The sequence below is a fragment of the Camelina sativa genome, chromosome 8 (assembly GCF_030686135.1).
Source record: "Camelina sativa cultivar CO46 ecotype springtype chromosome 8, ASM3068613v1".
NCBI lineage: Eukaryota > Viridiplantae > Streptophyta > Magnoliopsida > Brassicales > Brassicaceae > Camelina > Camelina sativa.
Genome location: NC_141887.1, coordinates 7,376,983 through 7,517,626, shown reverse-complemented (window position 1 = coordinate 7,517,626; position 140,644 = coordinate 7,376,983). Strand labels below are relative to the sequence as shown.

General features: G+C 37.0%; 16 protein-coding genes, 1 long non-coding RNA gene and 2 pseudogenes across 26 annotated transcripts in view; 6 read left to right on the top strand and 13 right to left on the bottom strand.

The window, feature by feature from the left end:
• The window catches only part of LOC104706694 (alpha-humulene/(-)-(E)-beta-caryophyllene synthase-like), a 2,701-nt gene extending 1,513 nt beyond the window's left edge, over positions 1 to 1,188 (bottom strand). Inside the window, exons 1-3 of the mRNA XM_010422903.2 lie at positions 814 to 1,188; positions 427 to 706; positions 1 to 344 (exon numbers count right to left, since the gene is read on the bottom strand). The exon at positions 1 to 344 is cut by the window's left edge and continues 29 nt beyond it. Of these exons, the coding sequence (XP_010421205.2) occupies positions 1 to 344; positions 427 to 706; positions 814 to 900 (711 nt within the window). The 5' untranslated portion in view covers positions 901 to 1,188. The remainder of the gene's footprint in view (positions 345 to 426; positions 707 to 813) is intronic.
• Positions 1,189 to 27,250: 26,062 nt separating this feature from the next.
• On the bottom strand, positions 27,251 to 29,748 carry LOC104706693 (alpha-humulene/(-)-(E)-beta-caryophyllene synthase-like; annotated as a pseudogene). The gene is made up of 7 exons (XR_015563207.1): positions 29,532 to 29,748; positions 29,147 to 29,420; positions 28,695 to 29,073; positions 28,398 to 28,616; positions 28,155 to 28,308; positions 27,832 to 28,056; positions 27,251 to 27,747 (listed from the first exon to the last, which is right to left on the bottom strand). The product of XR_015563207.1 is annotated as an alpha-humulene/(-)-(E)-beta-caryophyllene synthase-like (transcript).
• A 24,963-nt stretch (positions 29,749 to 54,711) lies between these two features.
• Positions 54,712 to 55,395, bottom strand: LOC147939779 (uncharacterized). Its single transcript, XM_087461024.1, has one exon. It carries the CDS (start codon positions 55,393 to 55,395, stop codon positions 54,712 to 54,714), a length of 684 nt encoding a protein of 227 aa, XP_087317150.1.
• Positions 55,396 to 56,064: 669 nt separating this feature from the next.
• On the top strand, positions 56,065 to 58,738 carry LOC104709318 (ferric reduction oxidase 4 pseudogene; annotated as a pseudogene). Its single transcript, XR_015563653.1, has 3 exons — positions 56,065 to 56,492; positions 56,992 to 57,222; positions 57,305 to 58,738. The product of XR_015563653.1 is annotated as a ferric reduction oxidase 4 pseudogene (transcript).
• Positions 58,739 to 63,115: 4,377 nt separating this feature from the next.
• On the bottom strand, positions 63,116 to 65,664 carry LOC104706692 (alpha-humulene/(-)-(E)-beta-caryophyllene synthase). Of its 2 annotated transcripts, none has more exons than XR_015563295.1 (7): positions 65,434 to 65,598; positions 65,043 to 65,322; positions 64,588 to 64,960; positions 64,289 to 64,507; positions 64,047 to 64,200; positions 63,704 to 63,952; positions 63,116 to 63,612 (listed from the first exon to the last, which is right to left on the bottom strand). XR_015563295.1 is itself a non-coding variant. In XM_010422902.3 (7 exons), the coding sequence occupies exons 1-7, from the start codon at positions 65,518 to 65,520 to the stop codon at positions 63,322 to 63,324; spliced, it is 1,638 nt and encodes a 545-aa protein (XP_010421204.2). In that variant the 5' UTR covers positions 65,521 to 65,664; the 3' UTR covers positions 63,116 to 63,321. The 2 variants fall into 2 exon arrangements, 1 of the variants encoding a protein (XP_010421204.2); XM_010422902.3 differs by having other exon boundaries at positions 64,047 to 64,185; positions 65,434 to 65,664.
• Positions 65,665 to 67,794: 2,130 nt separating this feature from the next.
• LOC147939778 (uncharacterized) lies at positions 67,795 to 68,300 on the bottom strand. Its single transcript, XR_015563811.1, has 2 exons — positions 68,163 to 68,300; positions 67,795 to 68,082 (listed from the first exon to the last, which is right to left on the bottom strand). It is a non-coding gene; the product is annotated as an uncharacterized LOC147939778 (long non-coding RNA).
• Positions 68,301 to 72,676: 4,376 nt separating this feature from the next.
• Positions 72,677 to 75,650, bottom strand: LOC147939777 (uncharacterized). Its single transcript, XM_087461586.1, has 3 exons — positions 75,288 to 75,650; positions 74,805 to 74,941; positions 72,677 to 74,690 (listed from the first exon to the last, which is right to left on the bottom strand). Exons 2-3 carry the CDS (start codon positions 74,928 to 74,930, stop codon positions 73,665 to 73,667), a joined length of 1,152 nt encoding a protein of 383 aa, XP_087317712.1. The 5' UTR covers positions 74,931 to 74,941; positions 75,288 to 75,650; the 3' UTR covers positions 72,677 to 73,664.
• Positions 75,651 to 78,845: 3,195 nt separating this feature from the next.
• Positions 78,846 to 80,080, bottom strand: LOC104706691 (uncharacterized). The gene has a single exon (XM_010422901.3). It carries the CDS (start codon positions 79,787 to 79,789, stop codon positions 78,950 to 78,952), a length of 840 nt encoding a protein of 279 aa, XP_010421203.2. The 5' UTR covers positions 79,790 to 80,080; the 3' UTR covers positions 78,846 to 78,949.
• Positions 80,081 to 82,254: 2,174 nt separating this feature from the next.
• Positions 82,255 to 85,598, top strand: LOC104706690 (BAHD acyltransferase DCR). 2 transcript variants are annotated; one of them, XM_087461765.1, is made up of 3 exons: positions 82,441 to 83,020; positions 83,853 to 83,858; positions 84,393 to 85,598. In XM_087461765.1, exons 1-3 carry the CDS (start codon positions 82,571 to 82,573, stop codon positions 85,332 to 85,334), a joined length of 1,398 nt encoding a protein of 465 aa, XP_087317891.1. In that variant the 5' UTR covers positions 82,441 to 82,570; the 3' UTR covers positions 85,335 to 85,598. The 2 variants fall into 2 exon arrangements, with proteins under 2 accessions (XP_087317890.1, XP_087317891.1); XM_087461764.1 differs by lacking the exon at positions 83,853 to 83,858 and having other exon boundaries at positions 82,255 to 83,025.
• A 612-nt stretch (positions 85,599 to 86,210) lies between these two features.
• Positions 86,211 to 87,802, top strand: LOC104706689 (uncharacterized). Its single transcript, XM_087461763.1, has one exon. It carries the CDS (start codon positions 86,313 to 86,315, stop codon positions 87,669 to 87,671), a length of 1,359 nt encoding a protein of 452 aa, XP_087317889.1. The 5' UTR covers positions 86,211 to 86,312; the 3' UTR covers positions 87,672 to 87,802.
• A 202-nt stretch (positions 87,803 to 88,004) lies between these two features.
• On the top strand, positions 88,005 to 89,325 carry LOC104706688 (uncharacterized). Its single transcript, XM_010422897.3, has 2 exons — positions 88,005 to 88,648; positions 88,733 to 89,325. The coding sequence occupies exons 1-2, from the start codon at positions 88,342 to 88,344 to the stop codon at positions 89,116 to 89,118; spliced, it is 693 nt and encodes a 230-aa protein (XP_010421199.2). The 5' UTR covers positions 88,005 to 88,341; the 3' UTR covers positions 89,119 to 89,325.
• Positions 89,265 to 94,305, bottom strand: LOC104706686 (kinesin-like protein KIN-10C). The gene is made up of 20 exons (XM_010422896.3): positions 93,932 to 94,305; positions 93,392 to 93,557; positions 93,084 to 93,284; positions 92,820 to 92,991; positions 92,539 to 92,741; positions 92,185 to 92,444; positions 92,004 to 92,058; positions 91,899 to 91,931; positions 91,760 to 91,813; positions 91,618 to 91,671; positions 91,489 to 91,530; positions 91,306 to 91,359; positions 91,159 to 91,228; positions 91,000 to 91,080; positions 90,606 to 90,913; positions 90,464 to 90,510; positions 90,210 to 90,231; positions 90,049 to 90,111; positions 89,839 to 89,877; positions 89,265 to 89,550 (listed from the first exon to the last, which is right to left on the bottom strand). The coding sequence occupies exons 1-20, from the start codon at positions 94,078 to 94,080 to the stop codon at positions 89,506 to 89,508; spliced, it is 2,118 nt and encodes a 705-aa protein (XP_010421198.2). The 5' UTR covers positions 94,081 to 94,305; the 3' UTR covers positions 89,265 to 89,505.
• An 86-nt stretch (positions 94,306 to 94,391) lies between these two features.
• LOC104706685 (large ribosomal subunit protein eL13x) lies at positions 94,392 to 96,138 on the top strand. The gene is made up of 5 exons (XM_010422895.2): positions 94,392 to 94,537; positions 94,994 to 95,103; positions 95,237 to 95,370; positions 95,466 to 95,624; positions 95,742 to 96,138. The coding sequence occupies exons 2-5, from the start codon at positions 94,998 to 95,000 to the stop codon at positions 95,961 to 95,963; spliced, it is 621 nt and encodes a 206-aa protein (XP_010421197.1). The 5' UTR covers positions 94,392 to 94,537; positions 94,994 to 94,997; the 3' UTR covers positions 95,964 to 96,138.
• Positions 96,139 to 96,369: 231 nt separating this feature from the next.
• LOC104706684 (uncharacterized) lies at positions 96,370 to 100,917 on the bottom strand. 2 transcript variants are annotated; one of them, XM_010422894.2, is made up of 11 exons: positions 100,764 to 100,917; positions 100,333 to 100,661; positions 99,853 to 99,938; positions 98,853 to 99,754; positions 98,647 to 98,735; positions 98,435 to 98,538; positions 98,266 to 98,356; positions 97,961 to 98,036; positions 97,773 to 97,887; positions 97,162 to 97,693; positions 96,370 to 97,029 (listed from the first exon to the last, which is right to left on the bottom strand). In XM_010422894.2, the coding sequence occupies exons 4-11, from the start codon at positions 99,735 to 99,737 to the stop codon at positions 96,540 to 96,542; spliced, it is 2,382 nt and encodes a 793-aa protein (XP_010421196.2). In that variant the 5' UTR covers positions 99,738 to 99,754; positions 99,853 to 99,938; positions 100,333 to 100,661; positions 100,764 to 100,917; the 3' UTR covers positions 96,370 to 96,539. The 2 variants fall into 2 exon arrangements, with proteins under 2 accessions (XP_010421196.2, XP_019083915.2); XM_019228370.2 differs by having other exon boundaries at positions 99,853 to 99,927; positions 100,764 to 100,892.
• Positions 100,918 to 101,053: 136 nt separating this feature from the next.
• Positions 101,054 to 107,131, bottom strand: LOC104706683 (cleavage and polyadenylation specificity factor subunit 2). Its single transcript, XM_010422891.3, has 17 exons — positions 106,838 to 107,131; positions 106,564 to 106,732; positions 106,385 to 106,481; positions 105,964 to 106,090; positions 105,744 to 105,862; positions 105,517 to 105,611; positions 105,281 to 105,432; positions 105,136 to 105,193; positions 104,878 to 104,985; positions 103,914 to 104,157; positions 103,357 to 103,541; positions 102,810 to 102,902; positions 102,159 to 102,257; positions 101,938 to 102,069; positions 101,802 to 101,846; positions 101,475 to 101,720; positions 101,054 to 101,379 (listed from the first exon to the last, which is right to left on the bottom strand). The coding sequence occupies exons 1-17, from the start codon at positions 106,984 to 106,986 to the stop codon at positions 101,278 to 101,280; spliced, it is 2,220 nt and encodes a 739-aa protein (XP_010421193.2). The 5' UTR covers positions 106,987 to 107,131; the 3' UTR covers positions 101,054 to 101,277.
• Positions 107,132 to 114,161: 7,030 nt separating this feature from the next.
• LOC104706682 (pectin acetylesterase 9) lies at positions 114,162 to 119,946 on the top strand. Its single transcript, XM_087462433.1, is given in 13 exon segments — positions 114,162 to 114,778; positions 115,068 to 115,150; positions 116,890 to 117,019; positions 117,515 to 117,594; positions 117,708 to 117,794; positions 118,553 to 118,677; positions 118,763 to 118,823; positions 118,898 to 118,957; positions 119,052 to 119,129; positions 119,215 to 119,321; positions 119,416 to 119,563; positions 119,652 to 119,774; positions 119,776 to 119,946. Coding segments are annotated over 13 exon segments (1,254 nt in total). The 5' UTR covers positions 114,162 to 114,630; the 3' UTR covers positions 119,800 to 119,946.
• Positions 119,947 to 120,327: 381 nt separating this feature from the next.
• Positions 120,328 to 122,578, bottom strand: LOC104706681 (tubulin beta-8 chain). Its single transcript, XM_010422888.3, has 3 exons — positions 121,708 to 122,578; positions 121,339 to 121,608; positions 120,328 to 121,246 (listed from the first exon to the last, which is right to left on the bottom strand). The coding sequence occupies exons 1-3, from the start codon at positions 122,099 to 122,101 to the stop codon at positions 120,561 to 120,563; spliced, it is 1,350 nt and encodes a 449-aa protein (XP_010421190.1). The 5' UTR covers positions 122,102 to 122,578; the 3' UTR covers positions 120,328 to 120,560.
• Positions 122,579 to 123,902: 1,324 nt separating this feature from the next.
• Positions 123,903 to 127,008, bottom strand: LOC104706680 (uncharacterized). Its single transcript, XM_010422887.3, has 6 exons — positions 126,508 to 127,008; positions 125,293 to 125,900; positions 125,003 to 125,195; positions 124,846 to 124,910; positions 124,540 to 124,750; positions 123,903 to 124,437 (listed from the first exon to the last, which is right to left on the bottom strand). The coding sequence occupies exons 1-6, from the start codon at positions 126,694 to 126,696 to the stop codon at positions 124,072 to 124,074; spliced, it is 1,632 nt and encodes a 543-aa protein (XP_010421189.1). The 5' UTR covers positions 126,697 to 127,008; the 3' UTR covers positions 123,903 to 124,071.
• Positions 127,009 to 127,582: 574 nt separating this feature from the next.
• LOC104706679 (putative amino acid permease 7) lies at positions 127,583 to 130,020 on the bottom strand. Of its 5 annotated transcripts, none has more exons than XM_010422886.3 (7): positions 129,790 to 130,020; positions 129,462 to 129,698; positions 129,160 to 129,253; positions 128,851 to 129,066; positions 128,585 to 128,718; positions 128,246 to 128,473; positions 127,583 to 128,034 (listed from the first exon to the last, which is right to left on the bottom strand). In XM_010422886.3, exons 3-7 carry the CDS (start codon positions 129,242 to 129,244, stop codon positions 127,627 to 127,629), a joined length of 1,071 nt encoding a protein of 356 aa, XP_010421188.2. In that variant the 5' UTR covers positions 129,245 to 129,253; positions 129,462 to 129,698; positions 129,790 to 130,020; the 3' UTR covers positions 127,583 to 127,626. The 5 variants fall into 5 exon arrangements, with proteins under 5 accessions (XP_010421188.2, XP_019083913.2, XP_087318557.1 ...); XM_019228368.2 differs by having other exon boundaries at positions 128,145 to 128,473; positions 129,790 to 129,996; XM_087462431.1 differs by having other exon boundaries at positions 128,145 to 128,473; positions 129,472 to 129,698; positions 129,790 to 129,996.
• Positions 130,021 to 140,644: the final 10,624 nt, after the last annotated feature.

Genomic DNA, 140,644 nt, shown 5'->3' with positions numbered 1-140,644 from the left:
TAATATTTGCAGCAAATTAAAATCTATCTTTGCAAACTCAAGTATTGTTGGGTCACACGACTCTTCTTCCTGGTAATATGAGATATATTGTCTCGTTTGTATCCTTGAGATGCCTTTGTGGTATGGATGTCTCAGGGCATTCTTGATGCGAATTGCGAGATGGGGGCTAGATTGAGACGAAATTTCTTTTAAATGAAGGCGTGAGAAAGCGAGAGCCTCGTGAAAAATGTCTTCTCCGTGAGTGCTCCATTGTGCAGATTCATACAAACTTAACATCCCGTTTGCATCGGCCACCAAGTGTCCTTTGAACTTCCCATTTTCGTCAGTGAACTTCTCAAACATATCTTGAGGTGAATAAATGAAATTTGAGTTAAATGAATACCATGAAAAGTGTGTAGTGTTATATCTTAAAGTATTTTTAATTACCAGCAGAAAGTTTAAAGCCAAATTGCCTGAAAACTTGAAAAAGTATTCCAACCGTGTACAAATCGCATTCGTCTTGTCTTATCATCTGATTAAAGTCAGGACAATCAAATAACTTATCCAACTGCTCTACAATATCTCTCTCAAAGTGATAAGAGACACCAAGGCGGCATAGAGCATCTATGTATTTGATGTGCTCTATCGGATTCGCTTTCGAAGACATAAACGATTCCTTCACAACCTCCTTAAGTGTAGCATGCTTCTCTTTGAACCTGTCATTACCCTATATGGCAATGGAATAATTGAGTATACATGAGTTAATAAAATCATAGTAGGCTACAAATATTAAATACTGCATGACATGATTAAATATGAAAAGGATATACGTACGAGGTCAGACGTTGAGAAAAAGGTTAAGGGATCTTCCCAGATGTTTGCCGGAAAATCAGCTAGTGGACGGTGGATGTCACTCCTCATGCTAAAAGTTTCAGGTAGAAATGATTTTTTCACTAATTATAAATGAAGCACTTTTGGTTTCACAAATTAAGCTTTGCCTATACAGCTAATTAAGTTCCATACACTTATATATAGAAATGTTCGAAAAACAAAACCATTGTCGATATTCAAGATTTAGGCATTGGAATATTTTCCACCATATAAACTGATGAGTGGTCTTTATTTTTTTGGCTTTAAGAAATATGGTCAACATTGTTCTATTCAGTTTACGTAGGAGAATTGTTTCGTCTTAGTGTCTTACTAAGGGACAAAAAAAAAAGTCATTTTATTCCGCAAGTATAACATGTGAAATTGTGAATGGTTGGTTATAAGTTTGTCCCACGCAATCACTCTGCCAAATAATATGAGTTGGAAATAAGACTTGGCCCCTTAAAGCATCTACATGGATATCCAACCCAAAACCAATTAGCAATGAGTGAGCCAAGCTCATATCTTGTATATACCACTTAAGATCCTACTCAACTTACAATGTGAGATATTGTATCCCTAATACGCTCCCTCGAGATGATGGTTTTTCTAAGCATCAATCTCGATATGTTCGGGCATGAATCGGTGGGCCTACTATTGAGTCTGGCCGATTGTGGATTGGGTTGAACATGTGTGGACCGGGCTCTGATACCATATTAGTAAACATGGATATCCAACCCAAAACCAATTGACAATGACTGAAGAGGCTCATATCTAATATATACCATTTAAGATCCTACTCAACTTTTAATGTGGGATATTGTATCCCTAATACTGCATTAGACATATTAGAAAAGTGTTTTAAAGTTATAATAATATTGTAAGATGATTTTTTTGGTGAATGTGAGACTGTCTAAAATATATTCGTGAAAACATCTTAATTGAATTTGTTATTGTTTTTGAGACACCCATAATAGAATATTTTATAGTTAAATTTATGTTAAAATACCAACAAAAATTATGCAATAGAAATGGTCTTAGGTCTAATATCATATATAGTATAAATATCCTTGCTTGATAGTTGCTATCAGTTAATTCGATGATGTCGCCTAACCTTGCTACAATTAAAAGTTTAAATTTTCTTTTGTCGTCAGAACATCCTCGTGTCTAAAGGAAACTCTAGCAAAGAAGAGTACTAACTAGACCTAAAAATATAAAAAAAAAAAAAAAAAATTCAGATTCTTTCAATTTTATATCAAAATCAAAAACAATATTAAACCGTCCAACAGACTCTTGAATTTTTTTCTTTTGCACTCTCATCAACCGCATAATATTAATTCATACCTATTTTCTATATAATACTTTTATTTACCCTAAGAAATGTTGTAATATGAAACTATGTATTACAATGCCTCAAGCGTGTTCAACAAGAAACCCTATTGTACCGAATCAAAAGCTTTTGAGATATCTATTTTCATCGCACAACGAGATGAGATAGAATCCTTGTGATAGTCCTTAACAACCTTTGTTGCCAACAATACATTCTCCAGTAGCAAACACTCTTTAACAAAAGCAGATTGGTTCTGAGCAATAACCCTCGGGAGAAGACTCTTAAGACGATTGGCCAACAACTTAGATATCACCTTATACAGCACATTTCAGCAGGAGATTGGCCGGTAATCTCTCATTCTTGTAGCTTCATCTTTTTTGGTATAAGTGCGAGAATAGTGGTGTTGACACCCTTAGGAAGAAAACCTTTAATAAAGAAAGACTGCACCGCTGCAATCACATCAGAGCCAATGACCGACCAGGAAGCCTTAAAAAACTCACTGGTATATCCATCAGGTCCTGGGGATTTATAACTTGGCATCGCGAAGACAACCTGCTGAATCTCATCAGCAGTAACCGGCTTTGTAAGCATTGCTCTATCCTCCTCTTGGCAACGAAATGGTAAAAGGTTCTGTAACTCCTCCACTGACATTCCCACAAAATCAGTAGGCTGATGATTAAGAAAATCCTTAAAGAACCGCTTTGCTTCCCCTTTTAGCTCATTACTAGTTCGCAACAATTCCCCATTTGGGCCACACATCTCATGAATAGAGTTCCGCATTTTGCGGATACTTACCATTTTATGAAAAAATGCATTGTTCATGTCTCCCACAGCTAGCCAATGAAGCTTAGCTTTCTGCTTAAGATAATCTTCCTCTAGCTCAGCAAGATGATACCACAAAAAATAAGCATTTGACTCCTCTTCAAGCGCTTGTTGAGTCGGACTTGCCAGAGTAGCAGCTTGCTTATGACAAAGAACCTCATGAGCCTCACATGTCCGTTTTGACAAATCACCAAACTGCTCTTTTCCCAAAGAACGCAAGCTTGGTTTTAAGTCTTTTAATTTCTTGGAGAGGCGATGCATAGCAGATGTAGAAGGAAACAGTGGGGTTCTACCATTCCAATGGTTTGCAACCACCTCATGAAATTGAGGTAGTTTAGCTAGAGCATTAACAAATTTAAAAGGTCTGCGACCACCCGTTGCAGCAGCCTCCAGGACGATGCGACCTCTGGCATGATCAGAACAACCACCAGCCTCAAACACACTATAGGAATGTGGAAACCGATCTCCCCAATGCTCATTAATCAAAACCCGATCCAACTTCTTACAGATCAGACCCTCATCTCTCTTATGGCACCAAGTATAGAGTGGACCATGGTGGCCTATATCAGTGAGTGAACAATGTCTCGCCACATCCTGAAACTCACGCATCCCCAACGTATTAAACCGCAAATGTTCATGATTAGAGTGTTCTCCACTCTCCAAAATCTCATTAAAATCACCACAAATCATCCATGGCTTATTTCTAAAAGATGGAGAGTCATGATGACATCGTATCTCATCCGAAAGAATCCTCCTCTCCTCTGAAGAATTCAATGCATCTACAAAGGAACAAAAGAACTCCTCTGTTCCACCCGCCAACAGAACCAAACATGTAATCACTTGACTGCTCTTAAAAACCGGAGTAAGCCTCACAATATCCCGCCAGACCACCCATATACGATCCAAAGGATGCAATTCATAATTACATAAAGAAGACCAACCTTTGAAACAGAGGAAACTGTCTTGGCTGCTCTACTCTCCTTGACTCGCGTCTCTAGTAGGCAACCAAACTGCATAGAACTACTATTTACCCAACTGCAGATGATGCCATGTTTTGAAGTTTTGTTTAGACCACAGACATTCCAGAAGAAACTTGTCATGTTAAGGTTTTCGTGAGTGACCCTTCTTTGTTGAAACACTCGGGATCTGTGTGCTAAGAGTATTAGGGTCTGAGATAACCTTATGCTGAGTCTTGGAGGCACGTGGAAGAGATTGACAGATACTACGAGATCCTGCAATCGCCAACGTATCAGAAACTGCAGACGGACCCAAATCCTTTGGCACAATTTCACCTTATTCGTCGCCCTCCTCGGCTTCCCCGGAATCTTCCTCCATGAGAATCGAAAAACGAGAGGGAGAGACGAGACTATCAGTCTCCTCCTGTGGAGACACCCGCGTGCGACTAGTGTTAGCTGGAGAGACTGCTTTCCAACCTACCTCTGAGGTGAGGTGATCCCTTGGCATAGAAACCTCATCAGCAACAATGTCCTTCTTTTGCGAGACTAGGTCAGTCACAACCCGTGGTTCCTCTATTGCAACCAGCTATGTAGCTGACGGATCAACCCTTGCGGGAGGAGAGTCAGAACTAAGCACTGGCGGCAATGAGGGTGAATCTACTGCAGCAGCGTTCTGTTGTAAGCAAACATCAGCCATATAACCCCATTTAGAACAAGTTGCACAACGAGGCGGCAACCATGGATATTTGTATTCGACCACAACATCAAGACCTCTTGCTGATTGAAACCGAAACGATGCAGGCAGATCTTTTGTCAAATCAACCTCCCACAAACACCTTAGCCTCTTCAAAGCTTTTACATAACTCTGTTTCTGGATGTAGACGCTTAGGCACCCCCACCGGACTAGAGAGAAAGCTAATACCTTCCCATGAAAACATTTTGTGCGGTATATTTTTCAACGTGACCCACATAGGTAGAGTCTTAATTTAAGGTTGAGCATGTTCAATCACCGGAGTCCATTTAGAGACTAACATAGGCATATTAGCAATATTCCACATCCCACAATGAAGAACCCTAGAACGTACCGAGCTATCTCTGATTCTGAATTTGATAGTGTTGGCGTTAACCTCATAGGCATCAATCTTAACTGTTTTATCTCCTAGCGGCCAAATTTTATTCACAATGACGTGAACTTTGGCAACGTGAGGAGCTGTAGAGGGAAATCTACCGATGATCAGATCGTCCCACAGAGGGATAGAGGCATCAAGAATCGCGTCAGGCACTTGGACAACATGGTCCCATCAACAACCGAAACATTGAAATCATGCTTGTGCAAGCTTGGTCGATTAGTAACGATGGCGGAGTACGAAGGTTTTGGAGAGGATGGTGTAGAGGTTTGTAAGAGTGGAGGAATCAGCTCCTCCGGAGCCGACATCACAAGAGGAACGGCGGCCAGAGACACCGAGAACGTTGGAGTAGGGCTTACGCAAGGAAACCCTAAATTGCCTGCCACGTCAACCCTAAATATTCATCTCTGACCAATGGTATTGATTTTTATTGTCCGTGGTCGTTCTCTTTCTCAGACATATATAGTGGGACGCCAATATGACGATTCGTTTTTCTGTGAGACAGTGAGAATTAGGTCGATGTTCTTGTTCGTTATTCTAACAGTCTGTAAATCAAGGATAAATTTACGTGAATGGGTTAAGCTGGATAACAAATCTAGGATGAGCGGAGCCCATGAGAGGCTTTGTGTTCTCTTCACGTCCTGCGTGCTCGATGTCGATGTAGACATTGTCGTAATCGTCTTCATGCGGAGGCAAAGGGAGGACAAATTTCTCGTTCCACGTTGGACACGTGTGTCGACTCTTGTGGAGGATTGTATTTTGGATCGATCCATACGACGGGCTATGGCTTGTTTGGTACGTTGCGCCAGTTCACGTTCTTGGTATCTCTCGCCGACGAGATCGTCACCTCCGCTTCTTGGCCACGGGACGACATTTTTCTCGAACCAAAAGACAACACTTGGAGACTAATAATAAGTGTTTAGGACCATTTCTCTTCGTTGTTTTCGAATTTGTCCCCAATATTTTGGACGAAAAAAAAACATAAAACATTGTTAATATTTTTCAATTAATTTGTATAAAAAAGATTAGTTGTATTGAGATATGATTATGAGAAACATTCTAGCCAGGAAGAATTATAAGCCAACACGTTCAATCTATTGGTCTACTACGCGTATATATTATTGTCGGCCAATTTTAAAAGTATCGGGCCATACATTCGAAATGGGCTATGTCGGAGACATGAACCACCGGGTCTCTTGTGAGGTTTGGTATATATTTTTACTCATAGAGCTGGTGCTAATAATGCCAACATCATTTCAGAACCATGTGAAGTCTTCACTCTTCACTTAAAAATCTGAACTCTTCACTGTGAGGAACTTGGTTTCAACGGTTAGACAACCATTTTACCCAATCGAACTGTTTTTAAAAAACCATGTTAAGCCATTAAAAATGAATAACCTAGGTAAATTGCAGGCCTGATTATATTCTCCAATTTATTTATTCAAAAAGTTACGTAAGAAATGCGGACTTCTACCATTGGTTCCTCCCTCTTTCTGTCTATATTATTTTCCCTCGACTTTAAGGACCCATACGCTCGTGTAACCTTAAGGTAGTATCCTTAAGGTAACTGATTGTAACAATAACGAAAAAATAAATAGCATTCATCCCGCATAAGGCACGGGCTACTACCTAGTTTCATTGTATTTAAAAAAACTTAAATGAAATGTCTTAGTAGCGCTATATTTTTGTTCAATATCTTAGGCTAAGTTGGTTCTGCTATGCAACTTCACTGATGATGATGGTGAGTTAGAGATGACGTTATTTATCTATATTTTTTTGGTCAGGAAAAGGGAGACGAGGTCTCCCGAGATTTATTCAATTAAAAATAAAAAATTACACTCATACACTATCTGAGCTAGACAAGCCACAAGCAACGTCCAACATAGAAGAAATATCAATACCGGACTAGAGTCCGGCATTTGAAAACCTAAAGGTAAACTAAATGCATAGTCAGCTAATATATCGAGAAATATGAACTATTCAGTCCCTTGATAAAAAGTCATAGCACAGACGTACTAGGAAAGACAGCAGATGAGTATCATCAATCTCTGCCGTAACAAATCCCACCACAATCTCCAAATCCACTTCGAGCTCCAATCGCGTGATCCCTCTCTCCCACGCAATTACCAACCCATAGTAGACTCCCCGAATCTCCGCCAATGGCGCTGAACATATCCCAATATTCATAGCAAACCCTCCCTTCCAGCACCCTTCACTATCCCGAAGGACCCCTCCTGCCGTCGCCAAACCCGGATTACCACGAGAAGCCCCATCCGTGTTTGGTCTCGTCCACCCCGCACCAAGTAAGACCCATGCTATCTTTCTGACCACTTGCAAAGGAAATTCTAGCAAAGAAGTGTACTAACTAACCTTAAAATATCAAGAAAATTTAGAAATTTTAAAACCTCTCAATTATTCTTCAAAATCAAAAAGAATATTACGGCGTCCTACCGATTCAGGAAATCCCTATATTAGTAAAAGAGAAATACAACTTTGTCTATGCCGATAATGCCACTGTAATTTAGTCTAGAATTCAAAGTCATTAAGGGTAGATTAGTCTATAACTGTGTTTCGGATCGGGTCAAAATTGTGCAATTAGCCGAAATCTAGCAATCGGATACTTAATAGTCGAATCTTAATGGTTTTAACCCATTTACGAGATTTTAAAAAGTTTAATCTTTTAATACTACCTCCGTTTCAAAATATAAGATGTTTTGGAGAAGTTTTTTGTTTCATAATATAGGATGTTTTCAAGTTTCTATGCAACTTTTAGATTAGTTTAGTATTTTATATTATGCATTATTGTTTCTGATTGGTTGAACTTGTTAAAAGTAAATAGTTCTTAATCTGCGTGCTTTAGTTAAAACGGAGGGAGTATAAAAATATATATAGCTTAATCTTTAATTCATTGTCATATCACGACAATTACGTGAATCATTACGCTAATTAATCCGACGTCAAATTAGATTGTATAAATATCTTTCAATTTAGGAGATATCAATCCGTATAGAATATTCGACAAATCTTACTAAACCGTGTTTTAGTAATCTAATTGATTTCCAAATCATAATATCCTTAACTAACTTTGAAGAAAATATCTACATAGTAAAGAATATAAGTATTACCTAATTAATTATACAATAAATACTAGAAATTCTAAGAATATACCCTAAAATCTGCCATAATCGGAGCTGCTAGACGTCTTCCTATATTAATCATCGAAGGTTGATCATTATACCTTCCACTCTTTCTTTCCTGTCTATTTTCTTTACCCTTTCGCTATGGCTCCCACTACACGTTAGTTTTTTTTAAAGTTTGGAGATTTAAATCCTTATATATATGTGTAATCATGTTTAACTCATTAACGATTTTAATTTGTTTTGTAGGAACCATGCATTGGTTTTACTTCATGTACAACGAAACACCAACCATCTCAATATAGAAGAAGAATTTTCAACTCCGCTATGGTCTCCAGGAGTCAAGACTATATTAACTATTGGGAAAGAAATGCAGCTTACTGGGGAAAAAATTAGATTGTTCAGTTGTCCAATATGGAGACATGCAGGTCCTCTCAGGTTGTATCTGTTGTGGATTCACCCTTGCTAGCGAAATGTCTGGCGTTGAGAGCAGTGATCGAATCGGCCACGAATCTGGGAATCTCAAGAAATATCTTTGAATATGGCTCTCAACAAATTAATCAGAGCAATTCAAGCTTCTTGGATCTTCATGGTATCTTCGACATCACCTCCGGTGCTTTGTCGTTTGTCTTTGATTCAATTCCTCTATTAGCTAATGAAGAAGCTGATGTTTTAGCATAAAAGGCCTTAAACATAAAGAGAACAATAAACACACTTTGTCTTACCTCTATTTACGCGATTAATTTTGTTTGTTTGGAATCAACACTCTCAGCCATATGAAAGATTGGAATATTTTTTTTCCTTTTAATAAAAGATAAAACTAGAAAGATCGGCTTTTTTTTACATCAAAGATATATATATTTTCGGCCAAATGAATTAGAATCAACTATATATACATATATATATACATATATTTTGTAGTGCTCTTAACAAATTCTCTAATGCAATCTTTGTAATCTTTCTTTAACAAAATTTTTTGAGTCTTCTATACGAAGAGATAAGTTTACATGTAATGTAACTTTGTACATATTGTAATCCGTGTCCAATATCATTCTAATAAAGTAATAATTATGTTTAGGAATATGTATATTTTGTGTCGAAACTCGAAAGATACGGAGGATAATAATTCTTCTATTTTAAAATGCCCAATAATACTTACAATTAATCCACTGTAAACACAGTCCAACTAGCTAATTAACTAATAAGTTATCTATATTTACATTATATATAACACAATTTCAAACTATGTACTAAAACATCTGATATAAACTATGGAAATCAAAGCCGGTAAATACATTGTTTATGTATACGATGCGTATTATGTTTTTGTTGCATATCATATTAATAAATTCAAATTTATACAATAACATTCGTATAATCGGACTACTACAAGTACAACCACATCTTAAGTAATTTTCTGTTCAATTCGATTTATATTTCTTCCCACTATATACTTCACTCTTTCGTTTCTTTTAATTATATAAAATCTAAAATATTTATTTATAAAAGAGTGTTCTATTTTCAAATAAACTTATTACACAAATAGCCGATATCTCATGAAATATCTGTTTTGAAAAGCCTGCGATAAGCAACACTATAATGAATTAAAACTATAAAACTTTCAAATATGTAATCCTAGTATTATTAGTATTATTATAGTTATTATTATTCTCTTATTCTTTGAGAACATATATATAACATTCATTCATACCCATTTTGATATAATATCAAAGCCCTCAAATTAATTCCAAATACCAAAACAATGATGGTATGTAAGTTTTGACTAAATGATGTCTTTGTAAGTTTACTTTTGATGCATTCCTTCTATTTTTATGCATTTCAATTCACGGGGGTTTTCTTTTGCATTTACCTAAAATCAGAAGAAAGACAAAATTTAAAATCACATGTAAACTTTTTTGTTTTTTTTTTTACAAATCACATGTAATTACAAAAGCTTGCCAAGACAATGGTACTCTATACAATATGGAAACCAAAGGAATGATTTTTTTATATGAAAACTAAAGGAGTACGTACGCCGTGAATAGTTATCACTTTTCCGCCGTATATCTAAGGGCAACTCCAACGGTGAGTATCTTAACAAAACTTTTGATGAATAAAAGAAATATATTTAAAAAAAAAAAAGAGAAGAGAATTTTGTTTTTAAAGTTCTATTTCAAGAAACGAATTCTTACCCTGTCCATATATATTATTTATTAGTGGTCTACACTTGTTACAATTAAAAAATATATATAATTTTTTTTTAAAACTCTTAATCTTTCCATCATTGGAGGTGGTCTAATAAGTGGTTGTTCTTTTTCTCAGACATATCAAGTGGGACGCCACGAAAATTAGGCGATGCATGTTCTTGTTTGTTATTACAATTGGATTCTTTTGAAGGTTTTTTTATAACAAAATGGTAACGATTGAAAATAATATATCATAAAATTAAAAGAGAAAGTTATCTAAAATGACTTAATAAAGTAGTAAAATAACTAAAATAGCCCAGTTCTAATGCTCTAACTAGACTAACCCATATCTTTTAAAAAAAGAGCTTCTAACCATTTTTATATATTAACAAAACTGCCACTATTTGTACGTCTTCAGGATCGCTTCTGATAAGCTTATCTTTGAGCTCCTCTTTAGTTCTCTGCGGCTTAGTCACTCTCTCTTGGATTTTCCATCTTACTCCCAGAGCTCTCCAATTGCCTTGCAATGCAAGAGAGAGGAGGAAACTCTAGGTCGCAAGTTCATGGTCTGACTTATATTAACAAACTCTGTTACCTCACCCATCTTTGACTGCCGGGCCTTAGTCATGCATCGTAACAGCAGCGTCGTGATGGACTCAACGCGGGTAGCCTGTGGCAGACGTTTTCAACACAAACCTCTATTTTTGAGCTTTTCAGTCATCGAAGTAGATTTTGTTCCGTTTACGAGTAAGGGATGAAACTCGACAGAAATATCAGCAGTTTAAAAGGTTATAACAATATGTTTGGTCTGCAATATGCATGTAACCTTACATTTCCAAAAATGTTTTAAGATATATATATATATATATATATATATATATATATATATATATATATTGCTAAAGTGTTTTAAGATAGGGTAATTTATGTATACTAGGACTCACACCCCCCTTCCCCCCTCCGCGATATCGCGGGGGAAGTATTTAAAAAAAAGTAAATAAAATTTAATACTTAGAATTATAAATTATGAAATCATTTGAATGTAATAAAATAGTTTGAATACATAAATTAAACATAAACTGTTACTAAAAACACAACCATCAAAATGAAAACTTGTAACAAAAAATAATATGTAGAATAGACCCAACTTTGCAAAAAAAAATATTGTTTCAAGTATTATAAATATAAAGTTTTTTATGAAGAATTATGGTAAAGCTACAATTAAAAAAATCATTACGACAAAGTGATCCTAACTGAGAATATTTAACTAATGGTTGTAATGAGTAAATATTATTTTCTATTAAATAATTATAATTAAAAACAAAATAATATAAAATTTGAATATTAAATTAGTTTTTAACGAAAAGTTACGATAAATAGACACGACGCAAAAATTCTATATTTAGTTTTATTAAATTTCTATATTAGTATAATTATTTCTAAAATTTTAGTTAGATTATAGAATAACGTTGAATATTAGATATTAATATTCAAATTATTTAGATTTAACATAAAACGGAAAATTTGTTTCAACAAACAATGATTTGTTAGTTATTGATGAAAAGACAAATATATAGAAAGTTCAAAAAAAATGACTATTTAGATAGACAAACCTATTAGAACAAAAAGTTGTGTTGAAAAATATGAATAAAATATAATGAAAAGACATAACTCTAAAATGAAAAGATACAACTGTTTGAGTTAAAAAAAGGAATAAAAACAATTTTCTTACAAAACAAATACTAAGCAAAGTCGCAATTGTTATTCGTATTTATTCAGATTGTTATTCTTATTTTTAGATATTAAACTATTTTTTTAACAAAAACTTACGATAAAAGTAGACGCAACTGTAAATTCTATATTAAGTTGTATTAAATTTCTCTATCGCTATAATCATTTCTAAAATTTTAGTTAGATTATAGAATCCCGTTGAATATTAGATATTAATATTTAATTATTTCGATTCAACATAAAATGGAAAATTTGTTTCAACGAACTTGTTAGTCACTGATGAAGAGACAAATATAAAGAGACTTCAAAAGACATGACTATTTCAGTAGACACACCTATTAGACCGAAAAGTTGTGATGAAAAAATATAAGTAAAATATAGTTAAAAGACACAACTTTACAATGAACAGATACAACCGTTTGAATTAAAAAAAAAGTTATGAAAGGTGCTACGAAAAATCGCAAATATTGTGTTTGCACTTGATTTCATCTAATAACCCATATAAACTGCTTTTAAATAAAAGATATTTTTCTTATCATGTTGAGAAGTCAAATTCAAAAACTTACTATATAATCCATCTAACTCTTAAAAAAAAAACTCTAGGTATTTTCATGAAATTTTTATATTTAAAATTAACTAGAAGTTGTAAATTAGATTCGTCATTACAAAAATCTTTTGTTAAATCAAGAATTGGAGGAATATTTTTACTTTTAAAAGAATGAATGCCAGAGAATAATTTAGAAAGCTGTAAAAATGTTGATATTGAAATTTTATATTATTGTGTCATGGCAAAAAAATGAAAACAGTTCAAAAAGACAAATATATCTAGATTTCAAAAGATATGAATATTCGAATAAACACAACTTTACAGTGAACAGTTGCAACTTTACAAAAATCTGTTACAATGAACAATCACAGCTTTTTGTAAAACACACAATTTAATTTTTCTAGAGATTTTTTTAAAAAATATCCAAAAGGTACGGTTAAAAAAACACAACTTTTGGTGACATTTATTCTGATTGCTATTATATATAAACATTAAATTTTTATATTTAAAATTAACTAAAAGTTGTAAATTTGATTCATCATTCCAAAAATCTTTTGTTAAATCAAGAATTGGAAGAGTTTCTTTAGTTTTAAAAGAATGAATGCTAGAGAATAATTTAGAAAGCTGTTGATGTGTCTGTATTTTATAGGTTTTAACCATAGTTTTTAGGTTTGTTTTGAGTCATTTATTAGGTCCATGTGTGCTTTTAGTCTTTTGAGAGTCTGTACAGGTTCTAGGCTACTTTGGAAGGAAACTGAGTGTTTTGGGGATGAAAACAAACATCTGAAGCCAATTTGGTAAAGACTGTCGGACTAGCAAGCAGATGGAGCAAACAGAGAAAGGTTCCAGGATCGGCTGATCCGCATTTGGGATTGACCAGTCCCGTACCCGACTCAAGTTTTCCTTTTTCGTTTTAAACCGACTTTTAGGGTTTTCTTTTGATATTTAAGTTAGAGGCTCGGCCTCCAGAGACATAAGCTTTGTTTCTTTTCCTTAGTTTTTCTTTTTCTTTTTCATTTTTTCTTATTTTCTTTGTGGGATTCATTCTTTTTCTTGGCTTTGCTTTCACACCGAGACGGTGTGAAGTAAGTCCGGGGGAGGGATGTCTCCAAGTTACTAATGTCGCTTTCTTTGGTTGTTTCCTCTTGATTTTTCAAGTCTTTTTCTTATTTTTATTGAGTCAAAAATGTTGGGAAACTATGACCATTTCTAGGAGTCTTTGCTTTGAACTAACACTCTTATGATTGCTTTAGTACTTTTGATTTTTGAATGAAGCTTGGAATGAACATGAGCATGCTCAACAAGCCCCAAAAGACACTCGCCAAGGAGGACAAGAAGTTGAACCAGAAGTTGTCTCTAGCTTTAATAAGACTTAACCGGATTTAACTTCTTACCTTGGGGATTGGTATACGTCGGACAAGACTCCTCCCTTCAAGCCTCACGAGACATGCATCTCCTCGCAAGTATGCTTCCCCTCTCTCTTCCCTTCAGTACTCCTAAAAAAAAATTGGAAAAAAATTGAAAAAAAGGAAAAGAAGGATATAGGTAATAAACGAAGTGAGCCAAGAGGTGTGCGTAAACCCGTGCATCTTTCGGAACTCATGGAAACCTGTCCCAAAAAGAAAAGAGCAAAGGATTGATAAAATAAAATAAAATGATACCCTAGAAAATTAGGGAGAAATCAATCCTTTGGAAGTGAGAAAAGACAGAGGAAAGGGAGCATATGAAGGAGGTCTTGGGCGATAAGAGGTTGAAGGAGTCAATAAAGTTCAATGATCGATATTCCCCTGGTAAGACCGCACCTTTTTACTAATCTGATGTAGGAAGACAACGATGGGGAGACTGAAGGTTCTCTAAGGCTGTGGAGTTCAGAGTAGGGAGTGTTGATCTTAATCATGGGCAGAGTACAAAAAGTAGTTCTTAATTTGATTTGATGAAGAGTGCAAAGCAGCGGTTTCCAAGATTATGTGAGTTTCAACTTTCAAACCTTTTCTTTGTTCCTGAGTTTTTGTCTGTTCTTGCTTGAGGACAAGCAAAGATTCAAGTCCGAGGGAATTGATGTGTCTGTATTTTATAGGTTTTAACCATAGTTTTTAGGTTTGTTTTGAGTCGTTTATTAGGTCCAAGTGTGATTTTAGAGTCCTTTTAGTCTTTTGAGAGTCTGTACAGGTTCTAGGCTACTTTGGAAGGAAACTGAGTGTTTTGGGGATAAAAACAAGCATCTGAAGCCAATTTGGTGAAGACTGTCGGACTAGCAAGCAAATGGAGAAAACAAAGAAAGGCGTCCAGGATCGGCTGATCCGCATCCGACTCAAGCTTTCCTTTTTCGTTTTAAACCGACTTTTAGGGTTTTATTTTGATATTTAAGTTAGAGGCTCGGCATCCAAAGACATAAGCTTTATTTTCTGAGACTATTCTGTATTGAGAGCTAAGGGAGAAGATCTCTAATCATTATTGACACTTTAGAGAAGATTTTTAAACCCTATTTTCTATTTCTTTTGCAATTCAATTATGTCTTATTCATCTTTGATTTGCTATTTCTGTTTCTCCATGTCTGAGTAGTTTATCTATTGGGTTTCAAGTTTCAAAGGGGTTTATGATTCTCTAATGATGGTGTTTTAGATTTGGGGTTGATCTCTTTTGTTCTTCATCTATAGTTGTTCTTAAAGCCTAAACTAGATTAGCTACCTAGTTTATGATCATAGGTTTAATTCATCGTGGCACCAAAAGTGTTGTTGAGTTGCTGGAAAAGAACTTAGGCGAGCAAGGTGGACCTTAGCCAACGAAAGTTGAAGTTGAGGGACCTTGTGAACAATTCAAACTTAAACTTTATTGCTTGCTTGGTTTGCTAGGTCCAAACGACGGTTTAGGGTTTAGTGAATTCATTGCATAGATAGTTAACGCTGCAAAAGTAGGTTAGCTTTACAACCGTGATTTGAGTTCTAGAACAGTGTTTAATGCATCCCCATCTTCCACCTTAGTCCGAGAATTATATCCCCATAGATTCCCTACGCCCAATATTTCCTTTTTGATTTAGAAACACTTATTTACTTTCCGTTTTGATAGTTACTTGTTACACAAACTTTCTCTTCGCCTTAGCTATATTCGGTCTATATAATTTCATAGTGCATCGTGTGGTCTCTGTGGATTCGACTCTGAAGTGTTACAACGATACCACTAGATCGTGGTGGAGTACACATTAGGTTTTAATTGACCTTTGATCAGCTGTAAAAACTGTTGATATTCAAATTTTATATTATTTTGTGTCATGCCAAAAAAATGAAAACAGTTCAAACAAATAGATTACAAAAGATACGAATATTCGATAAACACAACTCTACAATAAATAGTTGCAACTTTACAAAAAAACCGGTACAGTGAACAATCACAACTCTTTGTAAAAGATACAATTTAAATTTTTTAAAGATTTTTTTTAAAAATAATCCAAAAGGTACAATTGAAAAAACACAACTTTTGGTGGCATTTTATTCAGATTGGGTTTAAATATATTGAAAAGTCAAATCCAAAAACTCACTATGTAATCCATCTAAATCTTGGAAAAACACTCTATGTATTTTTATAAACTTTTATATTTAAAATTAACTAAAAGATGTAAATTAGATTCATCATTCCAAAAATCTTTTGTTAAATCAAGAATTAGAGGAATTTCTTGACTTTTAAAAGAAAGAATGCTAGAAAATAATTTAGACAAATGTATAAACCGTTGAGACTGAAATTTTAGATGATTTTGTGACATGGCAAAAAATATGAAAACAATTCAAACAGACAAATATATATAGATTTCAGAAGATATTAATGTTCCAATCAACAAAACTACAGTGAACAGTTGTAACTTTTCATAAATAACCATTTTAATGATCCATCACGATTTTTAAGAAAATATCCAAAAGGTAAGATTAAAAAAACACATTTGTTGGTCGCATTTATTCGGATTATTATTATTATATAGATTAGCCGTATGGCGAGTATTTTAACCATCTTTGGTCAGAGTCAAATACACTTTTCACACATTAGCTACTTGACAAATTCTGGACAAAAATATCCTTCTATGAAACTATGCTTATGTATGTTTGGTTAGGATCTGGTTCGACTGTAAACATATTAGTTAGAATCCGGTACAGTACAAGAATTTTGTCAGCTACAACTAAAAAAATAAAATAATTAAAATTAAATTAAGAATTTTATTATTCTTCACCACTAAAAGTTTTCATATTTAACTCTTTTATGTTTATCCTCATTTTTTTTTATCAGTTTGAGTTAGAACTTTTTTTCTATTTGTAACATCCGCAAACCGGAATCCCGGTTTAGGATGTGCATTGATCGATGTAAGCGTGGTGTCGATCGATGCAAGGTTAGTTTTTGCGAACGAGTTTAAGTTAAACATTGCATTTTGGGGTTAGGAAAACTCTGGAATCGCTTATAAAAACAGAAAATCGAGGGTTTCGCCGTGTTTGGCTGTTTCTGCAGAAAAAGAAAGAGAGAAAGAAGTTTTTGAGTGTTATTGAGAGTTCTTGGAGATTTGAGGCTGTTCCTGTAGAGATTTGTATCTGGGATCGTTGTAGGAGCTTTCTAGGAGTGTAGATCTTCTTGTTTGAGGTTCAGAATCTTCTTGGAAAAGGTGAGAGCATGACCATGGCTTATCTAAGCTTGAGATTTCTCTGATTTGCTTGTTTTATGTGTTTATTTGGTTTGTTAGAATGTTGTTGAGTCGCAAGAGGCTTTGTGAAGCTTTTTGTGGCATTGGTTTCATGTTCTTGGTGATTTAGTAACGGAATCCGGAGAGAAGCTTCGGCGAAAAACGATGCTCGGCATGTGCATTGGTCGACGCACTCTGTGTGTAGGTTGATGCAATGCAAGGACGGCGCAGTTTGACTTAGGAGCATTGGTCGATGCCATGTGGAGGCGTCGGTCGATGCCATGTGGAGGCGTCGGTCGATGCAACTAGGATTTTCGTGCAATATCGAGAATGCGTCAGTCGGCGCAGTGTAGGTGTCGGTCGATGCAAGTGAACCTTGCATCGGTTGATGCAAGCTTGTGTCGGTCGATGCGACCCTAGTTGGTGTCGGTTAATGCATGGATTGGTGTCAGTCGATGCAGTTGTCTGGTATGTGTTTGGTTATTGAATGTTGTTTGATGGTTAGAGTTTGTTTCAATTGCTTGTGTGTATAGCCCATTAGATGGGAAGATTGCCTCACTGAGTGTTTATAAAATACTCACGCATCTAATATGTGTTGTAGTGCAGGTAAAGACAAAGTGTGATCGTGGAATCAAGACGATGAAGAAGAGGATGTTCTAGTGTCTCGTTGATTGTGGTCTAACTTCTGTTAGGTTGTTAGAGATGAGTTATTAGAGCATTGTTAGGTTGCTGGTTTCATTTGTATGTTAGTTGGATTGGATTATTGGTTATTAATTTATTATTTATTGATATTTGGTTTAATGGTATCGTTTGGTTATTTCCGCTGTTTGGCTTTGTTGTAGTTAGGTGGCTAGTGGGTATGGATCCACTAGATTAGTTTATTATTATTCATTATTTATTTATTAATAAAAAACGGGTCGGATCGTTTCACTATTTTTAAGATCCATTTGACATATTTATTTTAAAATTTAAATTATTATTCATTTTTATCATGAATCATGATGTTAAAGACGGTCTAGATATTAGAATTACCATGTACGTACACAATAGTAATTTGTATCATTACGTGTACGTACACATTTAAATATTCGCCAAAAAAAAGAAACAACTAGTTCATCTATGGAGATTTAGAAACAATTTAAATTTATTCGGTTACTAGTTAATAGTTAAAGATATGATTTACAAAATAATATAATATTAATTTTCTTTCATTAGAAATCTTTTTAAACCGGATTTAGAGTTCACACATTTCATCTTGCAATACAATTTCTTTGTATATTAGATGATAATAAAATTAGGTTTTAATACTATGCACTTAGTCACAATGAGTAACATTTATAATTTTCATATAAAAAATGTGCACTGTATCAAATTTATATCTTACTTAATATTTAAAAAAACTAAAAATTAATAAAACATAACTCTCAGAAAAAAAAACTGAAAAATAATTTTATCTCATATTTGAAAAGGTAACAATATCTTATATATTTGTTTCATACCCCAATTTGTAATCTCATTCGTAATAGTTTTACTACTTGTCCAACTCATTTTAAATGAAACTATACTAACATTATCAAAATTAATCAAAATTTAAAAGACGTTATTATGAGAAAAATTATTTGTTTATGTAAAGGTGAATATCTACAATCTTTTTTCTTTTGGGATTAATAATTGACAGTATAATTTATTTAATTATGGTAATATAGTAATTAAATGTATAATTTTCTTAATTTTTTTTATAGACTTAGTAATTTAAAATTAGAATTAGTATTATTTTTTATATACATATATGAACTATCTTTTACAATATTAAATTGTTAAAATTTTTAGTAACTTTGAAAATCAAAGTTTATACAATAACATAGATATATTATACCAATTTACTTCTGCATTTTAATAATAAAAAATACTTAGTCAAAACGTGTTAGTTAATTTAGGGTTTTAGACATTATCTACGTTTAAGTCAATATTATTGTGTACGTATACGGTTCATGATTTATTTACTTATTATGATTTTTTTAGGAGTTGTGTACTGATTTTTTTAGGAGTTGTGTACGTGTAAATTTAATATGATCATATACGTACATGTAATGTATACACTTAAAATATGTAAACTTTGCAATTTCAGTTGACGAAGTCTTACTAAAATTTATTTTAACCTTTCGTACTAAAACATGTAGTCTGACAGATTAATCAATTCAGAAAGTAGAATGACGAGGTCATCAAGTAAAGTTAGGAAAGATAAATTAGCTCAAATGCCCAATACCATGAACGTGTAAGTGTTGGAAAAAAGCATCGATGAATTTGGAAAATTGTGACATTCAACCATTTGATGGTGTACGTATAAGGTTTAAACTCTACTTTTAGGATTGGTGTTTATTTAAGTAAGTATAAAGTATTATTTTTTATGATTTATTTAGGGATTGTGTATGTTAAATCAATATCATGTACATATACGGTTTAGGGTTTAATTCTAGAGTTTGTTTAGGGGTTATGTACGTTTAAGTCAATATAATCACGTACATATGTGGTTTATGGTTTAGTTTAGTGTATATTGTGTTTTGGTATAGGTATAACGTTCTTTTGTTTAGTGTATTTCTGAAACGACCCGACCTATTTTTTTTTAATTAATAAATAATAAATATAAATATAATATAACTACAACTAGTGGTCTCATACCCACTAGCCACCTATCCATAACCACAGACAACAGCGGAAATAGCAATATCAATAAATATCCAATAATAATATAACCAATAAATAACCATAACAACAATCCAATAATCAAACATCAGGAAACATGAAACCGGCAACATAACATTGTTCCTAAACCCAACTCTAGCAACCTACCAATGCCAGACAACATACAATCGAGTCCCTAGAACATCTTCATCTTCATCGCCTTGATTCCACGATCACACTTTGTCTTTACCTGCACCACAAACACATAATGAGATGCATGAGTATTTGATAACACTCAGTGAGGCAATCCTCCCATCTACTGGGCTATACACACAAGCAACAATGATATCAATGTTCCAAACAATCAACAAACAAGACATACAAACCAGGAAATCAAACATGTCTCGCTGGAAGGGAGGTGTTGACCGACACCAGTCGACCGACACTGGCTTTGGTGTCGACCGACACTACCCGACAGTGTCGATCAATGCCCAATTTGCTGGTGTCGACCGACACCAAGTGGTCTCGATCGACACTCCCTCTGCAATCGCGATCCGCTCGAAGCCGAGAGTCGAATCTCGCTCCCAAACTCCTCCAAATCGCCCAATACTCAAAACCCAAGCCAGAAACATCCTTAGAAACCTGTAGCAACCAATCCCCAACAAGAAAACACACAAAACAACAACACACAAGCAAGAACAAGGAAATCAAAGGCTTAGATTAGCCATGGTCATGCACTCACCTTTTTGCAGTAAGATTTGGACCAACAGCAACGAATCCTACACTCCCAGCAACCTTCTAACACGTTCATGGCCCTAGATCCTCACTCCCACAGCAAGATCTCACCAAAACACCTTGAAATCTCACAAACTCTCTCAAGAACCTTTAGAAACTGTTTTCTCCTCTTTCTCTCACTCTCAAACGGCGTAAGACAACAAAAACACGACCCTAGGTCGTTTTTCCCCTTTTAAACCTCGGTTCAATGGTTTTCTCAAAACCAAATCGGTCCAAATCGATAATTAAGTCGAACTGGTCGAACCAGAGAATGTTGGTGTCGACCGACACCACCATGGTGTCGATCGACACCCATCCCAGAAAACCAATAATTGGTTCGCGGATGTTATAATTCTCCCCCACCAATATAGATTCGTCCTTGAATCTCGAATAACCATCAACCAAGGACTCCCATGCAATCGTCTCCACGGCCTGCACTCCTCCGACCGAACTATAAAAGGTCACCTCTAGGCGATAGACTCACGCTCCAGGCATTATTTGCTCTCGACTTTTGGACTTTCCTTTACTCAGAGGCCTAAACCTTGAGTTTTATTGGCTCCTCATCAGGCTGAAACCTGCATGCCATAATGTTGGCTCCTCATCAGGCCGAAGCCTGCATGCCATAATATATAAGGAAGTCCAATACTCGTCTCTCCGGTTGCCACCCTACAGCGCGCCCCCGGATCGTCATCCGAAGTCGATATACCAACCATATTCCCAAGCCACAAAGTCTCAGAATATGACAGTACTAGGAGAACCTAAGTCCCCCAAGAGTCGCGAGCAAACAATTCTGAACACGTCTGAGTCCTATCCCTATCCAGGTTCCCTTCCCGTGGTTCGCGTAAGACATCTCAATGCCCTACCAACCACATATCCCCTCACTGGAATACCTCATGACCTCACATGGATCATCTCACTGCAACAATGGCCAAACAAATGTCCTCAACAGGACCGTCACAAAGACCAAACAAATGTCCTAAACAGGACCTTCACAAAGACCAAACAAATGTCCCGAAGGACCGTCACAAAGACCATCTGTCCCGAAGGACCGTCACAAAGATCATTTGTCCCGAAGGACCGTCACAAAGACCATCTGTCCCGAAGGACCATCACAAAGATCATTTGTCCCGAAGGACCGTCACAAAGACCATCTGTCCCGAAGGACCGTCACAAAGACCATCTGTCCCGAAGGACCGTCACAAAGACCATATGTCCCGAAAGACCGTCACAAAGACCACATATCTGGCTAAACAGTCCGCCACAAAGGCCACACAATGTCTCAAAAGACCGCCACTAAGGCCACACAATGACTAAAAAGTCTCCCACTAAGGCCACATAAGCCCCTCCAAGGCTCTCTCTACTTAAATGGACAAATTTTAACTCACATAAAACTTTCCACTTTTACCACTTTCCACTTTAGGAAACTTCTATTTCAGGAAACTTTCCTCCAAAAATCCCGCCTCACGAAAACTTTGTACCCCGAGCACCACCTCATCTTGTTACTTAGTCGCACAACCAACCACCCCAAGCGACCAAGTAGACAAGAGAGATGGGCTGGAATACTCCATTCCCGCTCCAGCCACGGATTACAGATGGGACCAGGCTATACAAGCTCAAGTCACGGCTTGCTTCTCATACCACTTCTTAAACCTTGCCTTCATCCTCGCCTCAGGCTCCCAAGTCTGCTCCTCAACACCATCACAATCCCAAAGGACTCTCATCAAAAGAATCTTCTTCTTCCGAAGTTCCTTAATCCTCCTCTCGAGAACCCTCACTAGTCTCGCCTCCAAACTCATGTTAGGCTGAAGATCCTCAGGAATCTTAGCTAACAACTGATCATCCTCACGGAGACACTTCCTCAACATAGAAACATGGAAAACCTTATGGAATGCACGCATAACCTCAGGTAACTCCAGTCTATAAGCCACTGGTCCAACACGCTCAATCACTCTGAACGGACCCATGTACCTCGGACTCAACTTAGTCTCAGTCAATGACCTGTTTGGACCCCGCAACATGGCCATCTTGAGGTACACCCTGTCTCCTACCTGAAACTCAAGATCTCTCCTCCTCCTATCGGCATAACTCCTCTGCCGATCCTGAGCCTCCTTCATGTTCAGCTTGAGAACCCGAATCTTTTCTGAGGTCTTCTGAACAAAATCTGCCCCGTAAATGCTCCTCTCCCCCACCTAAGTCCAGCATAACGGTGTACGACACGGCCTCCCATACAAAGCCTCATAAGGAGCCATATTAATACTCGCCTGATAACTGTTGTTGTAAGCAAACTCTACCAAGCTCAAGTGATCTGCCCAATGGCCTTCCCAATCCAACTTACACATCCTCAGCAAATCCTCCAGCGTCTGAATCGTCCTCTCTGAATGTCCATCTGTCCGGGGATGATAAGTTGTACTCATATGCACCTTAGTGCCCATCTCTGCCTGAAATGCCCTCCAGAACACTGAAGTTAACTTGGAATCCCTATCAGACACAATGCTCGCTGGCACCCTATGCAACCTGACTATCTCCTTCACATACTTCTTAGCCAAGACCGCTGCTCCATCAGTCTTCTTAAGGGCCAGAAAATGTGCCGACTTAGTCAATCGGTCTACAATGACCCAAATAGCATCAAACGTCCTGGACACTGGCAACCCAACAACGAAGTCCATAGTAATCATGTCCCACGTCCACTCTGGAATGGGAAGACTCTTCAGCAAACCACCCGGTACCTGATGCTCAGCCTTCACTAGCTGACACATATCCCACCTCGCAACCCAACTAGCCACGTCCTTCTTCATCCCGACCCAGTGATAGTACCTCTTGAGATCTCGGTACATCTTAGTCGCTCCTGGATGAATAGAGAACATGCTAGCATGAGCCTCTCTCAGAATCTCCTGCCTCAACTCCTCATCCTTGGGCACACAGATCCGCCCATGCACCAGAATAGTACCATTAGCCGAAACCTGATACTCTGAATCAACATCCTTTGAGGCATTCACCAGCCCCAAATCCTTCTCTTGTGCCAACCGCACTCTGCTCAACAGATCTGCTCTATCAGCTGCAACCAAACCCAACGGCTCCTGAGAAACCGCACACAAGCTCAACGCACTGATCTCCCCTACAAGAGACTCCATATCCTGCTCCTGAGACGAAGTCGCCCGCTTCCAACTCAAGGCATCTGCAACCAAGTTAGCCTTACCAGGATGGTAGGCTATCTCCAGATCATAATCCGCCACCAACTCCATCCACCGCCTCTGCCTCAAATTCAGCTCAGGCTGAGTGAATATTGACTTCAGGCTCTTATGATCTGTAAATACCTGTACCTTTGCACCCTAAAGATAAGATCTCCAAATCTTCAGTGCAAAAACTACAGCACCCATCTCTAAGTCATGAGTAGAATAGTTGCCTTCATGCTTCCGCAACTGCCGCGAAGCGTAGGCAATCACCTTCCCATGCTGCATCAGAACACACCCCAAACCAACTCTAGATGCATCTGTATAAACCACATAGGGTTCTCGCTGCTCAGACAAAGCCAACACTGGCGCAGTAGTCAACATCTCCTTCAGGCTTGCAAAGCCCTCCTCACACTCCTGTGACCAAACAAAAGGAACATCCTTCCCTGTTAACTTAGTCATAGGACGTGCTCTGCTCGCAAACCCCGTACAAATCTCCTGTAGTAACCTGCCAAACCCAGAAAACTCCTGATCTCTATGGCATTTTGCGTTCTAGGCCAATCCCTGACAGCCTGACTCTTCTCCGGATCTACAGAAACCCCGTCTGCAGACACAATATGACCCAGAAAGCCCATCTCGCGCTGCCAAAAACTGCACTTGCTCAACTTAGCAAACATCTTCTGCTCCCGCAGCTTCTCCATAACTGCCCTCAAATGCACTGCATGCTCCTCAGGACTCTTAGAATAAATCAGGATATCATCGATGAAAATGATGACAGATACATCCAGAAACTCCTGAACCACAATGTTCATCAATCTCATAAACGCTGCTGGTGCGTTAGTCAACCCGAAAGGCATCACCACAAACTCATAGTGCCCAAACCTCGTCCTGAATGCAGTCTTCCTCACATCTGCCTCATCTATCGGTATCTGATGATAATCCGACGCCAGATCTACCTTGGAGAACCAAGTAGCACCCCTCAACTGATCCAACAACTCATCAATCCTGGGAAGAGGGTACTTGTTCTTCACAGTGACCCGGTACAAACCCCTGTAATCAATACACAACCAGAAACTCCCATCCTTCTTCTTGACGAACAACACCGGGGCTCCCCACGGTGATACACTAGGACGGATGAATCCCTTACTCAACAAATCCTCTAGCTGCTTCTTCAGCTCTGCCATCTCTGCTGGAGCCATTCTGTAAGGAGCCTTGGATAACGGCATCGTCCCTGGTTCCAGTTCAATCGTATAAGGATCAGACCGAGATGGAGGTAATCCCTGCAATGACTGAAACACGTCCTCAAATTCCTCTACAACCGGAATACCGCTAACCGAAGACTTCTCCATTGACTCTGGCATAGATATAGTAACCAAATAAGCCTCACGGTCCTTCTCGATCATCTTCCCAGCCTAAATGGCCGAGATCACGAGACTCCCCGAAATCGGTCTAATCCCCTGATAAACCAACTTCCTTCCTGAGCGCTCAAACTCCACTCTACCCCGATGACAATCCAGATGAACCATATGCCGATGTAACCAGTCCATCCCCAAGATAACGTCATACAGCTCCACTGGGCTGATAAGCAAATTTGTAGGCCATCATACAACAAGATTGTACACGTCATACAACAAGATTGTGAAGTTGTTTCTTGATAACTACGGATTGAACGCGTTGAGCCATCAGCTAAAGCTGAGCTACATGTTCTCGAACAAGGTTTGTGTTGGCTGAGTTATTTATATACAGCTGAGTAGCAATACTCAGTCGTCATATGAATCTACGAGACCTTTTATTTTCCCTTAAGTATTATAACTCAGCCGTCAAGTAGTAAAATTCAGCCATTTACTTCCATTTTATTTCTTGTTATAAGTCAGCCACAAATCATTATAACTCAGTCGTCATACGAATCTACGAGACCTTTCGTTTTTTCTTAAGTATTATAACTCAGCCGTGAAGTAATATAAATCAGACGTGTACTTTCAGTTTATTTCTTGTTACGAGACCTTTCGTTTTCCTTTGAGTATCATAACGCAGCCGTCAAGTACTACAATTCAGCTGTTTACTTTCAGTTTATTTATTATTTATAAGTCAGCCACAAAGCATTATAACTCAGCTGTCATATGAATCTAGGAGACCTTTCGTTTTTCCTTGAGTATTATAACTCAGCCGTCAAGTAATAAAATTCAGTCGTTTACTTTTAGTTTATTTTTTTGTTACAAGTCGGCCACGAAACATTATAACTCAACCGTCGAATGACGTGAAATAGTTTTAAAAAGTGTATTTTTTTAATAATTTTGAAATTAAAAATGAAAATTTAACAGAAGGTGATAATTGTAATTACACCCACAATACTAAATATATGAGTAATTTTTAGAAAATATATAATACACCAACAATATTTCTACTTTTCTATAATATCTGAGTAATTTTTTAATTTAATACTACCGTCACTTTTTTCTTTTTCCAAAAATCCCCATATCCAAAAAGGGTGTATTAAATCTAATATTCCAAGTGATTTAGTTTTTCTGAGATTTTAAATGATTTTGATGATTTTAGGGAAGTCGATATGATTTATTGTAAAGTTCTTTCAAATCTCACATAAAACCATGAGATTTGGATTTCTGTATTTTAACTAAACAAATCATCTCAAATCCTCCAGAATTCCTAAAAATCTTTAAAATCCAAATCCACAAACCTTTTTGAAAACCAGTGGATTTTAACGTAGATTTTTTATCATTAGTTCAATAACAGTGGATTTTAAAGTAGATTTTTAAATCATCAGTTCAATAACAGTGGATTTTAATAGACATTTTAAAATATATAATTGAATAACATATGATTTTTAAATTTTATCCAAATCACTTAAAATGTCAAATTGAATACACCCCTAAATATGGGAGTTCAATATATTAGGTTTTGACGAATTCAAGCAGTTCTTGAACAATTTGTGATGGATTTATTTACCTAAACAATCCATATAAAAACAAGCGGATTTAGCTATACGTATATGGTCTCTCTTTTTTTTCGACAAACTGTTACCACATTACACATAAATACTCATAAACATGTATTTATACGAAATATTTTTTTTTTTTTTTTTGAAAATGGATACGAAATATTTATTAGGAAAACATGGTGGACGCATAACGATCAGTCTTGAACAGCTTACGGCCAAGGCTAAGTCTTTGAGGTTTTCGAATGCAAGAAACACCATATACATATGTAATCGAGTCATGCACATTATATTCTTATTCAAATATAAGTGGATTCACCAACAAAAGTAAATATACGAAGAGAAATGGATTTACTACCAGAAATAGAAATAAACATACAACAATGGATTCACCAGCAAAAGTACAAATACAAAGAGAAATCATGGATTTATTACCAGAAATACAAATAAACGTACAACATAAATAAAAATGACAATTCGACCATCATAGTGTAGAGAATTCATTCAATGGATTGGAATAACCACCTCCACAACATTCTCAAATAGGTATACTTTCAACGAGCAAAGAAACGATGTGTGCCTTCAAGTACTCGGGGTGGGTGTAAGAATCTTGGTACCTATAGAATACATCGATGACACGGGAAAGGTTAAAAACTCGCATCAAAAGAGGGTAAGGAACCGCATGAGGCCTCATTAGCTCTTGGTTCAAGTCCTTCCATGCATCTGAAACAATGTTTCCCATTTCTTCCACTGCTATTTCCTTGGAAACACCAAATTGATTCATATAACAATCAATTCCAGTTGCTACATGCTCCCGTTTGTGTTCAAACTGCAATTACAAAATACCAAACGTATTCAGTTTGAGAAATACGTACATACATAGTTAGGATTCCAAACTTAAATTTGTTCTCACTTCGTAGCTGGAAACGTCATCTGTGAATCTACAGATCATCTCAGAAGCTACCCTAATTTTAGGATGTGAGCTTAACCATTCAAAAGCATCAAGTTTCGCGACATCTGTCATCCTCACGAATGTCACTACTATCAAGGCATAGTAAGCTGAAGACAAGACTGCATTCTCTTTATACTCATTCAACCACTTTGCCTCTTGCATAAATCCATTCGCTGCTGTTTGCAACTGATTGTGAAGAGTAGAGTTAGTTATATTGGATATATATATATATATATGTATATGTAAGCAGAATGATGCTTATAGTTGGTTCCTTTGGTCTTAACTGATTTCTTGAGATGGAAGCCACAACCTGACCTTCCTTCTTTCTCAAGTTCTTCTTCTAGTTTATCATAGAAATCTACCGTTGCATGGTAAATATACTTCATGCTGTCAGGTATCCCATTAGGAGCAGCGGGAAGCCACGTGCGTTAAAGCCACCTATCTTATAAGTCAAAACCATAGAAAAAAATCAAATTTGATAATACACATTAAGTTTATATATATATATATATCAACAAATATGGTACTTTTCCATTGCATCTGTGAAAACCTCAAGTTCCTCCACTGTTCCATATGCATCATACGTATCATCAAGTGTTGTGAATAAGATTAGTGCAATAGCTAATGTAACTCGTGCTTGAGAATACTGAGGCTCGAAGTATGCTCCAAGTCACCACAAGTACGCCTCTGTTACCCTATGCCTTGTGTATGTTACTTTAGATTCAATCTCCATTTCTTGGTACCACCTTAAATATTATGAAAGAAGTTCAACAATCCATGCAAGAAAAATTTGTGTATATGTATTGAGTGGCCATGATAGTTACCTTGCTACCCAAGAAAGCTCTTCACGGTGTAATATTTGCAGCAAATTAAAATCTATCTTTGCAAACTCAAGTATTGTTAGGTCACACGACTCTTCTTCCTGGTAGTATGAGATATATTGTCTCGTTTCTATCCTTGTGATGCCTTTGTGGTATGGATGTTTCAGGGCATTCTTGATGCGAACTGCGAGATGGGGGCTAGATCGAGACGAAATTTCTTTTAAATGAGCACGTGAGAAAGCGAGAGCTTCATCAATAATGTCTTCTCTGTGTGTGCTCTATTGTGCAGATTCATACAAACTTAACATCCCGTTTGCATCGGCCACCAAGTGTCCTTTGAACATCCCATTTTTGTCCGTGAACTTCTCAAACACATCTTGACGTGAATAAATGAACATTTTGAGTTAAATTACGAAGACCATGAAAAGTGTGTATCTGTTGTTCATTCATATATTTTAAAGTCTATTTCAATTACCTGAAAACTTGGAAAAGTATTCCAACCGTGTACAAATCGCACGCGTCGTGTCTTATCGTCTGATTAAAGTCAGGACAATCAGATAACTTATGCAACTGCTCTACAATATCTCGCTCAAAGTGATAAGAGACACCAAGGCGGCATAGAGCATCGATGAATTTGATGTGCTCTATAGGATTCGCTTTGGAAGACAAAAACGATTCCTTCACAACCTCCTTAAGCGTAGCATGCTTCTCTTTGAACGTGTCATTACCCTATATGGCAATGAAAAAATCGAGTATACATGAGTTTAAAACAATCACAGTAGGCTACAAATAGTAAATACTGCATGAAGTAATTAATATGAAAAGGATATATATACGTACGAGGTCAGACTTTGAGAAAGAGGTTAGGGGATCTTCCCAGATGTTTGCAGGATAATCAGCTAGTGGACGGTGGATGTCACTCCCCATGCTAAAAGTTTCAGGTAGGAATGAATGAGTTTCTCACTAGGATTAATCACTTTTGGTTTCACAAATTAAGCTTTGCCTATACAGCTAATTAAGTTCCATACACTTATATATAGAAATGTTCGGAAAACAAAACCATTGTCGATATTCAAGATTTAGGCATTGGAATATTTTCCAATGCCTAAACTGATCAGTGGTCTTTATTTTTTTTGGCTTTAAGAAATATGGTCAACATTGTACTATTCAGTTTACGTAGGAGAATTGTTTCGTCTTAAGTGTCTTACTAAGGGACAAAAAAAAAGTCATTTTATTCCGCAAGTATAACATGTGGAATTGTCTATGGTTCATTATAAGTTTGTCCCACGCAATCACTCTGCCAAATAATATGAGCTGAAAAAAGACTTGGCCCCTTAAAGCATCTCCATTATACATATTAGAAAAGTGTTTTAATGTATATAACTTAAAAGTTATAATAATATTGTTAGATAAATTTTTTCGTGAATATGAGACATCATGTCAAAAATATCTTCGTGAAAACATCTTAATTGAATTTGTTATTGTTTTTGAGACACCGATAATAGAATATTTTATAGTTATATTTATGTTAATATACCAACAAAAATTATGCAATAGAGATGGTCTTAGGTCTAATATCATACTGTATATAGTATAAATATCCTTGCTTGATAGTTGATATCAGTTAGTTCGATGTCGCCTTAACCTTGCTACAATTAAAAGTTTAAAACTCTTTTTTTCGTCAGAACATCACCAATTATTTGCCATGAAACCCTCGTGCTCTAGCAAAGAAGAGTACTACTACTAAACCTAAAAATATCAAGAAAAATTAAAATTTTCAGATCCTTTCAATTTTTCATCAAAATCAAAAACAATATTAAACCGTCCAATAGACAGACTCATGAATTTTTTTTCTTTTTTTTTTTTTTCTTTTGCGCTCTCATCAAACGCATAATATTAATTCATACCTATTTTCTATATAATACTTTTGTTTACCCTAAGAAATGTTGTAATATGAAACTATGTATTTAAGTTGGTCCCCCAACCTTCCATAATTCATAGTTATGATGAAGAAATGCTCGTTTTCATCAACACTCTGCGAAACCGGTTTTGGTGATTTTACTCCAATAATTATGCAAAAAAACAAGAACAAGTTGGTATCCATCCCTGGTTTCCACTTTAAGAAAAAAAAAACATATACTGTATATATGTCATCTGTTCCAACTTGTTGAACTCGCTCTAAACCGACAACTTGAGCGAACCATGAGAGAGCGATTCCCACCATCGACAACTACACAAGGCTAAACCAATCCATTAGACAATGTTCAACAAAAAAAAGGCACAATGTTCAACAAAAAAAGCATTTCAAGTTTATATATTTCGGTTATGTTCCTTCTATTTTGTAGGTTTCTCAATTCATGGGATTTTGTTTTGCATTTCCATATATATATTTTATTATATAAAGCTTGGTTCTTAAAGTTAGTAACTCACCAGATCGTGACACGTGTTAGTTTTAACGATCAGATAGCAAAGTTATATATTCATCAGATCGTGACACATGTCAGTTTTAACGATTAAATATCCAAATTAGTAACTCATCAGATCGTGACACATGTCAGTTTTAACGATTAAATATCCAAATTAGTAACACATCAGATCGTGACACGTGTCAATTTTAACGATTAGAAATCACATATCAAAGTTAGTAACTCATTAGATCGTTACACATGTCAATTTTAATGATCAAAAGTCACAATTTTCAAGCTTGGTAAAACGATGCATAACATAATTGTAACCTTATTATATTCAAAAAACTTTGTTAATCTTAACAGGAAAAGGATTGTAAATACACCCCTCTATATAATCAAATAGATGATAACATATTTTTCACTAAACAAAATAATTTGGACTAGTTTTTTTTTTCTTGGTAAAAAAATTTTCTTGATTTTTTATTAGCCTTTTATTTGACACATCATTGTTCTTGATAAGTCTACAAGGCAATTTGTTTGTTGTCTAATCGAAGCAACTATATAAAAATATTTCTAGATATTACCACGAGTTTTTGTCGTCGTTTCTTTGAATTTTGTTTTGTTTCTCAATTTCATAATGCATACTATGCAATCTTTGACTTTGAAGTGTTAACAAAGTTTCTTATGTATAATAACTAAGATTTTGGGATTAACAAATTTCTCACGGTGTTATTATTATTTCTATTAATTTGCAGGACAAGTGGCATAAGAAAAAAAATTAATACACAAATGCAAGATAACAACAAAGATTATATAACACTATATCAACTAAACAGAAAGCGTTCTTATCGTCGAACGATAGTACATCTTATCGGGCCATACATTCGAAATTAACTATTTCAGAGACAATGAGACATGAACCACACATCATTTCAGAACCATGTGAAGTCTTCACTCTTCACTTAAAAATCTGAACTCTTCATTGTGAGGAACTTGGTTTCAACGGTTAGACAACCATTTTACCAAATCGAACTGTTTTTAAAAAACCATATTAAGCCATTAAAAATGAATAACCTAGGTATATTCCAGGCTTGATTATATTCTCCAATTTATTTATTCAAAAAGTTACGTAAGAGATGGGGACTTCTGTCATTGGTTCCTGCTTCTGTCTGTATTAGACTTTAAAGAGACCAGCTGCATCTTTAAGGACCCATACGCTCGTGTGGATCAGATAAAATGTAATATTTTGTGTTGTAGATTGTTGGTTTGGTAGTAATTGTGAATTTGAATTTCTATAATCAAGAACATGCAGTGGCCTTTTTAGCTAGAAATTAAAGATACATGTGAATTTTAGTTACCAAACGTCGGTGCAATGAGCAAGCTAAGCCTCTTTAAAAAAAGTTAAGACTTTGTGTTAACACAAGCGCTTAGCTTTGTGTGTGGATGCATGTGAAGATCCTCCATAGACCTAAATTTTGTGGTATTTTAGAGTTGTAAATTGATACTGTTGTAAAACTTTATTTTCTGTAGTATTCTCTTTGAATATCCCTATCCCTATCCCTATCCCTATATATATTAATAGATAAGCATTTTGACAACAAATCTGATATACTAGGCTTCAAAGCCAGTTTGAGTTTTAACCCGTAACTTACCACATTATTTACATTAATTTGCCATCAAAATGACTTAATTCCCTATGATTTTTATTAAATTATGCAACTCACAAAAACAATTTAATTTTAATAACATCTTCCTTCATCAGATTAATACATATGTCATAAATTATATATAAAAATAATTCAATTGGTTATTGTTATCACACATATTTTTCATTATCCATATCATTAGTTTTTAGTTCAGTTTTTTTATATTTAAATATTTATTTTGACAAGGCTAAAAAATACTTGGACTTTTTAGTTGGCCAAAAATGTTGATCGGTTTTTTTTTGAAAAGACGCAATGGATTTTCACTCAAATAATAAATATATAACTGTTATAAATGATTATATTGTTGTATGGATGCCCATTATCAGTGCATTAGTGTAAACTCTGAACCCTAATATTGTATCTCTATATATATGTTGTATCATATGCAATAGAATAATATACAAGCTAAATTTCTTTTTTTAACATGTTATGAGCACGCTCTAAACCCTAGCCATTTAAGAAAAAATAAAAAAAACCCTAGCCATCGATACTTTTGAGCAGCCGTCACCGTTTCTCTTTCTCCAGCGTCACAAACTTCTCTAATAGTTTCCAGCGAGAATTTTCTGTTGCAACATAAGTTGGTGAACCAAGCAAATAATCATTCGTCGATGGTGTCTTTTTCCCTGAGTTCTTATGAGTAATGATGTTTCCATCAAGATAAGTAACCTTGTTCTTTATCGATTGGCTCATATCTTATTTTGTTTATTGTTTTTGATCGACACATGGTTTATAATTGTCGATCTAGTATATCATATATATATAATCATACTCATGCTTAGTTTATTGTGGAGGTCCATCTGCTAGTTTATAATTATCGATATGACTTCCTCTTAGTTGGACATGTCGTAGAAGACTAGAAGTGTACATAATTAATTATGATTTATTGTTCGATCTCAGTTGCTATATTATTAAGCATCGTTTTTGTTTATTGTTTCAAATTAAAAACATATTTGGATTGACTTCATATTATTGAACATAATGTTGCATATGCTACGCGTTAACTGCTACACTGTTTTTAGTGCTTTGATTTGGTAAATCGTTGGTTTGAGGTTGTTTAGCGATCATTGTCACATGATTTTTATATATTGATTTATGATCGAGATTTATAAACCGTATGCTTTATATAGGATTATGAATAACTTCTTTAGATCTAAGTGCTTTGCTAATAGCCATAGCAATCAAATACATTATTCGTTGTCTTGTTGTACTTGGCTAAAAGTTTCTTATTGTTTTGAAACGAAGGATTCAATATAAAGGATCAAGCAAACTATCATTAGTTGTAGATGTTTCCGTTGCAGAATTTTGATGACGTCTCTCCATCGAGATAAGTATTCTTTTATATATTTTATAAATTAGCAAATAAATAAGCATGATATGCTTTATTAGCTAATGTTTTATAAAAAATCTATATTTACTGACAACTGATTAAAACATATATATATATAGAGATAAATGATTTTATAAAACATTTTAAACAGAATATATATACATATATAGATATATTCATTTAACGGTTCAAAAAGAAAGTATAAAGAAATGATGCTTAATACTTATTTAACATTCTTTTATATGATTGTTAATGTTTGTGAATTACTTTATTTGTTTAATCACAAATTTAAATCTAATCAAAATTAGTTATAATATCATGATAAAATATTTTAAATCATGTTTCCAATCTTTGGTGAATAAATTAAAAATCTAGTGAAAATTACTAAATAATGATTATTGATTATATTTTTTTGGCATCACTTCTACGAGGAGTATAAGTCCAAGTATATCACCATAAAAAAAAAGAACAAAAAGAATTCAGCTTTAGAATGATCTAAAGAAAGTTAATGACTAAATGAAACGATCCAACCCGTTTTTTAAAAATAAATAATAATAACCAATAAATAATAAATAAATAACTCAAAGAATATTTATTTAAATATGCATAACTCAAATCATCAAAAAGCAGCAGAAAATACCAATAATAATAAATCAATAATTAAGCAGAATCATAGACCAAAAACTAGCAACTTAAACCATGGTTTTAACACCAACATTCCAATTCTAGCAACCTAGCATAAACCAAAACATAACAACTAAGTCCATAGAACATCCTCCTTCATTGCCATGATCTCACGGTCACAATTTGCCTCTACCTGCACCACGAACACAATGAGATGCGTGAGTATTACCAGAAATACCCAGTGAGGCGATCCTCCCATCTACGAGCTATACACACAAGCAAATCAAGAGTACAACTCCAAATAAAATATAGCAAACCAACCATTAAACAGAACAACCAATAACACGTTCACCACACCTACACATCATCACACAAAACAAGTCATACAACCCAATCGCTTAGATAAGCTCATGGTCACGCACTCACCTTAACAAGTGATTCACGAAAATAACAACAACCAAATGAGAGGCTCTCCAATATCCAAGAACAACCAAACTCGCTCCTACAACCAATCACAACAATAAACAAACATTGAAAACAAACTGCCAGAAAAATAAGAAAAGAACAACCTCACAAGTGAAACCACGAAATCAAAACGAACCGTTAACTTTCTAATCCCTCCGGTGAAAACCAAGGTCTATATGTGCCGACACTTCCCACAAAATTTCAGCACGATCGGATCTCATATGAAACCGCAATCGATCCCGAAACACCCGCTGGTCTCAATCCGCGACTGAGACAAAACGCCCCACGAAACTGTCAATATCTCCTAGAATATTAACTCAAATTCACTTCTGTAAAAAGGATAGTGTACGAAAATCTCTTAACTACAACCCTACCAAAAATCAATACCTTTAGAAACGATTTGACCAGTCGGATCCTCCTTCTCCCAAACCCTAACAGCTCTGTTTCTCTCTTTGCTCTAAGGAAAAAGTTTGATCTCCTTCTCTTCCTGCTTTACACCATAAAACCAAGGGTTCTCACACTTTCTCTCTCTCTCTCAAAGTCAATGTCGACAAAAGCACAAAAGAGGAGGTGTCGACAATAAAGAGGAGAATTAAGGGTTTCTGGTTTAATTAGATTAAACAGAATTTAATTAAACCAAAATCAATTAAAAAATTTATCCTTCGGTTTTCTCTACATCCCAGTTTTAGAAAGCGGATGTTACAATTCTCCTCCACCAACATAGATTCGTCCTCGAATCTCGAACAACCATCAGCCAAGGACTCTCGTGCAACCGTCTCCACTGCCCCCACTCCTCTGACTGATCTACGAAGGTCACCTCTTGGCGATAGACTCACGTTCCAGGCATTATTTGCTCTCGACTTTTGGACTTTCCTTTACTCATAGGTCTCGACCTTGAGTTTTTATTGGCTCTTCATCAGGCCTGGGCACGCATGCCATATCATATAGGAAGTCTAACTCGTCTCTCGGGTTGCCACCCTACAGCGCGCCCCCGGATCGTCATCTGAAGTCGATATACCAAGCATACTTTCAAGCCACAAAGTCTCTGAATATGGTAGTAACTGGAGAACGAAAGTCTCCCAAGAGTCGCGAGCAAACCATTCTGAACATGTCTGAGCCCTATCCTGTAATGCCTGTGAACCAAAACTCTGCGTTTCGGGGGTGGGTGTCGATCGACACCAAGGGTGGTGTCGGTCAACACCAATTATTTCTGGTTCGACCAGATTAATTTATTGATTGATTTGGTTTGGTTCGATTTAAGGAAAACCATTGAATCGAGATATTAAAGGGAGAAAACGATCTAGGTCGTGTTTTGTTTTGTCTCCCGCCGCTTTTGAGAAAACAAAGAGAGAAAAAGTGTTCTTGAGCTTGTGTGTATAGCCTAGTAGATGGGAGGATTGCCTCATTGAGTGTTTATCAAATACTCATCCATCTCAATTTGTGTTTATGGTGCAGGTAAAGGCAAAGTGTGATTGTGGAATCAAGGCAATGAAGAGGAGGATGTTCTAGGGACTCGATTAGTTGTTGTCTGGCATTGCTAGGTTGCTAGAGTTGGGTCATTAAAAACATTGCTAGGTTGCTGGTTCAATGATTCTTGTTGGTTGATTTTGGTTATGGTTTATGTTATAATTATTGGATATTAATTCGATATTCGTATTGGTTAAATTTCGATGTTGGTTGTGATTGTGGTTAGATGGCTAGTGGGTATGGGACCACTATTTGTAGTTTACTATTATTATTATTATTTATTATTTAAAAACAAGAGTCGGGTCGTTTCAGTGTGGTATCAGAGCCCTTACGGTTCTAGGTTTGGGTTCATTAGGCTTTGTGCTGTAGATGTTTGGGATTGCATGTCTTGATAGATTATGTGAGTTAGTCAATTGTGTGTGGCATGGAGTTTTAGCACATCCTCTTCGAGCCTACAGTGTGATTCCACGGTGAGTCTATGTTTTTGTGTTATGTTAATTGTGTGCTTAGCCTTCTGTTCATGGTAGTGCAGATGGTTAGAAGGGGTGCTGTTGCTGGTCGTGGTCGAGGACGCGGACGTGGTCGTGGATGCGGACGTGGTCGTGGTAGGGGCAGAGTCCCAGCGGTTAGTGAGACTGCGGACCAGAGTGTGACAGCTGAGGGTGTTGGCGAGTCGCAGGGTGTCCAGGGGGATTTCATGAGTGTGGCCAGAGGGGGCGGTGTTGATGCTCCAGTAGTTGGTAATGCTAGGGTCCTGGGTGTGGGAGTCCCTGGTGTCGATCTTGCGGGCTTGTTAGCACAGTTGATAGAGTGGTGCTCCAGTGGCTGCGAATGTAGGGGTTCACTCTCGTTATGTCAGTATGATGAGAGAGATGAACCATATTGGTACCGAGCGGTTTTCAGGAGGTATTGATCCTACTGTTCCTGATGTGTGGAGGGCGAGAGTGGAATGTAACTTCCAGTCTCTCAGATGTCCTGAGGATTTTTGGGTTGATATAGCGGTTCACAACCTTACTAGGGATGCTCAGTTGTGGTGGAGTTTTGTGGCTGCTAGGAGAGTGCAGAGCGAGATGTCTTGGGCTTACTTCGTCTTGGAGTTCAACCGCAAGTATTTTCCTAGAGAGGCACTAGATAGGTTGGAGGTGCAGTTTCTACAGCTAGCTCAGGGGACTCAGTCAGTGCGGGAGCTTGACTTGGAGTTCAGTCGACTTTTGAGATATAGGGGTCGGGCTATGGAGTCTGAGGAGGCTCAGATCATGAGGTTTTTGAGGGTCCTACGTGACGACTTGAGGGTTCACTGTAGAGGGCGCAGTTATGCTATGCGTGCAGAGCTGGGTGAGACTGCGACAGAGATCGAGGAGGACATCTGGGCACAGACAGTGGCGGTTAGTCCAGCAGTTCAGCCTAGTAAGGCTCAGCATCATGGAAGTTCTAGCAAGGGCGGCAAGCCTGCGCAGGGAACCAAGAGGAGGTGGGAGGCTACACAGAGGCCGAGTTGCTTCGTTTGTGGGAGCAAGGATCACAAGGTTGGTAGCTGTCCCAAGAGGAGTGCTCCGACGACAGTGGCTCGTGTATGCTATCATTGCAGCGAGCCAGGACACATCAGGCCCTTGTGCCCCAAGTTTCAGCCGGTGGTAGTGGCAGTGTTGCAGCAGGTGCAGCCGGGAGGGCAGCAGGTGGCACGGATTGAGCAGGCGCCACAGGTTTACACGACTGCAGAGACTGGTGGAACCAGTGCCGGGGCGATCAGAGGTATAATTTCTTGTATTTTGTCTTTGTGAATTCTTAGTAAGTTCAGATTTTATGTTTGCTTGTGATAAACTGTTAGGTTCTCAACACATGAGGTTTGTGTAGGGACCTTGTTGGTGGGCGGGTTTAAGTCCCACGTTATGTTTGATTATGGAGCTTCTCATAGCTTCATTACTCCGGAGTTTGCAGAGAGTGATGAGATCAGAGGGGATCCCGGGGAGCGTACATGAGTTGTCAGAGTTGCGGGAGGTAAGTTCCTGAGAGTTATTGGATGAGCTAGAGGAGTTGATATTCAGATCGCAGGAGAGTTGTGGCCAGCGGATTTGCTTATCAGTCCAGTGGACTTGTATGATGTTATTCTTGGGATGGATTGGTTGCATCGGCATATGGTGCATTTGGATTGCCATCGGGGTAGAGTGGAGTTTGAGCGTCCAGGAGGAAAGTTGGTTTTTCAGGGTATTAGACCGACTTCGGGGAGTCTCGTGATCTCGGTCATTCAGGCTGGGAAGATGATCGAGAAGGACCGTGAGGCTTCTTTGGTTACTATATCTATGCCAGTCAGTGGGGAAGTCTACGGTTAGCGGTATTCAGGTTGTTGAGGAATTTGAGGATGTGTTTCAGTCATTGCAGGGATTACCACCATCTCGGTCTGATCCTTTCACGATTGAACTGGAACTGAGGACAACGCTGTTATCTAAGGCTCCTTACAGGATGGCTCCAGCAGAGATGGCAGAGCTAAAGAAGCAGCTAGAGGATTTGTTGAGTAAAGGATTCATTCGTCCTAGTGTATCACTGTGGGGAGCGCTGGTGTTATTTATCAAGAAGAAGGATGGGGGTTTCCGGTTGTGTATTGATTACAAAGGTTTGAACCGGGTCACTGTGAAGAACAAGTAACCTCTTCCCAGGATCGATGAGTTGTTGGATCAGTTGAGAGGTGCTACTTGGTTCTCCAAGATAGAACTGGCGTCGAGTTATCATCAGATTCCGATAGAGGAGGCAGATGTGAGGAAGACTGCTTTCAGGATAAGTATGGGCATAATGAGTTTGTGGTGATGCCGTTTGGGTTGACTAACGCACTAGCAGCGTTTATGAGATTGATGAACAGCGTGTTTCAGGAGTTTCTGGACATGTCTAATATCATTTTCATCGACGATATCCTGGTTTATTCTAAGAGTCCCGAAGACCATGCAGTGCATTTGAGGGCAGTCCTGGAGAAGCTGCGGGAGCATAAGTTGTTTGCTAAGTTGAGCAAGTGCAGTTTTTGGCAGCGTGAGATGGGTTTTCTGGGTCATATTGTGTCTGCAGATGGGATTTCTGTAAATCCGGAGAAGATTCAGGCTATCAGGGATTGGCCTAGACCGCAGAGTGCCACGGAGATCAGGAGTTTCCTTGGTCTTGCAGGTTACTACAGGAGGTTTGTGCAGGGGTTTGCGAGCAGAGCACGTCCGTTGACTAAGTTGACAGGGAAAGATGTTCCTTTTGTTTGGTCACAGGAGTGTGAGGAACGCTTTGCAAGCCTCAAGGAGATGTTGACTACTACTCCAGTGTTGGCTTTGCCTGAGCAGGGAGAACCCTATGTGGTTTATACAGATGCATCCAGAGTTGGTTTGGGGTGTGTGTTGATGCAGCATGGGAAGGTGATTGCCTATGCTTCGCGGCAGTTACGGAAGCATGAGGACAACTATCCTACTCATGACCTGGAGATGGGTGATGTAGTTTTTGCCCTGAAGATTTGGAGATCTTATCTTTATGTTGCGAAGGTACAGGTGTTTATAGATAATAAGAGCTTTAAGTATATATTCACTCAGCCCGAGCTGAATTTGAGGCAGAGGCGATGGATGGAGCTGGTGGTGGATTATGATTTGGAGATAGCCTATCATCCTGGTAAGGCTAACTTGGTTGCAGATGTTTTGAGTCAGAAGAGGGTAGCTTCGGCTCAGAAGCAGGAGATGGAGTCTCTGGTAGGAGGGATCAGTGCTTTGAGGTTGTGCGTTGTTTCTCAGGAGCTGTTGGGTTTGGAGGCAGTTGATAGAGCAGATCTTCTGACCAGAGTGCGTTTGGCTCAGGAGAGGGATTTGGGGCTGGTGAATGCCTCAAAGGATGTTGATTCAGAGTATCAGGTCTCAAATAATGGTACTATTTTGGTGCATGGTCGGGTTTGTGTGCCCAAGAATGAGGAGTTGAGGCAGGACATCCTGAGAGAGGCTCATGCGAGCAAGTTTTCTATTCATCCAGGAGCGACTAAGATGTACCGTGATCTCAAGAGGTACTATCGCTGGGTCGGGATGAAGAAGGATGTAGCTAGTTGGGTCGCGAGGTGCGATGTTTGCCAGCTAGTGAAGGCTGGACTTTACTCAAATATTCATCTTGAGAGAGGCTCATTCCGATGTTTGCCACGCGGAATACTGAAGAGTCTACCCATTCCCGAGTGAAAGTAGGATATGATTACTATGGACTTTGTGGTAGGGTTGCTAGTGTCTCGGACCTTTGATGCTATTTGGGTCATTGTGGACCGGTTGACTAAGTCTGCACATTTCCTGGCCATTAAGAAGACTGATGGGGCAGCGGTCTTGGCTAAGAAGTATGTGAGAGAGATAGTCAGGTTGCGTGGGGTGCCAACAAGCATTGTGTTTGATAGGGATTCTAAGTTCACTTCGGTGTTCTGGAGAGCATTTCAGGTAGAGATGGGAGCTAAGGTGCATATGAGTACAGCTTATCATCCCTAGACAGATGGACAGTCAGAGAGGACGACTCAGACGCTGGAGGATTTGCTGAGGATGTGTGTGTTGGATTGGGGAGGCCATTGGGCATATCACTTGAGCTTGGTAGAGTTTTCTTACAACAACAGTTATCAGGCGAGTATTAAGATGGCTCCTTATGAGGCTTTGTATGGGAGGCCATGTCGCACACCGTTATGCTGGACTCAGGTGGGGGAGAGGAGCATTTACGAGGCAGATTTTTTTCAGGAGACCTCAGAGAAGATTCGGGTTCTCAAGCTGAACATGAAGGAAGCTCAGGATCGGCAGAGGAGTTATGTCGATAGGAGGAGGAGGAGCCAATATTATGGCATGGAGGCTTAGGCCTGATGAGGAGCCAATAAAAACTCAAGGTTTAGGCCTGTGAGTAAAGGAAATTCCAAAAGTCGAGAGCAAATAATGCCTGGAACGTGAGTCTATTGCCTAGAGGTGACCTTTCGTAGATCGGTCGGAGGAGTGCGGGCCGTAGAGACGGTTGCACGGGAGTCCTTGACTGATTGTTGTTCGAGATTCGAGGATGAATCTAGGTTGGTGGGGGAGAATTGTAACACCCATGAACCAAAGCTCTGTGTTTTGGGGGTGGGTGTCGATCGACACCAAGGGTGGTGTCGGTCGACACTAATTATTTCTTGTTCGACCAGATTGATTTATTGATCGATTTGGTTTGGTTTGGTTAAAGGAAAACCATTAAATCGAGATATTAAAGGGACAAAACAACCTAGGTCGTGTTTTGTTTTGTCTCACACCGTTTTTGAGAAAACAAAGAGAGAAAAAGTGTTCTTGAGCTTTTGGGAAGAGTTTGGTGAGATTCTTGGCTATTCTTGAGAGATTTGAGGCTAAGGAGGAGATAGAAGCTTGCTAGGAGGGTTGGATTCGTTGCTATGGGTCTGAACCTTCTTGCAAAGAGGTGAGTGCATGACCTTGGCTTATCTAAGCTAAGATCTCTAGTTTTTGTGTGTTTTGGTGCTTATGTGGTTGTTCCTTTGAGTTCTCTATGGTATTTTGTCGCTGCTTTGGCTGGGTTTTACTTCTAAGGATGCATGGAGCGGATTGGAGAAGATTGGAGGCGAGATTCGGAGTTTCTGATCGAAAGAAAACAATGCTCGGCATTGGTGTCGGTCGACACCAACGCGAGGACGGCTCGATAACTTTAGCGAGTGTCGATCGACACCATGTGGAGGTGTCGGTTGACACCACTAGGCTTTTGGGTTTTGTCGAGCACGTGTCAGTGTCGATCGACACCACCTGGTGTCGGTCGACACCCTTCTTCAGTTACAACGATGACGTGATGCTTTGCATATTTCATGGTTTGTTTGTATTGTTTGTTGTTTTTGACATGTAGAAATCTTATTGCTTGTGTGTATAGCCCAGTAGATTGGAGGATTGCCTCACTGAGTGTTTATCAAATACTCATGCATCTCAATTTGTGTTTGTGGTGTAGGTCAAGGCAAAGTGTGATCGTGGAATCAAGGCAATGAAGAGGAGGATGTTCTAGGGACTCGATTGGTTGTTGTCTGGCATTGCTAGGTTGCTAGAGTTGGGTTATTAGAAACATTGCTAGGTTGTTGGTTCAATGATTCTTGTTGGTTGATTTTGGTTATGGTTTATGTTATAATTATTGGATTATTATTGGATATTAATTTGATATTGGTATTGGTTATTCCGCTGTTGGTTGTGATTGTGGTTAGGTGGCTAGTGGATATGGGACCACTAGTTGTAGTTTACTATTATTATTATTATTATTTATTATTTATATATATATTTTTTAAAAAGGGTCGGGTCGTTTAATTTCATTATCCAGGTTTCCTTCCCGTGGCTCACGTAAGACAACACAATGTCCTACCAACCACATATCCCCTCACTGGAATACCTCATGACCACACAAGGATCAACAAAAAAAACCACAAGGGTCGCCACCAAGGCTAACAAATGTCCTAACCATGACCGCCACCAAGGCCAAATGTCTAAACAGACCGCCACCAAGGCCAAACAAATGTTCTAAACAGGACCGTCACGAAGACCATTCGTTCCGAAGGACCATCACGAAGACCTCTCGTCCTGAAGGAACGTCACAAAGACCTGTTGTCTCGAAGGACCGTCACAAAGACCATTTGCCTCAAAGGACTGTCACGAAGACCAATCATCCCAAAGGACCGTCATGAAGACCAATCATCTCGAAGGACCGCCTAAACAAACCAAACGTCCCGAGGAACCATCAAAAAGACCACACAATTCGCTAACAGCCCGCCACGAAGGCCACACATATCTCGCAAGACCACCGCACTCGGCACACAATGACTCCCCACCCTGCCACCTAGGCCACACAAGCGCCTCTAAGACTCACAACCACTAAAAATGGACAAATTCTAACTCCCATAAAACTTTCCAATTTTAGCACTTTCCATAACGGAAAACTTCCTACTTTTAGAAACTTCTATTTTAGGAAACTTTCCCTTTTAAACCACATCCTCACTGAAATTTTGTTCTCCGAGCACCACCTCATCTTGTTAGTTAGTCGCACAACCAACCACTCTAAGCGACCAAGTAAACAAGAGGGATGGGCTAGAATACTCCATTCCCGCTCCAGCCATGGACTATAACTGGGATCAGGCTAGACAAGTTACTACAACTGGGGCCAGGCTAGACAAGTTCAAGTCGCAACCTGCTTCTCATACCACTTCTTGAACCTTGCCTTCATCCTCGCCTTTAGCTCCCAAGTCTGCTCCTCGACAGCATCATAGTCCCAAAGGACTCTCATCAAAGGAATCTTCTTCTTCTGAAGTTCATTGATCCTCCTCTCGAGCACCCTCACTGGTCTCGCCTCCAAAGTCATATTAGGCTAAGATCTTCATGAATCTTAGCCAACAACTGATCATCCTCACAGAGACACTTCCGCAACATAGACACATGGAAAACCTTGTGGAACGCAAACATAACCTCAGGCAAGTCCACCCTATATGCTACCGGCCGCACCCGCTCAATCACTCTGAATGGACCCATATACCTCGGACTCAACTTAGTCTCAGATAATGACCTGTTTGGACCACGCAACATGGCCATCTTGAGATACATTTTGTCTCCTACCTGAAACTCAAGATCTCTCCTCCTCCTGTCGACATAACTCCTTTGCCGATCGTGAGCTTCTTTCATGTTCAGCTTGAGAACCCGAATCTTCTCTGAGGTCTCCTGAACAAAACTGGCACCATACATGCTCCTCTCTCCCACCTGAGTCCAGCATAATGAGCCATCCCAAAACCCGCCTAGTAACTGTTGTTGTAAGCAAACTCTACCAAGCTCAGATGATCTGCCCAATGGCCACCCCAATCCAACACACACATCCTCAGCAAATCTTCCAGCATCTGGATTGTCCTCTCTGACTGCCCATCGGTCTGGGAATGATAAGTTGTACTCATAAGCACCTTAGTGCCGATCTCTGCCTGAAATGCCCTCAAGAACACCGAAGTGAACTTGGAATCCCTATGAGACACAATACTCGCTGGCACCCCATGCAACCTGACTATCTCTTTCACATATTTCTTAGCCAAGACCGCTGCTCCATCAGTCTTCTTAATGGCCAGAAAATGTGCCGATTTAGTCAACCGGTCAACAATGACCCAAATAGCATCAAAGGTCCTACTCTGGAATAGGAAGACTCTATAGTAACCCACCTGGAACCTGATGTTCAGCCTTCACTAGCTGACACACATCACACCTCGCAACCTAACTAGCCACATTCTTCTTCATCCCGACCCAATGATAATACCTCTTGAGATCACGATACATCTTGGTCGCTCCTTGATGAATAGAGAACTTGCTCGCATGAGCCTCACTCAGGATCTTCTGCCTCAACTCCTCATCCTTGGGAACACAAATCCGCCCATGCACCAAAATAGTACCATTAGCTGAGACATGATACTCTGAATCAACATCCTTAGAGGCATTCACCAGCTCCAAATCATTTCCTGAGCCAACCGCACTCTGCTCAAAAGATTTATTCTATCAGCTGCCATTAAGCCCAACGGCTCCTGAGAAATAGCACACAAACTCAACGCACTGATCTTTCCTACCAGAGACTCCATATCCTGCTCCTGAGCCGAAGCCGCCCGCTTCCGACTCAAGGCATCTGCAACCAAGTTAGCCTTACCAGGGTGATAGGCTATCTCCAAATCATAATCTGCCACCAGCTCCATCCACCGCCTCTGACTCAAGTTCAGCTCGGGCAGAGTGAATATATACTTCAGGCTCTTATGATATGTAAACACTTGTATGTTTCCACCATAAAGATAAGATCTCCAAATCTTCAGGGCAAAAAATACAGCAGCCATCTCCAAGTCATGAGTAGGATAGTTGTCCTCATGCTTCCGCATTTGCCGAGAAGCATAGGCAATTACCTTCCTATGTTGCATCAACACACACTCCAAACCAACTCTTGATGCATCTGTATAGGCCACATAGGGTATCCCTGCTCTAGCAATGTCAATACTGGCGTAGTAGTTAGCATCTCCTTCAGGCTTGCAAAACCCGCCTCAAACTCCTGTGACCAAACAAAAGGAACATCCTTCCCTGTTAACTTAGTCATCGGATGTACCTTGCTTGCAAAACCCTGCACAAATCTCCTGTAATAACCTGCCAACCTAAGGAAACTCCTTATCTCTGTGGCATTTTGCGGTCTAGGCCAAACTCAGATAGCCTGAATCTTCTCTGGATCTACATAAACCCCCTCTGCAGACACAATGTGACCCAGAAAACTCATCTCACGCTGCTAGAAACTACACTTGCTCAACTTAGCAAACAACTTCTGCTCCCGCAACTTCTCCAGAACTGCCCTCAAATGCACTGCATGCCCCTCAGAACTCTTGGAATAAACCAGGATGTCATCGATGAAAATGATGACAGACACGTCCAGACACTCCTGAAACACGCTGTTCATCAATCTCATAAGCGCTGCTGGTGCGTTAGTCAACCCAAAAGGCATCACCACGAACTCATAAACCCCCTATCTCGTCCTTCTACTTGACGAACAACACCGACACTCCCCATGGTGAAATGATAAGACGAATGAATCCCCTGCTCAACAAATCCTCTGGTTACTTCCACAGCTCTATTAGACTAATAATTAAGTATGCCGACATCAACTCACCACCACCCGAATATCAACCCCTCTTGCCTGTCCAAGAGCCTCTAATAACTTGTCTCTTAGGGAAACTTTCACAAGATAGCTTATTCCAAAAATAGCTTTTCCGCTTGGCAATTCTCCACAACAAACAAATCATCAATACGAGTGTAATAAAACAAACAAGTACCATACGTTCGCATATTTTGATTCACCGCATCAAATGCTTTGCAAGCCGCCAACTCAAACCACTTGACTAATTCCCTCCAACAAGCTTACCAAAACCTTGAATCTAGCAACCCTGTCCATCTCCAATGAACTTCATCCAACATCGTCGCAACGATTAGTTTATCCTGCCATGAAGGCTTCTCGGGAACTTATGTATCTGGCAAACATGCTTTTCCCGGCTCATACCTGCTGCAAATCCCCTTCCCGGGACTCCATCACCACCGGCCGCACAATCCTGGTGCAACAACCACACATTCATGACCGCTCCGGTCATAAAACCCTGTCCCACTGGTCAACACATCCAAAACACGAGATAAAACCACCATCACTCTCTCAAGGTCTACATTTAGTCGTTATGTTTATACTCACGTCCTACGCATTGCTTGCTCCCAACTCTTCCACCCTTAGGTCGCAACCTTCAAGTCATACCGATCTCACTCTCAGACCACCGTCTTCGAGTTATACCGTCTCACTCTTGGACCATAATCCTCAAGATCTCGGTATTATAGGAACTAATCATCCCCTCATGAGAACATCATCCCCTCTGCCACTCTCCGAGCCCACAGCCCCTCGAGCTATCAGTATTCAGGGGAATCACCAACCCCTCAGGAGCAACAATCCTTAACGAAAATAAACATCTCCCGACCAAAAGTACCTCCTGTGGTCCGGGTATAACATTGCAATCTTACATCTGCCCACTCAACTTCTAATATCCAACTAGATTACCCACCAAACAGAGAAATATCTGCTCCAACTGCATATATCTCCCTATTCGCCTCTCTAGGCTCGATACTTCTCGAGAAGAATCTCGTACCGGTCATCTACAACTACTCCATCCTCTTAACATAAGATGGAAACTCCTCAACATCCGTAGCCCTCGGATGCACCCCACCACATGCAACACAACTGGAGCCTGAACTAGTACCCCTCTCGGTAACCGCTACAACAGCCCTTCAACAGATCCGCCAAACGATCATCTTGACCTTGGGCTTCACCTGCTGCAACTCCACACTTGGGTTCCCAGCACATCTGGCACGCTCACCGGCTAACCCCCTCTGGTCCCTCCTGATACGCTTGCGATCCTCTAACATACCTCCTCGTGGAACTCTAGACCACACACTCGCTGGCCTCAAGAACCCGCCCGACCACGACCACGACAACGCCCACGTCCGACCAACAACTCAACCACCTTTAACCCATGCTCTTCCAAGAACAGAGGCTAACAAGCATAGAAACAAACTAAAACCACACAAAAAAACATAACATACCGTGGAATCTCATTGAAGGCTCGAAGAGGATGTTCTAGGACTCCATGCCACACATAATTGACTAACTCACATAATCAATCAAAGCATGCAATCCCAACATCAACAACAGAAACCTAGTGAACCCAAACCTAGAACCATAAGGGGTCTGATACCAAACTGAAACGACCCGACCCATTTTTTTTAATAAATAATAATAAATAATAAATAATAAATAAATATGCAGAACTCAAATCACCAAAAAGCAGCAGAAAATACCAATAATAAAAAACCAATAATTAACCAGAATCATAGACCAAAAACTAGCAACTTAAACCATGGTTTTAACACCAACATTCCAATACTAACAACCTAGCATAAACCAAAACATAACAACTAAGTCCCTAGAATATCCTCCTCTTCATTGCCATGAACCCACGGTCACACTTTGCCTCTACCTGCACCATGAACACAATGAGATGCGTGAGTATTACCAAAAATAACCAGTGAGGCGATCCTCCCATCTACGAGCTATACACACAAGCAAATCAAGAGTATAACTCCAAATAAAATATAACAAACCAACCATTAAACAGAACAACCAATAACACTTTCACCACACCTGTACATCATCGCACAAAACAAGTCATACAACCCAATCGCTTAGATAAGCTCATGGTCACGCACCCACCTTAACAAGTGATTCACGAAAATAACAACAACCAAATGAGAGGCTCTTCAATATCCAAGAACAACCAAACTCGCTCCTACAACCAATCACAACAATAAACAAACATTGAAAACAAACTGCCAAAAAAATAAGAAAAGAACAACCTCACAAGTGAAACCACGAAATCAAAACGAACCGTTAACTTTCTAATCCCTCCGGTGAAAAGCAAGGACTATATGTCCCGACGCTTTCCACAAAAGTTCAGCACGATCAGATCTCAGATGAAACCGCAATCGATCCCGAAACACTCGCTGGTCTCAATCCGCGACTGAGATGAAACGCTCCACGAAACTGCCAATATCTCCTAGAAATAACTCTTATTCACTTCTGTAAAAAGGAGAGTGTACGAAATATCTCTTAGCTACAACCCTACCAAAAATTAATACCTTTCGAAACGATTTGACCAGTCGGATCCTCCTTCTCCCAAACCCTAACAGTTCTATTTCTCTCTTTGCTCTAAGGAAAAAGCTTGATCTCCTTCTCTTCCTCCTTTACACCATAAAACCAAGGGTTTTCACACTTTCTCTCTCTCTCTCTCAAAGTCAATGTCGACAAAAGCACAAAAGAGGAGGTGTCGACAATAAGAAGGAGAATGAAGGGTTTCTGGTTTAATTAGATTAAACCATAATTTAATTAAACCAAAATCAACTAAAAATTTCATCCTTCGGTTTTCTCTACATCCCAGTTTTAGAAAGTGGATGTTACACTAAAAGTCTATAAGATAATGTATATACAAATCAACTTGATTCGAAATTATTATCAAGATAGAAAATAATATCATTTATGAAAAGATATTAGACAATATATACATTAGTAGCCACAAAATATTGTTGTCATGTAGACACAATATAGTGAAAAAAATATTTTTTAAATTTTATAATCTTGCTATTTGTGAATGAGTAAAATAATGAGATGTTGATCATAAATCACATCCTAGTGGTTTACTCTATTCTTGTGAATTATTTTATAAAAGAATAAAAAGCAACACTAATCACATTAGTCGAGAAAGTTGCTATAAAAGTGGTCATGAATGTGGACAGTATATATAAAGTCGGTCAATGTCGACTAGTTTCTCCACTAGAAGTGAATAATAACTACAAAAAATACTTATCTCATATATTATATATATGACGATGAAAGAAAATAGTGTAAGACAATTTCCACTATTCTACTACAATATTAAGAAATAGTAGAAAAAGTATGGAAAGCTCTTGAAGAGTATATATACACTATTATCTATGGGAAGATAATTTGATATTAATGTGTTATAGTCTCCAACCCTGTACACTCGCACAGTTCCGACAGTCACTTCCCAGAATGCCACCCATCTTGAGACTACTCCAGCTCAAGCACGGTTAACTCTGGAGTTTTCTCAAGACCCTTGACCGAAAAGATAAGTGCACTTTGGTGACATAGGTGGTCAAATCAATTCTTTTAAACCTCTCTGCAAGTCTCTGAAACCGGGATGTCACAAATATCAAATTCGTTAATTATAAATTTGGTAAAGTCTAAAAAAAATCCAACAAAACATGTAATGACCCGTGATATAGTATTACAAATCGATGTGATGATTTTAGAGATCTTAATATACCAAATTTACAATAGTGATTGATGTTAAGATTAACACTATTGCAGTTATTAGTATAACATGTTAGTATATATTAACTTTATATGTAAAAAATATAAATAGATTATGTATATGTATATTGTCAATATTATACATTTAGTATTGTTTATATAGTGAATATTGTGTATAAAAAATAAGTTTCAGCCAATTAAATAGTTTGTTATTGTTTCCTAAGATTTCTGAAACAATAAATAGAATCTGTTAAAATAATGTCATTAAATAATTATGAAAATATTGTTTTATTATTTTGTAAACAAATATAAACTTTTCTTTTATTTTTTATTAGATTAACTAAAATGCAATAACTTTTTCGTAATATGCCACATCAAAGCTAGTTAAATATTACAGACCAGTGCAATGTATATCTTTCATTATTAAATGATGTAGATATGCAAATATTTAATCTTAGTTTTATAAATAAAATTAAGTTTTATAATTGTTTTAAATAGTTTATTATTGCTTTCTAAGATTTCTGAAACAATAAATAGAATCTGTTGAATAATTTTATTAAATGATTTCGAAAATAGTTTTAATATTTTATAAATTAATATAAGTTTTTCTTTTGTTAGTTATTAAATTAATTAAAATATAATGAATTTTTTTGTAATATACCACATAGTAGTAGGATTAAACTTTAACAACATTGATTAAATAAGTATATAGAGATACAATTTCAAGGTCATTAAGATAACTGATTGTAAAAATAACGAAAAAATAAATAGCATTAATCCCGCATAAGGCGCGGGATACTACCTAGTTTTACTGTATTTAAAAAACTTAAACGAAATGTCTTAGGCGAAGTTGGTTATGCTATGCAACTTCACTGATGATAATGGTGAGTGAGAGATGTTATTTGGGGTAACTAGTACAATTTATATATTTTTTTGTCGTAAAAGGGAGACAAGGTCTCCCGAGATTTATTCAATTAAAAATAAAAATTACACTCGTACACTACGTGAGGTTGACAAGCCACAAGCATCGTCCAACATAGAACAAATAGCACTAGCACAATCCTGACTAGAGTCCAGCATATGAAAACCTAAAGGTAAATTAAATGCATAGTTAGCTAACACATCCGCAAGACGGTTAGCTTTTTTATACACATGAGAAATACGGATTATCCAGTCCCTCGATAAAAAGCAATAGCACAAACGTACTAGGTAAGACAACGGATGAATATGACAAATCCCTGTCGTAAAAAAGCCCACCACAATCTCCGAATCCACTTCGAGCTCTAATCGTGGAATCCCTCTCTTCCACACAATCACCAACCCATAGTAGACTCCCCCAAAGCGCCGCCAATGGCGCTGAACATATCCCAATATTCAGAGCAAACTCTCCCTTTCAGCACCCTTCAATATCCCGAAAGACCCCTCCTGTCGTTGCCAAACCTGGATTACCAAGAGAAGCCCCATCCTTTTTTAGTCTTGTCCACCCCACACCCGATAAGACCCATGCTATCTGTCTGACCACATGCACACTGGAACCCACTCCGTTCGACAAGGCAATATGACCTAACTTTACCTCCTTTGCCAGATCTTTGAGGACTTAACTCTGTCACGACAATGCCCCCTATCCCCAAAAATGTTCCCACACCTCCACTTTCATCCCCACCAAACCGTGATCCCAAATAAAGTAGCCCATGCTCCCCCCATATCGCTATGTCCTGTCACACAAATTAGCATTAACCCACTCAAGTAATGATTGTGCAAAAAAAGAATGCAGCTTGCGTGAAGGAACTAGACGCCGCCAGACACCCTCCATAGTAGGACAATCACGTAAGACGTGAATGATAGTCTCCTCTCCACTATGACAAAACTGACAAAGACTCCTATCACTATGATGCCGCCTCTGTCGCTCCACATATGTCATGATAACCTGCTGCACAACCAACCAAAGAAACAAATGAATCATCTCCAGTACTACAACATGCCACACTTTATCAAAAAAAATCTCCATATTCTGTTTTGGCCGATTCTCCCGGGTAAGCATAGCATATGCCGACTTCACTATAAACCGAGCATTCGTGGTCTCTCCCCAATCTAATCGATCAATTGCTCCAGCTACCGTATCCAACACAACTGCCGTAAGCTACAAACAAGTTGAATTAGACAAAAACTCAAACAACCCGATCCGTTTTTTTAAAAAAAATCCAAATAACTAGTGATCCCATACTCACTAGTAACCTAACCCCAATCAAACAACAGCGGATAACACAAAATAATTTCAATAATCCAATAACGAATAAACGAATAACATAATACCAATAGAAATCCAAACCACAAAACAAAGTCATAGAACCAGTAACCTAACTGTAATGCGCCGACCGCCACCTATTAGTGGGCCCCATGTCAAATCCCAGTCCATGGTCCCACCTTCCTTAATGGATCTCACGTCCTCGCACTAGGAAGTGAGCCCATCTATATCCGACAGCCAGTTTGCTACGTCCGGAAGAGTTTTAAGACTTGTTACCGTCTCTACAAATCACCACATGATCTTTCCCTATGTTTTCTCCTCACTCGCACAGTTCCAACATTTACTTTCCAGAAGGTCACTCATCCTGAGACTACTCTGGAGAAAACACGCTTAACTCTGGAGTTCTCTCAGGACCCTTGACCGAAATGATAAGTGCACTTTGGTGACATAGGTGGCCAAATCAATTCTTTAAACCTCTCCGCAAGTCTCTTGTTGCGCCCAAGACCGTCACCCCCAACAGTGTTAGCCCACTCGACTTCACACTCGTCTGAGTTCGGCTCTGATACCACTAGTAAAGCCCCAACCATCACCTCTTAGTGGGCCCCATGTCCAATCCCAGTCCATGGGCCACCTTCTTTAATGGGTCTCACATCCTCTCACTAGGCCCGTGAGCTCATCTATATCTGAAGGTTGGTTTGTTACATCAGGGAGGTTTTAAGGACTTGTTACCGTCCCTACAAATCACCACATGTTTTTCCCTGTGTTTTGTCCTCACTCGCACAATTCGACAGTCTTTTTCTGGAAGGTCACCCATCCTGAGACTACTCAGCTTAAGCACGCTTAACTCTGGAGTTCTCTCAGGACCCTTGACCGAAAAGATAAGTGCACTTTGGTAACATAAGTGGCCAAATCAATTCTTTTAAACCTCTCCGCAATTCACTGAAACCGAGGTGTCATAATTCACCCCCACTAACAGATCGCAACGTCCTCGTTTCGCACTAAGACTGTCACTCCCGATAGTGTGAGTCCACTCGACTCCACACTCGTCTAAGTTCGTCTCTAATACCACTTGTAACGCCCCGACCGCCACCTTTTAATGGGCCACATGTCCAATTCTAGTCCATGGGCCCACCTTCCTTAATGGGCCTCGCGTCCTCTCACTAGGCATGTGAACCCATCTCTATCTAATGGCTGATTTGCTACGTCCGGGAGATTTTAAAGACTTGTTACCGTCCCTACAAATCACCACATGATCTTTCCCTGTGTTTTGTCCTCACTAGCACAGTCCAACAGTCACTTCCCGGAAGGTCACCCATCCTGAGACTACTTCAGCTCAAGCACGCTTAATTCTGGATTTCTCTCAGGACCCTTAACCGAAAATATAAGTGCACTTTGGTGACATAGGTGGCAAATCAAATATTTTAAACCTCTCCACAAGTCTCTGAAACTGGGGTGTCATACTAACATCCTTTCTAGACAACTAAGTTCCACTCTAGCATCCTATCAAAGATATAGAGCAATCTACCAAGCCTCTTGAACATTATCGTCTTCATAGCCTTGACCCATGGGCATACTTTGCTTTTACCTGCGCCACAATACAAAAGAGAGTAAGTATTACCAAAAATACTTAGTGAGACAATCCTTCCATCTACTGGGCTGTACACACAAGCAATAAGATCTCATCATACCACAATCAATAAACAACAACTAAACCAAGCGATACAAAAAACAATCACAAGATTAGCCGCTGCTGAAGGATGGTGTCGACTGACACCCGCGTGGTGTTGTTTGACACTACCACCTGGCGAAGGTTGTGTCGATCGACACACATCATGTGTCCATCGATGCAGTCTCCTGGTGTCGACAATTACACACCTTTTGTCGATCGACGCATGCTCGATATTTTCCGAAATTCCTAATTGCATCGACGGACACCTCCACATGGCGTCGATCGATGTTCATAGGTTTCTCGCACCGTCCTTGCAGTGCAGTCTCCACTTCCAAACCCATAAACACCTTGTTAATATCTCCCAACTCATCCCTTGTTAGCTTAACAAACCCCACATGTGGTAGCCGAACAGCCTCCTGATCCACACCCTCTAATGAATAGAGCCTCCTATAATAATTTATAGTCAAGCTTTCCAACTCTTGCATATCCGAGATCCATCTTTCCTCATCATCCTTCAACATCTCAATAGGATTCCGCCTACGCTTTATAATTGTCGAAGTATGAAAGAATTTTGTGTTTCTATATCCAAGGACAACCCATTTTCCCGAGATTTCTGAAACCAAATTAACTCCTCTTGTTTTAAAATTTCCTCAAACTCCCGTAATAAATCCTCCTTCTTCTACAACAGAACATCCGATTGATTCAGCTGTATCAAATCCTGAACCGTTTTAATCTCATTAGCAAGAAACTCCTTTCGTTGTGTACAATCTCGAACACTTCTATGTTTCGTTGTTTCAGTTTATCCTGCAATCCTCGTAACGCTTTTGGTGTCGTAATCTCTCTGTTCCAAGAATGCGACAATAAGTCCTTGAAACTTATATGCTTTAACCATGCGGCATCAAATCTAAAAGGTCGTCGTCGTGGATCCCCTTTCCCCTCCTGCACAAGCTGTACGTAGAGAGGAGTATGGTCTGACGCCATGAATGGAAAATGTGTGACAACTGCCTCCTGCCATTTCAACCTCACATGAGCACAACACATCACCCTATCCAACCGTTTTGCAATAAAAGTATTAACCACGCGACCTCTTCGCCATGTAAATTTATTGCCTCTAAATCCCATATCGATTAAAGACATCTCACTGATCCATTCTCCAAAAGCTAGTGAACCAGGGGACAACAAACTATTCTCTCTAGTTCGCTCATCTAACCGAAGAATCATATTAAAATCTCTTCCGATAATAAACGGCTCAATAGTCCCTTGAATAACTTCACTTAGCTTGCCCCATAAGCCACACCTCCGACTCACAGTTGGCGCTGCGTATACCGCAATTATATGCTTCACTTCTTGTCTACTTGTCACACGAGCATGGATAAACTGGTCCAATGACTCCATAATAGATACATCACCCACACTTGATCTCCATAACAACCACAGCCCCACCCCCCACTCTGGCCTTGCGCATCCACACAGAACAATTAATCAAATCCTAAACCCTAATATATACGGCTCGCCTACCACCACCTGCATGTGTCTCGAACAGAGCCAACACGTCTATATGAAATTTCTTCAACATATATCGTATCGATCATCGAAAGTTAGGTTTATTTGCTGCCCGAAAATTTTACATTAAGCAATTCATCATTATTACGCTATACACTCGAGTTTGAATCACCGGGGAACAATGTTATGCTTCTGCTACCCCCACCGCATCATGCAGCTGATCACTCCACACAACCATTTCGTTATTAACACTCTCCTCGTCCGACAACCTTGGAATTAATCTGGTCATCTCCTCCATGCTTGACGACGCTGAGTTGTCTCCTCCTACTCCCGCCAAAACGGTGCCCACAAACACCCCACCTAAACGCCTCACAGCTCATGTTTCAACTCTTAGTCTTTTTCCCGACTCCGAAAGTCCCATTCCACCATTTGTCGACTCAAATACTAGCCCTCTAGTGGGCCTTGCGATATGTTTTGGTTTAGCTTTTGGCCCATTAACTCCAAATTGAAAACCCATGGCCCGTTGAGCACTAGGCCCATCACGTCCCCCATTTTTTTGCCATGAATTTAATTCATCTTTCTTTCTTTCCTTGCAGCACACTCTTACTCGTTGGCACCCTAACAGTAGTTGCATTTTCCTTATTCTCCCCCACCAAAATATCAACTTCCCTTGTATCCGCTCCCAAGCTACCAATAGCGATGGTGATTGGAATAGCGATGTGGGTGACGAGTTTACCATCCTATAGACAAAAGAAGTTCGAGATTTTCTTCCACACTCACCAACTCTACGGTCTCTACATAATCTTCTATGTAATCCATGTGGGAGACTCGTGGTTCTGCATGATCCTGCCCAACATCTTCCTCCTTTTCAATGACTGTTACTTGAGATTCTTATTGTCCACCAAGAGAACCAGACTTGTTTCCGCTAGGATCTTACCTTAAGATTAAGACAACCTCGAACTCACTTTCTCCATTTACGTTTACATTCAATGATTCAAATGAAACAAAAATAGTTTATAGGGTTTTCCTTTCAACAAATATATTTTTAATTAATAATAAATAAATACAAATGCAAAATGCAAACGAGATGAAATCTAATTTTGTCAGATTTCTATTTTAAAAAATATTTTGATGTTGAATTTCATTGAATGCAAATGTAACATTTAACATGTAAATGCCAAATAAAACACAAATTTAGCAACCAAAATCTTATTGAACGTAAACACACGCTCAATAATTTGGGCTAGAGTGCCGTGTTCAGGCCAGCTTAGCACATGTACTGGTTGCAAGAGGACAGGGTCTAAGGGTCCAAAAAAAAATTTACATGTTAGTTTTTTCTATATATATATATATATTTGGGTGTATTTTATAAAATAGCACCGGATCTACATAAATTTGAGTCTGGTCTGGCCGTGTTCAAGACAATATACAATGTATAATGATTGTAACCATTTTATCGTGATCTAACTATAGGGCTACAATATACACCAACAAGGCAACAAGTATATTGTTTTTACATGTGCCGAGCATATCCAAGCTTCAATGGCATCCATTCACAATAACTTCGAGCAGCAACTTGGAGAAAGATACGCTAAGTGTTGTAATCAGAAAACAGGGAAGTTGGACTCAAAAGCTTTACACCCATATCTCTTCTTCCATTGATTCTCTCAAAGTTTCTACTAAAGGTCCTTATGGCCCTAACTCTTTTGATGTCTCGAGGTACAAACTCAAAGGTCTTATTTCAGTTTCTTACTTGACTACTTTGTCCTAAGTTTAACCAATTGCCATTCATCATATATAGGCATGACTCTCTAATACTAGTGGGCGGTGGCAGCGGAGTTACACCCTTCATTTCGGTTATCAAAGAACTCATATCTCAGAGCCAAAACCAAAGCACAAGGCTACCATATGTTCTTCTTGTTTGTGCCTTCAAACATTACCATGATCTAGCGCTTTTAGATCTAATCTTCCCATTGGATATATCAGTTTCTCCGAATTGAGGCCTACGTTACAAGAGAAGACAAGAAGCCCGAGACAACTGATGAGCACAGACTTCTATAGACAAAATGGTTCAAACTGCAGCCTCTAGACTATCTTATCTCACCTATTCTTGGACCCAAAAACTTCCTCTGGCTCGGAGTGGTGATCTTATCATCATTTGTCATGTTTCTCTTGCTCATAGCGATTGTCACTCGTTACTATGTATACCCTATTGACCGTAACACATGAATTATATATATAACTTCTCGTACAGCGCGCTTTGGGGCATGTTCCTAGGATGTGTGTGCATTTTCATCTATTAAAAAGGCTGAATGAGAGAATAGAATTACGGGTATCAAGTTAGCTCGGGATTGCCCCACTATTTCACACTTGTTGTTTGCAGATGATAGCTTGTTCTTCTGTAAAACAGAGGCGGCTGAGTGTACTACGGTTATGGAAATTATAGGAGACTACGGGAAAGCGTCGGGACAAGAGGTTAATCTGAAAAATCCTTCATCCTGTTTGGCAAAAAAGTCCCGCTTGAAATAAGGACTCGGCTAAAATCGGTAATGGGTATCTTCAGAGAAGGTGGTATGGGTTTGTATTTGGGTATTCCTAAAAATCTTCAGGGTTCAAGAACCAAGGTTTTCAGTTATGTCAATGAGCGTTTGGATGATCGAGTTAATGGTTGGTCTGCAAAGTATTCATGGAAAGGTGGTAAGGAAGTTATGATTAAGTCGGTAGTGTTGGCTCTTCCAACTCACGTTATGTCTTGTTATAAATTACCCCAGGAGTTAACGTCTAAATTAACAAGTGCTATCTAAAATTTTTGGTGGCCTGGGATAAAGTCTGTAAGGACAAATGTGATGGAGGTTTGGGTTTCCGTACTTTGGAACAATTTAATGACGCAATGATGGCTAAACAGTATTGGCGGTTAATTCATTATCCGAATTCCCTGATGGCTCGGGTCTTGCAAGGCAGATATTTCCAGAACAAACATCCCTTATAGTCCAAGAAGCCATATTCTCCTTCCTTTGCTTGGAGAAGTATTTATTCTATGAAGGGTTTGGTCGAACACGGATCCAGATGGGCGATAGGTTCAGGCTGTCATGTCTCGGTATGGCGAGACCCTTGGATCCCAGATTCTCAGCCACGACCAGCTAATGGTCGAGGGAGATTGTTACATCCTAATCTAATTGTTAATCATTTAATTAACCCAGTTACTAAGGAGTGGTATATGCCAATCTTTGAGGAGTTTATGAACCCTGAGGATATCCAGATTATTCAATCTATGGAGATCAATAAATTATTTAAATCAGATAAATTGATCTGGCACTATACTAAATCAGAGAAATATTGGGTCAAATCGGGTTATCGGCTCGCACGTGAATTAATTAAAGAAGTTGAATATGGGCCGACGTGCACGGCCCTTAGGGCACAGGCATGGAAACTTGAGGTTCCCCCGAAGGTTCAACATTTTTTCTGGCAGATTGCTTCCGGTTCCCTCCCTATGATGGAACGTCTTGCTTATCGGGGTGTACAGTGTGATACCCTATATAAACGATGTGATTCGGAGGTGGAGACCATAAATCATGCACTTTTTGAGTGTTCTTATTCGCGTTGGATCTGGGACTTATTTCCGATTGACATAAGTTCCGGGGGTTTTCCTTATGGTTCAATCAACTCAAATCTAGATTTTCTATTCTGGCGGGTGCCATCCCAGTTGAACGCTTCGGATATATGTCTCCGATTACCGTGGCTTGTCTGGTCAATTTAGAAGGATAGGAATAAAAAAAAAATCTGGGAACTGAGGCAGAGCCTATTGACGTTTTTAATCAGGCGGCCAATGATAAATTGTTATGGGAAGAGGCAAAGTCCTCCTACTCGGACTCCATAGATTCTTTTCCTTTGGTTCGGGATCCTTCTCCTCGGTGTCAGGTCGATGGATCTTGGAAGGCTTCTGATCCTTTTGTGGGTTTGGGCTGGTGGTTTTGTAACAGTGAGGATACCACGCTGCTATTGGGAGCACGGAGTCAGCGACGAAGTCCTTCCCCCCTACACTCGGAGGTTCAGGCTTTGATTTGGACGATGGAATCCATTCTGGCGGCAGGTGTTAATTGTCAGAGTTTCGAGACGGATTGTGCAGAATTAGTGGCAATGGTGTCATCTCCCAATGAATGGCCCGCTTTCTCTAACCTGTTGGATGAGTTTAGCTTACTCCGATTATCCTTTCCGTCCTTCATGCTTTCACGGATCCCGCGGTCGTCAAATGTAAGGGCAGAGTGCCTTGCTCGTTCTTCGAGATATTTATCTTCTGAAACTTCCTTTGTAAACTTTTTCCCTCCGGTTTGGGCAACCAACTTTGGGGTTATCTTCTAGATTAATGTTTGGTTGACAAAAAATATATATATTATAAATATTTATATTTTTTAGAAAGTTAAACTTTATAAAATATTAATAATATTATAAATATTTTAAATTTTTAAAAAGTTAGAAGATATTTAAAATATTAATAATATATTTAAACTTTTACGAAACTTTAAATATGAGAAATACTCAACCGTTTTAAGAATTCTAAGTATTATAAATATTTAAACTTTATAAGAATCGCCAATCTTATAGAATGTAATTGGTTACGATCTTAATAAATAACATATCAACTCAATCTAATATTTATAGTACAAAACAATAAATATTAAAAATCAAGATGATATAGTGCGAGTTAAAATATCTCGGGACAGAGTTATATAGCGGGACGGATTTTGTCGATATTTCTATAAATTTAAAATATCATTAATTTGGTGTTGCACGTGTAAAACATCATTTCATTATTTTGTTAACACTATCGGTATCAGAGAATATACATTTCTAATTAAATTGATTAAATAAATATTATGTAAAAAAAATTATATTGTGGTATTATATGGTTTCAACTTTAAACCATAAAATTAATAATTATTATATAATATAACTATAACATATTTAACAAACAAATACAACTTATAATTTAAATATTTTAGTTATAAATAATTTGCCTCGCAAGTGTGCCGCGGATCCTATCTAGTATTTTTGTATAAATAAAACCTATTGACTAATGAATATAATTAAGAGAAATTATTTAGCTACTAAGGTTTCCTCCAATTCTAGGTATAACAATATTTTTTTGAAGAGCTAACAGCGAAGGCTAAGTCTTGAGGTTTTCGAGTACAAGAAACACCATTATTCTTGATTGACAGCGTCTATTGTGAAGAGTTGGAATAAGTTGCAATATAACTAACCCTACTCTTCACATTAAGTTTCTTAAAGTTGGTTCCTTTGGTCTTAACTGATTTCTTGAGATGGAAGCCACAACCTGACCTTCGTTCAAGTTCCTCTTTTATTTTATCATAGAAATCTACCGTGGCATGGTAAATGTACTTCATGCTGTCCTGGTTAAAGCCATCTATCTTATAAGTCAAAACCATAGAAAAATTCGAACTTTATAATACACATTATTTTATATATCAACAAATGTGGTACTTTCCATTGCATCTGTGAAAAGCCCTTTAATAAAAGCTCAAGTTCCTCCATATGCATCATACTTCATACATATCATCAAGCGATGTGAGAATAAGATTAGTGCATTAGCTGATATAACTTGTGCTTACTGAGGCTCAAAATATGCTCCAAGTGACCACAAGTACGCCTCTGTTATCCTATATCCCTTGTGTGATATACATTGCGATAAACTGATGTATGGGATGGGATGATTTTCCACCATATAAACTGATCAGTGGTCTTTATCTTTTTGGCTTATAACCTTGTACAATGACCTCGCAAACTCTATTCATGTTTCGTAGGAAAATTGTGGTGTCTTACTAAGGGACAAATGTCTTTTTAATTCGCAAGTATAACATGTGACTCTGTTATAAAATTTGTCCCACAATCACTCTATCCCAAAAAATATGAATTAGGGAATAAGACTCAGCCTTAGGTCTAATATCATGATGGTTTAAATTCAATATGAGAAAATATTTTTGTTCCTATCAAAATGAAAATGATGCAAAATAAAATAAAATGTTTCAAAAAAATATATTTGTTTAAGAGGTGCTAGTGATCTAGATTATCTTGCTAAAAACTCCTTTTGTCGTCGAAACACCACCAATTATTTTCTATGAAAACCTCATGTCATAAAGGAAACTCTAGCAAAGAAGAGTACTCACTAACCTAAAAATACAAAGAAAAATTAGAAAATTCAAAAGCTTGCCAAGACGATGGTACTCTACTCTATACATATATGGACACCGAAGGAATCTTTTTTTTTTTTCATATGAAAACTAAAGGAGTACGCGTTGTGGATATTTATCCGCCATACATAAACCTAATAAGTGGTCGTTCTCTTTCTCCGACATATCTAGTGGGACGCCAATATGTCAAAAATTTGGTCGATGTTCTTGTTCGTTATTACAATTGAATTCCTTTTTGAACGTTTTTTTTTAACAAAATAGTGTACAATGATTGATTATAATATATCATAAAATTAAAAGAGAGTCATCTAAGATGACTTAATACAATAGCAAAATAACTAGAATAGCCCATATCTTTTTTTTAAAAAGAGCTTCTAACCATTTTCATATATTAAAGAAACTGCCATCTAACTATTTTTGCGTCTTCGGGATCGTTTCTGATAAGCTGATCATTGAGCTCCTCTTTATTTCATTGCGGCTTAGACACTCTCTCTTGGATTTTCCATCTTACTCCCAGAACTCTCCTTAAATAATGGTAAAAAGAAGAAGTTTCCAATTGCCTTGCAAGGCAAGAAAGAGGAGGAAACTCTAGGTCGCAAGTTCATGGTCTGTGTTATATCAAACTCTGTTACCTCACCCACCTTTGACTACCGCGCCTTTTTCATACATCGTAACAGCAGCGCCGTGATGGACTCAACACGGGTAGCTTGTGGCAGACGTTTTCCACACGAACCTCTATTTTTGAGCTTTTCAGCCATCAAAGCACCAAATTCGAACCTCTTTTGTCTTAGATTTTGTTCCGCTTACGAGTAAGGGAGGAAACTCGATAGAAATATCAGCAGTTTGAAAGGTTATTACAATATGTTTGGTCTGCAATATGCATGTACGCACCTTACATTTCTAAAAATGTTTTAAGATATTTAAGTCTATATTTTGAGAATTTTCAAAAAGGTATCACTTCTTTAGTTTTTAATACTACCATCACTTTTTTCTTTTTCCAAAAATCACATATCCTAAGTCTCGAGGGAATTCAATATACCAGGTTTTGACGAATTCAAGCAGTTCATGAACAATTTGTGATGGATTCACCAAAATAATCCATATAATAACTAAAAACCAGCGGATTTAGCTATTAAGTATAATGGTCTTTTTTTTTTGTCAAACTGTTACCACTATAATTGATAAATTACACATAAATACTCATAAAACATGTACTTATACGAAATATTTATTAGGAAAACATGGTGGAGGCATAACTATCATTCTTGAACAGCTTGCGGCTAAGGCTAAGTCTTGAGGTTTTCGAATGCAAGAAACACCATATACATAAGTTACTACCGTAACTTATATAATCGAGTCATGCACATTCTTATTCAAATATAAATGGATTCACCAACAAAAGTAAATATACGAAGAGAAATGGATTTACTACCAGAAATACAAGTAAACATACAACAATGGATTCACCAACAAAAGTATAAATACAAAGAGAAATCATGGATTTATTACCAGAAATACAAATAAACGTACAACATAAATAAAAATGACAATTCGACCATCATAGTGTAGAGAATTCATTCAATGGATTGGAATAACCACCTCCACAACATTCTCAAATAGGTATACTTTCAACGAGCAAAGAAACGATATGTGCCTTCAAGTACTCGGGGTGGGTGTAAGAATCTTGGTACCTATAGAATACATCGATGACACGGGAAAGGTTAAAGATTCGCATCAAAAGAGGAAAAGGAAACGCATGAGGCCTCATTAGCTCTTGGTTCAAGTCCTTCCATGCATCTGAAACAATGTTTCCCATTTCTTCCACAGCTATTTCCTTGGAAACACCAAACTGATTCATATAACAATCAATTCCAGTTGCTACATGCTCCCGTTTGTGTTCAAACTGCAATTACAAAATACCAAACATATTCAGTTTGAAAAATTAATACGTATATACATATATAGTTAGGATTCCAAACTTGAATTGTTCTCACTTCGTAGCTGGAAATGTCATCTGTGAATCTACTGATTATCTCAGAAGCTACCCTAATTTTAGGATGTGAGCTTAACCATTCAAAAGCATCAAGTTTCGCGACATCTGTCATCCTCACGAATGTCACGGCTATCAAGGCATAGTAACCTGAAGACAAGATTGCATTCTCTTTATACTCATCAAATGTAGCAATGTAGTCCTTTTTCAACCACTTTGCCTCTTGCATATATCCATTCGCTGTTCTTTGCAACTGATTGTGAAGAGTTGAGTTAGATATATTGGATAGATATATACATAATCAGAAAATCAGAATGATGCTTAAAGTTGGTTCCTTTGGTCTTAACTGATTTCTTGAGATGGAAGCCACAACCTGACCTTCCTTCTTTCTCAAGTTCTTCTTCTAGTTTATCATAGAAATCTACCGTGGCATGGTAGATGTACTTCATGCTGTCAGGTATCCCATTAGGAGCAGCGGGAAGCCACCTGCGTTAAAGACATCTATCTATCTTATAAGTCAAAACCATTATTAAAAATAAAAAACAAACTTTATAATACACATTATTTTATATATCAGCAAATGCGGTACTTTTCCATTGCATCTGTGAAAAGCTCAAGTTCCTCCACCGTTCCAAATGCATCATACATATCATCAAGCGCTGTGAATAAGATTAGTGCAATAGCTGATATAATTCGTGCTTGAGAATACTGAGGCTCGAAAAATGCTCCAAGTGACCACAAGTACGCCTCTGTTATCCTATGCCGTGTGTATGTAACTTTAGATTCAATCTCCATGTCATGGTGCCACCTAAATATAATATGAAAGAAGTTCAACAATCCATGCAAGACAATTATGTATATGTGTTGAGTGGCCATGATAGTTGTTACCTTGCGACCCAAGAAAGCTCTTCACGGTGTAATATTTGCAGCAAATTAAAATCTATCTTTGCAAACTCAAGTATTGTTGGGTCACACGATTCTTCTTCCTGGTAATATGAGATATATTGTCTCGTTTCTATCCTTGAGATGCCTTTGTGGTATGGATGTCTCAGGGCATTCTTGATGCGAACTGCGAGATGGGGGCTAGATTGAGACGAAATTTCTTTTAAATGAAGGCATGAGAAAGCGAGAGCCTCGTCAATAATGTCTTCTCCGTGAGTGCTCCATTGTGCAGATTCATACAAACTTAACATCCCGTTTGCATCGGCCACCAAGTGTCCTTTGAACTTCCCATTTTCGTCAGTGAACTTCTCAAACATATCTTGAGGTGAATAAATGAAATTTGAGTTAAATGAATACCATGAAAAGTGTGTAGTGTTATATCTTAAAGTATTTTTAATTACCAGCAGAAAGTTTAAAGCCAAATTGCCTGAAAACTTGAAAAAGTATTCCAACCGTGTACAAATCGCATTCGTCTTGTCTTATCATCTGATTAAAGTCAGGACAATCAAATAACTTATCCAACTGCTCTACAATATATCTCTCAAAATGATAAGAGACACCGAGGCGGCATAAAGCATCGATGAATTTGATGTGCTCTATTGGATTCGCTTTGGAAGACATAAACGATTCCTTCACAACCTCCTTTAGCGTAGCATGCTTCTCTTTTAACGTGTCATTACCCTATATGGCAATGAAAAAATCGAGTATACATGAGTTTAAAACAATCACAGTAGGCTACAAATAGTAAATACTGCATGAAGTAATTAATATGAAAAGGATATATATACGTACGAGGTCAGACTTTGAGAAAGAGGTTAGGGGATCTTCCCAGATGTTTGCAGGAAAATCAGCTAGTGGACGGTGAATGTCACTCCCCATGCTAAAAGTTTCAGGTAGAAATTGTTTTCTCACTAAATGATTCACTTATGGTTCTACAAATGATATTAAGCTTTGCATATACAACTAAGTTCCATACACATATATATAGAAATGTTCGAGAAAACCATTACGATAACGAGTTTCAAGATTTAGGCGTTGGACGATTTTCCACCATATAAACTCATCAGTGGTCTTTATTTTTTTGGATTTTAAATATGGTCAACATTGTACTATACAGTTTACGTAGGAGAATTGTTACCTCTTAGACCATCTCCACTAGAGCAATTCATGTAAGTTGCTCATAATTAAACTAATTATATAATTAATATTAAATTAATTAAAATAATTTATTAACAACTTTAAAAATCGTCTTTCTACTAGAGAACTCTATCAAAATTGCTTAATCATTAAAACAATAATTTTTTAAACTACAAATTTCAACCAAAACTAGAAAGCAAACATCTACAATGCAAAGGATACCAACTTTTATCATAAAGGATACCATTACTTTTGTTGTTGTATAGTATAGTAGTTGTGTATATGAGGACAGTGGAAGTGAAACTCCATATGGTTTTGGTGGATAAAAACGGAGCATTGGTGTTGTTCTTAGAGTTAAGTGCTGAGATGTACAAAGCTGGAGTTTCAGACAACATAGAAGCTTACATTCTATTTGCCCTAGCAGAGTTTCTTTGGTTCTCTTTGGATAGAACTTGGATTGGCTTCACCATTGCCACTCCTCTTGGTATTGCATGTCCCTTAGCCGAAATCATCATCATGCAGTAAGTAAACTGCGCGATTTTCAAACCATCACTCTGTTTTTTTAACAGAATTAAGTAACAGATCGACAAAACCTGCATATAAACAGATACTTCCATCTATTGTATTATCCAGAAGCAAACATTGAGATCTTTGACACGTAAAAAAACTTTATACAGCAGACATCTTTAAACAAAAACATAACATGAATACTCTGTTTCTTTTTTTGTTTTGTTTTCTGGTGAAGGGTGTAACACCCGTGACCCAAATTGTGTTATTTTGGTGAGGGTGTCGATCGACACTAGTGGTGGTGTTGATCGACACCTTATGTGGTCGGGTGTTCGGTTCGATTTCAGGATTCTCGGTTCAAGCTAGTTTGGTTTGGGGGTCGTATTTAAAGTGGGAAATCGACATTTTTGGGAGAGAATACGTAATTGTCGCCGCTTTTGAGTGAGAAAGAAGAGAGAGAAAAATCCCCAAAAGTTCTTGTGAGTTTCCTAAGATTCTTGAAGCTTTTGTCCCTGTTCTTGTGAGTTTTTGGCTTGGAGGTTGGAGATCTAAGGCTGAGAACGTGGGAGAAGCTTGTGGTGGTGTGTTTTCGTCATTGTTGGTGAGATCTCTCAGTTTGGCAAAGGTAAGTGCATGACCATAGCTTATCTAAGTTGAGATCTCTGTTTCTGTGATTCTGTGTGTTGTGTGGTTGTTTCTGTTGGTTGTTTGTGAGTTTTCGTAGCTCCTGAGACTTGGATTCGTTCCTGGGATCTTGGGGAACGGAAAGGAGAAGCTTGGAGGCGAGATTCGGAGTTTTTGTTCGAATGAAATCGATGCTCGGCATCGGTGTCGGGCGACACCAGTTGGGGTGTCGGTCGACACCAACGCGAGGACGACTCAGAGACTTGGTGAGTGTCGGTCGACACCATGTGGAGGTGTCGGTTGACAATGCTAGGGATTTGGGAATGTCAAACAGTGTCGATCGATACCACTTGTGGTGTCGGTCGACACCAGATAACCAGTGTCGGTCGACACCCTTCTGACAGCGATCGGTTTATGTCTTGTTGCTTTGTGCATGTTCCTGGTTTGTTTTATTATTGTTGTTTGTGGCATGCGAGATCTTATTGCTTGTGTGGATAGCCCAGTAGATGGAAGGATTGCCTCACTAAGTATTTCTGGTAATACTTACGCCTCTCTTTTGTGTTGTAGCGCAGGTAAAGGCAAAGTGTGATCGTGGGATCCAGGCGATGAAGAGGAGGATGTACTAGAGGCTCGGTTGTTTGCTCTGTATTTTTGTTAGGATGCTAGAGTGGAACTTAGTGGTCTAGAATGGATGTTAGGAATGTTGGTTTCATTATTGATTATGTTCTGGATTATTGTTGGAATTGATGTCATGTTATTTCTTAACGGTTATTAATTATTGGAGTTGTTTATTTATTTTTATCCGTTGTTGTTGATGTTTGGGGGTAAGTTGCTAGTGAGTATGGGATCACTAGATATTAGGTTATTAAAAAAAAAATGGTCGGGTTGTTTAAAAGGGATTGGTTACTTGGACAACAACTTGCTACTTTGTCTACACACCTTTCTTGATCAATTTGGCAAGAAACAGTTATGGAGACAACGACTACTGATGTGGACATTAGCTAAAACAAAAAGCAATAATGACTTTACATAATATAGTGGCACTCTTCATGCTCTCGACTCCGGTCCAACATATTTTACAACGCAGTCCTCGCCTTCAACTGATAAAACATCCACACTTCCACCATAGTTCTTAATCATTGGCCTCAGTATATCAAGATGAGCATTCACTGCCTGCAACACAAAACCAGTCAAAGGCAAACACAGAAGAAGATATCAACGTTGGCTAAGTCCTTAAAGGGAGCCTCACTCACCTCAATGGTTATCTGCTTTACTTCTTCATAAAAAACTTGACTATTATCTTTCAAAGCATCCCCGAACTTTTCCTTGAGCACTCTCTCTATTCCCATTGTCATGGTTGTTGAAGAACTTGGACAGCTAGTACATGCTCCTAAACATATGACACAATTCCACCAATCAACAGTAGCTCAATTACACACCATGTGAACACGATAGAACAATACAAGGACAAAAAAAAACTACAATTATCACTAATGATACTACATTCACATGACAGCTGCTAATTTTGAGTGCTACTATTGAGACTAATAAACCATCAACAAGAAGAGAGAGAGAGAGAGAGAGAGATGCAGGCATGGTCATTATATGAATGAGCAAACTCTATTATCATATAAAACCTTTTCAAACCAAGAATCCAAAAATACAAAAAAGGCTATGGCTACGAAACACTGACACATCTATGATATGAAAGTAGAAGCTACATGAGTGAGTCCTTCTTTGCTGATTACCTTTCTCTACATTAGTGGATTAGACTAGGCTTACCCTTATCTTAAAGTCCCTGTCTGCACTAAGAATATATTGACCATTTGCGGTGGAGATTTTTTCCGGTGAAGAGAGGTCAATGATCGGAAATGGAAGCGATGTTTCCATTCTCTCTGTTTCCAAATTGATTTTGGTCTGATCGTTCTTATCTTAAAATCATGTGTCCCAAATCTGAAGCTTGATACGTTTGACATCAAGCTCAATCGTTCTTATCTTAAATTTTTGTTTATATCAAAATTTATCATTTTTTATACTTTTTAAATAGAGACTTTTTTTTTGGTCATCAAAGTACAAGATCAGCTCAAATGAGCCAATTGGTAGAAAAAGCGTTTACAAAGATAATTTTATGAGACTTGATTCTAGCACGTCGTGCCAGTTTGTCTGCCTTACCATTCTGCGTTCGGGGGACTTGGACTAGTGCAAAGGATAGAAATTCCTCCTTATCCGCCTCGATCTCGTCCAAATATGTCTTGAAGGCAGGCCACTCAGACGGCGAAGATATCATCTTCACCAAATCAGAATAGTCTGTGAGTAAAACGACATTCTCAATATTCGCACCAATCATACAGCGTATTGCCCAGATTAGAGCTTCCACTTCTGCATGGAGGGGTGACAAGCTACGGCGAAGGTTAGATGCACCCATAGTGGGAGATTCCCCCTCAGGGGAAATGCAATACCATCATCGACCTGTATACTGGTCAGTCACCTTCCATGATCCGTCCACATAGCATCGGGACCTGTTCCCATATCTGTTGGCCGCAGCCATTTCCGTGGGCACAATGCCAGAAGTGGGGTGAAACCCATTATGGGAAGAAATTCCTACTGTGTCTGCTTGCGCCGAAAACCAAACTTTAGCTTCCTCCTCTGCTAACTGTACAATTGCTAGCGGGTTGGAATCCAAGTTGCTAAAAAAAATTTCATTCCTAGACTTCCAAATATACCATAGAACCATGGGACAATATCCGCTGAAGGATTCTGCTGAAATCTCCAAAATAAATAGTCCACACTCAGAATCACAGGTCATGCCGCGTCGCCTCAGATAAGTTGTTGTTGCCATGCAACCCGTAATTTCTTGCCATAAAAAATGTCTAAGTTTTGGTGAGAATCAAATTTGCCAGACAAACGCCTGTAAAGGAATAATGTTTGGGCCAAAAACCGGTGCTGAGACCGCCTGATTCTGACGCAAAGCTTTATACCCAGATTTAACTTTGTATAAACCAGTCTTTGTCAAATGCCACCCCAACCTATCCGGTGAATCTGGTGCACCAATAGGTATGGCAGAAATAATGGCCACATCCTCCGGCTCGAAAGAGGCCGAGAGTAAAGCCAGATTCCAGGAATGTGAACTCCTGTCAATAAAGGTTTCAACTCTAAGCGTGGGATCGACGGACGATCCCGAACGCAATGCTGGTCTCGGGAGTTGAGCAGGGATCCATGGATCAGAGCATACTAAAATGGAGTCACCGGATCCTACCCGTTTAATGAGTCCTTTGTTTACCAAAGAGCGAGCAGATACCATACTTCGCCATCCATAAGATGGCAAGTAATATTTGATTGGGTCCAAAGGGTTAGAATGCATGTAGTACCAACCTTTAAAAACCCTAGAAAATAATGAGTCTGGAGCTGTAATCAACCGCCAGAGTTGTTTAGCCAACAAAGCGGTGTTAAAGTCATCCAAACAATGGAAACCCAAACCTCCATCAAGCTTATCAACACATATCCCAGGCTATCCAGTGTATCCCTCGTGTGTCCCCAGAAGCACTCCACCAAAAATTCGAAACCGAGCTAGTAAGTTTTCGTGTGACCATTTTCGGGAGACGGAAGCAAGACATGACAAAGGTAGGGATGGCAGTCGCTACAGATTTAATCATTACCCTCTTTTCCCCCTGGACAGCAACCGGGCAGGCCAACCACCTGTCCGTTTTTGCAAACGATCCTGAACAAAGGAAAAAACCTTTGTTTTTGAACCTCCTAGACTCTCAGGAATGCCCAAATAAGAACTCATATCCCCCCCCCCAAATTGGTGATTCCCAGTACGCCTTGTAGTTCCTCTTGTAAGTTCACATCAACTGTGTGCCCAAATTGAACCAAAGATTTCTGGAAGTTTATTTGCTGTCCAGAAACCCGCTCATACTGTCGAAGGATCCCTAGAACATCCTCACACTGCTCTTTCGTAGCGCGACAGAAAAAAAAGACTATCGTCTGCAAATAACATGTGAGAGACCGCGGGACAAGCAGTCAACACCTTAATACCCGTGATAAGCTTGGACCGCTCCGCCTTGCGGAGATTGGCAATGAGAACCTCAGTGCAAAGAATAAAGAGGTATGGCGACAAGGGGTCGCCTTGCCTAAGCCCTCTAGAAGGGATTATGGACCCCTGTGGTTGACCATTTATTAAGACTTTATATTGAACCGATGTCATACACCACATAACCCAAGAAATCCATTTTCACAAAAACCAAATTTCCTCAGTAAATGCTCAACAAAAGACCATTCAATCTGATCATATGCCTTACTCATGTCTGTTTTAATGGCCATGAACTTACCCTTACAAGAAGAGTTGGTACGGAGACCATGAAACATCTCTTGAGCAATCAAAATATTATATGTAATCAAACGCCCCTCCACAAAATCCAATTGTGTCTCAGAGATCAATGCCGGAAAAAAAGAACGCAAACGCTGACATAATATCTTTGAAATAATCTTGTATCCAACATTGCAAAGACTGATGGGCCTCCATTCAGTCATCCGAGTCGGCTTATCCACTTTGGGGATAAGACAAATATTTTTCATATTTAGTCTTTTGCCAAAAATACCATCCTGAAAAAAAAGAATTTACCAATAACGTTAGATCAGATCTAACCATATCCCATGCACGCTGATAGAACAGAGCCGTCATGCCATCCGGTCCTGGAGCTTTATCAGGTTGCATCATAAACAAAGCCTATTTGATTTCTTGTTCTGTGACTGATCGTGTCAAGAAATCATTAATTTCCCTCGTGATAGACGAACACACTTCATCCATTGTTTCCTCGAAATACGAAGGGTCAGAGGAGGTGAAAAGTTCCTGGAAATAAGAGGCAGCTATGCCCTGAACTTTTGTCTCCTCTGTAACCCATTTTCCAGTTTCATCATGAAGACCCACAATGCGATTCTTAGAACGTCTTTGTTTTGTCTGGGCATGAAAATAACTAGTATTTTGATCCTCAAAGCGCATCCAACGGCTCCTACTCTTCTGATACCAATAAATTGTTTCGTCCCGATAAGCCTCACGAAGTTTCCAAGTTAGTTCTGAAATGGTCTCGACAGAGACCGAATCATATGCCTGGGCGTCGCCAACTGGTTTTTTAAATCCTCAATCGTTTCCCGACCATAAGGGACCTGTGCTTTCCGCCACTGGGAAATTGCTTGACGGCATTTAATGATCTTTTCCATAAAATTGCCCGTTGGAACCGCTACCTCAGAATTCCAGCCTTCTGAAATGGCACCAAATAAACCCTCTTTATCAAGCCACCGTCGGTCAAAAAGAAAAAGGCTTCTCCCTCTCCGGATTTTATCCTCAAGGAGTGCTAAAACCGGTTTATGATCTGAAGCTACCATCGGTAAATATTCCATAAAGGCATTACTAGAAAAGTCATGTAACTTTTCATTGGCCAAGGCGCGATCTAGGCGACAACGGATTGGCTTCTTATCTTGCCAACCACGCCAAGATAGGCTATCCTCAACCGTAGGAAACTCTAGTAGACCACAATGTCTAATCATTGTATTAAAACCAACAAAGGAGGATGCATGTCGGAGTTTACCTCCACGCTTTTCATGATTGCCTTTTAATTCATTGAAATCTCCTATAAGAAACCAGGGAGAATTTCTAGATAAACCAATTCGCGTTAAACGTTCCCACACTAAATCTCGGTTTGCTGGAACCGGATTACCATAAACAAAAGTAAAAAAGAGTGTTGGTCCTTTGTAAGTAAGTTCCACATCAATCAATCTATTAGATGCATATATAACCAAAACATCATAATCATTATTATAAAATAAGGCTAAACCGCCACTACAACCAATAGGATCAACCGTTTTTAAGGTTGAATAACCAAAATGACCACCAAAAGATTCCATATGAGATAAAGGCTGTCTAGTTTCAGATAAAAATAAAAAATCAGGCCTATGCTTCCCCCACAAATCCCTGAGATACCCAATAGTTGCCTTCTTTCCAAGCCCTTGGCAGTTCTAACTTAAAATATTCATTTATCCAGCATTGGTTTGGGTGGCTTTGACCCACCAGTTGTCCCCTTCTCCTGATCCTGGTTCCTCGGGTTTGTGTCTTCCCCAGCTAAGTCATTAGCTTTAGGAGCAGGGCGTTTTCTTGGTGTTGTACGCAGGTATACATTCAGTTTCTTAGAAGCAATTCCTTTAAGAGCCAATGGGGGTTTTGCCTTTCGAACCTTATCAACCGGTGGTGCAACGACAGATTCAGCATTTGCATCAACATTCATATCAGTGATATCCTCCTCTGCAGCAATGTCGTCTCTTCCAGAAACTGCAGGAACCGACTGATCCACGGCTGGTTCCTCTAAAGAGACATCCGCTCCTTCATCCCCCTTTTGATCAGCAACAAGTATCTCTGAATCTGGATCATCGAGCCCGACCTGAGTTATCAGCTGCTCAGCAGGATCCTCCGTATCATCCCCTGTTACAGCCTGATCCTCTCGAACCATCGCTGAACCTGTCAAGTTATACATCGCAAGGGCATTACCAAGGTTTTCTCCCGCTGAGTCAGTCTGCATAGCATCTGAGACAAGATACCTTGTACCTGGCAAACCGTCATTCTGATCAGCAAGACCAGTACCTGGTAAGTTCACATCCATAGCAGAGGTCCTCCCCTCTCCTTGATCAGAACCGGTGGTCAGACCCGCATCCTAAAAGAGAGGTCTCCGAACCCTTTTTAACGGTGGAACTCCAATCACCACAGATTACACCGCCCCTTGATCTTCAGTAGTTGGGATTTGTCCCTGTCCCAGGTCTTCAGCCAGAGCTGCTCCGGAAGAAGAGGAAGCAGTCGCAGCAACCTTAGCCATGTGGCGGTGGTCATTAAATTGTGCATAGTTGGTGAACCACCGAGGTTTTGAAGATTCACCCACCTTTCCCTCCGACCGAATCTTTATCCCTGAGTCATGTTTCCCTTTGAGTGGCTGGTGCTTGGCATTGGAATGTGCCTTCCCTTTACCCTCCACTTCCTTTCCTTTACCTTTCCCTTTGTTTCTGTCGGTTGTAACCGCTCCTTTGTAGCTTTGTAATGACCGCACCGTATCTTCCTCCATAGGAATATGTAACCCAGGGGTGATCTTAGAAGTGACCCATAGAGGAAAGTGGTCCACATCATGGCAGAGACTAAAACACTTCTTGCAGAAGCCATGAAGTCGCTCAAACCGGAGGGTGACAATGGTCTCCTCGCCATTATAGAACTCAATCACCGTTTCAAAACACAAAGGTTTGAAACCATCCACAGTAACTTTCACCCTTCCACCATCAATATCTACCGCCTCTACTCGACCAAGCTCTGAGCCGATACTGCGGAAGGTTGGTTCGGCCCAGAACTGAAAGGGAACACCCCAAACCCTGATCCAGAAAGTAAGATCCGAGGGGTAAGCTGGATCCACCGTTGGACTCCAACGAACCATTGACACCATCCAGCGATCAAAGTGAAAAGGAGCCATCTGGAGGACCTCTGTGATGTCGTCCTCATTTTTGAAATCAAACTGGAACTTGCCAAGACCCAAATCGGCTCCCACAACCTTCCCTTCCAAATGCCAAATTCTGGGAAGCATGAACAAGAGAGATTTCATTTCTTGCATCCGAGGATTCATACAGCGCCCTACAACCGTCTTCGAGTAACCCGCTATCAGAGCTGAGTTGTCAAAGTATGGGATCTTGATTCTCCTTTTAGGAACCATCCCCTCTTCCTTCTTTCCCGTAACACTCTTTCCCAAAAGATCGCTCTGAGACATGATTGAAAGTACCAAATAAAACCTCACACACCACAAAGATAAGCAAAAGAGAAAACCAAGTGTTGAGAACTCGAGATCGAAGTTGTTGTGATGAGGACTGCTTACTGCTAAGAGTTCCTCTTTATACACCCAACCTTTCCAATGTCTTCGTCCTAGAGATCCCAGTGAATAGGCAGAGTAATGATGATTGATAATCTCTTGATACGCAACCACCAATAGAGGATCCTGCATTATTACCTCATCTGCAAAAACCGGAAACCAAATCTCAATTCTTTGCCATTGAAAGGCAATCCTCACTGATCTGACGCGAAAATATGACATGGCTCCATATCGAATCATACAACCGCAATCATCGGGACTATGAAGCCGTACCAAACATTCGAATCTCAAGTGCAGAAGAATCCGAGATACCACAATCGTAAGTCCTAATAAAACTGATCGGATTTCCCATTCTGGAATCCACTTGACTAAAGAGATCCAATATTCCAAAAAGAAATCATGTGCAAGATTCGATATTGAAACTTCCTTAAAAAGATCATTGAATCTCTTACTGAGATACCAATCAAACCAAGAACAAAGGGAACGAACCTCTGAAGCTAAAGGGAAGGAAATCCAAGGGAATCTCCAATAGAGAGAAATCTGAGATGCCACGAACGTAATCCCCAACAGCTCTGATCGAATCTCCCAATCCGGATGCTACTTATCCAGAAAAACCTAAAATCCCGAAAGGAAACCATATCCAAGATTCGATATTGAATCGTCCTTAAGGAAACCATCAAAACTTTTTCTGATAGTCCAATCAAACAAAGAATCCAGAGAGAATCTCTGAGACCAAACCGCAGTAAGAAACCAAACAAACCCCGAGCAAGATTCAATCGAAACCATTCAAAACCCTAGATCCGTTGTTGCCTTCGTCATCGTGTTTTTTTTAAATAGAGACTTGTTTCATTTAATTTGGACAATAAAAAAATCTATTATTTTACTATAATTCTTCTAATTATCCTTTAATAAACTATTGTTTAATTTTAATCAGTAAATATTATTAATTAATCAAAAACAAAAACATAAAAGAAGATAAAATATAAAATAAAATGAGTAGGGTAAGGTGTTGAATTATTATGTGGAAGAAAGAGAAGATGAGGTGGAAGAAAAAATAATGATGTGGAGTAAAAAGTAAGGTGTTGAAAACTTAAACCAATGTACATAGTCTTACAATACTGTTGAATGACTCCAATGGTCTTCTTGAAAAAGAAAAAAAAACTGAGGTGGATTAATCACATGTTGATAAAAGAGAATTGGAGACCATTTGGACACGTGTCACTGAGCCTAGGTTCAATGTTGAAGTGGTTTTTTTTTCCTTTTTTGCTAAAAAATAAATTGTCAAAAGTGTGATAGTAGTTTTATTTGATTGGTGTATGAAAGAGTTTTAAATTTTTTTATCTCATCCTTTTTATTTAAGATAAATTATTATATAACAAACAACTTTATTAATTCATAATTTTTATATCAAAATAATTCATATTTTTTACTCTATAAAAAGAGATTTATTCATTTCATTTGGACATAAAAAAAAATGTTATTTTCATTATAACTTTTTAAGTTATTATCTAACCTATTCTTGTTTATATCTTTAAATATCTTATTTATTGTGAAATTGATCTCAACAATAATTTTTACTAATATGTAAGCATAAAACAAAAAGAATATATTAAAGAAAATAAAAATATGAGATAAAAGTTATGGGGTATGGTGTTGAATTTTTTTATTAAATAGAACTATTGTAGAGTGTAAAAATTAAGAAGGTGTTGAATGAAGAAAGAAATGATGATCTGGAGTATAAAGTAGGGTGTTGAAAGTAAACCATTGTACATAGTAGTGTCTTACTAAGGGACAAATTTATTGTTAATTTATTTTTACGACACTCATAAAAATTAGTAAAGGTATGTCTATCGGACATATTTTACATAGGGTCTGTAAAATAAAAATTAAAAAAATGAAAAAAAAAGTTAGAAAGATAAAAAAAGAGTGTCTCTAACGAGAGTAATCAAGACACTAAATCTACATATATTATTATTTAATAATTTGATTGGTCGGGTAAAAAAATAATTAAATAATTAAATTAAAACAAAAATATCATTATTTAATATTTTTACACCCAAATGGTTGTATATGAAATTGCTCTAAGAGTTACGATCAGCTCGATGTTGACTTAACCTTGGTACAATTAAATGTTTAAAACTTCTTTTTTGTCAGAACAACACCAATTATATTCCATGAAAATCCTCGTGTCGAAAGGAAACTCTAGCAAAGAAGAGAGACTCAAGGGTGGGCGTTCGGTTTTTCGGTTTTGTTTCTGTTTGGTGTTTCGGTTTATGGTTTTTTTGGTTTAATAAAAATTGAACCATATAGAAACTATATGTAATTCGGTTTGGTTATGGTTCGGTTTTTTTGGTTTACGGTTTTTCGGTTTTATCAATATGAAACTATATAAAAACCATACATATAACGGTTTGGTTTGGTTTTGATTTGGTCTCGGTTTTTAACGGTTATTCCATACTTTAAAAAATAGATAGTTGATACATAACTAAAAAATAAGCATAAAAGTAAAATCTAAACATAATTCAAAAAAATAAAATCCAAATATAGTTTTGTAAACCCAAATACTTAATTGAAATTTAAACTTTTAAAAGTAAAGGCTATTGAAAAAGAAAACCAGAAAAAAAAAACCAAAAAAAAACTTGGAGATCAATAATTATAAGCCCAATAAAGAAAAAAATTACTAATATTGTTATACAATATAAATTTATAAGTTGAAAAAACTAATTATATCTAATTATCTAAAATTTTTATAAAAAACAAAAAAAACTATTCGGTTTTACGGTTTTTAACCAGACCAAACCTAAACCAAATGGTTAATTAAAATTAAAAAAAACGGATGTTTAGACTTAACCATAACCAAATCAAACCATTTATTTCGGTTTGGTTCAGTTCGATTTTTCGGATTTCGGTTTTTTTGCCCACACTATAAAATATCAAGAAAAGTTAGAATTTTCAGATCCTTTCAATTTTTCTTCAAAATTAAAAAACATTAAACCGTCCAATAGACTCATGATATATATATATATATATATATATATATATATATGCTCTCATCAACCGCATAATATTAATTCATACCTAATTTGACTGATATCATGGACAACATATAATATTAAATCTTTCAAATTGTAACTCTATGTATCGAAACAGATTTAGGATTGTATATGGTACTTACATTCAAATATTACTGTTAATATGTCTTGACATTCAGCTAGTGGACGGTGATCCCTTCTATTTTGTAGGTTTCTCAATTCACGTGGTTCTGTTTTGCGTATTTCCATCACATTAGATTCCTTTGGAGGTTTCAACAAAATGGTGTACAACGATTGAAAATAAATATATCATAAAATTAAAATGAAGAAAAAAACTAGTATATATACATATATTTAAAAAATCTTTTTTATATGGAAACCAAAGGAATTTTTTTTGTTATATGAATACTTAATCTTTTTCATATATGGAAACCAAATCTTTTTTTGTAGGGAAACCAAAAGAATTTTCTTTGTTATATCTAAAAACTTAATCTTCCAAAAGCTTGCCAAGACGATGGTACTATGTGAATTATTATTATCCGCCATAAACTTAATAAGTAAGTGGTGGTCGTTCTCTTTCTCAGACATATCTAATGGGGCGCCATGCCAAATTGCCAATATATGACGATTCGGTTTGCTGTGAGACACTGAGAGTTGGGTCGATGTTCTTGTTCGTTATTCTAAAAATTTGTAAATCTACGATAAATTTAGGTGAATGGGCTTAGTTGGGTTAGTCTTCGGCCCCATTCATTGGCTGAAGGTACAATTCTTAATGGGCCGGAGTTCTAATCCGTGGTTGTGTGTGTTCTTGAGATCAATTAATTCCACGACTAGAACATTAATATTTTCATTGTGGCTGTAGGCACTCTAGCTATCATATCTTTGGGATATCTTTTTAACAACCCCAAGAGATCGAATCATCAACCCTGCCTAGGTCTACCGAGCATTCTGGATCCTTCAGAGCCAAAAAGAATAAGAATTGTCGCCACATTTTTTCTAGCTACAACACTTGTGATAATCCTTCAATTGAAGTTATTAGCCCATTTTTATTTGTTTTTGTAACAAAGTACATTAAGGACTTTATTTATCATTAAAGATTACATTACGATCATGATAGTATTAAAAGTCTCCGTCATCATAATCGTCTTCTCCGGAATCCAGATCATTCTCCACCTTCTCCGCTGCCTTTTCAGCTATGTTGTCTTCCACAGCCTCCAGTCCCTCCGCTAACGCAACCCCACCCAAAACTCCGGCCACCGCACCAACCGCCAGTCCCGTCCCCATCCCACCGAACTTGCTCCCCTTCTCCGGCGCGTTTCCATACCCCGACTGTCCGTACGCAGCGTTTCCATACGTCCCAGGCGCATACGACTCACCGTAAACAGGTGGCGGCGGCGGGTATGGCTCACTGTAACCAGTTTGTGGCGGCGCGTGAGTATGACCGTAAGGTGGCTGTGGCGGTGGCGGTGGCGCGTATGGATCACTGTAAGATGGAGGCGGCGCGTGAGTATGACCGTACGGCGGCGCGTGGTAAGATCCTGGAGCTGGATGATACGGAGGCTCTCTAACGGTGACTGTGACGTCGAGTTTGCCGTGAGGTCGGCCAGATGGACGTTTGAGCTCGAGGGTTTTCACGACGGGGACGTCCAAACCAATGACATCACGGAGGCTGAGATGAGCGGAGCCGATGAGAGGCTTTGTGTTCTCTTCACGTCCTGCGTGCACGATGTCGATGTAGACCTTGTCGTAATCGTCTTCGTGCGGAGGCAAAGGGATGACAAATGTCTCGTTCCACGTTGGACACGTGTCGCCATCTTCATCGACTCTTGTGGAGGATTTGTATTTCGGATCGATCCATACAACGGCGTATGGCTTGTTTGGTCCGTTGCGCCAGTTCACGTTCTTGGTATCTCTCGCCGACGAGATCGTCACCTCCACTTCTTGGCCACGGGACGACATTTTTCTAAATGGTGAGATTGGAACTTTGCTCGAACCAAAAGATAACACTTGGAGACCAATAATATGTGTTTAGGACCATTGATATTTTGACGATATATCAAGAACCTTCGGACCATTTTCTTCGTTGTTTTACGTTTTTGTCCCCACTATTTTGCACGAAAAAAATAACATAAACATGCAAGTGCTTTAGTATATACATTTTTTTAACTAATTTGTATATTGACTTAACAGAATGCAAAAAGATTAGTTGTCTAGAAATATGCTTATGAGAAAAATATTTTAGCCGGGAAGATATAAGCCAACACGTTCAATCTATTGTCTACTACGCGTATACAATATTATTGCCGGCCAACATTAAAAGTATCGGGCCATACATTCGAAATGGGCTATTTCAGAGACATGAACCACCAATTCTCTTGTGAGGTTTAGTACAAATTTACTGATAGAGCTGGTGCTAATAACGCCAACATCATTTCAGAACCATGTGAAGTCTTCACTCTTCACTTAAAAAATCTGAACTCTTCATTGTGAGGAACTTGGTTTCAACGGTTACACAATCATTTTACCCAATCGAACTGTTTTTTTTTATTAAGCCATTAATCGTATGGGTAAATTCCAGGCGAAAATGTATTCTTCAATTTATTTATCTAAATCAAAAAGTTATCGTAAGAGATGGGGACTTCTATCATTGGTTCCTCCTTCTGTCTTTCTTCGCAGCAAGTGTCCCCCATCTATTTGTATTATTTTCCATCGACTTTAAAGAGACCAGCTGCATCTTTAATGACCCATACGCTCGTGTGGATCAGATAACATGTAGTAATATTTTGTATTGTAGATTGTTGGCTGGGTAGTAATTGTGAATTTCAATTTCTATATACAATCAAGAACATCTAGTGACCTTTTTTAGCTAGAAATTAAAGATACACGTGAATTTTAGTTACCTAAACGTCGGTGCAATGAGCAAGCCTCTTTAAAAAAAGTTAAAGACTTTTGTGTAAACGCAAGCGCTTAGCTTTGTGTATTTTCCATAGACATAAATTTGTGGTATTTTAGAGTATTTTTCAAATTAATACTTTTGTAACTAAAACTTTTATTTCTGTAGTATTTTAAGATATTTCTTTGTATTTAAAAAACTTAAACGAAATGTCTTAGTAGTAGCGATATTTTTATGTTGAATATCTTAGGCGAATTGGTTCTGCTATGCAACTTCATTGATGATGATGGTGAGTTAGACATGACGTTATATGGGGTAACTAGTACTATAACAAAGGAGTTAGACATGACGTTATATTGACAATATAATTAGAATTAGACAATATATACTAGCATGACAAATTCTGAAATAAATTTTCTATTGAAATTTACTGGCCAACAAGCCTTTGCAACATAGCGGCAAACAGCTATGGTGGTCCATGCCATGTGAATACGAGATAACCGTTGTCATCTTTCACCGTATCATCCAAATGCTAATGCAATAGCAACATCTTCTTCATAATCATTTCTCTTGTGCTACAAAACTCTTGTCGATATGTCCGTAGCGTCAACAATTCTTATGGTTCTACCAGCAAACCACTGGATACCAAATACAGAATAAACTTGATGAGTCCATCTTCTAACCAACAATAAGATCAATCAAATTTTCGCAAACTAAATAAATTTATTTACACCAACACAACTTTTTAAACTTGTTCGGTTTTCTGAACAGTACTAATTTGCTCATCGTCACAACCAAACTAACAAATACTTTACAATGTTACAGTCTATCGAGTGTCGGCTACTAAACTCCTTGTTTTTGTAAGACACAACACGTCACACTTGTTAATTGTTATCATTGTCTAATTAAATTTTAATTGGTCGGCTGTTATTGCATATTTTTTTGGGGGGGTCAACTGTTATTGAATTCTCTAAAGCGACGTATTCTTGCATCGGATACATACAATTACAATACATACAATCAGTAGAAGCCATAAGAGTTTATTAGCCGGAGAAGTCGCTGTCCAACTTCCATGGTTACACTTACCAACTAACTAAATATGGCAAGTAAAGTCCTTGAAAATCCAATAAAGTATATTCTTTTTCCATATAAATATAAATACATTCATATAGACTATAGAGGCTGATCCTTTTAAAAATTGAAAATTTTAATTTTGTTTCATTACCAAATTAAACCACACATTTGTTAACATGATAACGGTTGTCAGATCTGGTATATCTTCTTATAACTTTAATGAAATATTTGGTAACGAAATTAAATTTCCAAAAGAAGCAATTAAAATCAGGTTAACTAAATGGCAGTCCATAAAACATCTGTGAAGGTCATGGACATAATTAAAAGTCTAGAATTTTTGTTAATACATGTACGATCTATAATTATACAATTAAATTAGTTTGCTTTGGTTTGAATTTTTGTTACCATCTTTATCGGCATTTATATAATGTCCTACACCTGTAGCATCATTACTTTTGTATCTCAATTCTCAACCTCTACCCTAAATCTAAAACATGACTCAAACTTAACATTTCATGCAAATAGATTACGGAAGTAGAGTTTAATTGAGTCATTAATTGAATCACAACTACTTCCATGAAACCTTAAATGCCTAACCCAACTACACACTGCAGCATATCTCTTGCTATAAAACACAGCCTTTCAGTTCTTTCTTCATCACTCTAGCCTCAAACCAAAAGAAAACAAAAAATCTTACTTTTCTTGTGATCATCACCAAAAAAACACACACATACAAATTGATCCAAGGCTAACTTAAAATCTTTCTTTCAACCATGAAGATAAAGATAATGAGCAAAACACATGTGAAACCAACAAAGCCAGTACTAGGGAAGAAGCAATTCCTCCTCACCACATTTGATCTTCCTTACCTTGCTTTCTACTACAACCAGAAGTTTCTCCTCTACAAGTTCGAGAACCTTCTAGATCTTGAGGAACCCACTTTCACAAACGATGTCGTGGAGAAGCTCAAAGATGGTTTAGGTTTGGTTCTTGAAGACTTCTATCAGCTCGCCGGTAAGCTGGCCAAGGACGACGAAGGAGTCTTCCGTGTTGAGTACGACGCCGACGACACAGAGATCAACGGCGTAGAGTTCTCGGTAGCTCATGCTGATACAGTCACAATCGATGATCTAACGGCTGAGGACGGAACGGCTATGTTCAAGGACTTGGTTCCTTACAATGCGATCTTGAACTTGGAAGGACTTAGCAGGCCACTCCTTTCGGTGCAGTTATGATTCTTTTAATATTAGTGCATATCTTTTTAAGCGACGAAAGAAATCAAAACTAGATGTCTAGACTGCTAATACTGATCTCGGCATCTGAATTACGTAATCATCTCTATGTTGTTATATATGTTTACTTAAACTTTACGCATGTTATGTGATACTATAATATTTTTAATACATATTTATTGAACCATCTGTCAATAAAATATTAACATTTAAGGAGTAATATCACGTGATAAATTAGCTAGAAAGAAAAGCAAAATTAAAATTGCTCATAACTTCATAAGTGTGCACCCATCCTTCCACCAAGATTAAAAAAAAAAAAAAGTAATATAGCACGTATATAAAAATGTTGACTTTAATTTTGATTCACACAAGTTAGATAGGGAAAATTATTCACATTTATTAGCTCTTCTTTATAGATTCATAGATTGTATACTGCTAAGTGGTAAAAAAGAAAAACTCTATACGACTTAACAAATTTGAGCTTCACATGATTATTGTATGCATGACTATACGCACGTATATAGGTAGCGTAGCTATAATATGTGTATGTGAAATTGTGCATGTTCATCTCTGTGAAGCTTTACATATTATTATTTGTAGTAATGGTTTGAGAAGCTCTGTTTTTCAAATGTTTTGACTTGTTTTGACTGTTTGTGTTGTTTTTATGAAAAAAAAAAAAAAGAAGAAGATAAAATCGTAATAACTGACACAACCACTAAATACAACATTCAATGATCCACATTATATGGATGTTGTTAATTTGGTGAGTTGCGGGACAAAAATCACAATGCCATGCACTTAGGTACAATATATAATTTAATAGATAAAAGTACTAAGTAAGGTAATATATATTAGTACACATTGGAGAATTTAATTGTCATTATCAATCAGAATCCTAAATAAATATGGATGGTCAGGATGGTCGATTTATCCCCAATGCATCTCAACTACTAAGATACCTTTCACATTCAATTTCCTCTCATCGATCGGTCCACGTTAATAACTATAACTATAGAAATAGTCATCACCACTCGTAATGTCACTCTTGATAAAACATATTATTATGTTTCCTGTTGAAAGATTTATAACACAACGTATTCATACGTATAATACACACGTAACTTACATATGTATGTACGATACTTTCATTACAACCAAATATAAAAGGTTACGCATTAAATGTGCATTCAATGTATAAGCTTTCTTAACAGGTGTGGTCGTTGAGATAGTCAATGTTTTTTTTTTTTCTCTAATCTGGTCTCGAAGCTATCGTCCAGTGACCAATCATATACTTCGATTCAATAATTAAAAAGATTCATATTGGCTCATGTCTTGACAAAATTATTTGGTTTTGTTCAAACAGGTGACTAAGCTTAAAGATGGACTTGCGATGGGCCTAGCTTTTAACCACGCAGTTTTAGACGGAACTGCCACATGGCACTTCATGAGCTCATGGGCCGAGATCTGTCGTGGAGCCCAATCCATCTCAACACAACCTTTCCTCGACCGAGCGAAAGCGCGTGACACGCGCGTGAAGCTCGACCTCACTGCTCCAAAGGACCCCAACGCAACCTCCAACGGCGACGACGCGGCCACTCCCGCGGCGGAACCGGCGAAGCTGGTAGAGAAGATCTTTAGGTTCTCGGACTCTGCTGTCCACACGATCAAGTCAAGAGCCAATTCGGTAACCCCATCCGACGGTTCGAAACCATTCTCAACGTTCCAGTCACTCACTTCCCACATCTGGCGCCACGTCACCTTAGCGCGTGGGCTCAAACCCGAGGAAATAACGGTCTTCACCGTCTTCGCCGACTGTCGCCGCCGTGTCGATCCTCCGATGCCGGAGGAATATTTCGGAAACTTGATCCAGGCGATCTTCACCGGAACCGCGGCGGGACTACTGGCGGCGCACGGGCCGGAGTTCGGAGCGTCGGTGATCCAAAAGGCGGTCGTGGCACACGACGCGAGTGCGATAGACGCGCGTAACGACGAGTGGGAGAAATCGCCGAAGATATTTCAGTTCAAAGACGCCGGAGTGAACTGCGTGGCGGTGGGGAGCTCGCCGAGGTTTAAGGTTTACGAAGTTGATTTCGGTTGGGGAAAACCGGAAACGGTTAGGAGCGGGGCGAATAACCGGTTTAATGGGATGATGTATTTGTACCAAGGGAAAGCTGGTGGTATAAGTATCGATGTGGAGATTACTCTTGAAGCTTCGGCTATGGAGAAGCTTGAGAAGAGCAAAGAGTTTTTATTGAGTGAGGAGCTGAGTAATGGCAATGGCAATGGTAACGGGTTTGTTGTTTGAGTGGTTTTGTTAGTTTTATTAAGGTTAATTAGTTTAATTAATCAAAAACTCCAGATTTTGGTTAATTAGCTAATTAATTTTTTCATTAAGGAGAAAAAGACCTTATGGGTTTTTGAAGTATGGTAATAATTTGCGCTTGTGGTGTTGATAATAATCAGCAAGGATGCTGCCGTTGTGGTATTTGTATGATTATGTTGTAGTGTTTGGTTTTGGAGTTGTAGTGTTTGGACCATGGTTTTAAAAGTGATTTTGTGTTATCAACTTTATGAACTTGTAATATGTCTTTAACATAGTCTGATAGTCATAGATCCTCTCAATGCCATTACATAATGAATTTTACAAATTTAAATAACGAGAAAAGTAAAGGATTGTTTATTCCTTAATTATTATGTTGTTTCAATTTAAAAACTAAAAAACTTAAAAATTGTTTCGATAACAGCTATGAAACTTATATTATATATATATAAAAAGAATAAATTGTTTTTAAAAAAGTAAAGGATTGTTTATTTATATTATGTTTTGAACATTGAAATGACTTTAAATTTTGTAGGAAGTTATAAAAAAATGGCAAAACTGGTCTTTTCGATAAAAGGGTCAATCTATTGTTGTTGATGAATATGGTTCTACTGATTTACAGATCACATTGCATCTTAAGGTTTAACTAAACCAAAGTGTGTAAGATTTTGGGAGATTTCAATTAAAAAATTGTTTCCATTAAAAAAAAACGAAACAAATTAAAAATTGTTTCGATAACATCTACGTAAATTTAAATTTTTTTAAAAAATTAAATAAATTGTTAAAAAAAAATTTGACAGCAAAAATAAAAGTTGTGAAATTTGTTTTGTGATTTTTATTAAATCTGAATAAACCCTAAAATCAAAACTTCTCCTATGTATTTTTTCCTCAGCCGTTGTCGTCGCTTAACAGAGCAAGAGAACGAGAGTGAAAGCCGTTACTTCGCATTTGGTGGTGTCTCATATGTTTTCATTAATACTCCAACGAGGGAGAAGGTCTCAATGGCGCACTTTGATAAAAGCTGTTCCTCTTACTCAATCCTTCTCTTCTTCTGCTACCACCACCACCGCAACCAGAGATCCGAGTCTTGAAGATGAAAGAAAAAAGAAGACTTTCACAGTCTCTTACCTTATCGATTCCTTAGGGTTAACTACAAAACTCGCCGAATCAATCTCAATGAAAGCCAGTTTCGATAAAAGAGGTAATCCAGATTCAGTCCTGAAACTTCTAAGAAGCTACGGATTCACAAACTCTCAAATCTCGAGTATCATTGCTACTTACCCACGTTTCCTTGTCGAGAACCCTGAGAAGTCTCTTCGTGCTAAGCTTCATTTCTTGAAACTTAACGGAGCTTCAAGCTCTGAGCTTACTGAGATTGTTTCCAAAGTTCCTAAAATCTTGGGGAAGAGTGGAGGTAAATGGATTAGTCATTACTATGATTATATCAAAGAGATCTTACAAGATCAAGACAACACTTCTTCTTCTTCTTATTGTTCTTGTTCTTCCAAGCAAACGAATCGAACTCGAAACGTATCGGTTTTGAGAGAAATGGGAGTGCCTCAGAGACTGTTGTTAAACTTGTTGATCTCTAGAGCTAAACCAGTTTGTGGGAAAGAAAGATTTGAAAAATCGGTTAAGAAGATCGTTGAGTTAGGGTTTGATCCAGCTAGTCCTAAGTTTGTGAATGCTTTGTATGTTTTCTATGAGCTTAGTGATAAGACTATAGATCAGAAAGTGAATGCTTATAAAAAGTTAGGACTTAGTGTGAATGAAGTTTGGGCAGTTTTCAAGAAATGGCCTTTCTCGTTGAAATACTCTGAGAAGAAGATAGTTCAAACGTTTGAGACCTTGAAACGTGTTGGTCTAACGGAAGAAGAGGTACGCTTGATGGTTAAGAGGTACCCTGAATGCGTAGGTACTTCAGAGGAGAAGATATTGAAGTCAGTTGAGACTTTTCTTGAGCTAGGATTCACTAAAGATGAGTTTGCGATGATCATAAAGCGACATCCTCAGTGCGTTGGATTAGCTGCGGATTCGGTTAAGAAGAAGACTGAGTTTCTTGTGAAGACGATGGGTTGGTCTTTAAAAGTTGTGGCTTCAACTCCTATTGTACTTGGATTCAGTTTGGAGAAGTTCATTTTCCCGCGGTGTAATGTTATCAGAGCTCTTGTTACGAAAGGGTTGATCGATGAAGTCCCTGCGATCTCTACTGTTTTGACTAGTCCGAAGTTGAAGTTTTTGAAGCTTTTTGTGGAGAAGCACAAGAGTGTCTCTCATGATTTGATCTCTATCTTCATTGGAGATAGCAGTCTAATAGATTAGATAGCACTGTGAACATTGCTTATTGTGATTTGTATCATGAGAAATGTGTTCAGTCTCCCAAATGTGACCTTTTTGTTGTAAAGAAACATTTTTAGGGAGTAAAACAATTAAATAAGGACAGTTTCAGACAAGAACACTTTGGATCACATTGTGAAGCTTACTGTCATTTTGGCAATGAAGGGTGTGTTTACTATTTGTCTCCAAAATTAGTCTTGTAATTTGTTTTTACCCTTTTTTAGTGTGGTCGCAAGATCTTCTAAAACATGAGATTTAAAGTAAAACACCTAACACTAATTATAATCTTTTAGAAACTGATAATTTGTTATTGAGTATAAGGATACAATTTATACGCAGAGTAATACACAAGAAAGGGAAGAAGATATATGTGCAGTAATTGTAAATAAAGCAGAGGAGAGATTTGAGTCAAATAAAATCTTCCATTACAGATATGGAGATTCCTATTACTAATCTCTCCAATTTCATTTTTTTTTCCCTTTCTCATATTTAATAAATTGTAAGGCCCAGAAATAGATAAGAAGACAGAGAAGGTCAACCACTCCATATCTATATACTCTTATCTTACCTCACCAAACCAAAAAAAACTCTCTCATTTGTTTTTCAACGTTGCTTCTAAACAACTTCTTGAAACCTCAAAAAAAAAACTTCTCCAATGTTGGAAGAGATACGAGAGCAGCATGATCTTACCGACTCTAAACCTTCTCCACCGCTACCGCCACAAAAACAAGGTCTCATCATCAGCCGCAAAAGACAGCTTGTGTTTCTCGCCCTCATGATTTTTCTAGCCGCAAAAGGACTCGTCGGAATCGAAGACATAGCGTTTGTAATATTGTGTACTATCTACTTGTTTGTGGTCATGGCTAGATTTGCCTTTCCTCGCAAGCAAACAGAGCAGAAGAAGAGACTCGCACCTAAAAGCAAACTCTTTCGAGCTTACTTCCTCGGCACTGCAATCATAGGTTACTCATCTGATTTCTTTTTCTTTTTTGTTTTGTGACTGTTTTTTTTTTTTTTCCTTATGAATAAATCAAACTCTCTCTTAGGTCTACTATTCCCTATCTGCTACGTCGGAGATGGAATATACCGTGGAGACATTCACGGCGTTGGAGCCGTCGCACCGCATCTATTCCTCCTCTCAGGTCAAGTTTTCACAGAACCTATAGGTTTCTCCGACAAGTTTTCAACTCCAGTTGCTAGTCTTGTACCTGTCTTCTACAACACTCGTCGCCTTTACCCGCTTTTGGATTGGGTTAAAGCAGAATTCTCGGATACTCAGCGTCCCGGTGGTTCGGTGAGAGTATACGGAGGAAGAGCCATTGCGTCGGTTAACACGGTGATGTGGTTTTACAATCTATTTGGTTTCTTGTTGCCTGTGCTTCTTCCTCGGTCTTTTGAGATTTACTTCTCCGATGATAACAAAGATAATTGAATGGTTTGTATTCATTGTCTGGTTTAGAAAACTCCCATGGTACATGTATAAGTGTATCTACTTTTGAAGTTGTTCGTTTAGTACTGTTTTGTGTCTTTTATGTCTCGATCGGGTAAAAGTTATTTTTTGGGTGAGAGAGTGAGGCATACAGATTGAAAGTTTTTTTTCACCACTAAAACAATGAAAAGGTTGTTCACTCTTGATACATACGCAAATCTTTCCAACAGTAGTAAGTCACGATTACAAACTTAATTTAAGTATTTGACACCACAAATTACACATTCAACAACTTTGGCTTAGTATATAGAACTTCGAACTCAGTAGGAGCAACGTCGTGTTGCCTCGTAATCTCTTGAAAACCATCATAAATATCTTCAGATCCTTCGACTAATCGAAAATATCCCCAATCTCTTTTTTAAGCAGTCCCTTAACCTGTCAATGCAAAAGTCCAATCATTACACAAACTTTATCATAGGTTATGAAAGGTACAACGATTAAACAGAGTTTGTGTAATTGTGAAATGGAATTGTGGATTAAAAAAAGAAAACTGTGATATTTTGCATGATCGAAACAGTTTTGCTGATGTCTCTTGTTTGATTTTTGTTTTAAAGGTTGACTTTGGGTTTAGGATAATCTCTTTAAACGAGATTTGGTCACCAACTTCTGACTCAAAAGGGTAAAAAAAAGAGAAATTGAAGGAGTCGATGATGATAAGCTAACCTGTTTTGCTGAAAGTCCAATGCCTTGCAAATCATCAAGCTGCAATAGAAAATACAAAAAGCTTACAAACAAACCAAAACTGAATTTGGAGACATGTTCCATAATACATATAACTAAAAGGCATGTTATTTTTAAGTCATATAAAAGTTTATTGTTAATTCATTGTGATAGGGATGCAACTTCTCATTTGTAAAACACTGTGGCACTTACCGTGTGAAATGGAGATTCATCGCGGAGCTCAACTATGTAAGCTGCTCTTTTCTCGCCAATACCCTGTCATTCATCAATATAGGCCACAAACAAATTAGGTACTAAACTATAAACAAGCAGTTAAATATTTGAAAATTCAGATTAAGCTAGTCATCTCTCACCTTTAACTTCTTTAGATCTTCCCTGTAAATACACAAGAGAAGAGAAAAGCCTAATTTAGTTTCACTTCTCTATAACCAATATAGACAGGATTTCTAAATAATAATGACCCAACCATACATGTAAATTCAACTGATTATACCCGAAGACATTACATCAAGATTTGGAAAGCTTCTAATAGTCAAAAAGAAAGTTTATTCATGTGTATTTTGTGTTTACCTTAAGAAAAATTTTAAAAAAGAAAAAAAAAACTTACTTTCCAGCTGTGTTTATGAACTTCAGGTAATCTCCAACAGCAGAGTTCTGTACAGAAACAAAAGATGCATTATGTCAATTGTAAGGTTTATGTTAATTTCAATGAAAAGTCAATCTTAATTAAACTTGTGAACTCTTTTTACCTTTAGTTTAGAGCTGTGCGCGCTATATGTCTTCCAAGGAGTGCAGTCAACGTTGGAAGGCATAGTTTTCTCAGGCGTCCTTAGCTCTAGACTGACAACAGCTTCAGCAGTAATATCACTGTGCTCTAATGCTTCTTCTGCCTGAGATTCAGTGAAGGGAGTTTGATATTTCTCAGGTACTGATAGTTGGTTTGAGATTTTGCATATCGACTTCAAATTGTTTGACAGATTTTGAAGTCGGATGCTAAGCGGTGGTGATGCAGTTTCGTTGCCTAGCAAACTGTTGTTTTCTTTGTCCAGGTTTTCACCTACCATATAGAGAAAGACCAGAAATTGAGCAAAAGGTTTCTTTATAATACTTTCTTAGATTAATGTCACACGACTCACAAGCTACCTTCATTAACCACTAGAGGGAGATCTTCTCCAGTGACTGAATTGTTGTCATCTCTCTCTACCCCTGACTCTACTATTTGTGCTGCCATACGAAAAAATAAATAAGTTAACTTTTCCTTTAAACCAGACTCTTCTTTATCAACTTTCCTGTCTGTCTCACCTTTGTCTGCAACAGCATCATCACAATGAGTGGCTCCTGAAACCTTTTCCTCATGTTTCCGGGGTGTCTCCTAAAGATTAATGGAATAACTGTTGGTACTATTGATACCCAGATATTGAAACAAAACATAAAACCTATACAAATTACCTTATCTGTAGTGTCGACAACTTCAGAGCTTAAAGAGACGCTTGTTGAATAGCTCTAGAAAGGAAAGAAGTAAATATTAGATATTCTGACCAAACTGAATTTCAAGAAAGGAAACAGCTCCGATTCTTTAAATTTGTTTTGCATCAGTCTGAGACGCAGAGAAGTTGCAGAAGGAGAATTTACCGGTTCCATGGCTACTGCTGAACATGAGTAAGATAGAGAATTCTGCAAAGAAGTCAAAGCCAACCGTGATCCACTGAATGTAATTAATGTCTTGCAAATTTTCATATTGACGTTAATAGAAATTATTACCTCTTCTACCAAAGAAGATTGAGAATCTGTAATAGTAAAAGATGAACAGACTTCCTACAATAAAGAAAAAAGAGTTTGTAAGTAAAGACTTAGTAATATATAGCCATGCAGCTCCTATTAGTTCAATCTCGCAGATACTTACTTCTTTTGAGGAGGAGGCTTGAACGCTCAAGACAACCTTCAAGGTGGAGATTTCCTGCATTAACATAAACATAAGTGTCATTCGAGGTGAAAGAAAACCGAAGATCATTACTCTAATATCCAGAATGAAGATGCTCTACCTTTTTAAGTGGCATCTTTGCTTTGCCTTCCATCTACAAAATCCAAAAAAAGTCTTAACTAAACTATTTCTGAATTCACAAGGATAAAAGCGAAAGTTGAATTACCTTCTTAGAGCTAGTTTTACATTTCGCCGAATCATTCGCTTCACCAAACAGTTTCCTTCAATCATTGGAAAAAAAGAATCATTATTTTTTGATGTTGTAAAACTGAACAACAGAACAGATGAATGTATAGCAAGAATATTAAGGCTTAAAGTTGATACAAAGCTGGTTCTGAAAGATTTACCTTGCTTTAAGTGCAGAAGCAGCAGTGTTGACTTTAGTCTTTCTCTCTGTCACATTTCCCCTTAGCACTGTCTGTTTTCTAGAAGTAGCAGACACAGTCAAAGGTGTCTGTCTCCTTTGAGCAGCAGAGGATAGTGAAATAGATTTTTCAAGACCGTTGATCTTCTTCTTAGTAGGATTAGTCACGGCTCGGTTGCCGCCTAGACAGATCCGTGATGCTAAGTTTAGCATGTAAAAGGAGTCTTGGCTAAACTCCCGGGGCTGAAAAAAAAAAAGAAAGAAAAGGTTAGCATTGCCTGCAATTACGTTCAGTTAATCGTAAAAGATATAACTCAAAAGCAAGCAAAGTATTTACCAAACAAGTGATCAGCAATGTTCTGTTGCATCCTTGTAAACAATCCTTCAACATGCGAGTGAGTTTGCTCTCCCGATATGGTACATGAGACTCATTGGCATTGAGAGCATACATGACATTCTGTAAAGAATAAATGGACTTATTTATCCTGGCAATCTCTAGAGGAGCTAAGGCACTGTTTTGTTTCCTGGAGTCCTCATATCCTGTTAGAGGAAAACAACTCTTATCACATGCGTACACAAAATTATCACATGAAAGAAAAGATAATTAAAATACTCAACCTGCCATATCAAGAAAGTTCATCCTCCCATGAGAGTCTGAATTGGCCTTGCCATTGGTAACATGTATCATCAAACCTTTATGACTCCTAACTGGAGGGTCACTACTCAGCTTCGGAGTTTTCTTGAGACCAAAATATAAGTTCTGGAATTCTGAGAGAGACTTGACAGGTACCTGTGAAAAGCAGAAACTTTGAAATCTTAATGATACTACAAAATACGCATGTCTCAACACTTTTAAGCTCAAGAACACTAAATATGACTTGCTTGTGAAAGTCCCTTGAGTTGAATTTTCCCTTGTGCACCTTCTAGTACAGTAACCACTCGCTTCTGTTGGTCTAAGAGATCATACACAGTTTCCTGAGAAACCTCGTAAACCGATACAGAAACTGAGTTTCCTTTTTCCTCAGCCATGGATAGCATCTCAGACATTGTCAGGATGGCTAAACCAAACTCCCTCTCGTTTCCCTACAAACACCATGTCGTACATCACTCAGTTAACAGCTTCATCTATAGAGACAATAGTGATGATATCACAAATTAAAAAAACTTGCAGGGATCATTGCTTTGAATACCTGGATTAGATGTGTTTTTCCGCTACTTCTTGCTCCATGGGCAATAACATTAGCATCTTTACCCTCAAAGACACTAGATATAAGAGGTTTTATCTCCTTAGTGAGAATCAAACCAGGGGTTTCACTTTCTTCGTAGCAGTAGTCTAATTTATACGAGTCTTTCGAACTGTCACAAACACATAAAACAAAAAAAGACTTACTCATTAATTAGGCTTGAACAGTTGCTAATCCACTACAGACTGAGAATCAAAGTATATCATTTTGGTGTCTAATGATGTCATATCTCCATAAGAAATCAGAAGAGTAACACATGAGTGGATATAAACACAACTTTTAGATCAAATCAAACAGTTCCATGACAAAATCCGATAAACCCAACTCAAAATCGCACATCAATTCTCAGCAAAACAAGCCAACCAAAGTAATCAAAGATAATTTCAGAAATTTAGATTAAATTGAGTGTCAAAATCGTAGTCGAAACCTCCAGATGCAATTCATTTCGCAAATTGTAACCAACCAAAGGGATGAAGTGAAATTTACCCAGCGAATTGAGCTCCGAACGAGATCGTAACACTCTCAGAATCTTCACCCATCGGCTTCTGGATCAGTATTGATCCTGTTGACGACGGATCCGTGGTGGGTTTAACCCTAGCCACAACCCGAACCAGTTTCGTCATCTTCGTCTCCATAATCTCAAAATTTTAGGTTTTTTTTTTTTTTTTCTCACTGATAGAATTCGAAATCGAACAAACAAAGAGAATCTCTTTAGATAAAAAGGGAGAAGAAACGTTTGAATCTGAAGATTTTGTTTCCTTTGGGAGAAAGAGAGAGAGAAATGAAATGAGCCGTTAAGTAAAATAATTTCAAATTCTCGAAGTCTGGCTCCTTCGATGACTCCGAAATTGGTCCTACCTAGGCGTATGTGAGAAGCTTACACACACAAAACGATACCGTTTCCAATGGGGAATAAACGCACCGTTTAGAGGGTTCGTCTTTATTTGATTGAAACCAGGTCCATTTAAACTTACGAAGCCCAATAGTAAACCTTTATGTGAAGTCAAATTAGGGTTTTAATATATATCAAATGTATCATCAGGATCTTGAGCAGCCCTAGTCGTTTCGTCTCAGTCACTCTGTCCAGCCGCTGTGAGTCTCTCTATCCCTCTCTCTCTATCGATCTCTCCGAGCTTTTCTTGTCTCTCTTCGTTAGGTGTTTAAGAATTTTGCGTTTTTTTTTTCTTTCTCCATTGAATCATGGATCAATTGAAGCTTTAGTGTGTGTTGATTTAGTTGAATCCACAGTTTTTTTTTTCTTTTCATTTTTTTCATTTTGAGCTTTGCTTTGAATTTTGTTAGGATTTTGTATAGCATTTGATTCTGCAATTTTTTTATTATTTTTGTTGATCATGTTTTTAGTAATATAGAGTAGCCTAATCTGTTGTATCACTTGTAATGTGTTTAATTTATACTCATTTGCTCGGTTGATGTAGTTTTTGTAATTGTAAATTCTCCTAATTGCTTAACACGATTAGAATTGAAAGATAAGATCTTTTTTGTTTTCTCTTGTTCTCATGTTTTAACTTTTTGTATTTTGTTTATTAGAAAAATGAAGCACAACAACGTTATCCCGAGCTCACACTTCCGCAAGCATTGGCAGAACTATGTCAAGACTTGGTTTAACCAGCCTGCCAGGAAAACAAGGAGACGTGTTGGTTGGTTAAAATTCTCTTTTTTGGATCTTCTTTCTAGTTAAATCATTTGCTTACTTACGTTTTGAGTTGTGTACTTGTGAAGTAGAGTCTCATCTTTACTTATGTCTCCTTTATGCGTGATGTGTTTTCTCAGCTAGACAGACGAAGGCTGTGAAGATCTTCCCTCGTCCAACCTCTGGTCCTCTCCGCCCTGTTGTGCATGGTCAGACTCTTAAGTACAACATGAAAGTTAGAGCTGGAAAAGGATTCACTCTTGAAGAGCTTAAGGTCTTAATTCTGGAACATCTCTCTTCTTTTGGCTGTTATCTTCTTAAGGTTTATAGAGATGAGAGAGCTAATAATTCCTGTATGTGTTTAATTAGTCTGCTGGTATCCCAAAGAAGTTGGCTCCAACAATCGGAATTTCTGTTGATCACCGTCGCAAGAACCGTTCTTTGGAGGGTCTTCAATCCAATGTCCAAAGGTTAAAGACTTACAAGGCTAAGCTGGTTGTGTTCCCTCGCCGTTCCCGTAAAGTCAAGGTATCATCTCTTTGATATATTAGATAGAGAAGTAGTACTTTGAGATACACCTCTTGATTCTTGAGTTCTTTGTTATATGTATATAACAATTTTGTATTGGTATCTTTTGTATTTTAGGCTGGTGATTCTACCCCAGAGGAGCTTGCTAATGCTACTCAAGTCCAGGGAGATTACATGCCAATTGTTAGCCAGAAGGCAGCCATGGAGCTAGTGAAGGTGAGTGCCGATATGAAGGCTTTCAAAGCTTATGACAAACTCCGTCTTGAGCGAACAAACGCACGCCATGCTGGTGCCAGAGCCAAGAGGGCAGCTGAGGCCGAAAAAGAAGAGAAGAAGTAAAGATCGTTGCTTTAGAACTTTAATCATTCTTGAATTCTTCTTCCTGTTCTTGATTTTGTTTAAGACTCTGTTTTCTTTTTGGTGCGGTTTATTAATACTTAGATCTCGAATATTTCTGGTACTTCGGTTTCCTGTGTTTATGAAATATAACGAGTTTGGGAGTTTTATGTTAAAACTTAGGTTCCAAATATAAACATTATAATGCATTCAGTTGTACAATTACAAAAAAATCTTAAAACTATTGAGAACTTATATAACAATACCATTCGTATCAATCAACTATCAACCAATGTTCATAACATAATCCAACCGTGGGGGATTATTAAAATTGGATTGACGTAATTCAGATGTTATTATTTTCTGCAGTGAAAAGCGCCTATGACTAACCAAGGCAGCTTATAACATATTGCACTGAAGTGTAAGTATTAGTAACCACAACAAAAAATTACAAAATGATACAATTTAGGGTTCTGATCATCACTGGACCAATACTGTAAATGTAATGGCCATCCCATTATTCTCTTTTATTTTTATCATTTAGAAACAAAATACAAAAAGTTAAAATACTTTTCTTACTTAGGTCTTGAACCTTTGGGAGATCTTTCCAACTCCATCTCTACACTCCTCAGCTACTCTCTTCACCTTCTCGGTTACCTGAGCTGTTCCTTTCCCAACTTCCTCAGCAGCTCCTTTTGCCTTAACAACGGCCGCATCTCTCATTTCTCCAGTTCGCTTTCCAAAATTCTCTGCGTATTCCTTCAAAATTGTAATCCACGATCGTATTTTCTCCATCACAATGAAGATCACTTCCCGGGATTTTCCTCCCACGGTTCCAGCCATCTCTTTCAGCTTATTCATCAGGGTTTTGGCTCTCTCCTCAGTTTCTTCAACCGACGATCTCTCCACATTGTTGAGTAATACACTTTCTTCAGTCTCTCCAATGCTCGTCTCTTGAAGGTCTTTATCAACAACAACTTTCAGTCCATTTGTTTCCCATCGCTTTCTTGCCTCTTCTAAGGCTCTTCCTTGTTCTTTAGCTCTCTTTCCTTCCTCCTCGGCCCACGATCTGAACAAACAACATATGACGGGAATACGGTTATGGACAGATTGAAAGGTTTATACAGTTATACTCATGGGTTAGATATCAGAATTTTGATAGAAACTTTTGTCCTTATAAAAGTAATGAGTTTAAAAGTACCTGGCCATAGACAGGGCTTTTCGTTCAACTTCCAATTCATACTGCAACTTTGAAATCCGCTGGCTCTCTTCTTCAGCTTCTTTTCGAAGATTGGAAACCCTTTCCTTCTCAAAAGATATCTCCGCCTTGTTACTCATCAAATCCTCCAGCTTGTCTTCTGCTTCGCGTCTTAACCTTGAGAGCACCTCCATTTCTGACTCGACAGCAGCTCGTTCTTTCACCAAGGCCAGATTCTCTTCCTCTCTCTTCTCCTTCAGCTGCTCTAACTCCACTTTCGCTAGTTTCGCCATTTTCTCGACCGCTTCAATCTTTTCCCGTTCCACGGAAAGCTCTTTCTCAAAGCTTGCATTGACGTCTTTTTCTACCTCCGCAACAAGGGCGTTATGCGCAGACACAGCTTTTTCAGCCATCGATTCTGCTTCTATACGTGCCAATTCCTCACTAACAATATCGGATGCCTCACCACTTGAAAGAGCAATGGCAGCTTGTCCTTTGGTGACTGGTTTTTGAGGTTGAAACAATCTTGTACAACCTAAAAAATGTGTGTGCATTTATACAAAAAGGTAATGAATGTGCAAGAAGACATATCTAAATGTGAAATCTGCACATACCAAATGCAAGGGCAGCGATTCCTTGTTCCCCACTAGATAAATCTGCGATAATAGCAGGCCATGCATCTGGGTTTATCTTCTCGATGTCAATGAAACCCGATAGTTCATACAGCTTCTGCATGATTAAGCGAATTAATGATTATTTGCAATCTTATGAGAAGTGAACAAAACCGAGCTTAATATCCAACCTTTTTATCAGCTTCTGGAAGCTGTCGTTTCTCCAAGGCCATTTTCCAGCTTATAAGATCCTGGCGTGAAAGAAGGCTGCATCGAACCAGAAATAAGCTTAACTTATAGAAATAAACTACATCTGAAATACCATAGTCAAAAGTACAAAATATAATAAATTTTCTAGAAACAGAATGAACAAATATTTTATGCCGTTTGGTTTCATAAGAATGTTGAAAATGCAGCACTGATGTCATAAGAGAATTTGCGATATACAAATGCAGAATTTCTTTTTGACAAGCTGGATGAGTTTCCGGCAATATACCTTTCAGGGGAAAACAAGACTGTGCCTTCAATATCGTCAAGCAGATCGCGGTTAGAAAGCTTGCTCGTGATGAGCCCCGCTTCTGCCAACCCTGAAAAGAGTAAACAGAATTTAGCTTCATATGTTATTTTACTTTCGGGTAGAATTAAAATTCGGAGTTCATCTTAACCTTGAATGGATGAGAAATCAGGGTCTTCTGGAGTAACATCATCGAAAGCAAGCTCAGTAACATTCTCTATAAACATAGCAGGATACACTTTTGAAGTTGTGGTTCTACAAAAAGTTGAAGAACACACATAAATGTATGAATTTCACTTTTTTAATACCAAAGACAAACAGTTTAACCCAATCAGATACACTAACACTATCACAAGAGTATACCTTGATAACGCGCTGCTGGCAGAAATTAGCCACCTGGCATATTCTCTGCGAGTACATAGATCACTAGGTTGGGTGTCAGTTTCAATGACCTGAGAGATAGGACACAATGAACTATAAGCTGCAAGATTTACATGTGCCAGAACAATGCAAAGCTCTACATCAACACACATAGCGAGGGTCTTGTACCACATAAAAAATAATATTACCTTCAGAACTTGCAAAGCTGCAAATGCTTGACACTGGACCTGATCCGCAGCTGCGGGGACAAGAATCTTTCCAGGATTTACTAGAACAGACATAAAAGGTGCAGGAATTCCTGCAGAAGAAAATGCACTTCCAGCACTTGGTATTTCCAAAGGTGGTCCGTTGTCGACCTCATCTTGACGATCTATGTTTAGTTCATCGTTTACCCCATCTGTTGATTCTGGCACAGGAGTTTCTGAAGATTCAGTTTCTTTCGCTGTATCTATGTCTGAGATTGATGTTATACTTCCCGCAGTCAAGTACTCGGGTGTTCCGTCAACCTCAGGAAGCTCCTCAGTTACAGTCGAGAGTTCTGTTCCCGTGTCATCTAGTGGAGAAACCTCAGGAAGCTCCTCAGTTTCCTTCTGACTGTTAGCACGATTTTCAAAATCAGACACATTGGTTGGTTCAGTGTTCGGAAGGCTATCTGGATCTTTAGTAGCTGGATTTTCCACATCCGCAAGATTACTACTTTCTGAATCTGGAAGAATAGGCTCAGTGGATGAGTCTAACAGAGACTTAGATTCAGAAATTATCTTCTCACTTTCTGCTGTCTCAAGATCAGTTTCCACATTGATCATCACATCTGCTTCAGGCGTATCTTGGGGCATCCTTTCAGTAGCATCTGTTTCATCAGACATTACACCATCAAATGGCAAAGTCTCCTTACCAAGTAGTTTATCTTCACCAGACCCTTCATCACCTTGCTGAGCTATATCATTATTTTCTACACCCTTACCCTCGTCCTTAAGACTGTTTTCCTCACTGTTATCTACCTTGATCTCATCACTAGAAATTTCATCAGACGACTGAATCATACTTTCCTGCTGAGAAGTCAAAGAGTGCATCTCCTGTTTCTTTGTTCCTGCACTCAAAAGATGATGTCCCTATAAATCAGTAACAGAAAACTTCTGAAACAGCCACTTGAAAGAGCTTGAATAACTTTAAGAAAAGGAGTATTACGCTTGTTAAAAGATGCTGTTGCATAGCTTAGCCCAAGAAACAAAACGATTCCAGCAACTCCAGCCCCAACTACACCTGAAAGCGAACTACTTCCAGATTGTTATTAGTCCACCAGAAAACCGGTAAACTATAAACAGCTTCAGACAGAGAAATCAAAAATGCTAAAGAGTCCTAACAAAAACTCCACCGTAACATACATTGAACCATTTTGAAAATCTGCACTGACTAAACAACCTCTCAATAACCAACTAACTATCAAACAGAGAAAAAGAGGCACACTATTCATTAACTCGTTCTAAAGATAAGTGTGTGCATCTCCTCCATAAGAACAACAACACTCATGGCTCCTAGAATTACTCTTATCATCAAGTATGCATTATCATGAAACGTGTAAAAATCATACAATCACCAGCTGATTTAAACATCGAAAACTCCGAATCTCACAGTTCATAACACTCTTGGTTAATTCTCTGCATATACCTTCAATCAGACTCTTCTTCTTAGCTCTAGCAGACTTTTTATCATCGTTGCCGGAATCATCCCACCCAGCCAAATTATCAGCCGACGACTTTGACGAATCCGATCCGGTCCAGGCAGCATCGACTTCAGGCTTCTGCGAAACACAGACGACCACTCCACAACCCGATTTCCTAGCTAATCGCGACGGTCGTAAGTAAACGGCGCGAGAATTCCGACGGACGCCGGAGCTAAAAGCGAGACGGAGCTGGAGGGAGGAAGGTGTCCACGTGGCGGTCGCAGAAGCCATGGCTTGTTTTGGAGTAAGAGAGAGAGGATAAGAAGATGATTGACTGGTAGAAGAAGAAGAAGAAGAGAATAATGGGAAAGGAGGATTAGGGTTTAGAATTAAGAGTAATGCGTATCAATATCAATATGTGTGTTCGTTTCGTTACCAGAGGCGTTGGAGAGTGATGAGCCTCAGACGGACACAAACACACAGACCACACCTAACCACCACCTCATAATAACTTTGAAAATTGCTTTCTTTATTTTTCCAAATTTCCATGTTTTTACAAATGGTTTTAACAAGTAAAGAAGCTAAATGCCACATCATCACGAATCCAACACCAGGTGTAATGAAAATGGTCTTTCGATTGTTTGGAATCCAATTCTAGACATAATATCTTTGGCAAAATCTTTTTGACTATAAAAATGAAACGGTAAGCTTCGGTAATAACCATAGTTATAGAGGAGTGGTATATATATATATATCCCTTACGATGTTGGTACAATGTTACAAAATCACACCTTTAAGCTTTGGTAATAACGGGTAAGTACAATTTTTAAGTTTTCTACCAAGATGACAGGACAAAAAGACTAGGAAAAATCTATTTTGCCATTTTTTTTAACACATCAATCTACGAGGTTACCACCTAAAAAGTGTTGCCGAAAGGAGAAGAATCTTCATCAGAGAAGGTAAAACTGAGAATATAGATAATCCCTGATTTTGTAATAGTCTTCACACAAAGGTCCTTCTATCAGAATTTGCTGTGGACCCGATGCTCCTCCCTGAACAAGCCCCCATAAATTTTAAACTTTTTAAGCCATCGTGTGATTTGCTTAATACTTGTAGTAAATATTTGTAAGATATGTTTTGTATTTACCTTTTGACCAGTTGGACCGACCTTTCGTAGAGTGACATATTCTCCACAACGTAAAGCTCCTCCACCTGCAAATTCTACCTGAACACCCTTGCTTGACAGAAACTGCTTGAAGTCTGCAATTTTCAGATCACCTACTAGAACAGGTTTGTGTGGAGATGCAGCGCCTGCCATCGGTTGTAGAGACCTCATGTCGCTCTCTGTCTTCCCTACTTCAGAATCCACCCAAGCTACTTCCGAATCTCCCAGCTGGTTTTCATCATTTATTCACAGACATTGGATGCAAATCCAGGAATAAAAAATATATATAACCACGGAAATAAAAGGTACCTTCTTGAAGATCACATTGCTCATCAGCTTTTCAGAAAGTTGGACCTGATGATGTATTACACCATACAGGTTAATTCAATCATAACTAAAAACCCATGCGTTAGAAGGATCTTTCTAATAAGTTTCAGATTTCTACCTTGTAAGCACATAAATCAGAAGTCACATCCACTGTTTCCTCTATTTGAGGAGCGTACACGTGTGGACAGATGTTGTTCAAGCAGTGTTGCTTCAAATGCTCTGTGGCCTCAGCTATCGCATGCACCAGAACCTTCACATGATATAACATTACATCACCATAATTTATATCAATGTTGTTACTTATAAATATAAGACAAGAGACAAGGAATTGCAACGTACAAGTTTAAGAGGAGAAACGTGTGCAATCATTGACTTGATTGAGCGGCCATCAGACCGACCTTCATAGTCCATTTTAACAAGTGAACAACTAACAGTCACCTGCGCAAAAGCATAACAACAAACTAAATCATTTATCAGGGAAACTAGACAGCAACTCCGTATAGACAGAAGTCTAAAACAGCCATATCTGTTTTGTATATCAGGCAAGCCCTACATTATGAAAATAGTCTTCTGAAACTTCTAAATGACATAAGTGTATAAAAGTAAGGACACACACACAAGTTACTCTATAATAATAATAAGGAAAATTAGACCGACTAGTCCAACCAACAAACTAGCAATAAGTTGTATTATTGTGCTTAAGATCTGATAAGCAAGGTATCCAGTGACAATTAACTAGAACGTCAATTAATAAGTTTTGCTTGCAAGCTCTCTGGTATCATCAGATTAAAAAATTCTATCTCTCTACTTCTAAGTGAGAAGACTATAACTCCCTGTTACCTATCATTGATAAGCAATCTATAACAACAATTAGAGTTTCTAGAAAGGGAGAACAAATGGGAGGCTGAGCTGAGTCCAATATCTCTATCGATGTCTTGCTCTTTAGATGGTTAAGGAGCTCTTATAAAGTTTGTAATAGAGTCTACTTACGATGAGCTCGTTGGATATGACTTTCGAAGGTCTTGTATCAAGCATGAGACTAGCAGTAGCCTCATCAAGCCTTCCATCCACATCACCTCCGGTCTGAAATGAAATTTTATATCAAAAGTTTGATAAGCAACAGAAGATTCTACATAGAATGCTCCTAAAGCTGATTTTAACTAGGGGGTTAAGAGATAATATTATGGGGACAATGCCATACATTCACACAATCCACACCACCCATAGCATAGCAAACCGTACTAGTAGGCAATCATTTGTAAAAGAGAAACTAAAGATGAAACGGTCGAACCAGTGCACTCAACTGAAGAATTGCACTCATACCAAATCAGGAGCCTAAGCAACTTACCGTAAAAGCTAACATATCTGTATCCCAAATCCTCAGTGCATATTGAGCAGATTTGTTAAATCTCTTTTCTTTTTAATTCAAAAAACAATATCATCATAAGGACGGCTATGCACACATCATGGAATATAAGAAGTCTAGGTTGCAAATATAACGAGAGCTAAATAAAGACCAAATATACAAGGAACGTACATGCATTGCTCCTCGGTCCATGTCTTCATCCTTGATCACGTAGTCATCTGGATTAATAACCTCCCCAAATTCGTCCCATTCACATGCGTTATCAAAGAATGGGAACATTGGAGCTACGCTGCTGGATGGGGGAACAAATCCATCAATCAATATATCTTTATATGCAGGCCCGTGAGAACCAACACCTGCAAGAGTGGTCAGAAATGTGAAAGATCAGTTGCAGACCACTACGTAATGGAAAGAACAGTCATCAACAGAGGTAACAAGGAAGTCTAAGTGAAAAAGACACATATTGTGGGACTTTGAAAAAACTATGACAAATTTACAAGAAATGTATCATTAGACTTCTAAATGTAGCTTCTACCTCATACCAAGATAGCCACATAAACGCCTCCTAAGGCCAGCTAACTAGTACATTACAGAGAGTATCATATGCACTGCCATTTTCAGTACTATACACTTCAATTTATGTTGAAGTGTACATGAAAACTAAGAAGTAACAGGCAACATAATATTCAAAGCTACTAAAATGTTCTATAATTTTAGGAAAAAATTACCATCGTGAGTAGTCTTGGTATCTATGACCATAGGTTCACTTGAATTGTCATCGGATCCATGGGAAGCTTTTATTTCCTCTTCTTTGACGAGGCTAGCTCGCAAAGCTTCTTCCCTTTTCAGTCTGTTTTGCTCTTCTTCATATGCAATCAACTCTTCCCCAGCTAAAGGAACCCTTTTTGACATGGTGACTTTCACAAATTTAGGAGGTGGGGATGACTGAAGCATGCGAGCTAAAGTGCCAAACTGCAAATAGAAACACATGACGAGAGAAAATCAAACAAACAGCAGTTTATATATATGGGATTGATTACAAACCGAAACATCTTGCAAATCTTAGATCACATGAACTTGGAATGACCACATGGATATAATAATTGCCATCGCAACTAAGGAACACGGCCACTGGCTAAGGTAATAAATTGGATGAAGGATTTCAATGATTTCACTTGGATCATACGGTGTGATTGAACTTAATAATTCAGCAATAAGGAAGAACTCAATTACAAAATTATTTCTGTTCACTTGAAATGAAGGAAACGGTCAACTAGACAGTTTGCGCACAGTAATGTCAATGCCAAAAATATGAATAGTCTACCAAAACCTTTTATGTTGTCTATTCTTTAATGTACTAAATGTAACTCATTGTAAAATTCATGACTGAAAGCCCTGGAGAAAGGTGCAAGCCAGGCTTTATTGGCAATTGTTTTTAACCTCTGATTGAAAATGCTGCTTTAAGTTACATAATCTCTGCCTAGTGTGTACACATTGGAGGTGAAATATTTACACTCTAAGTAGGATGAAATATGGGTGAACACTCTGGTCAGAAAAAAAAAGATTCTCATATATCACGATCCCACACCCACTTATCTAATTGACCAGCACTAGGGAGAAACTATCACCAGGTCTTCACAACAATGCTAATACATTTTAGTTCCTTACCATATAAGGATTATAAAATCGTACCTGGCCTGTTTCAGTAAAGAGGACTAAATTTCTGGGATCATTTGCCCACTCAACGAATATATCACGAGCAAAACCGGCTTCGAGACTACCCATGGAAGCAAGAACAACCTACATAATAAGGTTCAGTCACTACTAACATACAATAGGAAGCATATAGTTCTACTAACAGCTGAGGAGAAAGGAAATAAAATAAAAAAAATTTACCAAGTTCTATTACTACCAAACATTATTGATTTACTTATAATTTTATAAACTAACCTTTGGACCAGGTGGAGCATTATCCAGATCAGTCTTGTTTATTAAGAGAGTGACATGCCTGCATGAGTTTAAATTTCATTTTGATGTCTTCTGTATTGTATACAAACGTCGGCACAAAATAAAACATTATTATAAGAGAATCTACCTCAGTAAAAAGGCATTATCACGTGAAGTCTCAAAGGACTTTGAAATGGAGTCACTCATCCACTCGAGGAAACTCTTAACATAGTCAATAGTGCTAGATGACACGTACGTGAGAAAGTAAATTGGAAAACTGAAACCTCTTTGTGACCAATGCTGCAGGTTGGATCAATATTCAGTCTCTACATAAATCGCTGAACATTAACGGAGAACACAATACATTCAAAGTGGTTCTCTTACCTGTTCAAGTATCAAGAGAAGTTCCAGGACTCGACCTGCAGTGTCTACTGGCAATAGAACATTGCCCCCAACTTCAAGATGTTTTGAAATGGTATCTGATTAACATATGGGGACATACACGAGTGTTGATTAACATATGGGGACATACACGAGTGTTTCTGGCAGTTAAAATCAGGCATATCTAATACCATAGAAGAGACATAATACATATTGAACTACAAGCCAACCTAGAAATTCTTTGTCCCTTTGCTGTCTTGCGGTTTGATTGGTATAAAGAGCATGATAAGCATCGGTTATCAGAACAGCAGGCCGAACAAAAGACTGTAAAACAGTTCCATTTAAATGCCTGAATTAAGAAGTACAATTCAGTATCACGTTTCTGTCTCTTTATTTACTGTTAAGAAAAATACTCCAACTCCAAATCAGGTAAAAGCTGAACATGTGTACCTTTCTTTCCGATGATTGTAGTCAACAGCATATATAACATCCTCCCCGTCCTTTGTTATCCTCCAGATGCTACCTCCCAACATGTGTCCAGCAACATGAGGAGCAATAACAATACCCTCTCCCTTCCCTAATAAGACAAAGATAAGACTTTTGAGACATCCTTTTGAAGTCATAACTTAGGTGTTCTACAATAAGTGTCCAGCAACATGAGGAGCAATAACAATACCCTCTCCCTCCCCTAATAAGACAAAGATAAGACTTTTGAGACATCCTTTTGAAGTCATAACTTAGGTGTTCTACAACCACAATACTCAATGTGTGTCAGTGAACTCATTCTCGATATGGGATATATAGATAATGCAGATGAAAATTGCTTGAGATAAGAGTCAAGTTTTCTAAAAGGCACAAGAATTACGTAAACCTGGAAGATGGTAATTCTGTGAGTAAGTCAATCTGATCACATTCTGGAAAGCATTATCAATGTCATCCAGTGTAAACAGATCAAAGTCGGAAACTTGCTGCAACAGTAAGATCATCGTGTTACAAACCCATAAAACTGTGCAAAATAACCAAGTAAACAACAAATGAAAAAAAGCTCACCTTCCTGGATAGAAACTGATCATACATTGTGAGAAGACCTAATCTATGAACAGGCTCAGTAGCATAAACGGGAGCAGAGAGTCCAAGCTGCTTCATAGCGTAAGGAAGAGCACCAAGGTGAAGCGTATCTGGATGAGAAAGCAAAACTGCATCTATAGTAGAAGCAACCCTGTAAATCAAGAAGAATCGAAACCAGAATTTGTAATGTGAAAACCAGAAACGAACACAAATTGAATTAAGTGATTACGAAATTGGAGGTAATAAAGAGAGAAACCTGGAGAGAGGTTCGAGGAGCGATGTGTCAAAGAGATCGTTCCAACCACAGTCGATGAGGAAATTGAAACCATCAACGGAGACTAAGTAGGAGAGAGGATTCTCGTTGTAAACTCCGCACAAGGGCGTCACCTGCACTGAAGTACCCATTGTTTCAGTTCGCCGAGGAAAAAAAACCCTAAGTTTCTCCGGTAAACCAAAGAAGAAGAAGCCACTGGGTTTTTTTATTTTATTTTTAATCTGAAATAAACCTCTCGGTCCATATAATTCCTTTAAATTTATAAATTACCTTCTCTTTTTTTTTTTACAACTTTCGTTTTTTTATATACACATTTTTTTCCCTCCAAAGTGATGTTGTTATATTGATAATTGAATAAAGTCACAATACAATTTGTTTTGAAGCCATTTTGGCGGTGAAAAACAACTTGAATAGAACTCAGAACAAATAAAACCAAATTTTGCAAGTAAATGAGCTATATTATTACAATGTCTTCTTGTGAAATTGAACTGTACTTCTTTAAATTTCGCGGCCCATTCTCGTATGTCTTGTAAAATGTTTTCTAAAGAGAGATCGTCATTCTTGTTTGTTAAAATCTTTGTCAATATCTCTGAATCTCCTTCGAAACAAACTGAAGTGATTCCTTTTATCCATGTTTGTTGCATTGCCGTTAATAGCGCTTTTGCTTCAGCTTCTAAAGGAGATGATGTTAGCCCAAGAGCCATAGCATCCCAACCATTACTTATTCTATTCTTATCACGTAGAATCCATCCTGCCTTTGCCGTTGAAGTACTATAATCAAAAGCTGCATCGTAGTTACATTTTAAAGAGGTTGTAGTAGGACGATTCCATTTTTGATTGGAGTTGTGAGATAATTGTGTTTGATGATGGTTTGTTTGAGAATTCTGATTATTCCAATCTGCAACATCACCTTTGGCTCGTAATAATACTGTTATTGGTTTGTCTTGAATGGAGTTGAATGTGAAATTATTTCGAGACTTCCAAATGTGCCAAAGTATCCAAAATGGTAATTGTTTAGTGATTGAAGGGATATCACTATCATATATTGAATCCAAGAAGATGGAAATGAACTGTTCGCTGGTGAAAGTTGCAGGAAGCAATAAATGAATTGGTATATTGGAGAGTTCCCAGATTTCTTTAGCATGTGTACACTGAAATAGAATATGGTCTATAGTCTCATCTGCTTTGAAACATTTTGGACAAATAGGATCTAAATTCATGCCATGAGAATTCAGTCTGGTAATTGATGGTAAGGATTGGGATAGAATACGCCAGAGAAAATGTTTTATTCTTGGCAGAATCTTTAGTTTCCAAATCTTTGTTTTGTGTGGCACTGAACCATGAGGGATAACTGCTTGTGGTGGACTGATATTTGGATGATGCATAGTAAGCCAGTATCCAGAGCGAACAGAGTATTCTCCTGATTTATTATAATGCCAAATAAGTTTGTCTTGGGAAATTGATTTTGACAAATAAATTTTGTGAATCTCTTGATGATCAGAGAGAGTAATGTGTTCGGATAATCTTTCTTGAGACCAAGTACGATAGGATCCTGTATCGAAAATCAGTTGTGACACACTCTGCATATTATCTTGATGAATACTTGTTATTGGTCTTGGAGGGTTTGCTGGGATAACATTATCAACATTTACTCGAGCTGTCTTCCCATCACCAATGATGAATCTTGAACCTTTTTTGATTAACTCCAGTCCTTCTAGAATAGAAGCCCAACCATAGGATTGGTTAACTCTTTTTTTTGCATCTAGGATTGAACAATCTCTATAATATCTTGCTTTCATAATTTTTGCACATAAATTGTCTGGAAAACGAAGTAAACGCCATGCTTGTTTGACAAGTAATGCATCATTGAATTTAGATAGGGTTTTGAATCCTAAACCCCCTTCTTTTTTTGAATAATATAAACGTTCCCATGCTATCCAAGGTATTCCTCTTTCTGCATTTCCTTTTTCCCACCAGAATATTTGTAAAACTGAATCAATTTCTGATATAATCCCTGTAGGCAGTTTAAAACATGTCATTGAATAGACATGCATCGATAAAGCTACCGATTTTAACATTATTTCTTTCCCAGCTAATGACAATTTTTTTGTGCTCCAAGATGCAGTTCGTTGCTTTACTCGCTCTATTATGTAGGAAAACATTTCTTTCTTCTTACTCCCAAACTGTTCTGGTAGCCCCAAGTATTTTCCTCCTCCACCATTGTTTGGTATCTCCAATTCGTTTTTAATCTGCTCTGTGTGTGTCCATGAACTCGTGATCCAAAAGTAATCATAGATTTTGATGTGTTGATTTTTTGTCCAAAATAGTATTCATAGACATCAAAAGCTTCTTTGATTGCTTTACAATTCCGTGAGTTAGCTTGGCAGAAGAATAAGGAGTCATCTGCAAATTGTAGATGAGTGATAGCAGGAACACCATTTCCGATCTTAATTCCACGGATGTCACCAGATTGGACTCTTGTTTTGATCAAATGACTCATGATGTCTGCACACAGGATGAATAAATACGGCGAGAGAGGGTCACCTTGTCGTATTCCTCTTTCAGAAATGATCGTTCCGTGTGGTGCACCATTGATAAGCACAAAGTAACTAACTGATCGAACTATTGCCATTATCCAATTGATTTTATATACACATATAGAGAAAAAAGGTCTGTTGAATCTTTTACTTTACCAAAAAAAAACTAATACAGTAATAATAAGATAAGAACCCACACACTAGAATTCAAAATTTTCAACTAAACAAATTACAATTTTTTTTTTTTTTTTTTTGGGTCAACATTACAATTTATTCTTATGACTCAACATTCAACAACAATCATAACTTTTACATGAAAGACATATAAAAAACATTAAAATCCACTATTAAGTATACTTGATTATATGCTTATCATGAAGTCACCACTTCAGTCATATTCGTGAATGACAACAAATATGTTAAGGACTGGTAGTGGAAGACCGGTAGCAGTGAAATAGTGAGTTCTTTTTTTTTTTTTTTAACATCTAGCTTTATTGATTTGAAATGTATATTACAAGCTTTATTTAGTGAGTTCATTTTATAAAACATATGAGTCATTTTATTAATGTGGATCGGTTTGGTTGTGATTGCTCATTCATTCTAATAAAGTATGACTATCTAAAGGTTTACATGAAAAATAACTTTCTAAAAATCGGCAAAATCCAAACTTTCATTGTTTTAACATTAAAAAAAAAAATGATCATAAAAATATAGAAAGAAATGAGATGAATGAACACAATCCATAAGGAAAAATAGCCCATCAAGTATAAATCAAAATTTTAATCAGTTGTACCATATTCACTAGATCTATGATCATACTCTTTAACAAATAAACTATGAATTGTGACGTCCATAGGAAAGAAGTTTTGTCCAAAAAAAAAAAAAACGAAGGAACAACGTGAGATGTTCTTTTAACTAATATGATATGACTCATTTTGAAAGTAATATAGTCGTTGTTATTATAGCAAACCTCGAAAGAACAATTTCATTTTGATTATTGTGGTACTTGTAGGTGAGGTTTTTTATATATATGTTAGCTTAATTTCGACTGAATCTTGAGATGTTGCTAACTTGTAAAAGAATTGATAGGCGTGACAACTTCTTTCATTGCTAGAACTGTGGTATGTTGTCATCAATTTGCATTTGTTTGATTTTTTTGATTTTTTTTTTTAAAAGCTAGCTTCAAATCCATTGTTGGTGTATGAGACTGTGAATTGTCGCCATCAAATTATTTTTTTTAAAGCTAGCTTCATATTATTTATTATAATATTAATTTTAACAATAATTTTCTAAAATGATAGAAATATTTTACATTAGTTTTGATAACTGATACAAATATTTTATATCAATTTAATAAAATGATGTAAGACTTGCAACATTTTTTGTAAATAATGTAAATGAATATCAGTTTCACTAATTGAAACAAATATTTATTTCAATCGATGCAAATTATTTGCATCGACAAAATGTAAATCATTTATTTTAGTGATGCAAATTATTTTAATATTATTTAAATATGATACAAATATATAAATTAAATAATATAAAATAATCTTTTTTTGTAGTGAATCTGGGTATTTTTTAGATTGAGTATAATTCTTCTCTTCAGGCACTCAACACCATACCCATGAGTTCTCGGTATCTTCGATGACAAGCATCTCTTATGTGTCTTCCTTTGAACATTACGCTTATCGTTTCCATGTTGTATGGAAATGCCTAATTGCCTTGCGAAAGCAGAAATGCTTCATCTTTCGGGCTCTAGATCATCTTGATCGGCTAGAAGAAACTCACGAGATTCGAGAGACGGTTCGCAATCGCGAAAAAAAAAGAGTAGTGCATGGATTTAGGATTTCGATTAGAGGATTTTTTTGAACAGTGAGAGAGAGAAGAACGTTAAAAAAATTTTGTCGTTTTAATTTAAAGGAAAACAACTCGAAATTAGCTGTTTTGCGAAAACATGCAAAAATTAATGCTAATTTTATTTTTAAAATTATTTGCTACTTATTTTTATGATTTTGACGAATAAGATTGTCTAATATTATTTTCCATCTATTTCTTCATGTATAAAAACTGTTTTTCAGTTATCAAAAAATATTTTGAAATATAACTATTGTTTTTTCTTATATTTTTAGTAACTTCAATATATATAGAGTAAAACCTTTAAAAAATTAATAATCATGGGACTACAAAATTTTATTAATTTATTAAATTTTTAATTAATAGATATGTTGATCCATCCAAAAAAATCAGTTCGAGATTGACAAAATATATTAACACAAATATTAGCATAGGTTATTAATAAGTGATGTAAATAATTGAAATTAGTTCTTTTAATCGACACTAATGCTAACATCACTTAAATAAACTGATGTAAAAATTAACATCATTTTTGCAATTGACACACTTTCATATCAGTTATAATAATTGATGTAAATATTTTGTATATTAGCATCGATTATTAATTAACTGATGTAAATTATAAGTCACAATGCAACATGTTCTCTATAAGTCAATCTGTTGTGCTACTTTAGAGATCTTTCAAAAAAACAAGTAGATAAGTTCCAAAGTTTTTTCGTCAAAAATATTCATTATATCATTATGTAAATCTAAATTTTGATTGACTCCAAATAATTAAATTTGATATTCTTACATGGAAATCAAAAAATGATGAGAATAAGGCATGGATAATGTAGTAGGCTTCGAAGCAACATACTAATAAAACAATATCCTAATAACTAAATAAATCAAAATTTTAATTAATTGTACCATATATACACCGGATCTATGGGCATAGACAATCCTACTATATTAATTGAGAAGTACAAATATGAAACTAATCTTAAAATGTGTAAAAAATTACATTCAATTGTCATTAGGAAATTTTAATTAAGATTAATTAATTAATTAATTAAATAAATATAATTAATTAAAAATAAAAAAATGCTGACAGATTAAAAATAAAAAAATCTAGAAAAGTAAAAACAAAATTTATTCAAATCAAAACTAATTTATACTTGGAAAAAAAAATAACAGCTAAGGTTTTTTAAAAATACAGATAATTATTAGTTAAAAAAATATTTTCTCTCTAATAAAATTATGGACCAAAATTACTAAATATTTTTAAATAAAAATATAAACCAATCAGAATTTCAAAAACTAAGATTTTATATCCAAGTAGACAATAAATTTATTTTTAACTAGATTTCAAAGATTTTATTAAGATTTCAAATTATGATTCTCCTATCATCTTTCTTTTATTTTATTTGCAAGTTGTTTGGAATTTTCAGATAATACTTATAATTAACAAATATGCAGAAATTTTTCTGTATATGTTGTGATTTGAATTTTTTAAAACAAGCATATATAACTCAATCTATGAAGAAGAAAATGTGTGTTTTAATGTTCCACATTGACAGGTTGGTAAAACTAAATTTATATAGTTGATAAATTAATAAATTTTATTTGCTCACAATTATAATATTAAAATTACTTACTTCATATTTCACAAAATATTGATGCAAATACAACAAACAAACAATATAAAACTGTAATATACATAAAAAAATAAAATACTATAATATTCTAAAATAATTAGTATTAAAAAGACATCTATAGATTTATAGAACAATTAAAAATATATACTATCTCAAACCAAATAATTTTTCATAAGAAATATAACAATAATTTTTATTATTATATTATAATTCTTTTTAAAAATGTTGACCCGTGCTTAAAGCACGGGATATCTCCTAGTTACAAATTAAAGATAAGAAAGAAGTGTTATTCTTGATTTTATTGATTCACATTTGAAAGTCGAAACCAAAACTTATGAATATTCTCCTCATCGAAGTTTCTTCATCAATCAAAATTGTATTTACGTAGATAAATTTTTGATAGCTTCACTTCAAAGGCAAACAAAAAAACATATGCATTTGGTGAAGGAGGACCGTTAGGATCAAACCAAATCATCATCATGGCCAAGGCTAACAACCATAACTAACTATCAAACTTTTCTTTCTTCTGTTCTTCATATGATTATGAATACGAAAGTTGTAGTTAGGTTGATGAATAAAACACATTTGATTAGGTAACGAGTATGCGTAAATAAATGTAATTATATATCATTTATATTCCTAACATATTTTGTTCTTTAAAGAGAGAGATTAATAAGAAGGTCCGGTGAACCTAAACCAATAGACCACACCTAAGAAGGTTGATTTTCGATTCTAATTATCCATCAGCTGGTGACCCACCCACCCATCAAGACCCATCTCCATACTTAGAATTATTTTAAAAATACAATGCATTTTCTTATTAAAAAAAAGAGGTATTATTATTTTATAATTTCTTGGTTCTATTCTACGCCCTATGATGTATATTCTTCAGATAACTAAACTTAACTCTCTTTGTGAAACTTATAAGTTGCAAAATGTGACTGCCACTGAAATTGGATTTTAATACAATTTACAGAAAGAGAAATCTTACAAAACCAGAACTGATAAGTTTTGAATGGTTTGACCACAGTAAACTTATGATAAAAAGGCAAATTTTGACTAGATATTAAATTCTGATAGTGGAACTTAGGAAATGAATTCATTTCAGTCGAATAGGGTTAGAAAAAAGTTTCTCCCATCTATTGTTTAAGGCTAAAGTTTAATCTTTATTAAATTTCCTTTGATTCAAGAAGATATCATGTGGACTTTACCTTTAGTAAGAACATAAAAAAGCATAATAACATTATTTTTTTGGACAGATATGTTTCTCTTTACACACACACACATGAAAAATAAGTGAGTCTAGTTCTCTCCATGTGGGGAAGTATATGTATATACAAATGCATTAATGTATATAAGATATGAGATGATAATAACAAAGAGATTTCTAACAAGTAACAATCAATCTTTTTTATACAAAGGAAAACAAACTCTAAGATAACAAAAGCCTCTTTGTTGTGCCTATCAGAATCATAAATCGCTCTTTCTCTTACCTCTTACCTCTTTGCCCTCTTGGTTCTCCAAATTACTTTCCACAAAACTCTTTATTATATATCTATAAATATATAAAACGTTTCCATTTCCCTCTTAAATCTCCGAGTCAATTATTCCTTTCCTTTCGCTGATGAATGATACTAAGATAACGAAATCAAAGGCATAGAACTCGACGACATTGGTTTTTTCCTCCCCAAGTCTCTCCTTCATTCACCATTGAAGCAGCCTAAAAAAAAAAGAGTTTAAAAGAATGAAGAGGACGACGCGGCTTCTCGATCTAACGGCGGCTATGGTTCTTCTCCACCTCTACGTGGCTTTTTCTCCGGCGCTCGTTTCCGGCGACCCTGGCCGGCGCGTTAGCATGACACTGGTCCGAGACGCCGCCGCTCTTGGTGCTTGTATGTCTTCCCTCCTTCCTTCTTTTGTCCTAATCTATTTTTGTTTTCTTGGTTAAGATATACATTACTTCTTGATTTTATTAGACTGGTTATGTCAGTTTTGTAGTTGAATTCAGTAATGGTTTTTAACCGCATGTCACGCAACATCATCTAACATAAACGAGTCTCTATTAGCTATATTAAATTTTACTTACGTTCAAAAAGTAATTTTGAGTTTTCATTTATAACAAGTTTAAGAAAGAAAAAAAGGTGTATTTGGATTTATATTTTGAACTTTTTGTTTTTGTAGTTTGCTTGGACGGGAGCTTACCGGCGTATCATTTAGACAGAGGCTTTGGTGCTGGATCAAACAATTGGCTTTTGCAGTTTGAGGTAATTAAATTATATTATTTACATTTACTCTTAAGTAATAATTAACAAAATAATTTAAAATTAAAACACAAAAGGGTTGTTATTCTTAAAAATGATTGGATGTTTTATAATCATTTGCTGCGAATAAATCATCGGTTAGTGAATTTGGTAGTAGTCTCTTTGTTTTTAATTGGTCCTGCATAGTCAAAGTATTGCTGTTGTCTACTCCATGAGTATGCAAAAATAATGGAGTCCAGCTAGCCTATGTATGAATCAATATATATTTCTATGCGTTAATTATCTACGAAATATCATTATAACAATCAAGTTCTTGAAATAAATCTTGATAATGATTTGTGTAATCAATTATGCATTAACTACTTCGATGCATTACGAATTCCTATCAAGTGATTAAAATTTTAAAATGCGACCAGCTGGTAAATGCTAGTATTTCAAGTAATGTACACACTTAAAATACCCGAATTCACAATAATTAAGATTTAATTCGAGACTTTTTATAAAAAAAAACTACTAATTACGGCGCCGTTTTAGGAACTATAGAGCATTCATCGTGTCTCGAGCTAGTTGGATCGTGTCTCACGCCTTTCACTTTATGACGCGCATTTATAATAACTAGTGAACATTCTCTCTATCTATAAGTCTTTTCTGCACAATTATTTTTATTCAATCCACCACTCATTTGTCTTGTAAAGTAGATTATCTTGAAAAAATTTAATTGAATTTTGCAAGTTACTAAGGGCCTGACTGGTTCAAACGCTGCGGTTGCGGTTGCGGTTGCGGAAGATTGCGGAAGCGGGCGATTGCGGTTTCAAGCGTTATTAAGCGTTTTGAACGACTGGTTTAGCGGTTTAAAATTGGTGCGTTTGCGGGAGGTTTACGACTGGTTGATCAGCGGGTGCAATAGCGGTTGAAACATAATACATGTGATATATAATATATATAAATTTTAAAAACACCCATTTTTTTTATTAAACTTGATTTATAATTAAAATTTATTAAAAAAGTACTAAAATAATTATTCAAAAAACAAATAAATTTCATGTTGAAATACTTATTCCTTTATGCATTTGGCTTTTCACTAAAAATTTAATCAAATAATTTGATAAATGACAAAACATATGCTTTAGATCGTAGATCTTTTCTCTTTTCTCTTAGATCTTGGCTCAGTAGTTTCATCGGTAGGAATAGTCATGTGAGAGTTGAGATGAGTCACTGGTGATTTGTTTTAATATTTTTTACAAATAATCTTATTTTCTTAAATTTCTGATAAAATATTATATTTATTTAGATTTTTTTGAACTTATGTACGATGTGCCATTAAATTTACATCAAGTTTTTTGGGTTATTGTTAATTAGAATATTATTTAATTCTAATTGTTTATTTTATAATCTCTGCAATCATATTCATATTTCATTTTTTCCCATCCTTAATGAGTAAAATGGATAGATTGAAGATATAACAAAAAAAATTCATTATCATTGATTTTTTTTAAGCTTTTTTACAAAAACAAAAAAAAAAAAAAAAAAATTCAATCGCAATCGCCCGCAACTGCAAACGCTTGCGGGAGACAGCTTTTGAAATTCAGTGGTTTGAAGCGATTGGAAGCGATTTGGAGCGACTGGGAGCGATTTGTGTGATTGGTTCCAATCGCTAGCAACCGCTACCACCCGCAAACGCAGCGTTTGCGGGAGGTAGCGGGAGAACCAGTCACCACCTAATAATACAAATCGTGGTATAGGGAGGAGGATGGTGCAATGATATAGCATCATGCGTGGAAAGAGCAAGGACCCGTCGAGGCTCCACACGTTATATGAGCAAGACCGTCGTCTTCTCCGGAATCTTAAGCAACAACGCCTCTCAAAATCCAGGTCATTCTTTTTAATACAAATCTCCATGCATTAAAATTTATCAATGGAACATGTTTGCTTGTGGTTGTGGTCTCTCTTTCACGTGATGGTTCAAATGTTTCTGTTAACAATTCAGCTTTTTAATCAGTAAAAATATATAAATCGTTAGAAATAATAATTTTGGCTCTATGTCTTTCTATTAATTAATTATAGCTTTGTTCTCCATACTTGCTTTTTATTTTATTTTGTCTTTGTCCCCCTTTCCTAACGAGCACACGCTACAACCTCAAAGTCCCATGTCAAATTACACATCGATCCTACCTTCCTCGAGTTAGGTATCTAATTCAAGGAAAGGTTTAACTGTCATTGCACATCTTGACATGTGAAGTCCAGTTTTGGTCTGTCTTGAGTCAAAAACTTGCTTTGGCTTTATTAGAACATCGTTCACAGTTCACACACACAATACTGTCATACACCACATTGGTTGGACTTGGACTAAAAAAAGTTGTATTTCAGATTTTTACAACTGGAACAAAGTGAGGCTGAGGTATTGCGACGGAGCTTCATTCGCGGGAGATTCACAACATGGCAACGGGGTAAAACCGCTTTTAACCAATTTGCTTTCTTTAACCGCTTTTAATAACCGGAAATGTTCTGGTTTATGATTTGTTTTTTTTTTACTGATTACAACCGATTGAATGAATGACAGACGTCACTGCTTTATTTCAGAGGACAGCGAATATGGAATGCCATAATTCTTGACCTTCTTCCCAAAGGTTTAGCAAAAGCCCACAAGGTAAAAAATAGGCTTGGGCATAAAAACCGTACCCGAATACCCAATCCGGAACCTGACCCGTAAAACCGGGTTCGGGTTGGGTACGGGTTTGCCTATAAAATCCTATTGGGTTCTATTTTCTAATACCCGTGGGTTCGGGTTAGGGTCAAGTAATACCCGATACCCGTTTGGGTACCCATTAAACCCGAACATATAAACATATTTATAATATTTATCATTAATATAATGCAATTACCCCAAAATTATGATTATAATTTTGAATATTTCATTTAGTTTTATACCTAAATATCAAAAATAATCAAAATATCAAAAATATTTTATTATGTAAGTCAAAATTTAACTAAATTTATTTAAATTTAATTATATTTTTTCAGGTACCCGGTAGTTCGGGTACTAATCGGGTTCTAAAATTTGTAGTCCAAACCGACCCGAACCCGATAGTACCCAAACCGAACTGAATCCATATATCTAAAAATACCCAATGGGTTCTATTTTTCTAAACCCGTTTACCCGAACCCGAATGGGTAATATCCGAACCCGAACGGGTTACCTGAATGCCCAGCCCTAGTAAAAAATCTTCTTTTATACCCTGGTTCGGTTTGGTATTCGGTTAAGTTTCATTGCCCAAATCAATTGTTTTAATAATAATAAGCATCAGTCAAGTATAAAATATATTGTGAATGTTTTAGCTAGTTTAAATTTGCCTTACTGCTGTGAATTCTAAACCGGTAAATCCGATGAAATTAACCGGTACGCAGGCTCTTCTGACCGGTTGTTCAGCTGGTGGTTTGTCTACGTTTTTGCATTGTGACAATTTCACGAGCTATTTGCCCAAGAACGCAAGCGTTAAGTGCATGAGCGACGCTGGACTCTTCCTTGACGCGTAAGTTTTTCTTCAATCAAATGTTTTTGATGAACTAATTTGGTTTCGGTTTTACCAACCTATACGGTTTATATTGGTTAAACAGAATTGATGTAGCAGCAAACCGGACAATGAGATATTTTTACAAACAGCTTGTGTCTCTGCAGGTACTAAAACAATTCTCAATTTATTTGCTCATAAGTTTCTAATTTTTCTTACATTTGTGGGACAAACTTTGCAGGGTATACAGAAAAACCTCGATCCAAATTGCACACACGCATTTTATCCTGAGCCATCTCTGGTAAAAATCTCAAATCTTTAAATACATTTTTAACTATTTCTTACAAAACTAAATAGAAATCTTTGAATTATGAATATGTAAATTCTTTTTGCAGTGTTTTTTCCCACAATACATATTACGATTCATCGAAACGCCATTTTTCATCTTAAATTCAGCCTACGACGTATTCCAGGTATTTTTCGTTAATTATACCGGTTTCAATTTTGTTTAAACCGGCGGTTTGGTACGTCTAACCTTTGTTTTAATTACAAAATCAGTTTCATCATGGATTGGTTCCACCTTCTGCTGATCGAACCGGGCGTTGGAACCGTTGTAAGCTTAATGTGACATCATGTAATCCACACCAGCTCGATGCACTTCAAGGTTCAAAAACTCAACTCATTCGGTTCAAGTGACAAAACCGGAAACAACAAAATGAAAACATAACTTGAACCGACTTTCCGGTTTGTTTTCGCAAGGTTTAGGAAAGATATGTTGGGAGCTTTGATGAATTTCTTCAGAAATTCTAGTAGAGGAGGAATGTTTATAAACTCATGCTTCGATCATTGTCAAAGTGCTTTAGAGGAGACTTGGCTCTCTCCTACGTCACCTAGAATCCACAATAAGGTATAGTTTATAAACCGGAATTTCATTCTCAATCGTTTTCAATTATCCGGTTTACAATGGTTTAAAACCGGGTTCGGTTTGGTTTCAGACGATTGCTGAGACGGTAGGAGACTGGTATTTTGGGAGAGGAGAAGAAGCGAAAGAAATAGATTGTCCATATCCATGTGATAAAACATGTCATAATCTCATTCCAGCAGCTTCTACAACAGATTTTTTTGGTAAATCTTGATATTTAGTAACTTTTCAATTACAGTTTCCTATAGAAGTCAATTACATTTTCTCCAAAAGTTTTACGTATTTTTTTTTACGCATTACTTACTTGTAAAGGTTCGATTAAATCCCCAATTGAGTTGTGTAGTTATATATGTTTTTTTGTTTCTCTCTTTTTTGGTTATTCAAGGCTTCTAATGCTCCAGGCCATTACTATCGCGGTACACAGTTAACTCTTCTTCTTCTTCTTATCAACTTTTTTGGTTTGTAGTTTAGTATAAGCTTAGAATCTTCTTTTGGAGATGATTTTGTTATGTAGCATCGAAACCAGAATAAAGAGACCAACTCTCTCATATTGTTTTGGTTATGTTTGTATAATCAGGGAACGTACCTTAAGTCAAAGCCAAGTTGGTCTAATGATCTTTTATGTTGATTTTAGAAGTTGGAAGTTAATACAAGATTGCAGTGGTGAAATATGTCCAAATATGAGATAATTCAATAGCTATAATACTTCATTGTGATAATGGCGTAAATAATATGGTAATGCAAACAGAGGGAAAATCACAAACGTTTGAGGAAAACAGTAACAAACAATGTCTCAAATCCAAGCACCCGAAAAGACTTATATAAACATATATTTTTCCTAATCCTTAGACCTAAAATCACCATCACACATAGCCAAATGTCAATACAAGAAAAAAGCAAGACTGGAAAAGAAAAGAGAAAACCAAGCCAAAGATACTAAAATCACACAAACATATTAAGAAAAAAAAGGGAGAAGCTGTTGTTATTGCTCCTCCTGCACTTCCTCTTCATCTTCTTCATACTCATAACCTTCTTCTTCATCAGCCGTTGCGTCCTGGTACTGCTGATACTCTGACACCAAATCGTTCATGTTGCTCTCAGCCTCTGTGAACTCCATCTCGTCCATTCCTTCACCAGTGTACCAATGCAAGAAAGCTTTTCTCCTGAACATGGCTGTGAACTGTTCGCTCACACGCCTGAACATCTCCTGTATCGATGTCGAGTTCCCGATGAAAGTGGATGCCATTTTCAGACCCGTTGGTGGGATGTCACAGACGGTTGATTTCACGTTGTTTGGGATCCACTCAACGAAGTAGGACGAGTTCTTGTTCTGAACGTTGATCATCTGCTCGTCCACTTCTTTGGTGCTCATTTTGCCTCTGAACATAGCTGATGCGGTTAAGTACCTGCCGTGTCGTGGGTCAGCTGCACACATCATGTTCTTCGAATCCCACATCTGTTGAGTGAGCTCAGGGACGGTTAACGCTCTGTACTGTTGTGATCCGCGAGATGTCAGCGGTGCAAACCCGACCATGAAGAAGTGGAGACGAGGGAATGGGATTAAGTTCACTGCAAGCTTTCGCAGGTCAGAGTTTAACTGACCCGGGAAACGTAGGCAGCAAGTGACACCACTCATCGTTGCAGAGATGAGGTGATTCAAATCTCCAACTGAACAAAAAGATATGTCATATCCATCAACAACAATTTCAACTCCTAATCAATTATATATATAACTACAAAAAGGAGAAGAAGAGGCTTACAGCTAGGAGTGGTGAGCTTAAGAGTTCTAAAACAAATATCATAGAGAGCTTCATTGTCAAGAACCATACACTCATCTGCATTCTCCACGAGCTGATGAACAGAGAGAGTTGCATTGTAAGGCTCAACAACAGTGTCAGACACTTTCGGAGATGGGAAGACTGAAAACGTCAGCATCATCCGGTCAGGATACTCTTCCCTGATCTTTGAAATCAACAACGTTCCCATCCCAGATCCTGTTCCCCCTCCCAACGAGTGACACACTTGGAATCCTACACATATCATTCATATCATCAACACACACAATTCATTGCTATATCTATATGTCAGACAATTCTATGAAATGGGCCTTTAATGGGCCGAACTCAAACCTTGCAAGCAGTCACAGTTCTCAGCTTCTTTACGAACGACATCGAGAACAGAATCGATAAGCTCAGCACCTTCCGTGTAATGTCCTTTAGCCCAATTGTTACCGGCACCGGATTGACCGAAGACGAAGTTATCAGGACGGAAGATCTGACCGTAGGGACCGGATCTGACACTGTCCATAGTCCCTGGCTCCAGATCCATCAAGACGGCGCGTGGGACGAACCTCCCGCAACTCGCTTCGTTGTAGTAGACATTGACTCGTTCGAGTTGCAAATCGTTCTCTCCTTGGTACCTTCCGGTGGAATCGATCCCGTGCTCGGCGCAAACTACTTCCCAGAACTTAGCTCCGATCTGGTTTCCACATTGACCACCTTGAATGTGAAGAATCTCACGCATCTTCGATTGCTAAAGCTAAGTAGAGGAGACTACAAAATTGAGAGAGAGAGAGAGAGAGAGGATTTGAACGGTTACGACTTGCGAAGAAATGAAGAAGACGAAGTGGTTGGTTTTATACTGCGTTCATTAACGGAGACGTGCCGGTTCTAACTGTATCGGTATTTGTAAACCGTGCGAGAAAACCGAAAATTTGAATTTCCACAATACTTTACTTTTCTTCAATTTTTCAATCCATATGATTTAATTATTTGTGGGTTAGTGAAAAGTGTAGTATTTTAAGAATATTAATTCTTAACTAATTGAACTTAACCGCGAAATCGAAGCCAAAACCAAAGTTAATTCCCGGTAGATTGAAAACCGGTAACGTTGGTTTGTCTTCTTTATTGCCGCCACGAATAACGGAGGTAAGTAACGGCTGTTAAGTCCGTTGGCCCACTACATAAATACTCCACTCTGCAAATAATTGTGGTTTTTTTTCTTTTAAAGCAAGAAAACATTCGGTATATTTTTTGTCAGTATGTGGACAAAAAAAGGTTAATTTCTACTACTACAAAAAAAGGAACAAATCAAACAGTGTACTTCTTTATTTACCTTTTTGTAATATGGCTTTTTCAAATATAAATATTGCACAACTAAATTTTGATATTTTACTACTTCCTCAAACATATAATAAAAACATTGAAATGTTTCTTTCCTTTTTTTGTTTGGGGTGCATTATTAAATAAACAAACATCTGAATTATCTGATTTGAAAGAATAAAAGGAAAAAAAAACAGTACAGTAGTACAGATGGACACAGAGTGGAAAAAAACACATACAGTAGTAAAGTCTTACGCGCTACGTGATGCATGTGAAGACTGACCATTGAAGATAACAAAAGGCTGCGAGATCTGAACAATTCTCTACTTTTGTTTTAATTCTTGCACATGAAGCGAACCGTGACAGACACGTGATACCAACGGCCGGAAAAATCACGTGACTCAGATTCATTACTGGCCGATGTAAATCTGATTAACGAATAACAGATAAATTGATCAATAGTCTGATAATTTAGAGACTTGAGAGTTAGATAAGATTTACAAATTGGCGACACAATAATTCAGAAATAGGACTTAGTTTAAAAACATATATTACAAAAGATGCACATGTGCAAGTAGCGTTTTGGACTTTAAAATTTACCTTTATTATAACTAAAACAATCATAATTAAGGTGTTACTTTGTTTGACGGCAGATTAGTTTTGTGTGGATGTATTCGATAGCTTGAGCTTTATATATATTATTATTGTAATCATACAGTATTGTAGTGCGATGGGTGGGTCTAAATCTGAACAGTAACTTGCAAATCACTCTATGATCAACTAGAAATATAACAAAAAAAAAACAGGTGAATTTGGGACCTACGTGACGTGAAATTTAGAGAGAAAGACAGCAAAAACAAAATAATTGTGGCCTATATCAGAAGCAATGTATCAAATCTCGAAGAAACGTATTTATTAGTCTCAAAGTTAAGAGCAACTTGTGGTGGGATCAGTGAGTAGTATAGTAGTAGCCATCAAGTATTCAAGTTCCACCATCAACTTCATTACCAACCCTATCTTATAACCTCTACGCCTGACATTTTGGGATTCAAAGGTGATGGTTGTTGTTTACCAAATTTAAACTAATTTCAAACTCATTTTTGGCCGGTGGTTTGGCACTTACCTCATTATTATTTTTGACAATTGATGCATAGAAAATAGTCAAATACTAATCATGAAATCTAGAGAATGAGTTTTCAAGTCACAAATTCGAAGCTAGAAAATTATATGAAGTTTTTTTTCCATTTTGAGTTTTCGTGTTAAATATCCTAAAGTTGGGACATATGTCTCTAATCATCTACACAACAACATCGAACCGGATTTTAAACAAGTTGAGGCCGGTACGGTATACGTGTACATATTTGGTTTTCTCTACACAAAGCTAAAAAATACTCAAGAACCGGTTTGATTCTGCTTGCTCCAGTACTTCATCTCCCACTGTAGAATTCTCGTAGTCGTACTCTGTTTCCTCTTCACAACCGCGTAAAGCGATGCCGGATCATACGGAGGCGGCATGGCACACGGACCAGACTCCGCAGGGCGTTTCACAAGTGATTCCGTCATGAACTTCCGCTCGTTCCCACTCCTCGGGCACGCCATTGTCTCCGAGCAAATCTCCACGGCATTGAGGGGAATCTCAGGTTTAAACAGGAGGAGTTTCGAGTATTCGGTTAGAAGATGGTACATGTAATCATACACATAGTCCATCTTGAGTTCTTGTTGAATGAAATCACTCGCCGCCTTTCCAATATCTTGTGCCTGCGTCGATATTTGCGTTTTCATCATATACTAACAGTGTACCAATTGATGAAGACCAAGACCTTCACAAGGGAAGCTCCCATGATGGATTAAACAATGTACCTTTTGAACGTGAGTGTTGCCCCAATCAACGGCGAACTTGATGGAGCGGCACTTGTCCTGCTCCCTAACGGGCCAATAATGGTGAGCTGGAAGCAGGCCTCGTGTGAAGAAATCATAATAATGAGGTTTCACCAGCAGAGTCACAGAGTCGCATGCCAAAATGTACTTCTCGCTCACCGACCATGCAGAACCTTCTATATATATCTTGTACCTGTTACATAAAGCCATAAACATTACCTTATTTCAACTGTGCATAACATAAACGTAGGCATTGAACGTAATTGAAGCCTACAAAAATTACATTACCTGTGATGGCATTGGCTCGCTAAGTCTGATTGCTTGTAACCTTCCTTCGATTCTTTGATCCAGTCCTACACGATAAAATCCAAATGCACACATAACAGTTAGAAAAAACTGTTGTAAAATTTGCAGTTGTAACCAGCAGAATCTTGAAAATTATTACCTGAGCATACAAACGAGCGTTCCACTCGTGTTCCTCAGAGACATTACATTTCATGAGATCTTGTCGTGTCTCTGCGACCACTGGATTCCCTTTCCAGTAAGCATAAGGCTCTCTGTTTATCCAAGTCTTCCTCTCGTTCCCTTCTCTTAGTTCCTTTAACAAACTCTCCCACGGCTTTATATTCACCTCCGCCCTACAAAATTTCATGGGTTTGACTGATCAATTCGAAACTACTGGGGTGTAAATCGAGAAAACTTTAAAAAAAACTCAAGGGCGCTTTGTGTTATTACCATCCCCAGAAGGACCAATCAGGAAACACAATATCAAGCGTCTCCTCATTCCCACAGTACCGAAAAAGCGGAGGAGGCGACGGCGCGTTAACTCCGGCGAACTCCGCAGCTCTAACGACCGGCCAGTCAACGCAGTCAAACATAAGCTCGAGATCTGGAATCTTCCCAGGGTACTTCCTTAGAAGCTGTAAGAATCCCCAGATTGTGAACACGTCCCTCGTCTGAAACGCATCTTGAAACTTCTCCACGTAAACCTTCCTGCCGACGATAGATAGCCGGAAATTCGCCGTCTTCTTGGCTCTCTCCAGTGCTTCCCTCGTGATCCCTGTCTTCGCCCATGGACGGAGATCCTCGTGGATCCAACGGAAGTAATCGGGACACGTGGCGGTCGGAGGGTGGTTTGGATTGTCGTCTCCGAAGCTTGTTGTCGTCGGGTAATTGTTTCTCGGGCATGTACTCCCGGTGGTGGTTTCGTTGGCGGGGCAGTGGAGTGTGAACTCGGGTTTAGGGTTTTGTGTAATTACGGTTGTTGGTAGAGGGTATTTTGGGGATATCGTATGGGTTTGGGTTTTAGTCTTTGGCGACGCCGTCACGGCTTCTGTCAGTACCTAAAAGCGTGAAAACGAGTTGCATAGTTATGCAGATATGGATAAAAAAAAATAAAAAATAAAGTTATGCAGATATGGACACAAACCAAACTGAACCGAACGGAATCAAAATTCATCAATCGAACTAACTATATTCAACCAAAATAAATTAATAAAACTTAATATTTTCATCATATAAAAAACTAAAAAATCAAATAATAAATTTTTATATATCATATATGTTTCGTCCAAAGTTCGAATCGAATGGAATATTCTAAAAAAACGAAACTAAACGGGAACCAAAATCCGGTTAAACGTCCCTAATTTTTTTTTAAAACCCCAAAACCTTTAACCGGAAAGTCTCCACAATATGCCTAATTTGCCTACTTGTGAGCAGTAGCGGGAGACAGCTAATCGAACTGAAAAAAAAAGTCATACATGGGTCCAAATAATGGGACACGTGTCGTGTTCTGCCTAATTCGCCGACAACACCAACTAACCAACAACAATAAAAAATTCTCTCACGTGACAAAAGGCACAAAACTCAAACCCATAAAAAAGACACAAAACAGCGAAGAATTAGATTTGAGAAGAAACGACAAGTGGAGTGTCGTTTCGGGTGACATACGGTAGGGTCAAGGAGGAGGCGCGTGGAGATAAACGCACCGACGGCAAGGAGGATGATGAGGGATACTAGGGCGTATGATCTGTTGGGAGATATTCCTAAACCGGACTTGATAAAAGGAGACCAGACTGCGTCTGTGAAATTACGACAATGCCCTCCCGACGATCCGTTCTTGGACGGCGAGTTTCTCATCGGAACGGACCTTCCCGGTGTGGAGAAGCCAAACGAAAGGAAGAGATTCGAAAGAGTTTAGAAGAGAGAGACGGAGGAGGACAAAAAAAAGAAAGAAAAATAAAGAGAGACAGAGAGAGAATCTTGTGAGTTAAGGAACGTGAAGTATTATTATAGTTGCACATTAAATTTCAACCTTTTTGTAATAGTGCTCCTCCAACCCTTGAGGGTTTTTTTAGTTTCAGGACAAAAAGTCACACGAAAGACAAAACCTTATAGGTTTTGGGAACGATAAAATTAGAAAACCAACAAACAAAAACAAAATCCGTGACTAGTTTAGTTAGTTGACCAACATTAATTTATATAGTCGTACCTACACTATTTGATTAGGTTTTTTAGGCATTCTTAGATTAATTAAAAAAGGTTTGATAAAAATATAACACATACTTTATAATTTTAAAAATTATTCAATCTGAAATTTGTAGATTGAATACTAAAAAATTGAGAGTTATTATTCTCTTTTGTATTCATTGTTCTTGACTAGACAACTTGTGAGTTTGAGTAAAATCTTGGATGAATATAAAGCCTTAAAAGAAAAAGAAAAACAAGAGATCCGATTTATATCGTTTTTACTTTTTAGGGTGAATAATTTACAAATAAGAAATATGAGAATTTTTAAGATTCTCCATCACTTTCTTAAATGTCACCTTGAACTGTTGTTTGGTGGTATTCAGAAGAATCTTGCTCAGTTTCTTTCTACAATATTTATTTTTCTTCATTCTTAGCCAATCAAGAGCAAGATCAGTGAGTTTAAACGTAATTAACAAGCATGTCTCTCTAAGCAATACACTTCTTTAGAGTTGGTGTATTGAAAATTCAACTCCTATATTAAATGCTACACCAAAAGTTTCTTCAAATCACACATTTATTTACCAATTAGTTATTGGCTCATCATCCGAGTTTTGCTCCCACAAGTCCATAAATGGATCCAACAAGAGACAAGAGACAAACAATCAAGCAAACAAAGCTAAACCCTCTAAGAAGAAGCCATGGCCGCGTCCAACTTCGTATCTTCTTCTGCAATATACACATCTCCACAGGATAATAAACCGCCAAAGGCCAAAATCCAAATGCCCCCAACACTCCTAATACTTCATTGAAATAGGGAAACATCAATGCCACTCCCGTTGTGGTCACCACATACATCGTTCTCAGACACACCCTCATTGGATTCCATCTCACCGTTCCTCCTCGTAACATTGGAAGTTTAAAGCCGTAGAATCGGGCGATGAACTTGTTTTGTGGGTATCTCTCGGTTAGCCATCTCTCGATAGCTGCAAAAATAGGCTGACTGAAGACCTGAAATGGCATTCTATATATTATAAACGTGAAATGTTTTGGTATTTTAAACATTTACTTTGTTAATTGTAAACTCCAAATGTCAATATGTATATTTTTTTTTGGTTCACCTTTTTACAAGATCCAAAATGTTTGAAATGTGGGTTGTTACACATGTAAAGGAGAACATGGACGTTTTGGTCAGAAGGGCACAAGGGTTTCTGTACAATACCTGGTATCCACCAACTAAATGAAGAACAATGCAAGCGTTGGCGAAATCGACAAGCCAGAACGGCTCATAGAACCCGAAACCGGTCAAGAGATTACCCGGGGTGGAATCTCCAAAGGCTGCGTAGCCAAAACATCCACAACAGAAGAAGAAGAATGTTTGTATGAACACCGCAACCGTCGAGGCTTTCTTCATCGTTTGCTTTTCTGCTGGTGGTGATCTCAATGTGTCCTGACCTCAGTTTTCATTCAACCCACATAAAAAAAGGTTTCTTGATCTCTTAGAGTAATTAATCTTTCCTTTTTAGCATCATCTATGTATGAACGTAAGTTATTAACTTACCTGAATCTCAAAAATTATGATTGAGAAAGGATATGAGAAGGCAATGTTCCCAAGAGCTTGGAACACTAACCATACTTTTGCACCTCTGTTTTCAGCTGGACTTCCCCTTATATTTCCCTCAAATTTTCGTTTATCTTCATTTCAAAAACATAAATATTCAATAGTCTTTTTTTATCTCATAATCAAAAGATAATAAGTGAAGTTAGACTCATATATCAAAAGCAAAAACAAAGAAATGAAGGCTAATCTAAATGAATTATATGTACCAATGATTTTGCCAAGGCACAGACCGATGCCAATGAAGGAGTAAGTAAGAGACATAATCGCAGCAACAATAGAGAGCCATAGCATATTTTGGAAATTAGGTATTTGTGACAAAAAGATCTGAAGCAAACCAAACAAAAGCATGTAGTTGTAGTTGTTGTTGTCTCCATATGAACATGTTGCATTCTCTATGATAACAATTCGTTTTGATAATTGCTCTGTAGGGAAAATGGAAGAAACTCCACATATCAGTTTAAAAATTCCAAAGAAATAAAAAAATTAACAGTTTAAATATGTTTAGATATATTTACCTAATGCATGTAGCTGTAACAATGGTAAAAGCAATACAAAATACCATAAGGCTAATGTATACAACAGCCCCACATACGATTTCATTCTTCTTCCCTGCAAATCAAACTAACCATCTTAACAAATTAAAATTACAACTTAAATACAAAGCTTAAACCCATAATAACCTTGGTCGGGGGAAAAGACCAAAATAATTAGTCTAAATTCTTGATTTTGAAATCTTTTTTTGTTCCCATTACATGGACAGCTTGTACGTTGGTTGAACCTATTGGAATGTAATCAGAATATGAGTTTTGAAGTTAACCTAAATAAACCTTAACGGCTTGAGCGTAGGAATTAAGTCGGAGGGGACCGTTGTCAGTATCGGGGTAACGTTAGCAATCGGCAAGAAGAAAAGCAGAGAGAAGTGTGACTCCAGCGAAGGCTAGAAGCGCGGCCGGACCAGCTATCCAGCCGAGTTTTGCCGTGGCCCAAGCCAACGACAATACTCCTGCTCCTATGACTCCTGTTATTATATGTGCCACAGCCGTCCATAACGTTCCTTTAAAAACTCAAGACAACACAACGTAATTATTAGCGACTATATAATCTGAATACATGATCAATTGATTAGTGATTACTAATGGATTTACCTGTTCTTGCAGAAACTGAATCACGAAGTTGAGTATCGGTTGGTGTTATAACTCGAAACTCGCCATCTTCTTTAATGTCCATTAGCTTTTTTCTTTTTGATTTTGGATTACGAAGATGAAGATATTTGTAGACACCTTGTTTGACTAAAATGGAAGACAGAGGGTGGTCTACTACTACAGTACTACTATTGTAATGTACGTGTAATCATTTATATTACTTGTGTGCATGTGAATAATATAAGATATTTTAGTCGATGGTCACATCTACGTATACCATTAGTCATTGACTGTATAATGGTGGTCCATTTTTCTAGCTAGGCTTGGAATGCAAAAAAAAGTAACGTGTTTATCTCACTACTTTTAATTCGGTCCATCAAGAATAACTTTATAACCAGCTTTTTTTGTTAGAAATAATTCTAATGGTCTGTAATTGGTATTCCCATCTCAGCATATGTTAAAGTAAAAATACGTTAACCACCACTTTTTTTAATTGAATAGGTTTTGATTATAGATAAAATATATCAAAATTACATAAGTTGGTTAGTCATCGGAATTTTGCCCCGAAAAGTCCATGGATAGATCTAACAAGTGACAAGAGAGAGACTAGCAAGCAAACAAAGCTTTAAAGTCAAAGAAGAAGCCATGGTGGCATCCGAACTCGGATCTTCTTCTGCGATATACACATCGCCACGATATACACAGCCAAAGGCCAAAACCCAAGTGCCCTCAACCGACCTTGAGGGATTAATTTCAAAAAGTCACACAAAAAGACAAACCTTATATGTTTTGGGAACGACAAATTTAGAGAACATTATATCAAAAAAAATTAGAAAACCAACAAAAAAAACCTTGAATAACAAACATAGATTTTCGATAGATAACCTAACACTATTTTTATTAGGTTTTGAAGTTTTCTAAGATTTTCAGATAAGGTTTATGACAAAAAATATAAGATATAAGTTTAATATTATACTAGGTACTAACCCACAGTAGACTGTAGGCTGAACATTTTATTAAAAGTGAATTTAAAATATTTTTTTCTGTTATTTTGTTATTTATAATATTTTGTGATTTGAAATTTATATATGCATATTTTAAAACTGTTTTTTAACTTTAAAATGGGTTCATTGTTTTAGTGTTGATTGTAATAATTTTAATTTTTAATAGCAATAATTTGTGTATATATACAACATGTAAATGAGAATTTACTTTGAAGATTAAATTTTATTTATTACTTTCAACATTACTCTTTATTTATTATTAAACGTAAATGGAAACTTTATCCTTATTATATTGGATAAATTTTTTTAAAAAATCCTACTAACTGAACTTGAAACAAATAATAAATAAAATCCATAATGTAAGCAAATGTGAGTAACGTTTGAAAATATGAATGCAACATCCTACTTACAAATCGGCTTATTGCTGCAGAGTTTGTTGCAAAAAAAAATTTGTATAAAATATGATTATTTTTATGGTACTACATCAGAAAAAAAATTCTTATTTGTTTAACTGAAATAAATTAATTTTTGTTTACTCTAGTTAAATTGTCTTAATTATCCTTAATAATCATATCTTCTTTGTACTATTTCCAATGGCATTCTAATGTAATTTTTTACACTTTTAATGTTACTTTTATAAATGTATTATTATATTATAATTTTTGATAAAAATTTTAACGTGTGTGGAAAAGTTTTTGGGTAAAATTTGTAGTTATATAGATTTTATTCGATTAGATTTTTAAAATCTTAGCTGTTAATTTTTTTTAAAAAGTACGAATTAGTTTTGATTTTAATAGATTTTTTTTTACTTTTCTAAAATTTATTTTATTTTATGTGTCCCCAATTTTCGTTTTATAATTAATTATATTTATTTAATTAATTAATTAATCTTAATTAAGTTTTTCTAATGGCAATTGAATGTAATTTTTTACATATTTTAAGGTTAGTTTCATAGTTGTACTTCCCAATTAATATAGTAGGATTCAATTTAAATATTTCAGATTAAATACTAAAAGCTGAGAGTTATTTTCTTTTCTATTAATTGTTTTTGACATTCATATGAAAAATCAACAATTATAGGACGATTAGTGAATTCGAGTGAATCTTGGATGAATTCTTAAAGCCTTAAAGAAGAAGAATATTGATTGAAAAATCTTGGTCGATTTTTTTTTTTTTGTTTAGGTTGAATAATTTACAAATAATTCAATGGAATCGAGATATGTTCCTTTACATAAGGTTTGTTTCAGGTGGACACTCTCACTGGCGTCATTTCTGGTTATCAACCGATGAATCTTCAAATCTCCTTCTCCTAAGCAAATATTTGAAGATTTCATTTGGGTTTTTGATTCTAGAATTATTGTACTATCCTCTCCGCTTAAAGGAATTGACTTTCACGATAATCTCCTCTTATATGAACGAGTGAATGGTCAAACTAACAAAGTCATCGATTACCTTTTGGGCAATGGCTGCAATGCTGATGGATTCAAGACAATGACAGTCCTTCGATATGTCGAACAAGGAGCAACATTGGCTCTCTCTCTCTCTCTCAAGCTTCTCTTTACCAGCTGCAAGTTTATGTAGTTCAGCCCTTTTTCTCATGGCTGCATCAAGAAGATCCTGCTCTCTTGAACGGGTTTTTGATTCTAGAATTATTGTACTATCCTCTCTGCTTAAAGGAATTGACTTTCGCGATAATCTCCTCTTATATGAACGAGTGAATGGTCAAACTAACAAAGTCATCAAGTACCTTTTGGGCAATGGCTGCAATGCTGATGGATTCAAGACAATGACGGTCCTTCAATAAGTCGAAATGTCGTATGTTTTTGTACAGAAATATCTCAAACCAGAAAAAGGTTAAAAGTTAGAAACAAAAACAAAGTGGAGTAACAAAAAGAAGAAAAACTCCACAAGGGATGCCTAGGTAAGCTTACACCAAGATCATACCTTACACTAAAATCAACCAACAAATGCATCAATCCAAACGCTTCAATTTCCTTCAGAAAATCATCCCATGTGATGTTACGTCTCAGAAACTGACTCATAACCTCCTTAAAGGATCTCATCGAACCTTTCTTCCCTTTCAGGGAGACCTCGATCTTCTCAAGTAACCCTAAACATTACAAAAAAAAGAAACATATTGTATCACATAAATAGTATCACAAAATTAAACGATATTGTTTTAAATTACTTTTAATAACTGATATAAAAATTAGATATTAACATCAATTCATTATAACCCATGCAAATCTAAATCATTTACATCACTTTTAAAATATTGACTAGATTCGGACCCGCATATACGTGCGGGGTTGATTTTAAAAACTAAATTTATTAACATATTTATAATTTATTACGTACATGTGGATTATGTTTGTAAACGTATATTTTAAAAATGTTATTAACATTCATAATCCAAACTTGTTTTGTATCAGTTGAGTATTTGATTTGTTTTTAATTCTGTTTAGACAAAAAGAATGATCAAATTTGTTTTGTTATCAGTAAAAACAATTATATTTAAAAAAAAAAAGTAAGAGAAAGATGGTATGTCTGTCCCGTATATGTCATGTTTTCCATCTCATAACTATGGTTTTAAATAAAGATATATGTAAAAACTAAGATTTTTATTGTAGAAATATTTATTTGGTATAGCATTTATAACATAATCTTTTATTGGTTTGCTTACATCAAATTTGTTAACCCTTAAAGTGATTATCGATTCACCATAAATAATAGATTGACACGATAGTGGACCTGGATCGAGTGTGATCCGGATTAATGATCAGCTATATATTTATTAAACTCGTGAACCATCAAACCAAATAAAAACACCAAAAAAAAAAATTAAACTTCATGATTCGGATGATCAATATATAGTTGTCAAAAGGGTCAACCCGTCCACTATATCTGCTCTGCAATGGATAAAAGCATTATGACCAGCAAAAATTTTGTTCCACGTAATCCACATGAGTAAATATTATATTTGATCGGCATATACCCTGCTTGAATTTGTATTACCCATAAATTCCTTCATGTATTTTCTCAGGAATAGTTTAGCTTATATTTTTATTTTCGGGATTACATGTTCCTTTCCCTTACCCGTTCTGTCAGGTCTCGATAGTTGAAACAAATAGGAAAATTAACCTGTTCTTTCCTATAAGATTAGTTTTTTTTTTATAATTAACACCATGTCTTATCAAAAAAAAAAATCAAAAAAACCTAAAAGTTTCAAATAATCATCCCAAAGTATGGAGTTACATGTCCAGAAATTAACCCTTACTTAAATTAGTGAGATTTTGAAAAATTAAATATAACTACCAATTTTTAAATATAATTATTTAACTGGTTATACTGATTAATACTTGTTAGAGACAAATAAAAATATTTAGGAGTGAGCGTAATTCATGTTTTGTTCTTTCCTGTCTTATTTTATCTTATACCTGTTCGTAATTGCCCGTTGCAGTATGGTACATTTCCGATATGGAACAATTTTATATTCCTGAAATAGAAATGGGACAAAACGAAAACATAAATTTTTGAAGTCCGGACAAATACAAATATAAATCATAATATATTTATATATCATATCATAAGATAAAAATATTAGAAAATTAGTTGACCTATTTATTCTTATTATTTGATATATGGTCCATTTATATTGGATTACATTTTTTTTGTTTTAGTTTTTTGTAACTATTATAGAACATAGTTTAATGATTTTTCTTTTTCTTTTGAACATTTTTTATGTTAAATAAATTGAAAAATATGTTACATAATATATTGGAAACATTAATTTATTTTAATTCTAACATGACCCTGAATTTTGTTTTTTGAAAAATTATATTCTCATCTTGTTCCTCCTTCCATTTCGTTTTCATCCCATTGTTCTTTTCTCATTTCCTCAAAATCATGTTCCCAATTATCTAGCACACAATCACGTTATAGTTTGATTCAAAACAAAATAATGTATTTGATGAAGAAAAATAATTTCTTTGAAACATTTTGTTAATAGAATCACACATACATGCCATGTCAGTTAACATTCTTTTATCTCTTGTTTGGTACATGCTTATGCTAAATAACCCGCACATTTATGCATTGATACGTTATAAGTAGTTTTAAACGTATGTATATCTTAATTAAGTATCCAAAATTTAAACATACTGGATATATATGTAATACATACGTTTTTGATATTTGTGAGATATTCAGAATCCCAAATTTTAATGTCTGATTTTTAAATGTGGCATAAAATAATTAGATATGATGTGGGAGATATATATTTAAAAGATTGCAATCTTCCCAATAATTTTAAAAAAAATATATTTGAAAGATTGTTATGAAAATACCATTAGTATATTTATATACACCAACCAAAAATAAACTAAAACTAAACTCAAAGAAGAAAAAAAGTATAAGAGGGTCAGAAATTCTATAACATTGAAGTTCTGAAAGTCAATTTAGTTATCCAAATTTTATGATCGAGTCTAATAATTTGGACTCTAAGACCGAAACTAAATAACAATAGAACTGCTGGATATATCAGTGTGCTAAATTAAACTTGATAGTATGAAAAAATACAAAAACTCTAATTGGATATATGTAGATTTAGTCAAATGACTCGCCAAGTTCTAATCGACTCCAAATAACACATAAATTAGAACCAAAGACAATGTAATCTGAGATATTAATGATGCTCATTAAGATACAAAGAAGAAAGCTTGATCAGGGAGGGGTGAAGTCATCTTCAACATTATGGACATCATCAAGACATGCAAATCCATGTCACCTCTGATTCTCTTAAAGATATATTTGTTTTGTCACTTTCCCGATTCACTGCAAAATTAATTATTATTTGAAAAATATAAAGAAGAAATCAGTCACACTAATATGATTTAATACCAATAGGCTACGTGTAACAATATAATTATAAATTGTTTAAAAACAACAAAAAACAAATAATCATGCAGAAAAGTACACTATTATAATTAATGTATATATAAGTACTAACATAAAAAAAAACTGTAACTATTCAAAAGAATAGTAAGAGAAAATCAATTATAACTAAATTGTTTCACAACATCCGTATTTTAGAAGTTGTACAATCTTGACTTTTATGTTTCATATGTTCTTGAAGAGTTTCAAATCTGAAACACTATAAGATAATGAACAATAAAAATCGTAAAATTTAAAACTCAAAATATTGATGCTAGGAATTTTTTTTGTGAATGAACGAAACTAAAGACTTCGACACGTCTTATATAGAGAGATGAAGATTAATATATCTTTCTTAACACAATACTCCCTCTGTATTTTATTAGATGTCGTTTAAGGTTGTTTCACACAGATTAAGAAAACTATTATTTTTTTTGTTTTATTCCTTTTAAATATATTTTCTAATTTTTTGATTGGTTAAAACATTAGAACAGTAGGATAAAATTGGAATATTTATCAAACATTTGCATTGGCAATCTAAAACGACAAGTATTATGACACAATATTTTAAATCTAGAACGACAATTAATAAAAAACAGAGGGAGTATATTATAGGATACTAACAAAAAAGATTTTGGTAGTTATTTTAGATTTGTTCATTTAGTTTTGGAATATAGATTTTAGAAAAAGGAAATCATAATATAAAATCATAGATATTGTTTACGCAGATATTTCACAATAAACCAAATTATATTTTTATAAATATATACAATTTTGTATTGAATTGCTCGATTTTAATAGAAACAGATTTAAATTATTTCTATAAACAAATTTAGATGATTTTGTATATTAGGTAACATCAAAATCAGAATTTATTGTTTCCGGATATATATCAAAATATAAAATCAAATTAAATATGTTTACATGTATACAATTTCAAATTTAATTGCCCAAATTAAATATGTACATTAATATCGAAATTATTGTTTCCTTAAATTGTTTACACAAACTATACTTGTTTTTTTTGAATTTTATTGCAGATGCTTGTTTCAATTCTGTTTGGATATGGGAGTATGAAAAATAGCTCTGAACAATTAATACATGATCCGAACAAAATCAATCCGGGTCACAATAGGATCCGCGCATTTTTACTATCAAATTTACTTTAATGTCTTTCTGGTTTTGTATGCTTTGAAATATATTCAGGGTCATTTTATGTCATATATTTTCAAGTTTCATTTTGCCTTGTAAATAATGCTTCCCTTTTAATAGTATAGATACAGATATATAAATTCACTTCACTTAATAATTGATGTATTTATTAATTTATATTCACAACATGTAGAAAATGATACAAGTTTTACATCATTTTATAAATGATGTTAGCAATACATATATTTCAAGAAAAAAAGTAATTGGATAAACATATTTTATTTTTTGATCTTAAGTTTTGTCGATTAAACTATATCTATATATATAATTTGATTTCACTATTTTCTATTTTTTTTACTCAAATAATTATTATACTGCTTAACATGAATCTTTACATAATGGTTCAATTAGCCAAACAGGCTTTGTTACAGACTCAACATAATAATCTGTGTTTTGACAACCAACTTTTGCAAGTGTATGAGCAACAACATTATATGATCTCTTTGTAAAAGTACAAGCAAAGGTATGGAATTTTGATCTCCAGTGAAGAATGTCTCGGACCAAATTCAAGATAGAAACATTCTTATGCTGTCCATTAACCATTCTGATAAGTGATTCACAGTCACCTTCGAAAGTTATTGAAGTATATCCTCGTGTCCACGCATGTTGTAAGGCCGATAACAGTGCTTTCGCTTCTGCTTCTAAGGCTGATTCCAAAGAAGGTAATCTTGTTGCTCCCCAAACTATAGCCTCTCCATGATGATTCCTAATTATCCACCCACCCGAGGTTATATGGCTATGAGGATTAAAATCTGCATCAAAATTACATTTAAACATAAGATAGGTTGGTTTTGACCAAGAAGATATATATATGTGTAGTACTGGTAATCGGACTGAGATTTTCATTATGTAGTAATGTGTCTGTCCATTCTTTTGATTGAGATATAGCTTTCAAAACAGTAATTGAGGGTCCTTCTCTAATGCCATCAAAAGCTGTAGAGTTTCTTGCTTTCCATATTCGCCATAGTAGCCAAAAGGATAGATAAGAGGCATGTGGATTGTTGTGCCGAGTTGCTAGATTTAGTAGAAATTCAATAGATGACTCTGTATCAGTGTGTAGTTGATTTGTGTATTGGGGAGAGATATTAGACATACGCCAGACCATTTTTCCAAAAGGACATGTGAAAAGGGCATGAAGAATTGTTTCATCCTCCTGATAGCATCTTGGGCAGATTGCATTGATATCCATACCTCTAGAGCGTAGACGGGTTGTTGTTGGGAGAGCCCTAAATAGAACACGCCATAGAAAATGTTTGATTTTCGGTAATATGTTAAGCTTCCATATTTTGTTTTTCAGTTCAACTGAACCATAAGACCATCTCCACTCAAGTAACCCACTTGGGTTGCTCAAATCTTAATTAATTATATAATTAATACTAAACTAATTAAATCAACTCAATTAGAAACTTAAAAAAAAATCATCCCTCCACTAGAGAAACTCACTTCGTTTGCTCAATCATTTAAATAATAATATCAAACATATTTTACAAAATTTGGAATATCAAACATTTTTTACAAAATTCGGAATAAAATTTATTGTGCGGTTGAACCAAATTTTTGCCAGATATGCTCAATCAAGTCTTCTTTCAAAAGATCATGCATTTGTGTATCATGAACGTCATTTCGAATGCCCATCATATTATTTAGATTTGTTGGCATATCTGTAGAAAACGATAAATCGACATGAGAAGTTTCGCTTCCTTCTCCGTGATAGAACTCCGATGGTTTGTAGAAATTGTAGTCATGTCGTTCGTCTTCCATGCTCATTATTTTTCCTATTTTCCCTTTATCCCAAAAAAGTGCGGGATTTTTCACGATTGTAAATCGAGCTTGCAAAACTCCAAATGCACGCTCTACATCTTTCCGGCATGCTTCTTCATGCAGTACATCTTCTCATATCAAAAACATTGAGCTTTATGTGTTTGATATCAACCTATCTCTATTATTTTCGTTTGGGCTTTTTACTTGGGCTTTGGTGCTACTTCTTAATCACGTTTCTTTCTTTACACGTTGTTGCTTCTTAGGATTTTCAACTCTTATTTAAGGCTAAGTCTATTATAAGTTGAACGCAGCTTTTGATATTATTAATAAAGAAAAGAGAGAAATTCTTCTCTTCTTTTTAAGTCTTTGATTTCTCTCTTCTTTTGATTCATTGATCCATAAGAACGAGAACCCTCAGCTACGAATTTGCTCTTCAAGAATCCATAGATGTCTTAAGACCTTTTCGTATTTATCTCCCTACATTAGTTGGTATCAGAGACAAAAGATCCTAATTCATTATGCCTCCAAAGAAAAACCTTCAACAGCAGTTGGAAGAGCAACAAGATGCGTTTGAAAAGATGTTAGCCGCGTTTCAACGGAACATGGTCGAGATGATGCGTACCTCTATTGAAACTGCAGTTCGTGCCGTCATTCAAGTGCAGAACAAAGCTCCCAAGTTCCCACATCGTGAGGAATCAATCTTTGATGAGGATGTTGACGTTGAAGATAACCCCTTTGCAAGAGATCATGTTCAACAACAACGTGATATTATGGCTAACCCTAGAGATGATACACGTAGATGGGAATCAGGATTTAAGGTTGACCTTCCTGAATTTCACGGCAGCCTACAATCAGATGAATTGTTGGATTGGATCAGTTTGGTGGATGAAATATTGGAGTTCAAGCAAGTTCCAACTGATATGTGTGTCCCTTTGATCGCTACACGTTTTAAAGGCCGTGCTTCTGCGTGGTGGCAACAGGTGAAAGAGCAGAGAGAGAGAGAGCTGGAAAACGTCGAATTACGTCTTGGAAAAAATTAAAACAACAACTACGATTGGCATTTTTACCTTTCAACTATTCACGGACAATGTATACACGTCTTCAGAATTTGCGCCAGGGAAGTAAATCTGTTGATGATTATGCTTCAGAATTTTTTTCTCTCTTGTCCCGAAATTCACTACAAGAAACAAAAGAACAATTGGTTTCTAGGTTTATTGGTGGTTTGCGTCTGCAATTGCAGAATTCTCTTCTTCAGTTTAACCCTCTTTCAGTTTCTGAAGCTCACCAACGAGCTCTCTTAATCGAACAAAAAGCTAATCATTCTTCTTCCTCGTGGAATTCTTTAACGACGCGTCAACGTGGAGGTTCGTTTATTGATTTGGGAACAAATAATACAGAAGAGGTTACTCCTCTTCAATCTGTTCCGTCACGAGCACTTGATGCAGGCGAAGGAACAATTGCCCATCGTGGTAACCGCCTTGCTAAGTGTTTTGGATGTGGAGAAATAGGGCATCAAAAATCTAATTGTCCTCATCAAGGGCGACGAGGCCTGTTCACGGGAGATGACCCGATATATGATGAAGCTCCGAAGGACGATGAATATGATATGCAAGTTGAAGAAGTTTCGGGTGATACTGGGTTGATGTTGATTACTCGCCGAAGTTTTTTGATGCCACATAGTGCTGACGAATCTTGGCTACGTACGGACATTTTTCACTCGACTTGCACAATACATGGCAAAGTTTGTCGTCTCATTGTTGATTCTGGAAGCTGCACCAATGCAATTTCGGAAGAGGCTGTTCATAAACTTGCCTTAAGTACTGAGCAACATCCAACTCCATATCGTTTGGCATGGTTACAATCAAAAACAGATATGCGTATTTCTAAACGTTGTCGTGTACCGTTTTCGTTGGGAGCTAACTACAAGGATTTACTTTGGTGTGATGTTG

What these genes read in the sequence shown, in the direction of transcription:
- LOC104706681 (XM_010422888.3), bottom strand. Translation starts at nt 122,101, where the DNA reads ATGCGTGAGATTCTTCACATTCAAGGTGGTCAATGTGGAAACCAGATC. An exon ending in GAACTGTGACTGCTTGCAAG is followed by an intron (nt 121,609 to 121,707) that starts GTTTGAGTTCGG and finishes TGATATGTGTAG; the next exon opens with GATTCCAAGTGTGTCACTCG. An exon ending in TAAGCTCACCACTCCTAGCT is followed by an intron (nt 121,247 to 121,338) that starts GTAAGCCTCTTC and finishes CTTTTTGTTCAG; the next exon opens with TTGGAGATTTGAATCACCTC.
- LOC104706683 (XM_010422891.3), bottom strand. Translation starts at nt 106,986, where the DNA reads ATGGGTACTTCAGTGCAGGTGACGCCCTTGTGCGGAGTTTACAACGAG. An exon ending in CTCCTCGAACCTCTCTCCAG is followed by an intron (nt 106,733 to 106,837) that starts GTTTCTCTCTTT and finishes CTTGATTTACAG; the next exon opens with GGTTGCTTCTACTATAGATG. An exon ending in ATGCTCCACCTGGTCCAAAG is followed by an intron (nt 104,986 to 105,135) that starts GTTAGTTTATAA and finishes CTTATTATGTAG; the next exon opens with GTTGTTCTTGCTTCCATGGG.
- LOC104706679 (XM_010422886.3), bottom strand. Translation starts at nt 129,244, where the DNA reads ATGAAATCGTATGTGGGGCTGTTGTATACATTAGCCTTATGGTATTTT. An exon ending in GTGCCTTGGCAAAATCATTG is followed by an intron (nt 128,719 to 128,850) that starts GTACATATAATT and finishes TTTGAAATGAAG; the next exon opens with ATAAACGAAAATTTGAGGGA. An exon ending in ATTTAGTTGGTGGATACCAG is followed by an intron (nt 128,035 to 128,245) that starts GTATTGTACAGA and finishes ATGCCATTTCAG; the next exon opens with GTCTTCAGTCAGCCTATTTT.
- LOC104706689 (XM_087461763.1), top strand. Translation starts at nt 86,313, where the DNA reads ATGTTTTCATTAATACTCCAACGAGGGAGAAGGTCTCAATGGCGCACT.
- LOC147939779 (XM_087461024.1), bottom strand. Translation starts at nt 55,395, where the DNA reads ATGGAGTCATTGGACCAGTTTATCCATGCTCGTGTGACAAGTAGACAA.
- LOC104706690 (XM_087461765.1), top strand. Translation starts at nt 82,571, where the DNA reads ATGAAGATAAAGATAATGAGCAAAACACATGTGAAACCAACAAAGCCA.
- LOC104706685 (XM_010422895.2), top strand. Translation starts at nt 94,998, where the DNA reads ATGAAGCACAACAACGTTATCCCGAGCTCACACTTCCGCAAGCATTGG. An exon ending in GAAAACAAGGAGACGTGTTG is followed by an intron (nt 95,104 to 95,236) that starts GTTGGTTAAAAT and finishes GTGTTTTCTCAG; the next exon opens with CTAGACAGACGAAGGCTGTG. An exon ending in GCCGTTCCCGTAAAGTCAAG is followed by an intron (nt 95,625 to 95,741) that starts GTATCATCTCTT and finishes TTTGTATTTTAG; the next exon opens with GCTGGTGATTCTACCCCAGA.
- LOC147939777 (XM_087461586.1), bottom strand. Translation starts at nt 74,930, where the DNA reads ATGCAGGATCCTCTATTGGTGGTTGCGTATCAAGAGATTATCAATCAT. An exon ending in ATAAAGAGGAACTCTTAGCA is followed by an intron (nt 74,691 to 74,804) that starts GTAAGCAGTCCT and finishes ATCATGTCTCAG; the next exon opens with AGCGATCTTTTGGGAAAGAG.
- LOC104706691 (XM_010422901.3), bottom strand. Translation starts at nt 79,789, where the DNA reads ATGTCGTCCCGTGGCCAAGAAGTGGAGGTGACGATCTCGTCGGCGAGA.
- LOC104706688 (XM_010422897.3), top strand. Translation starts at nt 88,342, where the DNA reads ATGTTGGAAGAGATACGAGAGCAGCATGATCTTACCGACTCTAAACCT. An exon ending in CCTCGGCACTGCAATCATAG is followed by an intron (nt 88,649 to 88,732) that starts GTTACTCATCTG and finishes ACTCTCTCTTAG; the next exon opens with GTCTACTATTCCCTATCTGC.
- LOC104706684 (XM_019228370.2), bottom strand. Translation starts at nt 100,876, where the DNA reads ATGGAAATTTGGAAAAATAAAGAAAGCAATTTTCAAAGTTATTATGAG. An exon ending in TTCCAGAAGCTGATAAAAAG is followed by an intron (nt 97,888 to 97,960) that starts GTTGGATATTAA and finishes TTAATCATGCAG; the next exon opens with AAGCTGTATGAACTATCGGG. An exon ending in AAAGCCCTGTCTATGGCCAG is followed by an intron (nt 97,030 to 97,161) that starts GTACTTTTAAAC and finishes TTGTTTGTTCAG; the next exon opens with ATCGTGGGCCGAGGAGGAAG.
- LOC104706686 (XM_010422896.3), bottom strand. Translation starts at nt 94,080, where the DNA reads ATGGAGACGAAGATGACGAAACTGGTTCGGGTTGTGGCTAGGGTTAAA. An exon ending in GCTTCTGCACTTAAAGCAAG is followed by an intron (nt 92,059 to 92,184) that starts GTAAATCTTTCA and finishes CAATGATTGAAG; the next exon opens with GAAACTGTTTGGTGAAGCGA. An exon ending in ATGAATCTCCATTTCACACG is followed by an intron (nt 89,878 to 90,048) that starts GTAAGTGCCACA and finishes TTTCTATTGCAG; the next exon opens with CTTGATGATTTGCAAGGCAT.
- LOC104706692 (XM_010422902.3), bottom strand. Translation starts at nt 65,520, where the DNA reads ATGGGGAGTGACATTCACCGTCCACTAGCTGATTTTCCTGCAAACATC. An exon ending in TGGCTTTAAACTTTCTGCTG is followed by an intron (nt 64,961 to 65,042) that starts GTAATTAAAAAT and finishes ATTCACCTCAAG; the next exon opens with ATATGTTTGAGAAGTTCACT. An exon ending in GAGCTTTCTTGGGTCGCAAG is followed by an intron (nt 64,508 to 64,587) that starts GTAACAACTATC and finishes TATTATATTTAG; the next exon opens with GTGGCACCATGACATGGAGA.
- LOC104706680 (XM_010422887.3), bottom strand. Translation starts at nt 126,696, where the DNA reads ATGAGAAACTCGCCGTCCAAGAACGGATCGTCGGGAGGGCATTGTCGT. An exon ending in GCCTCCTCCTTGACCCTACC is followed by an intron (nt 125,901 to 126,507) that starts GTATGTCACCCG and finishes TCACGCTTTTAG; the next exon opens with GTACTGACAGAAGCCGTGAC. An exon ending in GCAACACTCACGTTCAAAAG is followed by an intron (nt 124,438 to 124,539) that starts GTACATTGTTTA and finishes ATATCGACGCAG; the next exon opens with GCACAAGATATTGGAAAGGC.